The 137,885-nt window shown below is 47.1% G+C and overlaps 3 protein-coding genes and 2 pseudogenes across 6 annotated transcripts; 3 read left to right on the top strand and 2 right to left on the bottom strand.

Annotated features, from left to right (window-relative positions):
- Positions 1–40,901: 40,901 nt before the first annotated feature.
- On the bottom strand, positions 40,902–44,436 carry Dprx (divergent-paired related homeobox). Its single transcript, XM_047527259.1, has 3 exons — positions 44,409–44,436; positions 42,075–42,229; positions 40,902–41,285 (listed from the first exon to the last, which is right to left on the bottom strand). Exons 1-3 carry the CDS (start codon positions 44,434–44,436, stop codon positions 40,902–40,904), a joined length of 567 nt encoding a protein of 188 aa, XP_047383215.1.
- Positions 44,437–53,381: 8,945 nt separating this feature from the next.
- LOC124966216 (cationic amino acid transporter 3-like) lies at positions 53,382–73,733 on the top strand (annotated as a pseudogene).
- LOC124967271 (chondroitin sulfate N-acetylgalactosaminyltransferase 2-like) lies at positions 61,346–62,691 on the top strand (annotated as a pseudogene).
- Positions 73,734–75,474: 1,741 nt separating the features above from the next.
- Positions 75,475–111,433, bottom strand: Znf331 (zinc finger protein 331). Of its 4 annotated transcripts, none has more exons than XM_047529837.1 (7): positions 111,332–111,433; positions 109,626–109,733; positions 104,438–104,496; positions 87,035–87,096; positions 81,794–81,876; positions 80,412–80,538; positions 75,475–79,019 (listed from the first exon to the last, which is right to left on the bottom strand). In XM_047529837.1, exons 5-7 carry the CDS (start codon positions 81,830–81,832, stop codon positions 77,764–77,766), a joined length of 1,422 nt encoding a protein of 473 aa, XP_047385793.1. In that variant the 5' UTR covers positions 81,833–81,876; positions 87,035–87,096; positions 104,438–104,496; positions 109,626–109,733; positions 111,332–111,433; the 3' UTR covers positions 75,475–77,763. The 4 variants fall into 4 exon arrangements, with proteins under 4 accessions (XP_047385793.1, XP_047385794.1, XP_047385792.1 ...); XM_047529838.1 differs by having other exon boundaries at positions 111,322–111,403; XM_047529836.1 differs by lacking the exons at positions 109,626–109,733; positions 111,332–111,433 and adding an exon at positions 104,651–104,876.
- Positions 111,434–120,772: 9,339 nt separating this feature from the next.
- Positions 120,773–121,711, top strand: LOC124966215 (vomeronasal type-1 receptor 4-like). Its single transcript, XM_047527258.1, has one exon. The coding sequence runs from the start codon at positions 120,773–120,775 to the stop codon at positions 121,709–121,711; it is 939 nt and encodes a 312-aa protein (XP_047383214.1).
- The last annotated feature ends 16,174 nt before the right edge of the window (positions 121,712–137,885 follow it).

Genomic DNA, 137,885 nt, shown 5'->3' with positions numbered 1-137,885 from the left:
TAGTCAGGGGTTCTGTTGGGATGCAGGCTCTGTTCAGCATCCAGCCAGCTCCCTGGAGATGCTGCTGCTCCAGGGACTGGTGACTGAGTAGGAGGCACAGGGTGTGTTCTTACCTACAAGGGCACGTTAAAGCCTCAGCTTGCCGTGACTAGAGAAGACCAAGGTCCTCAGACTCTGTCTAGAAAATGGTTCCAAGGACACTGCAGGACAGGTAGGAGCTAGACCCAGAGTTGATTCCGTGCTGATGAGTCTCCCACGGATCCCCCATTGCTCCCCTCTAGATCCCAGGGAAACCTACAGGGACTATATCCGCAGGAAATTCCGGCTGATGGAGGACCGCAATGCGCGCCTCGGGGAATGCGTCCACCTCAGCCGCAGGTACACCCGGCTGCTCCTGGTGAAGGAGCACGCCCATCCCATGCGGGCCCAGCAGAAGCTTTTGGACACAGGCCGGGGACACGCGAGAGCCATGGGACACCAGCCCAGCCCCATCCAGAATTCCCAAAACTGCTGCCCAGGAGCTGACCTGGCTCTTCTCCTTCCTTCCGCCCCAGGCTGAAGAGGTGCTGCTTCTCCAGCTCTGCCTGCCAGCACCTGGCCACAGCCCTCACTGCCAACAAGAATTTAATCAGGATGGATCTGAGCAGCAATAGCCTGGGGCTCCCCGGCATGACCTTGCTCTGCGAGGGGCTGCAGCACCCCCAGTGCAGGCTGCAGATGATTCGGTGAGTCCTCCTCCCTGGCAATACGTGTTTGGTTCATCTTTTAAAATGAACATACTCATCTGCACTGACAGTGTACATATACTGGGGTCCAGTGTGATATTATATACGTACTTGTGGGGTCACTGATCAAAGTAGCCTCGCTCTCCACCCAGCCCTGGGATTAAGCTCTCAAACCATGAGTCCTCCAGGCAAGCTCTCCACCTCCTTGTCTGGAACAACACCCAATGCTGGAGACCCCAGGTCTGTTCCTCATCCCCAGGCCTCACACCACTGCCCTGAAGCTAGGCACTCCTGAGGGCCACACTCTGTCCTCTATCCCCACTCCCTTCTGCCTGTAAGGAGTCCCTGGGCGACCTGCCCACACAGAACCCACATCCTTCTACTGTCCTGAGTGTGCAAACCCCAGAATGCCTGATCGAAGAGACTTGGTTGTGGGGTTCCTATTTCCCTCAATGTCGCCCACACCCCACTGCTCCCGAGAATGCCGCTTGTCCCTTGAGAACCATCCTGATCCTCGGGGGCTCCTCCTGGGCAGCTTGCCCTACGTGCCAAGTGAGGCTGGGACCCTGCCACGGGGGTGCTTTAACAGAGCTCGAGGTCGGACCCAGGCCCAGTTCTGCTTCCTCCACACTCGGCTCTTCTGACCCTTGCAGCCTACGGAGGCAGACCCACTAACATGCGGAGGCTCATGCAGCACAGGAAACACACGACTGCAGGTCCAGGGCAGGAGGGTGGTGAGCTGCATGCACAGGCAGGGCTGGGCTAGGATCCCCTCTGCAGGAGGGTGAGGGCCCGTGGTGGTGCCAGGTACTGGGAGGCAGGTGCTCCTGCTCGAGCACTCTCTGTAGTCAGCTCTGCATCCATGGCTCCACACCATGGAGTCCACCAGCCATGGACTGAAAATATCCAAGGAGGAAGTTTCTGCTGTACAGAGCAGGTGCACGTTTTCTTTTTGTGCAGGGGCTGAAAATTGAACTCAGGGGTACCTGAGCTACATACCAGCCCGCCACTTTTTTCCCCTTGGTACCAGGGATTGAACCCAGGGGTGTGAACAGTGAACTACCCCCTCCCCAGCTGTTTTTATTGATTATTTAGAGACCTGGGCTTAGGGCCTCCCTAAGTTGCTGAGGCTCCTCTTGAACTTGCATTCCTCCTGCCTCAACCTTCCAGATTTCTGGGGACACAGGCATGCACGGGTGCGCCTGGCTACAGTGCCTTTCTCCTTGTTGTTGCAGATGGACACAATACCTTCCTGGCATACAGGACCTGCCCTCCGTGCCCAGCACTGCCAAAAATTGAGGACGTCCCCAAAGAAGTGCCTGGGGCGGCCTTAACCGCTGCTTCTTCCCCAGGCTGGACAGCTGCGGCCTCACTGCCCAAGCCTGTGAGGACCTCTCCTCCACGCTGGGGCGCAACCAGACCTTGACGGAGCTCTACCTGACCAACAACGCGCTGGGGGACTCGGGCGTGCGGCTGCTCTGCCAGGGCCTCAGACGCCCGCGCTGCAGACTCCGAGTGCTCTGGTGAGGGGTGTCTCCGGGCTCTCTGGAGGGCAGGACACGGGGTTTCCAGCTGGGAGCCCGGGTTAGGACTCACACTTGAAAATCAATCTAGAAACCTGGAAGTACTTGAGAGCTTGCAATCCCAGCGACGGGGCACCTGCGCCACCTGCTGGCTGAGCCTCACTCCACTTCCCGAGTAACTGGGGCCACCGAGGCTCAGGGGGACTCCCTGCTCTGCCAGGGTTCAGGGGCCTTCACTTCAACTAGGTGACTATTTGTAAGTTATTCGAACAGTCAGCACCTTCAATGCCGTGCCTGTGTAATCCGAGGGAAGGAGTTGCTTCCTCCTCGGGTTGTTCTGGAGGAGACCATGTGGGCAGGTAAGATGGGGAGCCGTGCCAGCTGTGGTGCCCTCCTGTGATCCAGGTCTCACGAGGCCTGGGCAGGGTTGAAGGCCCAGGTCAGAGCAGGGCTGCTGGGGTGGGGGAGTGAGGCAGGGGATCCCCAGTCCAAAGCCAGCCTCAGCAACTTCATGAGGATTGAAAGCCCAGGCCAGACCAGGCCTGGTGCTGCGTGGCCTTAATCATGGCGTTCAAGACGGGATGGGGAGTGAGGCAGGGGATCCCCAGTCCAAAGCCAGCCTCAGCAACTTCATGAGGCCCTAAGCAACTTTGGGGGACCTGTCTCAAGATGGAGAGTGATACATGTGGGCATGCGCCTCAGTGTTAAGCAGCCCTGGGTTCAATCCCTTAGCAATAAAGAAAGTTCAACACAGCCTCAGCACTGAGACCTTGTCTCAATAACATGAAGGACTAGGTGATGTGCCTCCAAGGTGGGAGAAGGGGGACTCCTAGGCTCAAACCCCATCACTGCAAAAAAGGAGAAAAAATTCAAATGGAGCAGGGCCTGGGGTGTGGCTCAGTACCTAGAGCCCTCACTCAGCCCCCCAGAGACTGAGGGAGGATTGCAAGGTGAAGGCCAGCCTGAGCCACAGAGAACACATCTCCAAATAAAAGGCTGGCCATGTAGCTGAGTGGGCTTGTTAGGGTCCGATACCTACTGGTCCCTGATATTTACTGATCCCCAGAGAGTCAAAGTGCACACACAATAATGCAAGACACACAACAAGGTTTTATTGCAAGCTCGAGCTTGAACCACAATCAGCTTCTCACACCATTGCAATGGTTCACTGGGGACCGGCCCTGAGGGGGGAGAAAGCACTCTACTTAAGAGATTTTCAAGCATTCACACACAAAGACCTGTACATTATTGGTTAACATTTGAACAGCTAAACATATGTCTTCTTTTGATTGGGTCCTGCCAATCTATTTGATTCTCATTGGGTCCTGCCAGAACTGAAGGGTCCTGGAGGAAGAAGGGAGGAGGGAAGGGGGGAACTATGCAGGACATGGGTCGGGGCTAGGCCCCCTGTCCTTGATAGATAAGGCCTCCAGGAAGCTGCACATTCCTCTGTCCTAAGACAGTGATCTCTTAACAACCTTGACAAGCCCGGGGCCCAGCAGTCCTGTTGTCCTATATTGGCTCTGAAGGGCGCAACCTCAACTGCCCGCATCCTGGGGATTAAGACAGTGTGCACCCCTCCCTGGGGGGATTTCACAGGCCAGTTCACAGAATGGCTTGTTTATACAAGATAGCTGCACAGGTATCAACCTGTACTCAACAGGTTCAATGCCCCACCCGACCCCCCACCAGGACTAGCAGAGAGCACAGAATAATCCTGTTCTCTAGCAGTGAGGGTCAATGGAAGGTGCTGGAATTCCTCACCACATAGGATGCACTCAGTGGGCTGGGCCAGCAGCAGGTGGAGGGGGCTGGCTGCAGTGCTGGAGGCCTGGATCGCCCCAGCACACCAGCTGAGACCTGCCAGTGTGTCCCTGTCACAGCAGGGATGGCAGGAGCGTGCCGTGCCCACTGTCTTCCTCAGGTTGTTCAGGGTGGACCTGAGCGAGACCACCCACAGGCGGTTAGCAGCCCTGCGCAGGTCAAAGCCCTCCTTGGACCTGGGCTGCTGAGGGCGCTGCCTGTGCTCAGGAAGACGCAGCCATGTCCACTCGCCACCCCCAGGACCACTGTCCTCAAGGACTGCAGACCAGAAGCCCTGTCAGGTTTGGAGCCTGTGAGCGGCCTGTGATGGAACGTTCACGTCCTTACACAGGGACGTGGGGCACGGATGGGGAGCCCCATTGGAGGCCAGCCCCAACTACCTACCCAAACCGTGTCTCAGCAAAAGCTCAGGACTGGGCTGTGGCTCAGGGGTACAAGCCTTCTGGCTTCAGGCCCCAGCAGCAACCCCTAACCGGGGTGTAAAACCCCTGAATGATCAGGAGGCTACTTTGCCCTCAGGAGAATGCTTGGCCAACTCAGGAGACGCGGTCACCGCCGTGGTGGATGGGAAATTCACACCCACAACTCACCCCCAAGTGCACACTGTGCACGTGGGCAACCCAGTTCAACTTCCAGGGATGTGCAAGATTCACCAGACCAGCACCAGGAGTTCAAGGAATCTGTTTATTAAAGACCATGTTCAGCTGGGTCGAAGGGCACGCCTGTAATGCCAACTACTTGGCGGAGGTTAGGGGATTCCTAGGTGCAGAGCCACCTCCCATGCACATCTCAGCAGTGGAAAGCCTCCTGCATGTTCCCACGCTCCCAGCCTTTCTGGGGGCCCAGTGGCAGTCGGGATCCAAGGCACACGGGAACCCAGAGAACATCTGCAGCCTGTAAAAACCCTGCATTCCCTTTGCAGCTAAGGGTTAGGATTAGGAATTTGCACAATGGAACATTCATCTGAAAATCATTGGCCACTAGGAATTATGCATGTGGAAAAGAGGCTAGAATTACAGGTGATAGCAGGGTCCCCAGTAATGACGACTATAGGGGAAGCCATATTCCCTCATCACCCCAGCAGAATACAGTCTCTCTGACCAGGATTTTCTCTACCCCCACTCCTGACCCTCTTGTCGACATGCTGACTGGGCATGGTGGCTCAAGCCTGTAATGCCCAGAGACTCAGGAGAGACCCAGGGAGGCCTGTAGCAATTCCAGGCCAGCTGGACCACGGAGCCACATTTCCTCTAAAGGGTTGGACATGTCCCTTAGGGGTTAGCACCCCTGGGTTCACTCCCAGGAACCAAAGAAAGAATCGTCTTACTATGGGGGCATGGAGTCTTAGTTTGTAGGCTGGAAGGTGGTGCAGAAGTCAAGGCCATCCAGAAGCGTGGCTGCGCAGGTCACCTCAAACAGCGACACTCCAAAGAGAAGCACTTTCCAGTCGTCACCAAGGCAAGTGCCTCCCTTTTGAGCCTCACTGTCTGAGCCTTCAGCTCAGGGACACTGGTTCCTTGAAGCTCCCAGGCTGTGTCCACGCCGCAGGAAAAGCTCCCAGGCTGTGTCCACGCCGCAGGAATGAACTGAAGGCTGGAAGGATGGCGATTCTAATGGTCCAGCTCAAAACACAAAGTAGCAACGAGTTGAATTCAGTCCAAACCTTGACACAAAGTAACAGTCAGATCTGAGGCATCACAGGCCTCAGCCCCAGCTGCCCTGGGGCTCAGCCCCCATCACGAGTTTACCAGCATGAGCAACTCGGCACAACAGACTCAGTACGGGTCTCCCGGGCTCAGTCCCCAGGAAGGATGAAAGGGTGGGATGGACAGTAAGGTCACATCTGGTCACGAATTGAATCAAAGAGCAAAAGACTCCTGTAGATGCTAAATCAATGTGATCAGGAGGCCCTTGAGACGGGGATGTCCCTGCATCGCCCGGCTGGCCTTGGTGCATGACCCCCACCAGGACCACTTTACAAGAGGCTTCCACTTCATAGGCAGGTCTGCAGCTGCCCTGGAAGCACTCCCTAGCTGCCCCCAGCTTTGATGTCCCACTACAGTGACATTTCCCTTGCCAGGGGAATGCCACCTCCCCCTGTGGCCCAGGACCTTGGCCTGCACAGGAGTCATCAGTCCCCAGGTCACGTAAGGCGCCCCCCAGTGACACTCAAATGTCTTAGCACTTTCCATGCAGGTTTCAGAAGAGTGCTCCCACATTTGAGTGGCACCGCTGGGCAGCTCGGAGGCCACTGGCTAGAAGCAGCGCTGCTCAGATCCAGAGCCCGACCTGCGCAGGAGCAGATGCGGTTGGCCAAGACGGAGGTCAGAGGGCACTTCTCCTGGCCTTCCCAATCGGTAACACTCAAACCCTGGCGGCAATTTTCTCCGTAGCACAGAAAGTGCCCCCACAGTTTGAGAGCTACAGGTTGAGCTGTCTCAGAGCCATCAGGGAGGTCCACTGCCAGGCTCAGAGGCCATACCCGAGACCCAGCGAGTCAGAGGCTGAGGCAGGAGGCCAGGTTGCTGGCCAGCCAGCAACTGAGAAGACACCTTCAGACAAGTCCGTCTACTCACCCAGCTGACACCACACCTAAGGACAAGTGGAGGGCTTCAGAGACCTAAAGAGAAAAGAGAAGCAACATTAGACCAGCCTGGGGTGGGCCGTGGGTCCTGGGGTCCACAGAACACCTGCCTGGCACCTGAGGCAAGGCTTTGCCCCACAGTGTGGAGGAGGGAAGCCAAGGAGCCCGCTCATCGGGCTCATTCCCAGGGCTTCAGGGATGGCTGGAAAGGATTCCAGTCCCAGGGTTCTCCAGAAAAGCCAGCCCAGAAGCAATGTCATAAAGGAGGCCTGGCCTGGAAATGGCCCTAATGTCCCCAGCAGAGGCTCACCAGCCTTCCCCTCCACGTGCACCCGCCCTGCTGGGCTCTTAAGTACTGCAGGCCCCTTTGCCTCAGGACAGGGAGAGCCCTAGAGAGCAGGGCCCCACCCTCTGGGCCTCACCTCCCCTACCCACCCTGCGGCTGTGGGTCCACCTGCACTAATCACACTCCCCTCACAGATTGAAAAGTCCGTGTTTTTAATACCCAGCACCAGGCAGGCTGTAGTGGCACAGGCCAAGGCGAGAGGCTCCCAATTCAAGGCCAGCCAGGGTAACGTGGACCCCGTCTCAAAATAAAAAATAAGAGTGGCTGGGGATCAGCTCAGTGGTAGAATATTGCTAGTATGGGCAACGCCCTGGGTTCCATCAACCAGTGCTACCTAAAAATAAATAAGTAAACTGATGAATCAATCAGTAAGGGCGGGGGATGAGCTGGGTGGTAGACTGCTCCTGGCTACAGTCCCCAGAGCCTTAAGCAAAGGACCCTTGTGCTGCTTACCAATTGTAAATAAAGTGACTACAGGTGAACTGCCCGAGGAGCGTGATCCCCACGCGGGGCACTCCACTTTACCTATTTTAAGATTTTACGTTTTGTGACTGGGTCTGAGCCCACGGGCACCTAGCCTCTAGCCACATGTCTGCCTTCTTATTTATTTTGAGACAGGTCTCACTAAGCTGCTGAGGGCCTCCCCGAATGGCTGGCTGGCTTGGACTGTCCATGTCCTGCCCGAACCTCTGCAGTCCCTGGGATCACCGGCGTGCACGCTGCCCCCGGTCTAGCCGTGTCTGTCCGTGTTCCTCACCCTTGTGGGGCACATCACATCAGACGCTGGGCTTGGGGAGGTCAGGGGACCTGGACTTGATACTCCAGGACTGGGCTTTCTCTCTGGAGTTCCCTGTCTGCCCAGGAGAGACTGCAGAGTCTGCAGACTTTGTGGATGTGAAGGCTGCACCGCAGGTTACCTGGGTAAGCCCACAGCCCGCCTTCTGAGACAGGGTCTTGCTGAGCCACCAAGGCTGGTGGGAAGCGGGTGAAATTCCACCTCAGCCTTCTGATCCTTGGGATCACGGTGCATGCCTGTGTCACCAGGCCTGGCTCACAGTGACTCTTTTTGAAAGTGACTTGCATACAAGAGTGGAAACAGGTCTGTAATCTCAGAGTCTGGGGAGGCTGAGGCAGGAGAATCGGGAGTTCAAAGCCAGCCTCAGCACCTCGGTGAGGCCTAAGCAGCTCAGGGAGACCCTGTCTCAAAACAAAATATAAAAACAGGCTGGGGATGTGGCTCAGTGGTTAAGCACCCCTCCATTCAATCCCCAGTGCCCCGCCCTAATAAAAGGGGAAAAAAAAGTGGAAATATTTCTGACATCCTTGGCATAAAAGACCCAAGTTGACCTTGTGGAATAGCAGAAAACCCAGAAGGGGAAGGAGGGGAGCAGGTAGAGTTTGAAAATGGGGGTGGTGAGCTGGTGTGGAGGGGCCCTCATCCCAGAGACTCAGGAAGCTGGGCAGGAGCTCCAGGATCCTTCTTCCAAAATACAAATTAAAAGGGCGGGGATGTAGCTCAGTGGAAAAATACCCCGGGGTTCAATCCCATGTACCAAACAAGAAATCAATTTCAGGAATTAATAAATAAATAAAGATGGGGAGGGAGGAGGAGAGGAAAAGGGGAAATAGTGGGGAATGATACCGACTAAACTATATGGCTGCACTGTGCGCTGTAGGAATATGGTGCCAGGGATCCGCCATCGCCCGTGACTTAATGCACCAATACAGAGAAGGGGAGAAAGCAAAGAGAACCAAGGCGTTCGAGTCAGTGAGCGAGTCCAAGGGGGCACAGCCCTGCAGACCTGGCCCTCTCTGGTCTGGGAGCCCTTCAGGCTGCGGGAGCTGCGCCCCACCTTTCTGCCTAAGCCCACAGCATTTGCCAGGAAGGGTCAGCAGGATTCCATGAGGGGCAGATGAAGTGTTTGGCAAAGAAGGCAAGAAGGCTGTGTCCCACGAGGGTCACCTTCTACAGGCTCAGGTCCCAGACGCGGGTCATGACAGGAGGACTCTGCCATCCGTGTGTCTGCGCCAGGCTTGGGGGTCCCCTCCAGCAGCCCTGCCTGACCCCAGGCTGCATCCTGCTTCTAGCAGGTGGAGGGATGGTCTCCTGCCACACGGACACAGTCCTTCCTTCCAGTCCTTCCGAGGCCTGCAGAGTTGTCACTCTGTGACCACACACTCAGGGGCCCCCTTCATTTCCCAGGGATGCCCTCAGCTTGTGGAAGGAGTGACCTCCCTGAACGTCCCTCTTCCTGGCCTCAGAAGGACAGCTGCCCACAAATTCCTTTTTTTTTTTTTTTTTTTTTTTTTTTTTGGTACCGGATATGAACTCACGTGCACTCTGCCACTGAGCTACATCCCCAACCCTTGCTAAGTTGCCTGCGCTGGCCTTGAACTCGCCACCCCCCTGCCTCAGCCTCCGGAGTCACTGGCTTTGGAGGTGTGGCCACCACACGGGGCCTCCTGTGTGCTGTGAACCAGCTCTAGATGACTTCTGATACTGAATACAAAGTAAGTGCTCTGAAACTTGTCCTGCTGCTGTCCAGGGACCGCCCCCGTGAGACACTGTACGTGTCAGGGACAGACTCATCCTCCAGCCCGGGGCCCTGCAGCCTCTCAAAAGAGCAGGAGCACAACACTGCACAATCTCCCCCATGGAGGCCCACCCTCTCTCTTCCGTGTTCCCGGTACTGCCCAGGCCCCTGCCAAAGCACTGAGCAGTATTGTCACCTGTGGGATGGATGCGGGCAATGGTCTACCATGGAGGCAGAACCCCAGTCCCGTATCTTTCATTTGAGATGGGGTGTTGGGGCCAGGCTGACCTCCACCTTCCTATCCTCCTGTCTCAGCCTCCCCCTGCAGCTCAGACTACAAGCATGTGCTGCCACACCCAGCAAAGGTTATTTTATTTTTTTTTTTTAATTGAAATTATGACAGAGAGAATAAAATCCAAAGACCTGGCCAGTGAGGGTGGACATCCTGAGGTTGTTGGGGACAATGGGGGATGAGAGAGACTGAGTTTCTTCTCCTCAGAAATTGTTCCTGCAGCTGAGCAGCATGGAGTTGCCTCTGGTCCCATCTCAGGACTCAGGAGGCTGAGGCAGGAGGAGGCCAGGCCAGACCCGCCTGGGCGGTTTTACAAGACCTTGTCTCAAAATAAGAAATCAAAAGGGCTGGGGCTTAGCTCCCTTGTGGAGTGCACGTGGGTTCAAACCCCAGGGGGGGGGGGGGGGGAATGTCCCTGCAGAAGTGAAAGGACCTCATTTGCAAGTCATCCCATGTCCTTGTCCTTGTCATTGCCCTGAACTCTGCACCCACCCACCCACCCAGTCCCTGGCTGTGTCATTCTGTTCTGTCAATAATAATAACAAAGCTGGCTTTTGTGAAGATCCACTTTGTGAATCCTCTTATGCACAGTGTTCCTGGCTGTGATCCTATCTGTCCCAGGCTTCTGCTCAGACTCTGGGTGGTGATGATCCTCTTCTTGGGTCACATGGAAGCCACCCTTAACCCACACTTCCTCCTGGGGAGGGAAGGTAGGAAAGGGCAGGAACAGGCTCCTTCCAGACTGGGTGGACTGCTTCCACTTAACTTATGCTGAGCACCTAAGGGGTGCTGGGCTGCATCCCAGGTGCTGTGGATACAGTAGTCCATAAAAAGAAGGAAAAATAACTTCCCCTGCTGTAGACCCAGCTGTGAGATTGCTGGAGCACAAGTGCCACATGACACTTTTATTGTCAACTTACTTTTTCAGTGTGGGAATCCAATTCAAGGACTCAAGCCTAGCAGGCAAGAACTCTACCACTGAGCTCCCCCACTCCGTTTTATTGATTTCTTTGGGTGCTGGGGATGGAACCCAAGCGTATGGACCACTGAGACACTAGCCCAGGCCTCTTTGTATTTTATTTAGAGACAGGGCCTTGCTAAGTTGCTAAGGGCCTCACCAATTGTTGAGGCTGGCCTTGAACTCCTGATCCTCCTGCCTCCAACTCCTGAGCCACTGGTGTTCCGGGCGGGCACCAGGCACCCAGCTGCACATGTTCCCATTAGTGCATTAGAGTTGTACATGTGATGGAATTCACCTTTCCTGCCTCAGAATCTGAGCAACAGCCTCAGCTACTCAGGGGGATCCTGTCTCAAAAAACACAAAGGCCTGGGGATGAGACCCAGTGGAAAAGCACCCCTGGGTTCAACCCCCACTGCAGAACAAAAGAAAGAATCAGAAAGGAAATGAGGCTCCCAGCTGATCTGGCCATGCCTCACTCTTAGGAGTGGCCTAATGCTCTCCGCAGGACGTCTGCTTTCCTCTTGGACTCAATCCAACACCAACCTCAGACAAGGTCAGTGTGACGCATGGCAGGATGAAAACAAACTGGACCTTTTCCGAATGCTGTTTAAACACACAGAGAAACAGCCTGACCTTGGCGCCCCCAGAAGACCCAAGCTTGGAACTGTGCCTCCTTTGGGACAGTGCAGCCCTGGAGGGTTCAGCCAGTCACCCAGCTCCTGAGACCCGCCTGGGGGTACCCCAGAGCAGGCCCCTCCTTCCTAACTCCCTTCCACCTACACACCCCGAGTCCCCTGGTGCATGATCCCCTTGCTGCAAGAGACAGCCCAGAGGGTCACACCACAGGTGACCTCCTCCTGCCCTTTGGCTGAAGGGCATCCCTCTGGCATTGAGAACCTCCTGCAGATGAGGCCAGAGTTCTGTGCATCCATGTGGGGTTACCAGGCTCTCCTGTCTGCTTGTGGAATGCCCAGCTGTCAGTCAAGGACTGGGGTATCAAACTGTCTGAGAGCTGAGAATTTTGTCTATTTCTTTGGTACTTGGAATTGAACCCAGGGAGTCCTCTACCACAGAGTTACATCCCAAGATCTTTATTTTATTTTATTTTTTCATTTTGAATGGGATCTCACTAAATTGAGGTGACCAGCCTCCAACTTGTGATCCTCCTGCCTCTGCCTCCTGAGTATCTGAGATTCCAGGCGTGCACCCAGAAATCTGTCCTTTGAAAGGGTTGAAAGAAAAACCACAAATAATAGAGTTTGTGACACATGAAATTCAAGGCCTGTGAATATATGACAGGCACATCCCTTGTTTTCCTGTTGTCCCTGGTCACTTTCCATAAATGCAGAGTGGGACGCTTGTAACCAGGGGTATGTGACCTGCAAAGCTGCAGCATCCCAGGGGTGTTGTGGCCCCGCCTGTAATCCCTGTGGCCGGGGAGGCTGAGGCAGGAGGATCATGACTTCAAACCAACCTCAGCAATTTAGTGAGACCCCAAGCAACTCTGCAAGACCCTACAAGAACAAACGGGGAGGGGGCTTGGGGTGTGGATCAATGGTTGAGCACCTCTGGGTTCATTCCGTACTACCAAAAAATAAACAATATAAAAACCCTACAGCATTCATTCTCTTCCCTGCCCCAGGGTGAGGCTGACTAGGTCAAGATCTGCTCCACTCCTTGTTTCTTTGCAAGGCTGGGATGTGACCCTGGGCCTCCACTTGCTACAGGAGCAGTCTGTGCCTTTGCTACATCCTGTTCACTCTGGTTTCTCTCCTGAGCTGCCTGTGGAGACTTGGTTCACCACCACCACAGCCACGACCATCTCCACAGGGGAGACAGACAGAGTCCACTCCAGAGTCAGGAAGGCAAATGGGGATCCGTAGGCAAGGAGCAGCGAGGCTACAGGGTAGAAATTGGGGAGAGGAGACTCAAGGGTGCAGGATCTTGCCAAACCTGACCTGGCAGGATTCTTGGTCTTTCTACATCGAGGTGGGGGATGGGAAGGTGGTCAGCCCTCAGGAGTGATCAGATAACAAGAGCAGGGACACACCTGTCCAGATCTTTGGTAAGACTGGGCTGGGTGGGTCAAAGACAGGAAGGCGGCCGGGTTGAGGCTTAGCAGAGGTCAGGGGGCATGATTAAGGTTAGGTCAGCGCTGGGGATGGAGCTAGTGGTGTGGAAATAAATAAGGGAAAAGAACCCCAGGGTTTAGACCCTGGACAGTTCAATCCTAGTACCCCCTCAAAAAAAAAAAAAAAAAAAAAAAAAAAAAAAAAAAAAAAAAAGGGTCAAACACCAGGTTTTTCTTTGTTTTGAATTTTTGGTTCTGGATATGAACCCACAGGCACCTAACCACTAACCACCAGCCCTTTTTATTTTTTTATTTTGAACCAGGCTCACTGAGGCTGGTCTCAAACTTGCCATCCTCTTGCTTTGGCTCCCTAGTCACTGGGACGGTGGGCATGCAGCACTGCATCCAGCAAGCAGCAAGTCTTTATCAGACTGTCCCCAGATACGGTGCTAGTACCAGTATTTTTGAGACGAGGCCTGGCTCAATTCCCACAAACGTGCCCTGTCCTGTAATAGTGTCCACTTCATGCTTTGAATGCAGCCCTTGCTGCTCTGCCACTGCAGCTTATGTTTAAATGGACACGTTTCCTTCTCTTCCTCTCTCCCTGCCCCTCCCTAAGCTCCCCCTCCCTAATCTCAGGGGAAACAGGATCACCTTTCTTCCCCCTCCCAGGGAAAACAACCTGTCCTTGAGTACACACCCACCATGGCCAAAGGTAGTCCAGCCTGTGGGGAGGGCCCCAGAAGATCTCAGAAATGACTGTCTCCCATATTAACAAGTGACTTACACTCCAGCAGAGAGCGCGCAGAATGCAGCCTTCCAACCACCTCTACAGAAGCTGCCTGTTCCCCTCCATGGGCCCAGTGGCAGCCTCTGACAGGAGTCCCCTGGGCTTCTCTTTTGAAAGCAAAGCAATAAAACTTTTTCCTTTTTCTCAAAACTGTCCTCATTATCGAATTGACATCGGGAAAGAACAGAGCTTTCAGTAACAGCAAAGTGTCCCTGGGTTTGATCCCCAGTACCAAAAATTACATTAAATTAAAAAGGTCCAGAGGGCCGGGGGCAGTGGCGCACAGTGGTTATCCCAGGGCCTTGGGAGGCAAGGCAGGAAGATCAAGAGTTCTAAGCCAGCCTCAGCAAAAGCAAGATGCAACTCATTGAGAACCTGTCCCTAAATAACATACAAAAGAGGACTGGGGATGTGGCTCAGAGGTCCAGTGTCCCTTGAGTTCAATCCCCAGAAACCTCTCCCTGGCAAAAAAAAGTTGTAGGAAAATGATTTTCGGAAATTCACTTTGGCACCTCTTAATGTCCTGAAGGGGCTGAACCGAAAATAAGTGAGTTCAACCCCATGTGACGGTCCTTTCCAAATTACTACAGTCACAAATTGAGTAACAGCATTTAGCACAGGTCATCTGATCGCCTGGGGTGGGACTTGGAGCCATTTTAAAGTCACCGATGTTCTTAGGACCACGTGCTAACAGCTTGTAGGTCAGTGTTTTATTGGCCCCACTTGAGAAGAGTTAAATAAGACATAGAGACAGGCATGAAGGGGCTTGTGGCCAGCGATCGGTGGAGCCGGGCTTGAAACCAGGACGCGCAGGATCCAGGCTCTCGCCGCCCCTGCGTGAGAGGTCGCCCCGCCCTCTGCTAGCCAGAAGGACAAGCATTTGCCCAACGTGGCCTCGCTGCGCGCGCCCCCTGCTGGCCGGGACGGAAGGCGCGCCTTGGTCTCTGCCGCTTAGGGAGCAGGGCGAGCCGCCCAGCACCTGGGAGACTGTGGCCTTTGGCTCAGGTCAAGTTCGGTTCAGTGATCTGTGTGGGTGAAGGCTTTGCACCTGCACCGATTTTTACCGGACCCATTCAGTTCTCCTATCATCCTAAGTCCTTCAGCGTCAGGGACCCAAGCTGGGTGCAGTGGTGCAGGCCTCCCACCCAGAGACTCAGAGGCTGAGGCAGCAGGGCTGCAAGCTGGAGGCCCCCTGGACGACTTAGGGAGACGCTGTGCCAACATAAGGCCTGGGGATGAAGCTCAGTGCCCGAGCTCCCTGGTTCTGTGCCAGTGCTGAAGGAAGCGCTCTCCGCGCTGGTGGGGGCCCAGGGACGGAGCCAGTGACCTTGTCTGCTGCCTTCCTAAGTGTCCCGGGGCAAACCTTTGTCATACCCCAATGGTCTCCCTAGGTGGCGCCCAGACTCCTGGGATGACTAGCCAGCACCCAAGCTCTTGCTTGTTCTGCTGGGTCTTTTCCAGAACAGAAGAGCATCCTGACTTCCACCCAGGTAAGGAGCGTTTAATGACCTGAACAACTGCTCTCTTACCAGGGCTGCAGCCTGGCCCGTGACCTCACCCTGGTCTTGTCTTTTCCGTACTAGGGATTGAACCCAGGTGAGCTTAGCTTGAGCGACACCCCCAGTTTTGTGTATGTATTTGTTTGGAGGCAGTCTTCCTAAGTTCTTGAGGCTGGCCTCCCCCTTGCAACCCTAATGTCTCAGCTCCCAGAGTGGCTGGGATCACAGGCAAGGCCACCACGACCAGCTTCAAAAACATACTCAAGTCACTGCAGATTGCACACTGAGCCGGCCTGTGTCAGACTCACTATTATGGGACACAGCGTTGGCAGGGAGCCAGTTCTGCCACACAGCAGTGATCAGGAACCACTGGGCCCCTGGAAGCTGGAAGAGCGTTGTCAAGTAAAATACAACAGAGCAAAATTCAAAATTCAGAAACACTGTGAACTCTGAGCATAAATAAGCATGTCCCTAGCCTGTGGGGGTGGCACATGGCCACAAACCCAGAGACTCGGGGAAGCTGAGGCTTGAGCATTGCCAGGCCAGCCGGGCACCTCAGAGAGCCCCTGTTCAAAGTTAAAAATGTCAGAGGGCCAGGATGTGGCTGGGTGGAAAAGTGCCTTTGGGTCTGATTCCCACTTTGAAAAAAAAAAGGAAATCGCAGTAGGTTAAGGATGCAGCTCTGTGGTTGTTAGGGCTCGCCCAGTGTGGACAGGGTCCTGGTGCAGAAAATAAAGTCCCACATGTGTGCCACAGGGTGGATTCCCTCAAACTACAAACCGTCCTTTGCATAAGCATGTCCCCGGAGTGCAATTATGTGGGACAGACTTCCTGAAAAAAAAATCATCCACTGTGTACCTGAAAGTTGAATGTCAGTGGGCAGCACCAAATGGTGGCTCTCCCTGGCCACCCTGCATCAGGCAGCCCCCTGACCCTGCGGCCATGCCTCTCTTCACGGGGTCTGTGAGCTTCCTTCCCCCTTTGCAGCATGGGGTGGAGCCCAGGGCCCCCCATGCCAGGCAACGCTGGACACTGGCACACGCAGCTCTGTTCTCTCTAGAGACGGGGTCTTGCTAATTGCTGAACCTGGCCTTGAGCCTGCCAGCCTCTCTGCTCAGTCTCTGAAGCCCTGGATCGCAGGCCCGGCACCTCAGCAGGCTCCCAGGCAGGACCTAGGGCTGTGGCCACGTCCACAAAGCCTGGGCTGTCAGGGATCCGATTCTCAGGCGTGCTGCCAGGTGCAGGCCTCCCCACAGCCCTGAGTCATGTGGAAGGGCCAGTAGAGCTGGGTATCGGCCAGCTGGTGCTGAACTGGGGTCTTGGACATGGAATCGGGTATCCGAGAGGCACACCAGGGAGGCTGGGGGCTGTGGGTGGCTCAAGCCCCTTGGTTCAGATCAACCCCAGAAAGACCTCCGCTGCCCAACCCCAGGGTCCCCCTCAGCCATGTGTCCTGCTGCCCCCGCCAGGGTTTCAGCCTTCACTGCCCAGGGAGGTCACCTGCTTCCTGTCAGGAAAATGGGGTGTTCTACCTCATGACCACCCCAGGTCTGGGCTCCCAGCTGTCCGGGCCACCCGTGTCCCTTGTTCTCAGGGGATATTGTGCCCTCTCCGGGTGGCCTGTTCCACCATGGGGATCAACCACTCCACGGGGAGACAGCAAATGTGCAGTGCTGCGTTACAGAAGGCAGGAAGGGCCCCTGCTGCCGGATTCCACTAGTGATCAGGTGGAGGGCGGGTGGGATGGGTGCAGGGACAGTCCAGGACTAGGTGTCCCTGGCCTTGAGCAGTCACCCAGTTAAAGCAGAACCCACCCTGTGTGTGGCTAAGCCACTGCGCGACACCCATGCCTCCCCATCCACCAGGGAAGGCACACTGGCTGCCTCCAATTGTCCCCGGAATGTTCCATTAGCCAGTTCTACAGGCACCCCCACCCCAGTCCATGTGGAAGTTTGTGGGGGGGAAACCAATGTGAGCACAGGGTCATCGGGCTTTGATAAGGTGGTGCTGCTTCACCAAACAAGACCCAAACACATGGAGAACGGGGAAATGCACTTTATTAGGATTTCCAGAACACATCAGAATCAGGGCCTGAGTGGACCAGAAGTTCCTGGATGAGGAACCAGGACATGTGCCACTTTCCAGAAAATAGGAGACTCAGCACTCGTTACAGAAAGTGCCCCCAATTACCAGAGCCAGCATAGGAGGATCCTAAGTTAGCCGTGGGAATCTTGACCTTCCTAGGAAAAGCAAATTTAGACCTTTAAAGCAATTTTTAGCACACTTTTCTTGTCAACTAGCTTTGAGTAGGTAGGAAGAACGGAAAGGTGGGTAAGGTGGAAGGTGCAAACTAGTCACCTGATCTGTTAGCCTGCATGTGTGCACTCACCTTGGGAGGCTGAGCACAGCAGAGCCTCAAGTTCCAGGTCAGCCTCAACCCCCTAGGATGACCCTGTCTCCAAAGCACTCTTCCAAGGCTGCATTTGCCACAGGGCGACACTCAAAAGAGAAGCACTTTCCCCCTTGAAAGAACAGAAAGTGCTTCTCACTTGAGGGGCACCCCTAGGCCACTCCCGCTGTTGGCGCCGGGCTTTCCATGTGGGGCTTCTTTACCATCCTATAACTTTGAACAGAATAAAGGGATTTCTGCATTGCTGACCCAAATACCCAACTCCTTAGAGAGTGAGTATTATGGCTCATGGTTCCAGATGTGCCCATGTCCCGTTCTCCATTGCCCAAGGTTCAAGGTGAGGCACAGGACGGAAGAGCAGAATGGACCTACCTTGCTGCTGGTTGTATGGTGGCCTGGGAGCAGAATACACTTGAAGGAGCCTCAGGGAAGAGGACAGCTTCTGGGACAAGGCACGCCCACTGCCTGCTGCCCCCTCCCAGCCCATTCTCATCAGGATGGACTGATTAAGTCACCACCTCACAATCCAAGGGACTCACCTCCACAGTTTTAAAGACAAAGCCATATCTTAGGGTGCGGGGCTGGATGTCTCTCAGGACAGTGCTAACCAGAATCTGCCTTTATTTTAAAAGGGCTGCCTCTGTGAACCTCCCCCCCACCCAAGCCAGCCCCCAACCCATTTCCAAAGTTACCTGAAACTTGATGTTATTTTTACTTTCCTTGATGGATTGTCTCAAATTGTGAAGTTCAAGCCTAGCAGGTGTTTTCTAGAGTCACAAAAAAACACCCGCTAGCTTGAAATCACAGCTTGAGCTGTACTCCCAATGACAGGCACAGGCCTCCAGCACCAAGTCAGGAACAGGGAGTGGCATCTGCCCTTGACCTTCTGTAGGAAAACACTCCAATGGGATTGTGCCAGTTATCCCATAATATCCCCTGGAGTAGTAAACACAACAGGGTTGAATGAGGTTAAGTTCAATGCAAGACCAAAGGGTTAGCAGCCAAGATTAAGGTGCACAGGAATCCTCTCCAGGAACTTGAATTAATGGGACTGAGTCTGGTGATGCTAGATCACATGTAATGCCACCAGGTTAAGGCTGAGGCAGAATGGCAAGTTTGAGGCCAGCCTGGCAAACTACACAAGACCCGACTCAGGTCAGTGGAAGAGCATCCCTGGGCTCAATCCCCAGCAATGGGAGGGCTGTGCATTGACGGTTGTGTACAGCTTGCTCATTCCAGGTGACCTCGTCTGAACTGTGGGTATATCTTCCTTGCAAACACAGTACTCAAAACTGAGTGTCCTTTCCTGACAATAGAAAATGTCCCATCTAGGCATCCCCCTTCAACACCAAGGGCCCTCCCTATCAATTACATCTTAAAATGTGAACTGGGCAGTTTAGTGGCACTTGGAAATCCCAGGCACTCTGAGGCTGAGGCAGGAGGATTGCCAAGTTCACTGCCAGCCTCAGGAACTCAGCAAAAATGGGAGGGAGGAGGAAAAAAAAAAAAACCAGGCTGGGCATGAGGCTCAGTGGTAAGCACCCGTGGGTTCCATCAGCAGGAAAGACATGGCTCCTGTCCCACTCAACTTCAGCCTGCTACGCAGAATGCTTTTTGACCTTCCTCTCTGCAATTCTCCTGAGGATGATAAAGGAGCTCCTATTGCAACCTAGCCCAGAGAACCAGATATGAGCGCATTCAGAAGACTCCTGACGAAGTGGCCAGCTCAGTCACACCCAAGGCTTGGGTTCCAGAAGTCACATGCAATGTGGCAGTAGTTTCTTTGAACTCCAGAAAATACTCCAGATTGCATGTCACCCGCTGCACCACATTGGGCTCCAGCAGCCGCCTGGCCAAGGAGATGGTGACCCCAAAGGCCCATTCATCCTGCTCCTGCCTCTCCACTGCTGCTTCTGAGGCTGGAGGCAGGGAAAGGAAACGATCCCAGACTTGCCTTATCTTTAATGCCTGAGGTTAAGACAACACTATGCTCTGGGCCCCGCTGGTAGGGTTGAGGTCTGCATTAATACTGAGGCTCCAAGTCCTATCATGCAACCTGAAATGAGATGGTGACTAAGCCCAGCCACTGGGAGGAGACATGTTCACAAGGGCATTTCCTGCAGGTTCTTCCCACAATGCCCTTCATCTGCCACTGATGTGGCACAAAGCAGCACCACCAGCTACCCCAATTTGACTGACTCAAAGGACTGTCCCAGTGGCCCTGGTTGTTGGGTATAGTGCAAGCCGAAAGGAACTTCCTTCTCAGATCAGATTGTTGCCGTGAGGTTGGTTTCCTAGAGGACAATTTGGGTTGGATTGGAGGACCACCCACTCTATAGACTATTATCTACTCAGCCTCAGCTGAGATGGAATGTTTTTTAACCAATTTATTGAAGTTCGAACACTGCTGCAATCCAGCCACCTCTTGGGCAAGAGCAAAGCTTCAGATTGCTCTGCCAAGTCCACTGCCACTCTTCCCCTAAACACAGGCAGAGCTGAGGATCGGTCTGAATGTTCCAGTCTTATCTGTGTCTTCAACAAACTGAGGCTGCCTGAAATACTGGGCTTAGCTACCACTTAAAGTCACCTGCTCCTGCCCAGCAGGGACAGAAAGGCATTAAGAGTCCTCTTCTGCTGCATAGGAACAAATTGCAATCCTGTCTGCCTGATTGGCCAGCTGCGTTTTGTTCCAAGAAAAAAACTGGACAGCATGGGGGACACATCCAAATGTCAGAGTCCCTACCCCCCTGCTGGGGATCTGAACGTCTCCCTCAAGCTGAGGTACCGGCTCTTCCACTGAGGTGCCATAAAGGAGCCCTAAACTACCATCTCTTGCAAAAATGGTAAGATATGAGCTGGTCTATGAATTCTGGGACCCTCTGTGGGGCTGGCCCTCCTCCCCAGAGACCTCAGCTGTCGAGGCCAGACTGTCCCAGGGCAGTGGCAGCTTCCTAGTCCCTGCCTGCATCGATGACTGGGCGCTCCTTGGAAGAGGCTTGGTGGCTTTCCTCGGCCAGTGGCACTCAACCATGGCAGCACTTTCTGATCTTGACCACAGAAAAGTGCCCCCAGGGCTGAGGGTCACGAACTGAGATGAGATGCCCCCTTCCACGGTCCAGCCTGGCCAGGACAAGCACACCTGTAACACGACTGGGTCCAGAGAGGAGAGTGAAGGTATCGGATTGCTGCCAACACCTTAAAAAGTCGACTGAAGGTACACAAGGGGGTATGCTCTGCAATGCCCCCAAGGTCCAGGGATCCTAGGTGTCCCACCGTGCCCTGGCAGCAACCCCTCCTCACAACCCAATTACAGGTGGAGGCCGTGGAGCTCACCTGTGGTCAGTGATTTGGGAGGCTGAGGCAGGAGGATCACAAGGTCAACACCAGCCTATAGGACACAGGGACACCATCTCTCAACAATAACCAAAGGACTGGGGCTGTAGCTCAGTGGTAAAGTGCCCCATTGGCTTCAATCCCCAGTGCGAGTGACAGGTTGAGGGTGGCCTTGAACTTCCCATCCTCTGGCCTCAGCCTCCCTGGTCACTGGGATTAGGAGCCTGCACCACTGTGCCTGGCTCCCTACACACCTTTTAAAGGTTTTACCATAGCTGCTCACTCAGTCATTTCAAAGAGCCAGGGCTAACAGCTGCCACCTGTGTCACTGAGTGAAACATGCCCACATACTCACACACAGGCAACACCCAGCCCGGGGAATGGTATTCGGGAAGGTCAGGTCTTGCGACAGAATCACCTAGAAGAATTAAAGGAATTTCTTTTTAGAAGAGTTAAATAAGCCAGGTGTAACGGGAAAGACATTCACTAGCAAAAGCTAAGGTCAGAAAGGATCAAATCGTATGTCATGCCAGAGCCTGCAAACCACCAAGCATTTCAGGTGAGGACCCCAGATGCTCACGGGGAAGCCAAGGCCTCCAGCCACTGCACCCCGCCTTCACTCCCTCTCACCCACCCACCTGCTGAACTTCCTCCCCTCCACCATAATCAGAGCTGGGCACACATTAAATCAGTGATCAGATAAGTCCTGCCCGAGGTCGCTCTTCACAAGGCCCTTCTCTGAGCAGGGAGGATCGCACTGGAAGGCTCGGATTCCCTCCCAGGCACACCGGGATTAAGAGGTGACATCCACGTTGCCCTTAAGCCATGTTTGATCCTAGAATAAAGTAACCGATTTAAGACAGGTGCAACGTTGGACTCCAGTCAGAGAAACACGCTGAATCTTTATCCTGATGCTGGCACCTAAGCAGGGCCAGCCGGCCACCCCCTTCCCTTTGAGGACCCAGGTCTACACGGACCTCGGTGCAGAAGGCAGGTCAGTTGTAGAACAGCTGACAGCCTGGGTTCCATTCTCTGCACTCCAGGAAAACAAAAAACAGAGGTCGCAGCGTGTGCTGAGGGCATCCCGTTGGAGACTCCTGGGGAATGGGAGCGTCTCCGTGAAGTGTGGATGGTGCCAGGGGAGGGGGAGGGGTGGGGAGAGGGGATTACTTACCCTGGCTCAGCAGGAACTCCAACCCCAGGCAGGGAAAGGACTGAGGCCCTGGGAGCTCCCTCTTTTATACACCCAGGGCCCTTTCAAGAAAGGATTTGCGTCTGGACACACCCATCTCTGCCCTCCAGTCTCTGCCGGCTTCTCTCCCTGAAATTGGATTTTCCTGTGATTTCTGGAAAAATTTTTCTTTCTTTTTTTTTTTTTTTCCTTTTCTTGTACTTTTTGATCCTGGGGATTGAACCCAAGGATGCTGTACCACTGAGCCACCCCCCAGCCCTATTTATTTATTTATTTATTTATTTATTTGCCATGCAAGAGAACTTTTTTGGGGGGTAGCAAGGATTGAACCTGGGGCGCTTCACTGCTGAGCCACATCCCCAGCCCTTTCAAATTTTTACACTGAGACAGGACCTTGCTAAGGTGCTGAGGCAGTTCTTGAACTTTGGATCCTCTTCCTCAGCCTCCACTACACCTCACTAAACCTTCACCTTTCCCACCTTGATTTTCTACTTGGTCAGAACAGTAGTTCAGAGCTTCTGAAGTCAACCTGGAAAAGAGACAACTAAAGGAAGGAAATGGTAATCCAGCTCTTGGGATAACTGTTCTTTTCTGAGGTGGAGGACACTCCAGGAGTGCTGAGGAGGACAGGACGGGGGCACAGGGGTGAGGGGGGCCTAGGGAGTTTTTCCTCCTGAGTTCACAGTCCACATGACTGATACAGGGCAGGACACCAAGCAGGAGAGCGGAAATCAGCCCAGTATCTCCATCTGGGCTCTGTTTGATTTTTCTGTTTCTTCTTTCATTGCCTAGGAGACAATGAACATGCATATGATAAAGTCAGTTAAGGAAAAAGAAAACCTTAAGAGTTAAAGAAAACCTTAAGAGTGTCAGTGGCTGCCTAGCGGCAGCGACCCCTGCCCAAAACTCCAGCAATTTCAGAGGCCGAGGACATAGGACCTCCAGCTGAAGGCCAGCCCGGGCAACTTAGCGAGACCCTGTCTCAAAATAAAAAATAAAAAGGACCAGGGAGGTAGCTCAGTGGCAAAGCACCTGTGGGTTCCATCTCCAGTGCCAAAAGGGCCAGGGCTGTGGCTCAGCCGCAGAGTGCTTGCCTGCCATGTGTGAGGCCCTGGGCTTGATCCTCAGTACCACATATAGATAAATAAATGTCCAAAATACAAAGAAAGAAAGTATATTTGGGGATGTGTATCGACTACATGCACATGATACTGAATTTTATTTAAGGGGATTGAGCATACAACACTTTTTTTAAGGGCAGTTATGTGCAAGGATGTCAGGATGGAGACCTGGCAGGATTGTGTTGACATCGCTAGCTACCTTCACCACTGAGTTATATCTCCTGCTCCTAACTTCGCAATTAAAAAAAAAAAAAAAAAAAAAAAAAAAAAAAAAAAAAAATATATATATATATATATATATATATATATATATATATTTTTTTTTTTTTTTTTTGTACTGGGTGCATTACTACTGAGCTCCAGTCCTTTCTATTTTATTGTGAGACAGGGTCTCACTAAGTTCTCCAGGTTGCCTTCCATAGCATCCTTGTGCCTCAGGCTCCTGAGTCACTGGGATTACAGGCGAGCGCCATGACGCTCTGCTCCTGGAATTCGTGTTTGGGAGTACGGGTTCCAGATGTAAAACAAATGTCTACAGTGAGCTGGTGACAATTATCCAGGAAAGCCAAATTCCAGGCCAGGTCTATTGTGGCGAGACTATCGCCCATCTCCCTGCCTCATTCCACCCGCAGGCCCCCTTTCCACGCCCAAGGGACACTGAGCTTCCCCAAGAAGTACAAGGAGATAAGGGCTAAAATGCTAAAATAAAAGTTGTCTTCTGTTCTATTGTTTCTAGGAAACTGGTCAGTCCAGAAGGCTGCTCTTATCTGTCAAACAGGACTTGAATCCTACCATCCCACCATCCCAGGGCTACAGTTTTTTTTTGCTTTTTTTTTTTTTTTTTTTTCTGCACTGGGGATTGACCCAGGGGCGCTTTGCCACTGAGTTACAGCCCTAGCCCTTATTTTTATTTTGAGGCAAGGTCTCCTGGTTGCGGAGGCTGTCTTGAACTTGCCTCCTGCTTCAACCTCCCCGGGGTCTGGGATTACTGATGTGCACCACCAGACCCAGCTGAGAGCTGGATTTCAACGCAAACTGCTCCTTTTCTTTTTTTTGTCAAGGAAAACTGCAGTTTTCTACTTTTCCAGCCCCTTCTTTGCTTAAGAAGTGTTTGCCCCTGAGCATAGAATGGGGTGGGAGGGGACAGGGTGGAGTGAGGTAGAGGGAGACAGCTGGCAGGTTAGACCAAATCTCAAAAACAGGAGGGTAAACGCCAGCCAGTGAAGGCCAGGGGTTACTGAGCTGCCCGGGAAGCATTCATTCCCTGTTCATTCCTGGCTCTTGCATTTCATGTTGACTCAAAAAACAAAAAACAAAACGAAACAAAAAAAGGAGGGTGGCTGGGGATGAGGCTCTGTGTTAAAGTACCCCTGGGTTCCATCCCCAAATACCACGAAAATAGAAAATTAAAAAATGAAGAGCCAGAGGCAATGGTGCCCTTGGTCTCGTAGGCATTTGACTCATTGAAGTCTTTCTGGTTGGGTGGATTCCTTCTTGATGGTCTGGCCACCATGTGAGGAAGTTTTTGACCAGGAATAATCTTAGCTTTATGGAAAAGTTGGAAAAGAGTTCTCTCTCCATGAGATCCTGTCTGCTCCACTGCTCACTTTTTACCCTCCACAGGGCAGTGCCAGGGACCCACAAGGCAGTGCCAGGGACCCACAAGTAGGAAGTGAGCAAGACAATCGTCCACATTCCAGATGGCTCCAATCTCACCTCCTGGTCTCTGTCCCAGCACCTGCTGTCTGACAAGGGACTGCCTTCACCTGCCAGGCCCAAGGTGGCCTCTCCCCTGCCTTTGGCTCTCTGAAGGCCACCTTGATATTATTGACCTTGGACATCCACTCCTTTTACTTTCTCAGGGCCCCAAACAGGGCTTGTCTTTTGAAGGGTGGGATCAGTGACTTCTGCAGAAACCCACCTCCCGGGAGGCCAGAGACCTGCCCTCACCACCACTGATCCCCAACATGGACATAGAAGCTACCTTGAGAGCCCAGCAATGGCCACAGGAAGAAATGACTCCCAGAAAGAACAATACCTCAGAGGAGCGCTGGCCTGGCCGTCACTCATCCCAGTTTAATCCCACAGTGACCAGTCCTACCTGACACCTGGGGAAAGGCTCAGAGCAGAGCCCTGACTTGGCTAAAGACAAGGTTGACTCCTGGAGGTGTCGGGACTCAAACCCAGGAGTTAAGATCCAATGCTCACACCTGAGCTAACTCCAGACACGGGCCAGGGCCACTGACCAGCCTTCTCTCTGGTCTCTGTTCACCTGTCTGTACAGGTGATCTGGAAGTCACTACAGCAGCCAATGCCATCGCACCTCCGTATATGTGTATGTTGCTGGGGTTGGAACCCAGGGACACTTTACCACTGAGCATGTTCCCAGCCCTTTTTTGAGACTGGGTCTCACTACATTGTCCAGACAGGCCTCAAGCTCTTGATCCTCCTGCCTCAGTCTCTGGAGTCCCTTCTGATCTGTGCCATCGTGCCTACATGTATTTCTTCTCTCCTTCTATTTTTTTTTTGGTACTGTGGATTGAACCCAGGGGTGCTTTACCATAGCACCCCAGCCCTTTTTATGTTTTATTTTGGGCCTTGCTAAGTTGCTAAGGATGGCCTCAAACTTGGAATTCTCCTGCCTCAGCCTCCTTTTCTTTTTCAATTCACAATGTTAAAAGTCACCTCCAAACTGGGCATGGTGGTAGAGGCCTGTAATCCCAGCTACCAGGGAGGCTGAGGCAGGTCACAAGTTAACACCAGCTTGGGTGATGTAGCCAGATTCTGTCTCAAATTTTTCAACAGAAGAGCTGAGGGGCAGGCGTTGTGGCACATGCCTGTAATCCCAGCAACTATGGAGGATCAAGAGTTCAAAACCAGCCTCAAAAACAGTAAGGTGCTAAGCACCTCAGTGAGACCCTGTCTGTAAGTAAAATACAAAATAGGGCTGGGGATGTGGATCAGTGGTTGAGTGCTCCTGAGTTCAATCCCCAGTGCCAAAAAAGAAAAAAAATTCAGGGTTTGATTCCCAGCTCTGCAACAACATGAAGAAAAAAGTCGCCTCCAGCTGAAATAAAAATCATTTGCAACAGTTGTATACTTATTTGTTGGGTTTCCTTTCTCCCCCTGCATGCTTCACCCAGGAGCATCTGGGTGATCCTATCAGTTGGGCTTAGGCTGAACCAGGCAGGATGTGAAGTGGGAAGAGGGAAAGACCCTTGGATCCCTGGGGAACAGCATTCCAAGGAGACAGGGAAACCGCTGGAGGGTGGAGGCGGAGGACCTGCGGAACCTCCCGGGATCCTTGGGGCTATTTCCTGGGGAAGGCGAGGCCCTGATTTGCAAGTCACTGGACTTCACTTGTCATTCTACCTGGCCTCACCTGCGGCTCCCCCGCCCACCCAGCCACTCCTGAATACCTGCATTGCTCCCTGCAGGGACTTCTGACATCCTCTTTAGAGCTTTAGAACCTTTCCTTAACAGCAGGACACACCCTAATCTTCTCCCTCTTCCCACAAGTCTCCGGTGCCGCTGCCTGGGGCGATGAACCCATTCTGAGGTAGCAAAAAAGTAGAGATCACCGTTTAGCCAGGGGGCTAGGAAAAACAGAGGGCGTGTGGAAGGAATTTGGGAGGAACGGGTTCCTTTTTAATACCATAAACTAAGCTCCTTGAGGTCTCCCATGTCTCTCTTTTTTTTTTTTTTTTGGTTTTTGTTTTTGGTACTAGAGATGAAACTTAGTTCTGAGAGCCACATCCCAGTCCTTTGTATTCTGTATTTTGATAGGATCTCACCAACTGAATGTTTCTATTAGATCCACCAATACCTCCAAGTATTTTCAAGGTCTCAATGAGAGACTTGAAGACTCAATGTGTACCTGTAGTTTTTTGGTTTTGTTTTGTTTTTTTGTGGTGCTGGGGATTGAACCCAGGGATTTGTGCACATGAGGCAAACACTGTACCAACTGAACTATATTCCAGCCCCTGGAGGTGCAGGTTTGAGCTAAAATATCCTCATTTACATAATCAAAGAGTCACCTTCTGGTTGATGGTTCCTCAAAAAGTTAAATGGGATTTGCCAATGATCCAGCAGTTCCACATCTGTGTCTATATCCAAAAGCATTGAAAGCAGGGTCCTGGAGAAAAGTGTCTGTCTGTTCCTGTTTACAGCCCTATCACGATCATTTGACTCGAGTGTCCTTCAATGCAGAACAGGACGTAGAGAAGCTGCTCTTGCTGAAAGCACTACTGTCCACGTGGGCCTTGCGGATGCCCAGGGGCACCTCTTCCTTCATCTCGCATCCACCCGCTTCCTTACCGTACACTTGGAGTCAGGTCCTGTTCAAGTCTGCACTGAGGCATGTTGATCATTTAAGGCATGTTCATCTATAAACCAGCAATACAAGGTTTATTAGCCCCCAATTTATCTATCATATCTCATCTCCCTTCAAGACCGAGAGATCCGCAGGACATTGGATGTCAGCTTTTACTCCTGTTCCAGACCTCTGCAGTGGCGCCTGTAAGTCTCCAGTCCCTGCCCTGCACAGTGGAGCCTTGCAGGCACACCACCCCACAACCAGAGGCCCCGCCCCACGCAGGAGCCCAACCTCCTGGGAACAGGTTGCCCCGTTCAGGACCACAGCACTGACACATGGACACCCTGAGAGAGAAGCAGAAATTGCCCCTTCAAGAGATATAAACTCTAGAGCCACCTCTCAGGACAACAGCAAGAATGATCGAGCAGACCACCCTTTGACCGAAGCTGCTCAGTTAGATAGAGCTCTGTCCCCCTGCCCAGTTCTCCCTCTATTTAGACCTGTAACCTGCCAGGAGAGGTGGCAGACACCTGTCATTCCAGTGACTCGGGAGGCTGAGATAGGAGGATGGCAAGTTCAAGGGTAGTTTGGGCACCTGAGACCCCGTCACAAAATAAAAATGAAAAGGGCCGGGGTGTAGCTCAGTGGGAGAGCACCCTGGGCTCAATCCCCTGTGCTGCAAAAAATAAACAAACCACCCAGAGCTCCTGCCGCAGCCTGAAGACAGGGCTGAGATGCTGGGTCCCACTTTGCTTTCCTACTTTCACCATGACCTTTCTGTTGGGTTCTGGGTGTGAGTGGACAGACCTGGTTTGCTAAATCTCCCAGAGTTGGCCTCTGGCTTGGGACTCCAGTAACAGGTAAACAGAGAAACAAACTATACTATGAATATACAAGGAATTTCAACCCATTCTACAACAAATATAAAACCCCTAAACACTGAGTAAAATAAGCCAGACATGGAAGGACAGGCAGTATATGACTCCACAAGCGTGAGGAGGCAAGAGGAAATGTCAAAGAAACACAGAAGATTCGAGGTTGTGGGGCTGGGGGAGGAGTGTATTGTGTCCATGGCACAGAGTTTCTCTTTAGGATGATGAAGTTCTGAGATGAGTCCTGCAGCTGTTTGCAGACCTAGACATCACTTAGAATTACTGAATGGCACACTGGTTAAAATGGTCAATTTTGGTGTGTGCCAGCAGCCCTGAGGAGGAGGATCATTTGAGCCCAGGAGTTTAGACCTTCTCTTAGGGGGGGAAGAAGTCTATTTTATGTTATATATTTTTGCCATTATTTATTTACTTATTTTGGTAATGGAGACTTAACCCATCCACACTTTATCACTGAGCCACATCCCCAATCTTTTTTTTTCTGTTTTGTTTTGAGACAGGATCTCACTAAGTTACTTAGGGCCTGCCTAAATTTCTGAGGCTAGCCTTGAACTCGTGATCCTCCAGCCTCAGCTTCCCTGAGTCCTTAGGATTACGGAAGTGCATCACCACACCTGGTTGGAATCAGATAATCTTAAGGTGGGCTAATTCTCCACGTGGGGATGGCTACACATGCTGGGTGTGGTGGTGCACGCCCATAAGCCCAGAGACTTGGAGGCTGAGGCAGGAGGATTCCAAGGTCACAGCTAGTCTCAGCAACTTAGCGAGAGTCTCAACAACTTAGGAAGACCCACAGGTCTGAAATGTGGCTCAGTAGTAAAGCCCCTGGGTTCAATCCCTCGTGCCTGTACCCCACTCTCAAACACACACAAACACAAATGCGTAAGATACTTTTGAAACATCCAACCACGCTCAGGCCCCCATGATAAGGGTAGCATCCTGGGCCAACCTATGAAGGAGGAACGCGAAGGTGTCAGGATCTGAACATGGTTAGAATTCTCACTGTACCAGAAACCATACTAGACAAGGGTGCCAAAAACATGCACTGGAGAAAAGACAGCCTCTTCAACAAAGGGGGCTGGCAAAACTGGAAATCCATATGCAACAGAATGAAACTAAACCCCTATCTCTCACTCTGTATGAAACTCAACTCAAAATGGATCAAGGATCTAGGAATTAGACCTGAGACCCGTCACCAGTAGAAGAAAAAGTAGGACTGAATCTCCATCATGTTGGCTTAGGACCAGACTTCCTTAACAAGACCCCCATGGCACAAGAAATAAAAGCAAGAATCAATAAATGGAAGAGATTCAAACTAAAAAGTTTTTTCTCAGCATAGGAAAAAGACAGCCTACAGAGTGGGAGAAAATCTTTTCCACACACACTTCAGACAGAGCACTCAACTCCAAAGTTTATAAAGAACTTAAAAAACTTTACACCCAAAATACAAAGAACCCAATCAACAAATGGGCTAAGGAACTGGGCAGACACTTCACAGAAGATATACAGGTGATCAACAAATACATGAAAAAGTGCTCATCATCACTAGTAATTAGAGAAATGCAGATTAAAACCACCCTAAGATTTCATCTAACTCCAATTCGAATGGCTATTATCAAGAACACAAGCAATAGTAAGTGTTGGTGTGGATGTGGGGAAAAGGCACACTCATACACTGCTGGTGGAGTTGCAAATTGGTACAGCCACTCTGGAAAGCAGTATGGAGATTCCTCAGAAAGCTTGGAATGGACCTGGACCCAGTTATCCCACTCCTCGGTTTATACCCAAAGGACTTAGAATCAGCATACTACAGTGATGCAGCCACATGAGTGTTCATCATATCAGCTGAATTCACAATAGCTAGATTGTGGAACCAACCTAGATGCCCCTCAATTGAAGAATGGATAAAGAAACTATGGTAGGGCTGGGGAGATAGCTCAGCTGGTAGAGTGCTTGCCTTGCAAGCACAAGGCCCTGAGTTCAATCCCCAGTACCGCAAAAAAAAAAAAAAAAAAAAAAAAAAGAAACTATGGTATATATACACATGGGATATTACTCAGCCATAAAGAAGAATAAAATTATGGTTGGTAAATAAAATTTGCTGGTAAATGGATAAAGTTGGAAAATATCATGCTAAGTGAAACAGGCCAATCCCAAAAAACCAAAGGCTGAATGTTTTCTGTGGTAAGTGCATGACAATATATGACGATGGGGGGGGGGTGGGGGGTGGGGGAAGAGAAGAATGAAGAAACTTTGGATGGTGTAGAGGGAAAAGGGGTGGGGGGGTGGGAATGGAAAAACAGTAGAGTGAAACAGACAGTATCACCCTATGTAGATGTATGATTACATGAGTGGTGTGAGTATACATTGTGTACAGCCATAGAAATGAAAAGTTGTAACCCCTTTGTGTACAAGGAATCAAAAAAAAAAGAATTTTCACTGTACCTAATTGCTGTGTGTTGGGGACCAGGCTGTGATCAGTGAATGAGGTAACTTTAAAATACTCCTTCCTAGACTTGGAAGTGCTTCTCAAGGGCTCCACTACTGGGCTAAATCCCCAGATCTTTTTCTCTTGAGACAGGGTCTCACTAGCTGCCCACACTGTTCTCAAATTTGAGATCCTCTTGTCTCAGTCTCCCAAGATGCAAGATTACAGGTATGTACCACCATGTCCAGCTTGCTACTTTTTTGAATATGTATATATATATATATATATATATACATATATATATATATATATTTTTTTTTTTTTTTTTTTGGTACTAGGGTTCGAACACAGGAGTGCTTAACCACCGCGCTCCGTCCCCAGCCTTTTTATTTTTTTATTTTGAGACAGGGTCTTACTCAGTTGCTTAGGGTCTCACTAAATTACTGAGGCCAGCCTCAAACTTGTGATCCTCTTTCTTCAGCTTCCAGTGTTGCTTGGATTACAGGTCTGTGCCAGGGTCCCTGGCTGGCTCTATAGATTTTGAGGCACAACCGAAGAGGATGAGAGAAAGATATGATTAGATGACATTCCAGGAAGCTCCTGTTATCCCTAACGATATGGCATTTCTGGGTACAACACCCGGCTCTGGCCTCTACGTCCTACACACTGTTTGTTGAAACCCTCCCAGTTTCCTGCAGAAAGAAGCAGAAGTGGAGTCAGGGAGGACATGCAGTGGGACAGAGCTCGAAGATCCCCAGACCTTGGTGGCCCCTTGGAGCACCAAGGTCATTCCTAGAAAATGCACCAGGTGTCCTGGCATCTCCAGGAGAACCTGGATTTTTTAAACTTTGGACTTGGAGTGACACCAGCCCTTAGGAATTATGCTGGAAGATTTCTGTGCTGTGGAGTGTTCCATCTCCAGCACCATAGGAAAAAAGACAATGAACGAAAGAACTGAACAGACATTTTCCCAAAAAATACACATCCCAAAAAATACACAGAAATGTCCAACAGGAGCCAGGCATGGTGGTGCACACGGTCGGGAGGGCGAGGAAGGAGACCAGCCTGGGCAACTTAGTGAGACCTCAGCTCAAAATTAAAAATGAAAAGGGCTGGGGATGTGGTTCAGTGGTGGAGTGCTCCTGGGTTTAATCTCCCATATTGCAAAAGGCGAAAGAAGAAAAAAACAAAAAAGAGATGCCCCACGGGTATATGAAAAGTTGTCCAACACTGTAATCATCAGGGAACTGCAAATTAATCCACAAAATTAGCTGTCATCTTATTACCTGTTAGAATGATTATTCTCCAAAAGATAAAAGATTTGGGTTAGGAAATGAGGGGAAAAAATCATTAAAAATTTCACTTTGATATTGAAGACAACAACATTAGTTTTGGGACCAGTGATGTGGCTCAGTGGCTGAGAACTTGCCTAGCATGTATGAGGGCCTGGGTTTCATCCCTAGTACCAAACGTTAAAAAAAAAAAAAAAAAAAAAAAAAAAAAGAAAAGAAAAAAGATAAATGTTGGTGATTATACAGATAAAAGTTAACACTTAGTGGCAATGTAAATTGGTAATAGCCAACGTGGAAACCAGCATGCAGAGTCCTCAGGATATTAAAAACATAACTACCATATGCTCCAGCAATCCCACTTCGGGGCATTTATCCAAAGGAATTGACATCAGCATGTGCAAGGGAGTCTATGCCCTATCTTCATTGCAGCGTGATTCACAGAAGCCAAGAGAGAGAAGCAAGCTTGGTGCCCACCAGTGGATGAATGGATAAAGTAAAAGTAACACATATATACAGGGAATGCTGTTAGGTAGACAGAGAAGAAAATCCTGCCGTTCGTGGTGACACGGAAGAACACAGAGGGCCTTATGTAAGAAGGTAGCCAGGCACAGAAGGAAGCGTACTCCAGCAGGACCTGTCGGGAGTCTGACTTCCGAATGTGCTCAGAGGAGGTGCGGGAAGAACTTGCCACATTTCATTTCTCTTCCCTACCAGGGAGTTAACCTAGGGGCTAATTTACTACTGAGATAAATAAAGCCCCAGCCCTTTTTTATTTCGATACGGGGGTCTCACTACGTTACTAAGTTGCTTGCTGAAGTCCTCACTAAATTGCTGAGCCTGACCTTGAATTTGCCATCTTTCTGCCTCGGCCTCTAGAGTCGCTGGTATTACAGGCACGCGCTTCAACGCCTAGTACCGCATTTCACTTCCTTCGCTCATGCCACCTTCTTAGAGGTAGGTCCTGGAGGGCCAAGGTGGGATGAGGAAGAGTAGATTGAAGAGCAGGAGGCTTCAAACTTCCTTGCATTCCTGTTTGACAGCAGAATCATGACACAGGCAACCATGCATGGGGTGGGGGGGTTGGGCAGAGAAAGGGGCATGAACAGCAGGGCACCTTTCCCCAGAATATTTATCACGGGAACTCTGAGCTCACTGGAGCAGGAGGTCCAGAGAGCCTGACAGGTTCTGGAATTGCTCCTTGGGACTCACTGGCTGCTGTTAGGCTACAGAGCTTTGGGGGTGAGGGGACTCCCAGTTGGCAGGGTCTAGAGAGGGCCCCAGTACAGAGCACAGAGCTCACACCTCTCGCCTGGGGTTGTGTGGAGGAAGGACACTGATCTGCAGTACTGAGTTCCAAGCTAGCAGAGTCGAATTCTGAATAGAAGATAAGCCAGAAGAGTTCCAAATTGTGCCAGACCTCAATTTAAAAAGTTCTAATGCCGTGAAGAGAAACCAATATTTAGATTCGTGGTATCAAGAAAAGGTTTCCCTGGGCTTGGTGTGTGTGGGCCAGGAGACCCAGCAGGCGGCGTTGCTGACGAGGGCGCACGGATGCTGGCTACCAGGTGCGCCTGCGTGTGGGCTTTGGACGTGTCTGGGGACCGGAAGGAGGTAGGGCACCCGAGAGCCTACTGGTCCTGGGCGTGGCGGCGTCAGGGGTGTGGAGACGCACTCCAGGGCGTGGAAACCAAAGACGCCAGGGTTCGGAGACGCGTGCAAGACTTAGCCCGGGATGAGGCGTGCAGGCAGCTGTGCATCGGTGGCGCAAGAGAAGCCGCGTGGGACCGCGCGCACCGGGTGGTGGAGAGGAGCAGCCCCCCTTGAGGGCCTGCGGGTAAGGAACCTGGAGCGTGGGAGCCGGGATGTGGACACCGGGCGGCACTCGTGGAAGGTAAATCCCTCATCTCTCTAGGAAGGGAGGCCAACTCATCTCGGCTTGTCTGAAATTTTTCCGGTTTTGGCACAGAAGGCACGCCTGAAAAACCCCTCAGGCCTGGATGTACTGCTACATAAGCCACTGATTATGGTTCGAAATTGTCCATACATGGTCCGTGAACCAAATCCTAACCCTGGTCTGTGGTAGTATAGCAAGTGAGCTAAAAATGTTCTTATGAAGTTAGACGGTGCCAGGCGCAGTGGCGCCCGCTGGTAATCACAGGGACTGAGGAGGCTAAGGCAGGAGGATACCAAGGTCAAGGCCAGCCTCAGCAGTTTGGCGAGATCCTAAGCAACTTAGCGAGACCCTGTCTCCAAATTAAAAAAAAAAAAGGGGTGGGTGGGTGCTGGGGATGTGGCTCAGTGGTAACGCCCCCCTGGGGTTCAGTTCTCAGCGCTAGACTATTTAGAGAGTTATGAAAGAAAAAAACAAAGAGGAAGAGACTGGGACGGGATGGTCCTCGTGGAGGGGGAGGGCTCTCCAGGGTGCAGAGGGCACCCTCAGGGAGTGGGGTGGGTACGGAGAGGTGAAGAAGTAAGGGGCAATGAGGTGGCCCACGAGACTCCTTGAGGGGGTGCCTGGGATCAGGAGCAGAGGCTCTAGGGGTCAAGATCCAGGAGGGCAGGGAGAAAAATCTTCCAACATTATACCACAAAGAGAACTTAAAATGTAACCGCTTCTCTGCTTATGATGACGTCATGTCCTGATAAATCCATTGTTAATTGAAAATACCTTACATTTACAATGTGTTTAATAATCCTAACCCATAAACCCAATTAGCTGGGCACTGCTTATAATCCTAGCGACTAGGGAGGCTGAGGTATGAGGATTGCAAGTTTGAGGCCAGGCTCAGCAGTTGAGTGAGGCCCTAAGCAACATTGGGAGACCCTGTCTCAAAAAAATAAAAAGGGCTGGGGGTGTGTGGCTGGGTGGTAAAGCATCCCTGGGTTCAATCCCCAGCATCAAATAGATAAAAAAATGAGTAAACGAATGGGCCAGGGGTTGTGGCTTCTATGTAGAGTGCCCCTAGGTTCTATCAGGAGTACTGCAAAAAATAAAATAAAATGCACTTTGCTGAGGTAGATAACCTGTGCATATAATGTATAAATACACATATATATCCCCCGTACTGGGTGTTTAACCCCAGGCTTTGCACATGCGTGGTAAGTGCTCTACTGAGGCACACACGCTCAGACTTTTTAATTTATGTATTGGCAGTGCTGGGGATTGAATCCAGGGCCTTGTGTGTGCTAGGCAAGAATTCAACCAACTGAGCTATATTTCCAGCCTCCCCACCCCTTTTTATTTATTTTGACACAAAGTCTTGCTAAGTTGCCCAGGGACATTCCAGGAGGCTCCCAGGGTCAGCACCTGAAGAGAAGGCAGCACACACAGTTGCAGGCCACTCATACTCTCGGGCAGAGTTCATGGATGTCAGGGGCAGTTCTGATGGTCAGCCACGCCGTGTCCACCCAGGGCGTGCAAGTGGCCTGGGACAGAAGTCCCTACAGCTCATTCTCCAAGTGGTGACATGGAAGGAGCCCAAGGCCCAGCACCTGGAGCCAGCCCCAGCTCTGGCACTTGCCAATTCTTTCTTTTTTTGTGGAGACAGGGTCTCCCCGTGTTGCCCAGGCTGACCTTAACTCCTGGGCTTACGTGATCCTCCTGCCTCGCCTTGGAAGTGCCAGGACTCCAGGCCGCTGCTGGCTCAGTTACTGATTCTTTTGCTTTGACGAATGTCTCTTCACTAATGTTCAGTCTTGTCTTCTCATTATTTTAGATTTTGTGGTGCTGGGCATTGAACCCAGGGCTCCTGCATGCTAGGCAAGCACTTCACATTGAGCTGCAACCCTCCCCGCACCCTGGTTCAGGGTGGAGGTGATAATAACCACTTCAGTGTTTTCCCTTTATTAGGGACTGTTGGGTGAGCTGGCTGCTCTGTTGTGATTGGGTCTGCCCATCCATTTTATCACAGGAGGAAAACAGGGAACTGGGGCTTCAACCCCAAGGGCAGGAGGCAGTGTCCGGACTCCACTCTCCTGTCTGTTCTCTGCCTCTCAGGTGCCCAGCCCTGTGCCCCCTGTGCAGGTTTCCGGCACAGCCCTCCACTGGTTGCTGCAGTTTCTCCACATCCTTCACCCTCCTGTGCATCCTGGGACTTGAGTCCTACTCACCTGTAGCAGGAGGGGACCCTCGTTGAGGCTTCAACCTCTGCTCTGAGGCTGTGCACCTCTGTCCTGGGGACAGGCGTGCCCCTGCCCCTCGCCGCACTCCGAGGCCCAGGGGAGGCCCAGGCAGGCTCCCGTCAGGCTGCTTCATCTTGGAGATCCTGCCAGGTGGAGACACACCTTCCGGTTCGGGAGAGGTCCTGCTGTGAGAAATGGAGAAGGAACATACAGAGAGGTGAGGAGAGGCCTCTCTGGGCTGCTGGGGGCTGAACAGATAGGAGGGGGAACCTCGGGGAGAGGATCTGGGGCAGTGCAGAAAGAGTGAGGGTGTCTGGTGGCTTGCAAAACTGGAGAACATGAACCAGGTGGGGCAGCCATGCCTGTAATCCAGCAACTCCAGAGGCCGAGGCCAGGGGATTGCAAGTTCAAGGCCAGCCTCGGCAACTTAGGGAGACCTTTGTCTCAGAATAAAAACTGAGAGGCTGTGGACGTGGCTTAGTGTTGGAGCTCTTGCCTGGACTGCACCAGAGACCTCCAAAGTTTTACATACCTGTGTGTACATACATGTACACCCATGTCCATTCCTGTAGTTTACTTTTCTGAAGAAACCTGTGTGGTGAGTAACATTGGCCTGGGGAGCTGGGCGCAGAGCGGAGACCAGGGCAAGGCCAAGTCCCTGCTCTTGTGAAGCATAAGCTCCACACTGAGGTCCAGGCCACAGATGCTCTGCTCTTTGAGTATGCCTAATATTATGAAAAACTTTGATGAGTGCACTCATTGGTCTCCACTGGAATAAAGGAGCACCCAAAGAATGAATTTTTTTTTTTTTTTTAATAGTTACTGGGAATTGAACCTAGGGGCACTCTACCACTGGGCTTCACCCCTAGGACTTCTGTCTTTTTCTTTTTTTGTTGAAATAGGGTCTCCTTAAGTTGCTAGGAATGGCCTTGACATGCCATCCTCCTGTGGGTGCAACAGTGCGTGCCTGTAGTCGACTGGGGAGGCTGAGTCAGGAGCATAGCAAGTTAGAGGCCAGCCTGGGAGACCCTACACAAGTTAGGGAGACCTTGTCTCAAAATAAAAAATAAAGCCAGCTGGGAATGTGACTTAGTGGTCCAAGTCCCTGGGTTCAATCCAAACACAGAAACAGAAACAAAGCAACGTTTTGACTCAGCTTCCTGCATCCAGCGGAGAATGGAGGGTTATTTTTGTACCAGGGATTGAACCCAGGAGTGCTCAACTACTAAGCCACATTCCAAGCCCGCTTTATTTTTTGAGACAGGGTCTTGCTAACTTGCTCAGGGCCTCACTAAGTTGCTGAGGCCAGCTTTGAATTTGTGGTTCTCCTGCCTCAGCTTCGTGAATCCCTGGGCTTACAGGTGTGCACCACTGTGCCTGGCTAAATGTTGTCCTCCTGTTGATGTGAATGAAACTCACTAATGAAACAGTAGATGAAAGCATCCAGAAGGAAAAAGATTTTCTCGGAAGCTCAACATCAGCCAAAACTAACCAATGGTGACCAACTGCTGATTCCTGCGGGGGGACATGGATGACATACGCAAGCACACATTTTATAAGTACGCACAGGACTAGCCAGGTGTGTTGGCAGATGCCCCTAATCCCGCCGCCCGAGAGGCTGAGGCAGGAGGACCACAAATTCAAAGCAGCCTCGGCAACTTAGCCATTACCTAAGCAATTTAGCAAGGCCCTGAGCAAGTTAGCAAGACCCTGTCTCAACATGAAAAAATAAAGAAGGGACTGGGGACGTGGCTCAGAGGTAAAGCACCCCTGGATGCAACCAGTACCACAAACACTCACAAAATGATGACCATGAGGACAATAATGATAGTGATAATAATGATAAAATGAACCCCTGGGACAGGAAAGAAAACCCCCACCACTGGACGGTTGCCCGGTTCATGAGATGATGAGACCAGAGCGAGCGGGAGCCACTGTAGCTGGGCAGGTGGGCTGCGTGCTCCAGGCGACCCCCTCCAGGCTGCCCCCCCCCACACCCAGCACTGAGCCCCCTCCCCACCCCAGTGCAGACTCAACCCCCCTTTTACTCACAGGCGAACTTCCTTGGAGGTTTCTCCTTGGGTCTTAGAAGCCTCTCTGGGTGATGCTGGCTTTGGTTGTGTCTCCAGGACTTTCACCTTTGTGAAGTACAACAACCGGGTCACATCAGGCCCCTCCTGGGATCCGCCATTTCCCCAGCCCCGGCGGCTGAGCTAAACAACTCCCAGGTGATTCTTATCCTGATCATCAAGTATGGGAAGTGCTCAGCCCCCAAGGGGAGGGCCCTGGCCAGGGCTAAGCTCTTCTCCCAAGGCCCCGCCAAGCAAGGACCCTGGCTTCTCTAGGGTCTCCATCTCGATCTCCCCTCTACCTTGCTGACTGCCTTGACCACTCTCTTTATGTCTTTCAAGACAGGTTTTGAAAAGGGATCACGTGACAGGCTCTGCTCCGGGAAGGGGGATAGGGTGGGGAACCAGGGACCTCCCTGCTCACATTAGGGAGAGAGTCTCCAGGCAATCGGTGAACACTGCACTCTCAGAACTGGGTGAAAAACCAGGCGCAGTGACACACACCTGTGATCCCAGAGGCTCAGGTGGCTGAGGCAGGAAGATCACAAGTTTGAGGCCAGCCTCAACAACTCAGCAAGGCCCTAAGCAAGTTAGCGAGACCCTGTCTCAAAATTAAAAGGACTGGGGATGTGGCTCTGTGGTTAAGTACACCTGGGGTCAATCCCTGGTACAAAAAAAAAAAAAAAAAAAAAAAAAAAATTCTGCCAGGTTCACACCTGTAATCCCAGTGATTTCAGACTGAGGCAGATGAGCAACTTTGTGAGATGCTGCCTTAGAATAAAAAATAAGAAGGACTGGGGACGTAGCTCAGTGGTAGAGCACCCCTGGGTTCATGTCTGATGCTGCAAGATAAAAAGCAATGATAAAGAAACCTGAATTGCAGAGGAAACCCACGAAACAAAAATAACTCACTTTTCATCATGGAGATGAACAAAAACCTGAGTTCTTTGTACGGATCCAGAAATACTCTCTATGATAGGGACTGAACCTAGGGCCTCACACGTACTGGGTCATGAGCTGCATCTCCACCCCTTTTATTCTTAGGGTCTCCCTCATTTGCCCCGGCTGGGCTTGAACTTGCCATCTTCCTGCCTCATTCTGGGTGGCTGGAACCACAGGCATGCGTCACCCTGTGTTGCCTTGCCAGAGAGAATGGGCTCTTTAGCCTGTGTGTTCTGGATGGGTCCCGATGCATAAACTAATGCTATTTCAGTTGTGATTTGGAATTGAGGAAATGTTTGCCCTAGTAGCTTTGTTTTTATGTTTTGGGGTGGTGGGGCTGGGACTCAGGGTCGTGCAGGTTAGGCAAGTGCTCATCCCTGAGTTGCATCCCAACCTGCACAGGTTTGAATATACAGTGCACAGACTTCAGATGAACAGTCCTGGGTTGATTTGGGTTCCTGGGTAACTGCCACCCTAACGCAGAAACAAATCATTTCCATTTCATTTTTCTTTTTTTTTTGGCACCAGGGATTGAACTCAGGGATGCTTAACCACTGAGCTACATCCCCAGCCCTTTTTTTGTATTTTATTTAGAAACAGGGGATCACTGAGTTGCTGAGTCTGGCTTGGAAGTCTTGATCCTCCTGCCTCAGCCTCCCCATCTGCTGGGATTACAGGTGTGGGCCAGCGGACCTGGCTTCATCTCCTCCATTCTTTCCACTACGGGGCAGCCACTAATCTTGGCACAGTAGGTGAGTTTTTCCTGCTTTAGGAGTTCATGTGAGTGGAGGTAGGAAAGCTCTCCTCTGTCCTGTGAAGGGAACAGCTGCAGTCTGAGCTTATGGCCCTCCCTGGCTTGGTGAGCTAGATCAACTTCTTTTCTTTAAAGTTAACCTGCACCAGACATTTCATGATGGGAATGAATAGCATGCCAATATGCAGAAGGCACGCAGGTAAATGTGCAGAAGCAAGAAATCACAGAACCGTGACCACCCACCAGCCCAGCAGTTCATAGCCAAATAGGGGTGGGGAGAATAAGGCACTTCAGGGAAATAGTAATTGATTTTTATTAATTTTATTTATGTATTAATTTTTTTTGGTAATGGAATTGAACTCAGGGGGTGCTTAGCCATTGAACCACTTCCCCAGTCCTTTTTACTTTTAGAAAGTCTAAGCTGCTTAAGGCTGTGTCAGGTGCCACTACACACCTGGCAGTAAATGGTGATTTAGAACTCACTAGTTGTTCCATTAAAAACCCCAAATGGAGCTGGGAGCCTTCTTGCAGGCCTGTAATCCTAGCAGCTTAGAGGCTGAGGCAGGAGGATTGCAAATTCAAGAACAGCCTCAGCAATTTAGCAGGGCCATGTCTCTAAATAGCAACTATATAAAAAAGGAGGGGGGAGGTGGCTCAGTGGTGAGGGCCCCTAGGTTCAATTACCATTAAAAGACCAAAATCCGAATTGCTGAGAATGCCGGAACGCGCTGCCTTCTTGGTGTCCTGCTCAGCTCAGTCGTTCTCCACGCGGGGCTTGGGACGCACCCGGCCGCTGTGTTCCCTCCTCCTTCCCCGTTGCTGGACAGCATCCCGTGTTGGCAGAGCTCCTCAGATGGTCACGCGGGCCGGCACCTGTGTGCAGGTCACTCTCTCCCGGGCCCCGCAGGGTGCAGACGGGCCGTGGCGCAGCCTGGGGAGCACCCTGGAGGCGCTGAAATCGGGTGGAGGCAGTACACGGTGGGGTCCTGGCAGCAGCCAAAGTGGACCATTTTGTGGCTCCCGGGGTGACCTGTGTGCACCTTGAAAGGTGGGCATACGCTGAGCCGGAAGGAGGGCGTCTGGCGGTTTGTGTAGACCGGGACCGAGGGGCGAGCGCCGGGCGCCCTGAGGGCCGTGTCTGCGCTGCTCCAGGCCGGCCTGGCCTTGGCTGGCGGCTCCGCCAACGGCGGCTGCTGCGGGGCTTCCTGGTTTTGCTGGACGTTACGTTTTTCTTTCTTGAGTTTTGCTCTGTGGTTTTTGAACCAAACCTGAGGGGAAAGACCAGTGGTGTGAGATTCCAGAAGAGCTGTCTTTGCTCAAGGAAGTGGGTATTTCCACGCGAGAAGAGCCAGCTCTGTCCCTCTGTCCCTCCCAGGGGACCTTCCCCGCCTGTTCCCGGACAGCGCAGGCGTGAGAGGTGTGGGGCAGAAAGTGAGGAAGGGGCCAGGAAACCCAGAGCCCATCACCGGGTGGGGGGCGGTCCTCTGGGAGAGCCTCCAGGCCTGAACTCCTCCCCCTGCTAAAAATCACGGGTCCAATCAGAAGCCACCGGCCCTTGAGCAAAGCTGACGTTCTACTTTAAAAATTTTTTTTTGGTTGTTCCTGGAATTGAACGTGGGGTTGTTTAACCCTTTAGCCACACCCCCACGCATTCACAGCCTTGCTCTTTAAAAAAAAAAATTTTTATGGGGTGCTGAGGATGGAACCCAGCACCCCACACATGCAAGAGAACACTATACTACCGAGCCACAACCCCGGTTCCTAAACGACCTGAACTTCTGACTGTCTACAGTCCATGGGACACAGGTGCCCTTACTTGCTTACACGTGGCTGCAGCTGTGTCCCTGCTTGGTCAGGACACAGGCAACCTGACTCACAAAGCCTAGCATAGTCACTATCTTGTCCTCACTGGAGGGGTCTGGAGATGGGCCAGGAGCTTTGCGTATTGAAGTCTGGGCCTTCAGCCACTGGGGACCTGGTGGGAAAGGTCAGGCGCTCCCTGGAGGCCAGGCTTGTGGGGTGCAGGGAGGTTGCTGGGAGAGATGTCAGTTTCCCACCTGCAGGACTGTTGGGTCTAAGTTCATTTTCGAAGCCATTTCTCTCTTCAGGCTGGGATCTGGGTATGGGTTCTTGTTGAAAAGGAGGGTCAGATCTTGCAGCTGTTTCTCGGTGAACATTGTTCGCTTCCTGTGGGGATGCTTCTGGTCCTTGCCTGGAAAGGAGAGAAACAGGCAAAATGGGCCACCGGAGCCCTGACTCCGCCCTCCTTCCCAGGTGGGCCAAATTTTAGTACAGGATCCCAGGCTGGGGATGTAGCTCAGGTTGAACACTTACTTCCTGCCATGCAGGAGGCCTGGGGTTCAATCCCTGGCACTGAGGGTGTGTGTGTGTGTGTGTGCAGATGTATGTGGGACCCTTGTGTCTCAGCTGTTTGCAGTCCTAGGGATCAACCTAGTGAGTGTGCCTACCAACCAGCAATGTCCCCAGCCCTTTCTAATTTCAACCAGTAATGTCCCCAGCCCTTTCTAATTTTTTTCTTTTGGTAGCCGGGATTGAAGTAGTTTAGTTAATCTAAGTGACTGAGGCTGGCCTTGAACTTGCCATCCTCCTGCTTCAGCCTCCTGAGTTGCTGGGGTGCTGGGATTATAGGTATGCACTACCTCTCCTGGCCACAACAGTGTTTTTTTTGGTGCTGGGGATTTAACCCAGAGGCAATTTACCACTGAGCTACATCCCCCAGTCCTTTTTAAAGACTACATTCCCCAGTCCTAAGTTTCTGAAGCTGGTCTGGAACTTGCAATTCTTCAGTCTCACTCTCCAGAGTCACTGGGATTACAGGCATGTGCCACAGTGCACAACATAACAGTATTTTTAATACATCAGGATCAAATGACCTTTTTATCTCAGTAATTAAAGGATAATATCAGAAGGAAGTCTGTCAGTGTAATTATATTACATAAAGTAATTGCAAAAATAAATGTAATTTCCTGTTTAAAAAGTGATTTTAGGGTCAGGCATATAATCCCAGTGGCTCTGGAGACTGAGGCAGGAGGATCAGGAATTCAAAGCCAGCCTCAGCAAAAGTGAGGCACCAAGCAACTCAGTGAGACCCTGTCTCTAAATAAAATATAAAATATGGCTGGGGATGTGGTCCAGTGGTCAAGTGCTCCTGAGTTCCATCCCCGGTAACAACCCCGCCACCCCACACACACACACTAAAAATGATCTGAGGGCTGGGGATATAGCTCCGTGGTACAGTGCTCAAGGCCCTGCGTTCCAACCCTAGCATTGCAAGAAAAAAAAAGTGGGGGTTGACTAATAATGGATATGAGGAAATTTAGGGGGAGATGGACATACATATCGATTATGGAAACGTCTTGAGTGCAGCGTATGTTTCCAGAAGTTTTTAGAAGCTTGGTGTGTTGGCAACACACCTGCAATCCCAATGGCTCAAGAAGCCGAGGCAGGAGGGGCCAAAGTTGAAGACCAGCCTCAGCAAGACCCTAAGTAACTTAGTGAGACCCTGTCTCAAAAAATAAAAAGGACCAGGGATGTGGCTCAGTGGGTTCAATCCCTGTACTTCCAACAACTCCCCCACACAAAAACAAATGTTCAGCTAGTAACAGCGCAACAAGTTAGGGAGAAAAGAGCACCCCCACACACAACTGGGGATGGGACCCAGGGCCTGGTGCATGATAGGCAAATGCTCTGAACTACACTGGTCCCCTTTTTTTTGAAATTTTGAAACAGGTTCTGTCCAAGTTGCTGAGGCTGGCCTTGACCTTGTGATCCTCCTGCCTCAGCCTTCCGAGTTCCAGGGATCAAGGGCCTGCAGCACTGGCCTGGTTAGAGAAAAGCATCTTGATCTTTTTTGTGTCAGTTGGAGACATTCACAGACGCTCCAAGGGTAAATACCAATTAAGTTCACTGAGACATAAGACTTGGGGACCCAAGTGATGAACATAAAACATCCTAATCAGGGCTGGGGATTTTGCTCCATGGTTGGAGTGCTTGCCTAACATGCACCAGGCCCTGAGCTCCAACCCCATGGGAAAACATGTTGTTTCTTACAGGGACCAGAGTCCTTCTCACCCTGCGAGGATCATCAAGGATCAGTTGTGACACTTAACCAGGAGGAAGGTTTGGAACTGGGTTTCCCTGCTTGAATTTGCTCTTGGACGACTGTGTGTTAGGGTGCCGAGAATGTAGCTCGATGGTGGAGTGCTTGCCTAGCATGCACATGGCCCTGGGTTAGATCCCCGGCACCACAAAATAAACAACTGACAACAGTGCCTGAGCAGCATCCCCCTGGTCCCGCCCACGCCATGAGGCTGAGTCCCAGCACAGCTGACTGCGGCTCCTCTGCCTCAGCCCTCAAACCTCTGGCTTACCTTCAGGAAGGGCCTCGGAGACTGACATCTTGGGACCTGGATGTGCGCCTCTCCTCAGCTCCTGCAGCAAGACCTGGCAAGCGTGGGTGGAGGCTTAAGTAGATCCCTGGACTGCCACACCCTTAGTCCCACCTCCCTCTTCCCCACCCGCCAGTCTGATCCCTGGATCCTCCAGAGCCCCCAGATTTCTCCCAATACTTCGGGCAGCCTGGTGAACCTATTCCAGATTGAAAATATGGAAAGGCAGCACGCACCCAGTCCTGCTGAGCACCGAGCTTAGGCCTGCACAGCTTACAGCTGATCAGCCTTCAGCGGGGCGGTCACCCAGCACGCCCGCTTTACCTGTGGGGGCAACACGACCTCCCAGCACCCCAGGAGAGGATGGCACCCCAAAATTGCTAGTCCGGGGAAAGACCAAAATTCTGAGTGGTTTTTACTGGCTGGGCATCACTTTTTCACCTCTGAGGTAGAGAATCACAAGCGCAGCCTTCTGAAGCCGGGCAGAATTCATTGGGCACATGGACACTTAAGTACTCAAAGCTGAACCCTTAAACTGGCCCTGTGGGATCAATTGCCTGGGAACTTGGAAAAACGCAGCGTCTCAGCACACAGGGCGGCAGCTGTGCCAAGCCAGCACTTAGTGTGGCCTGTCCCCTGTCGTCAGTCCCGGCCTGCCCAGGGCTTCCAGCAGCACCATGTGGGGGTTCCTGTTACGGGGCGCAACTGAAGAACAGACCCATCACCACTGAAGTCCAAATGTGAGAGTCTTTATTAAGCCAGCCTACTGATTGTCTCACACACTGCCCCAAAAAATGGGTATTGGGAGAACAGCCCTGACCACAGGGTTGTAGGGGTTCTTATATCAAAAATCACATTAATCATAAGTGTCTGTTGCTATGATTCAAAATTACAAACTAACATGAGATCATCAACAGAGGGGGAAGTGGGTCAAAATAACCCTTACCTAGGTACAAACTAAAGAGTGGTTGCTAATATCCACACAATCACCGTTCACATGGTTCATTGTTTAGGAGCATAGGAATCGAGAGCAATTCTTTACTACATAGGAGTTGCCATTGTATATTATTAAACATGTCATGCTAAGTAACTGAGATGGGGACAGAGGTGGGTGGTCCCATGGGAGAAGCTTATTTCCTACATAATATGGAGTCTCAGAGCAAAATGGAGTCTGTTTAGTCATTTCCCTTAGAGTCTGGCCTAGAACATTCTCATGGAGCCAGATCTGTCAGCCCATCACACTCCACTGGTTCGCTGAGGGAGCCCAGGAAAAAACATCGTTCCTAATTATGATCACTTTTCCTTTCCTTTTTTTTTTTTTTTTTTTTTTTTTTTTTTTTGTAAGGATCTGGACCCAGGAGGACTTTACCCTGAGCCACATCCCCAGCCTTTTTATTTTTTTGAGACGGGGTCTCACTAAGTTGCTGGGGCTGGCATTGAACTTGGGATCCTCCTGCTTCAGTCTCCTGAGTTGCTGGGATTACAGGCATGTGCCACCACCACTGTGTGCTTTTGATCTGGATTATCTGTCCCCCCCCCCTTATTTTTTTTTGCAGGTGGGGATTGAACCCAGGAGTGCCTAACCACTGAGCCACATCCCAGTCCTTTTTATTGTAAGACAGGGTCTAATGGGGCACAGTGGCACCTGTAATCCCAGCAGCTCAGGAGGCTGAGATAGGAGGATCTTGAGTTCAAAGTCATTCTCAGCAATTTAGCCAGGTGCAATTCAGTGAGACCCTGTCTATCTAAAATACAAAGAAGGCTGGGGATGTGGATCAGTGATTGAGTGCCCCTGAGTTCAATCCCCACTACCAAAAACAAAGATAACACAAAAAAACAAACCAGGGCCAGATTGGCCTATAACTTGTGATTCGCCTGCCTCACCCTCCAAAATTGCCAGGATTACAGGTGTGGCCACTGTAACCAGAATGTTTCAAGAGGTCAATCTCCTTGTAAGACAGGTCAAACTACTCCACTCCCATAGCATAGTCTATGTGTTTGTAAGTAAACTAATGACATAAAAAATAAAATGCAGAATCTCAGCTCGATTCACACTCCAAGTTCAGATCTGCCTTTAGTCAGAGAACTAGGTGATTGGGATGTGCAGTAAAGATGCAGAAACCCAGGCTGGGGGTGTTGCTCAGTGGTGGAATGCCCCTCCAGCATGTGGGAGGCCCTGGGTTCAGTCCCCCAGCACCAGGTTAAAAAAACAAAAATGATGGCATTTGCTGATAAATGGATGGAGTTGGAGATTATCATGCTATGTGAAATAATCCAAACTCAAAAAACCAAAGGCTGAATGTTTCTCTGATGTGTGGAAGCTGATTCACAATGTGGGGGTGACGCTACGGTGGGATAGTTACATTAGGTAGAGGGGAGCAAAGGGAGGGGAAGAGGTATGGGGATAGGAAGGATAGAGTGAAGCAGACATTATTACCTCATGTACGTATGAATGACCGAGTGATCCTGCAGCATGTGCAATCAGTAAAATGAGAAATACTCCACTTATGTATGATCTATCAAAATGTATAAATGCATTCTTCTGTCATGAACAGATTTTAAAAACCAAAACGAAAAAGGAGAAATGCCACTGTGTGTAGGTGGGCCTAAAGCTTTGAGTTCTTGGGGTCTCCTGTGGGGGCTGGTTTGACCCCCGAGGGCTGATTGCTGAGCTCCACTCACCCCAAGATTTCCTGTCCTGCAGGCCTTGGGTGGGGATTTGCATCCCTGACAGGCTCCGGGGGATGAAGCCATTGAGATGTCAGTGATAAAGTCCAGGCTCACCCTCAGGGGAGCTTGCAGGTAACTTCCGTACCCCTTGGGGGCTGTTATATGCTTAGCATTGTTCTACTATCTGCATATCCCATTTTTTTGATCTACTCAATAATCTCATTTTACAGATGAGGAAGGTGATAAAAAGGGATTTTAACTGGGTGCGGTGGTGCACGCCTGTAATCTCGAGCATTTGGGAGGCTGAGGCAGGGGGATTGTGAGTTCAAGGCCATCCTGGGTGATTTCTGAGCCCTCACCTCAGAAAACAAACATGGGGGGCTGTGGTACAGGCTTGTGATCCCCGCAACTGGGGAGGTTGAGGCAGGATCATTTGACGGAGGCCAGCCTCTCTCTTGGGAAGATCCTATCTCACCAAAAGGAGAGTGGGAATGTTGCTCAGTGGTTGAGTGCCCCTGGGTTCAGTTCCTAGTACCAAAACAAACACCAAGTCATGTTGAGGGGTCATCTCTCCCTGCCCTGGAGTCTGCACAGCACACCTGAGTGGCAGACTGAACAGTGTGTTTTGCAAGGTGAATCAGGACAAGCAAAAGTTTTTGCAGTACTGGGTTTGAACCCAGGGGCGCCCTACCACTGGGCCACATCCCCAGCTCTTTTATTTATTAATATCAATTTTGAAACAGGGCCTTGCTTAGTTGCTGAGGCTAGTCTTGAACTTGGGATCCTCCTGCCTCAGCCTCCAGAGTTGCGGGGAACAGGCTGTGTGTGCCTTGTGGGGCCTACTCAGGGGGCCTCTATTTTGAGGGTGATGGAAATGTACGGGAACGTCACAGATGCAGTGACCACAGCATTGTGAACGTCCCAGTGGCCACTGATCTGCTCCCTTCAACGTGACCGATTTTAGGTTGTGTGGTCTTCACTCAGAACTTGGACACTGAGACCAGAGTGGGGTTCTTCCGTCCCAGCACGGCCGCTGAGCCCATTGCTTGCTTATTTCTGTCTTTGGGTATAAATTTTTCCCTTTACCTGGCTTTAAGATACAACCAGCAACCACAGGTTGACCTCAGAACAGAAAGGGAAAAAACCCTCTGCTTTCCGAGTCCTTCTCAGGGAACTCAAGCCCTTTCTGTTTGACAACCCTCAGTATTTTAACAAAGTCCTCAGAGGTGCTTAACAGATGAGGAGGGTGACAGGAAGGGAGTTTAGCTGGGTGCTGCAGGTGAACAGAATTGACAGCTCTCAGTGGGGACTGGCAAGGTGGCCGTTGTCTTTCTCTGGAGAGGTGAAAAATGCCTGCCCAGGGTTGATCCCTTGGCATCTCTGCACATGGGTGCAGATAGAAGGATTTGTAAGCACCCCTTGAAGCACAGGCAGGGTTGTAAACTGCTCCTCCTGTCCCAGCATCCAGGAGGGTTGAGTTGGTGCCCCAGGGAGCCCTTGACCTTGCAGCCAGGGGGATGCAGGTGCTCAGTGGAGCTCTTGGGACAACCCGCAGAAGCAGCATCCCTTGGCTGGCCCTGCTCACCTGGAATGGTGGTCCACGATGGAGGCTGGCCACCACTCCCCAGTTATCAGGAGGTTACATTACAGTGCTGGGATCACTCTCTAATCTTGTGGAGCATCTAAAAGCTTTATGGTTTGAGTCAATCTCCTCCTTATCTTTACCTGTAATCTGTTTCCCCATGCCTGCCGCAATCCTGGCTCAGATTCCTGGTGGTAATCTCAGGTCTTGGAATACTCTCACATGTAATGCCTGAGGATAGGATTTTCCCTTCAAGGTGAGTGATTGTGTTTATCCAGTGCATCCCACTTGGTGGGTGGGATATGAGTCCATTCATCCCTCACCCTTAGGCAGATCCAGATGATTGAAAGTGGGGCTATTAGGCTATACCTTCTGCTGCCTGACACCAGTGGCTCTCACCCAGTAAGCATCTGGCAGTGTCTGGAGACATTTTTGTTAAAAATTGGAAGGCACGTGATGCTCCTGGCACCCAGTGGGTCAAAACCAGGGACACAGGTGAACATTCTGTAATGCACACTATAGTCCCCCCAAAGTCCTCAGGTTCAAATATCACTAGTAATAACGTGAAACCCTGGCTAAACCGCATGCAGTGGCACACGCCTGCAATACCAGCGGCTTGGGAGACTGAGACAGGAGGATGGCAAGTTCAAAGCTGGACTCGGCAATTTAGTTTTTTTCTGGATACTGGGGATTGAACTCAGGGGCACTCAACTGCTGAGGCTGGTTTTGAACCTTCGATCCTCCTGTCTCAGTCTCCTGGGCTGCTGGGATTTCAGGTGTGCACCACCATCCCTGGTGTCAGCAATTTAGTGAGCTGTAAGCAATTTAGCAAGACCATCTCTAAATAAAATACAAAATTAGGACTGAGGATGTGGCTTAATGGTTGAGTGCCCCTGCGTTCAATCTCTAGTACAAAACAAAAACAACTCAAACAAAGCCTGGCTGAGTGTACCATCCTCTGCCCTCCTTAATGAGCTCTTCTACACATTTTTTTTTTTTTTTCTTGCTACTGGGGATGGAACTAGGGGTGCTTACCACTGAACTACACCTCCAGTCCTTTTAATTCTGAGACAGGGTCTGGCTAAGTGGCCTGGGCTGGCCTAGAACTTGCAGTCCTCCTGCCTCAGCCTCCCGGGTCACTAGGATCCCAGGTGTGCATGGCACCTGGCTTACCTCCAGCTGTAAGCACCTGGGTGCTGCTGCCCTGTCCTTCCTCAAATAGGAAGAGAGTGAGCTAAGTGGGTCAGTCCAGTGGGAGAAATATTCCATGATAAAGGGGCTAAAGATACTTCATTGAATCTGAAAGCAGTCACTGTTCATCAAGTGGCTAGAAATCAGCTAATAACTCATCCGTTGAGTCTGCCAGTTGATGGGGCTCCCTTGTGTCCAGTTTCTGGGGTTCTGGGGTGAACAAGGTGGTTCCTGCCTTCCTGAGGACTTGTCCCTGGTTTAGTGGACAGGCACAAATCCATTTTTTGTTAGCTAGTGACAAGTGGTGAAGAGGGTGATGGTGGTGTTGGGACAGGTCTGGGGGCAGAGGGAACGCGGAAGTGTGCTACTGAAGTCCTGGCCCAGAGGCCTGACTTGCGGGGTCCCAGCAAATGAGGTTTGTCCCCTGTCCCCAAAACCTAACAGAAAAGGTCTTGGGGAAAGCAGGGAAACAGCTTAGTGGCTGGGAAGGCAAAGTGTGATCCAGGACCTCAGCCCTGTCCTCAGGGTGTTGTCCGGATCAGTGGGTTTGAATAGAGGAAGAACTGGGTGGGGAGAGAGCTGCCTAACCAAGCAGGCTTGATGGAACTGTGGTCCTGTGACTAGGTAGCTCCAGAGAAGTCTTCATCACTTAATGGGGTGACTCCCACTTGTCACTCAGGATGTTCATCTGTCAGAACTGTGATCCTGGAAGGGAGATCCCCTTCCCAGGAGATGATGGCTCCTGTTGGGGAGCAGGTGTGCCTGCAAGTCTCCACTGGGTAGGGCAGGGGCCACTCCAGGGGGTCTGGAAGAGGATGCTACAAATTTGGCCTCAGTCCTGAAGAGGACCAGATAGATAGGTTCGGTAAATTTAGGGCTAATAAACCTTTTTTTTTTTTTTTGTACTGGGGATGGAATTGAACCAGGGGCATTTTGTCACCCAGCCACATGCCCAGCTCTCTCTCTCTCTCTCTCTCTCTCTCTCTCTCTCTCTCTCTTTTTTTTTTTTTTTTATTGAGACAGAGTCTTGTTAAGTTGCTTAGGGGTTTTCCAATTTGCTTCGGCTGGTCTCGAACTTGGCAATCCTTCTGCCTCAGCCTCCGGAGTGGCTGGGATGACAGAGAGGGCTACCATGCCGGCTTATTCAAGCATTCCTTGAATTATTAATACTCCCACGTGCAGAGCCCAGCAGGGACCTGAAGACAAATACAAGCTGGAGAGACTCCCGCTGGGCATCGGCAGTCTAAGAAGAGGCGCTTCTTTTCAGTCAGTCCGAGTCCCTGTTACCTGTATGCCCATCTCGATCTGCTCCAAGCAGTTGTGCCCAAAGGCACTTCAGACCCATCAGGAGGGAGTCCGGATTTGGCGGAGAGAGCCGGTGTCCAGACGGTCTCGGGATGCGCAGGGGATGCGGCTGCGCACTGACCGCGCTGCGCGGAGTTTCCAGCCGCGGGCTCCCAGGCGCTCCGTCCACACCCCTCTGGTTTCGCTTCAGCTCATTTCATCCCGCCCAGGCTCACCTCTTGCTGTGCCCTGCAGCCCTTTGTACTCCGCCTGGCTCGGCGGATGTTGGCCACACGGAATGACAGCCCGGGGGACCGATGCCCAGGGAAGCCCTCGCCGGTGGGAGCTGAAAGAGCACTCCCGCCTCTGGCCGGCGAGGCTGCGAGCGCCGCGCGGTCTGCAGCGGGTCTGGGAGGAGGCGCCCGCGGCTCACGGGCGGGCTCCGTCACGCGCGGCCCGGCTTCCCTTCCTCCCCTTCCTTCTCTCCCTGCTCCCGGCCTCTTGGTTTTTAGAATCGTTTCCAAATGAACCTCAGGAACTCAAGTTCTTGTACCAGCCTCCGCCGTGGGGAACCCCAGTCGGGAGTGTCGCTCTGTTAAACAGAACGCAGGTGGGAGAAACAGGCAGAGGGAAGTGAGATGTTCCCTCCCCAAAGACTCACGGCCGAGAGCGCCGGCGCGCGCCCTCCCAGGCCCTTCCTCCCAATGACTCTCATGGCCTCTGGAGTCTTTTCTTTGAATTGATCGCAGTGCAGGATTGAATCCAGGGCCTTGTGCATCATATCTCTGAGCCACCTCCTCAGCCCTTTTCATTTTTTAATTTAAGACGGGGTATTACTGAGTTGCCAAGGGTCTCACTAGACTGCTGAGGTTGGCCTCAGATTTGCCATTCTCCTCAATCTCTGGAGTCTCCAGGATTACAGGCTTGCTGGGGTTACAGGCATGCACTGCCACACCCAGCAGCTTCTGGAATCTTTTTTGTTTTGTTTTTTATTGAGGCAGGTTCCCCCTAAGTGGCTTAGAACCTCATGAAGTTGCTGAGGCTGGCTTTGACTTGTGATCCTCCTGATTCAGCCTCCCTAGATGCTGGGATTACAGGCATGCATCACCATGAACAGTTTGCCTCTGAATTTTTTTTGGTATTGGGGATCGAACGCAGGGAGGGGCTCAATCCCTGAGGCACATCTCCAGTCCTTTTTATTTTTTATATTTTCTTTTAGAGAGGATCGGGCTAAATTGCTTAGGTTCTCACTAAGTTGCTTAGGCTGGCTTTAGAATTTGGCAATCCTCCTGCTTCAGCCTCCCAGCTCATGCCCAGGGGCCTCTGGATTTTTTTTTTTTTTTCCTTAGTGGTGCTGGGGATTGAACCCAGGGCCTTGTGCATGCTAGATAAGCACCCTACCAACTGAGCTATATCCCTATCCCTGGATTCTTAAATTACATTTAAAATCCTTCTTTTGGGACTGTGTATGATGGTGCCTGCCTGTAATCCCAGCAACTCAGGAGGCCAAGGTGGAAGAATCACCAATTTGAGGCCAGCCTGGTAAACTTAGCAAGACCCTGTCCCAAAATAAAAAAAATAAGGGCTGGGGCTGGGGCTCAGTGGCAGAGCGCTTGCCTGGCATGTGTGAAGCACTGGGTTCGATCCTCAGCACCACATATAAATAAATAAAGGTTCAAAGCGATTTTAAATAAAATAATTAAAAAAAAAAAAAGGGCTGGAGATGTCACTCAGTGGTAGAGCATCCTTGGGTTCAATCCCCAGTACCCCACCCCCCCAAAAAAAACAAAACCATTCTTGTTGAAGAAAGATGATTGATCAGGAGACCTGTTAACATGGACATGATGAAAGCGCCATCTGCAACCCTAGATCTGTCCCCACATCTTTCCTCAAGCTGGCCTAAGAAGGCACATCTATGGTGGCTCATGTTTTCTTTGAAAATAAGAGTGGGCAGGACCCACTGAGGCTCTGGATGTGCCAAGGGCTGAGAACCAACCTGGAGGCCGGGCAGGTTACCAGGCTGGCTGCAGGGATCTGGCAGTGATGAAGCACAGCCTTGGGGAACACACCCCAGGAACACACACCACGTCCCCTGTGCTGGGAGCCTGGTGCGTGCAGGCCCGCCCTCTACCACTGAGCTGCCTCCCAGCCCCCAGATGGCAAATCCCATGTGTATTCTATCACAGTTTAAAAAAGTGCAGAACCATCCTGTGCCTGACCCTACAGAGATGTCGGTTTCTGATGGCATCCCTGCAGACAAGCTCCCCTGCGCCCTTATCCACCCTGCCCACCGGGCATTCCGGGAGCTATTTGAGCTCTGGGGGTCCCCAGCCCAGCTCAGCTTGAACCCACCCACCGACTCTGAGCTCGGGGGCCTGCTGAATAGTCTGGTAAGTCCTTGGGTAACCCCTCTTCTGCAGAGGACAGGTCCTGCAGGTTCCCCAGCACACTGCCCTGTGGGCCTGGCCTGAGAGTGGAGAGAGCCCCTTTCCAGAGGAGAGTGGCAGGCGCATGGGGCGTGTGTGGGGAGGGTTGGGGGGAGCACCATTATGATTCATGTTCATATATAAATTTGTCTTTTTGTTCATGGTTTCTGGCTCCTAGCTCCTTTCACAAAGCAGGTTATGGGAACTCAAAATTCTCTTCCCCAAAGAGGGCATAGAAACCCTAGTTTTCCCTGTCCTTTCTGTTGTATAGCTGATCATAGAAAACGCATGGAGGCCTTGGGGGAGGGTGGACAGCCCAGCTCAGTGGGCGGGTGCTCCTGACCCTCGCTGACCCCGCCCATGTGCCCTCCATTTAGCTGCTCATTGTTTCCTTTAAAATAGCCTTTGGAACGAACCAGGAACTGTAACATGGTGTCCCGGAGTTCTGCAAGCTCCGAAAATAAGTTGAATCGGGAGGGGTCCGGCAACACGGGTCTGTAACTCCTGGGGCAGAAGTTGAGAGGACGCCTTGCGAGCGCAGCACGCAGGGCCGCCCTGGGGACTGAGCCCTCCCCCGTGGTCCATGCCCACCCCAGGTAGGCGTGTCAGGACTGGAGTGGGCGGGAGGACGCCCGGCTGGTGTCTTGCAGAACCGGTCGCTGGTGGGGAGAAACCCCGACGCATTTCGGGCTCACAGGAGTGACCCGTGTTGTGAGTGTGCAGTGGTTTCCCTCAGTGCGTCCTCGGTGGTGGGGACAGGTTGTGCCCGTGGGCTCTGAGGCCCGTTTCCTAGCTTGTGCCGGGCACTGCATGTTACCTAGAGATGTGTAAAGCATGTAAGAGGAGCTCACCTCCAAATTCCAATTCCATTCCACTCAGCAAGCAATGAAACAAGGTCCTCCAGGTTCCAGGGCCCTTTGCTGGCAAAGGTGTGTGGTGCAAGCTCTGTCCCAGCCCTGTCACCAAGCCCCACACGTGGAGGGAGGGTAGTGGTCACCTTCCACGCCTATGTAGCAGGCAGCCAGGAGGTGGGGGAGCCTCCCACGGAAGCCAGCTCCCTCCAGCAGGGATTCACCCTGGCTCCTGGGGTGGCACAGTTACTGCCTGCCAGGTCCTGTGCTGCGAGTGGCCATTGGTCTCGTCAAGTGACACTTGCAGAACTTTGAAAGGTGTAGAGGTTCCAACTTAGTCCCAAGACCACACAGCTCTGAGCTGCAGGGCTTTCACCATCTGCTCCCTAAAGCTCCTTGCTCCGGGATGCCTCTTAGGGCCGACTCCCTGGCGCGGGGAGCGTTCTAGATGCCTTTCTGTCCTGTGTTTTGCAGGGATCCTAGCGTCCTCTGAGACTACGTCAGAACGCTGTGGAAGGGTGTTGGCAGGTTTGGCCACAAGCTTTTGCGAAGGTGGCCACTGGTGCTGGGCGAGGAGTCTCAGGGTCGCTTGTGCTGCTGTATGAACACCCTGGGTCCTGTGGCCTTGGGTGTGGGCAGCACCCTGGGAGCGGGTGTGTATGTCCTGGACCAGCCATCGTCTTCTGCTTCCTGGTGGCCGCCCTGTCTTCTGTGCTGTCGGGACTCTGCTGTGTGGGGTTTGTGGTGTTCTAGTTCTGCCTATTTCTACAGCTGTGTCACAGTTGGCCAGCTGCTGGACTTCACCACTGGCTGGAACCTCATACTCTCCTATGTCACTGTTGAGATCACAGGGCAGCAAGGAAGGGTGGGGAGAACGGGAACTGAGGACCAGAACAGGTTAGGGGAGCGGAGTGGCTTGTACCTGCATCCACAGCACCATTGTTCACTGCAGGCTGGTGGTGGGGAGGGAGACCCCGGGTGTCATCCCACCTAGCCCTTCTGCTTTCCCTAATTGACAGCACTAAGAAGTGGAACTGCTGGGCGCCTTGGTGCAGCCTGTAATCCCAGAGGCTGGGGAGGCTGAGGCAGGAGGACTGCAAATTCAAGGCCAGCCTCAGCAACTTAGCAAGACCCTAAGCAACTCGTTGAGACCCTGTCTGAAAATTAAAAAAAAAAAAAAAAAAAAAACTAAACTAAAAAAGGGCTGGGGATGTGGTTCAGTGGTTAAACACCCTGGGTTTGATCCTCAGCTTAAAAAAAAAAAAAAAAAAAGTGGAACTACTGCTGGGAATGGGTGGGGGTTACTGTAGAGGAGTGGGACACAGGTCCCACCAGGCTCTTCCCTCACTGTCTTGAAGTCTGGGCTCAGCTGTCCTGTTGACGAGACTTGCCTACTTGTTTAGCAGTGCTGGAGTTGTGTCTCTAGCACGTGCTTTGCTATGAGCCGCACCCCCAGAGAACCTCGGGCATCTGAAAGGAGTTTGAACCCTCAACCTCCAAGCCCTCCCCAGGGACACCCCTCTTTCCTTCCTCCCTTCTTTCTGTCCCTCCTCCCTCCCTTTCTTTCAGAGTAATGGGGATTGAACCCAGGGCCTTAACGTCCTGGTCAAGCACCTGACCACTGAATGCAGCCCTTTTTAAATTTTCACTCTTTTATTGTTTTTATTTATTTACTTTTTGGTATAAGTGGTAAAGAACCACTGAGCTGCATCCCTAGTCCTTCTGGATTTTTATTTTTAGAGACAGAGTCCTGCTAAGTCGCCCAGGCTGGCCTTGAACTCGCCATCCTCCTGCCTCAGCTGGGATCATAGGCCTGTCTCTGGTCATTATGGATATGTTCACTGGCACATCCTGGGGGTCACATTCTGGAAATGGAAGTTCTTCCCGCCACTGCAGGAGCTGCCAGTGTGGCACGGGCCTGGAGTGCCACCTTCAACGGTCCGACTGGGCCTCCAAGGGCAGCGTCTCTCTGCACGTGCCTGGTGTCCTGATCAACTATCCCGACTTCTTTGTGCTGGGCCTGGTGTTGCTGCTCAATGGTGAGGCAGGGTCCCCTGTGAGATGGGCAGGGGCCTGGGGCAGGCAGGGCTTGAGGGAGGTGGAGCAGTAGTGAGAGATCTGCAAATGAGGCACAGGAGCCAGGGGAGGCAGGTGTCCCCAGCCCTGGCACCGGAGAGCCCCTGGCCAGATCACTGCAGGGTGGGGCGTCCTGTGCACAGCAGGATGCTGAGCAGTGCCTGCCTTCCACCACCAGGGGCCAGTAGCACCTCCAAGGATGACAAGCAGACATCTCCAGACACTGCCACCGACTTTGTTGTTTAAAAAATTGTTTTCTTGTTGCTGGGAATTGAACCCAGAGCTTCATGCGTACTGAGTACGTGCTCCACCGCTCAGTTACATTCTCAGCCCCTGTTTTAAAGTTTTTGAATTCAACAATTTCAAAAATTGGAAAGGTTTTTAAAAAATTAGGTGAAATTCATATAACAAAATTAACCATTTTACTTTTTTCTTCTTTTATTTTTGGTGGTACTGGGGATGGATCCCAGGGCCTCATGCATGCTAGGTAAATGCTTTACCACTGAGCTCCTCCCCCAGCAATTTAATTTATTTGGATACTGGAGTTGAGCCCAGGGGTGCTCTGTCATTGAGCTATGTCCCAGTTCCTTTGTATTTCTATTTGGAGATAGCGTCTCACTAAGTTGCTCAGGCTGAGGCTGGCCTCAAACTTGGGATCCTCCTGCCTCAGCCTCTGTAGTCACTGCAATTGTAGACAAGTGCCACTGTGCCTGGCCATTTTTAAGTGGTACATAATTGTACATGTTTATGGGGTATGGTGATATATTATTACAGTGTGATAATACATGTCAGAAACGTGTAAGATCAGATCAGGGTACCTGCCTATCCATCACCTCAGATGTTAATCTTTTCTTTGTGATAGGAAGACCCAGATCTTCTAGCCTGGTGAGTTGGACACACCCCTATAATCCCAGAGACTCAGAAGGGTGAGGCAGGAGGATCACACGTTTGAGGCCAGCCTGGGCAATTTAGGGAGACCCTATCTCAAAAAACAAACAGGACTGGGGGTGTAGCTCTGCAGCAAGTCACCCCTGCGCTCAATCCCCAGTACCAGTGAATAAATGAATCCTCTCTCCTAACAATTCTGACATGCCATTGGTGGTTGTTAACCCACTTCCCTTCTGTGCCACGAAACAGCAGAAGACGTTCCTTCCACCCGACTGTGCGTTTGGGCTGCCCCGGCTCCTCACCTCCCTGCCCTTCCCAGGCCTTTGCGTCCCTCTTCTCTGCATTCTCCTGTTGCTCCTTCCCACGGGCCCCTGGCTCTGGAGTCGGCCCTGGCCAGCCGGCTGTTCACAGGCGTGAACCTTCTGGTGCTGAGCTTCGTTGCCCTCTCGGGCTTCATCAAGGGAGATCTGCACAACTGGCGGCAGTAGAGGAGGACGACAAACTTGCCTCCAACGGCGCCGAAAGGCCTGCCACTGGGCGGGGACCGCTGGAGCAGGGGCTCTAGGCTCGGCGGGCAGTGAAGGGGCCCAGGCGGAAGCCGGCTGGTGACAGCGTGCGGGGGAGGGTGCAGCTCTCCAGGGTCATCCTCGCTGCAGCTTGGTTCCCCTGGGCTCCGAGGGTTCTGCCTTTCCACCTACTTCTTTGCGTTTATTGGTTTCCACAGCTTCGCCACTACAGGTACCATGGCCCTTCCGCCCGTGGTCCCTGGGAGCCGGGTCGAGCTGCCCTGGGCTTAGGGCTGGTGGAACCCGCTGGTTTTTGGGGGCGTCGGGGGAGGAGGGCCTGGGCCTGTCTCAGTGTGTGTCCGCTGCGGGGGAGGAGGCCCGCCACCCTCTCGCTCTTTCCCCTGGGCATCGTGACCTCGGTCACTCTCATGATGCCCTACTACCAGATCCAGGCCCACAGCCCCTTGCCCGAGGCCTTTGTCCACGTGGGCCCCACCCTCCAGGTGGGTGCCAAGGGCTTTTCCATGTGCTGTCGGGTTCTCAGGGTGCCCCCCTCGGGGCTGAGCCGGGAGGGAGGGACCTGCTGCCCCACACAGGCTAGCGAGTGGAAGCACTTCTCCATGTCCTGCAGCTGGTCCTCTCCTCCTCTGGCCTCCTGGGGCCACGTTCCCTGTGCAGAGGTCGTGCTGCTCTTCCGGAATCTCGCCAGGTCCTGGCCAGCACACGCAGCCCGTCCTGGCCACCCATGTTTCTGGAATCATCACAGGTGAAAGACACAGCCTGGGCCTTCTCTGAGGGATTTTCCAAACTTGGATGTTTCCACCAGCTAATTTCACCTTGTCCCCTGCCTGCCCCACCCTTCTCGTGCCCTAATTCTAGTGTCCATCGCCTTCCTGTTTGAGCTCAGTGACCTTGTGGACCTCAGTCCATCGGGACCCTGCTCACCTACTGCCTGGTAGTCTTCTGCGCTGGTCCTCAGGTGAGTGTTACATCGGGATTTCAGCCGATATATGAAAGAAAACAAAGGACTGAGGCAGAGGGCAGTGCCAAACAGTGACCAATCAAACAGTAGAAAAACTCCACTGACCCTTACGTCCATCTATTACTCAGAAGGACCCCCACCCATTCTGGCCTATAAAAACCCCCGGCAGCCCGGGTCATGTGTGATTATCTCAGGCTCCCTACCCTGACCTTGGTGTGTGTGTGTGTGTGGGGGGGGGGGCTGGGAATTTCACCCAGAGCCAAATCCCAATAAAACTTGCTCCACACTTTCCGTTTGCTTTTGTTTGGCCACTAGCCGTGCCCCGAGCTTACATTTGGTGCCAAAACCTGGGAGGGTTTTCAGGCTTCCCCCCATTGGGGTTGAGGTTCACACCCTCCCTCAGATGAACCAGGAGATTCCGTTCTGCTCTCTTTATCTGGCAACAGATGGGGTAAGTTCCCTAGTTTTTTTCCACGTTTGTCTTTCCAATCTTTACTACCAGGCCCCATAAGCACAAGGACTACCCATTGCCTGTGCCACAGTATCCCGGCCCGCGGGACATCAACGGGAGACGGCGAACCTAAAAGAGAAGGAATGAAAGGGACAAGAGATTCAGGGAGTGACAGCAAGACAGGAATTCTGATCAAGCTGCAAATTTTTATTGTTCTCATGGGTATTTATGCTGAGGGAATGAGGGGTATGATGAGGTGCAGGCTGGTTGGCTGTGTTCTTCTATTGGGCTCCTGATAGGGTGCAAGTTCGCGCCGGCGGGAAGGTGAAGTCCCGGAAGAGAAGCAGGGACAGCGCCATAGGCACCATATTGTCAGAATTATCAGCCAGGAGGGGGGAGGGGCGCTGCTGCTTATGGTAAAGGTCAGAATGTTCTCAGAATGAGAACTTCTTGGTCCCTGACACCACAGACCCCCCACCCATTCCCTTTGGGCTCTGGTAGCTGTGGAGACTTCCTAGCCTCCAGTAGCCCCCCGTTTATTCCATTCCGGACCCCCAAAAGTCAAAAGACATTTAGGCTTTTGGCCCATCCACTGCTTTTCAGGTGTACACAAGCTAAAATTGGGACACCTTTTTCGGCTTCTGTACATCCATTTGGGTAAAGTTGGACAGCTAATGGGAACCTCATTAGACCCCAAAACTCCTTTGGGCTGTCTCTACCGTAATTTCACCAAAGTGGGACTCCCCCAAGACTTACGCCATAAATGGCTAGTTTTTTATTCCACCGTGGTCTGGCCTCAGTATATTTTAGATAATGGTTCAAGATGGCCACCAAAGGGCACTCACGGCCATTTGCAAGCTTTTTTCTGGAATTTGGCGTTCGATTGGCCCTTCTACCTGTTCCACCGCCCAAATTCTCCTCGCTGGGGTGGTCCCAAACCCCTCCCCCTCCATAGGCCAGCCTCCCTCCTGTTCCTCCCCTCCTGCAGATGCAGCCGCCCCCCCTCCGGAACGTCCCTCCACCCGCTCCCTTCCCTCTTCCCCTGTTAGTGCCCCCCCATCTCATCAGACCCTCCCACCGCCTAACCCAGAGCTTCTTTGCCCCCTCTAGGGGGCATCTGGCTAATGCAGAGGGCATCGTGCGAGTCCATGTTCCATTCTCACTCCGGGATCTTTCCCAGAGTGAGAAACGTTTAGGGTCTTTCTCTGCTGATTCCTCTACTTATTTTAAGGAATTTAGATATCTTTCCCAGACTTATAGTCTCACTGTCATGATGTTTGTTATTCTTTCTTCCCCTCTCACCCCAGACGAACCAACCCGTATCCAAAAGGCAGCACAGGACTATGCTGACCAAGTCCACTTAATGGACATAGGCCTAGCCACAGGAGCAACAGCGGTTCCAATAACAGAACCAAACTGGTACTGTCAAGAAGGCCAGCAGGGCTGCCGTTGTTGTGCTCACATGGTTCAATATCTCCTAGCAGGCATGCAGGCAGTCCCCAGTAAGACGGTGAACTTTGATAAACTGAGGGAAATTACCCAGGATCCAGACGAGAATCCAGCTTTATTTCTTAACCGCCTTACAGAGGCCTTTACTAGATATACTAAACTGGACCCTGAATCTCCCTCTCACTTTATTTCTCAATCAGCCCTGATACAAGAAAAAAGCTGGAGCCGGAAGTGGCCATCCTCTGCGCAGCGGCTTGCCTGTTGGGTGGGCTCCTGCGCTCCGGGCGCCGCCCAGCAGGTGGCGGTGGCTTGCTGCTCGTGGAGCACCGAGAGGGCCAGCGCGAATATTCATCACCCATATAATGGATTTTATAGATCAGATTGTTTTATTCTGGATTTCATGGTAACAAAACAGGAAGCATTCTTAATTTCTCATTTCTGCAAGTAGTCATGACTACTGAGAAAAGAATTTTTTAAGCTATAACAGAATTCATTTTGGTAACTTTTATGGAAATCCTGATTTTGTTTTTAATTTTTAATAACTTTTTGCTAAAGGTATGAAGAAGCAGCTTATCTTGTTAGGCAAACACACATTAATAAGAATGTCTAGAAGAGGATCAATCCTTCACACCCGGACCCACTGGCTATTGTCGCGACTCACTTTGCTCTGTAGCTTGGTATTATTTATGTACCTTCTGGAATGTGCCCCTCAAACTGATGGAAACGCATCTCTTCCTGGTGTTGTCGGAGAAAATTATGGTAAAGAGTATTATCAAGCCCTCCTACAGGAACAAGAAGAACATTATCAAACCAGGGCAACCAGTCTGAAACGCCAAATTGCCCAACTAAAACAAGAATTACAAGAAATGAGTGAGAAGATGAAATCATTACAAGAGAGAAAGAATATAGGGGCTAATGGCATAGGCTATCAAGGCAACAAAGAGCAAGCATCTAGTGATCTTTTAGAATTTCTTCATTCCCAGATTGACAAAGCTGAAGTTAACACAGGAGCCAAACTACCCAGTGAGTATGGGGTTATTCCTTTTGAAAGTTTTACTTTAATGAAAGTGTTTCAGGTCTCACTCGTCATCCTGAAGAAAACCCTTTAGAAAAGACAAATGAGATGAATTGGTAGAAGTTATTGAAGCTGACTTGGAGGTCATTAATAATCCTGATGAAGAAGATGAACAGGAAGATAAGGAGGGTCCCCTTGGAGAGAAACTTATATTTAATGAAAATGACTTCATAGAAGGTTATTATCACACTGAGAGAGATAAGGGAACACAGTATGAACTCTTTTTTAAGAAAGCAGACCTTATAGAATACAGACATGTGACCCTCTTCCGCCCTTTTAGACTGCTCATGAAAGTGAAGAATGAGATGATTGATATTACTAGATCAATTATTAATATCATTGTGCCACTTGCTGAAAGAACTGAAGCATTTGCACAGTTTATGCAGAACTTCAGGGATGTTTGTATTCATCAGGACAAGAGAATTCATCTCACAGTGGTGTATTTTGGTAAAGAAGGTCTATCTAAAGTCAAGTCTATCCTAGAATCTGTCACAAGTGAGTCTAATTTTCACAATTACACCTAATTTACACAATTACATTCTTCATTGAATGAAGAATTTAATCGTGGACGAGGATTCAATGTGGGTGCCCGAGCTTGGGACAAGGGAGAGGTCTTGATGTTTTTCTGTGATGTTGACATATTTTTCTCAGCCGAATTCCTTAACAGCTGCCAATTAAATGCTGAGCCAGTTAAAAAAGTGTTTTACCCTGTGGTGTTGAGTCTTTACAATCCTGCCATCATTTATACCAACCAGGATGCCCCGCCACCTGTGGAACAGCAGCTGGTTCACAAAAAGGATTCTGGTTTTTGGCGAGATTTTGGCTTTGGAATGACTTGTCAATATCAATCAGATTTTCTAACCATTGGTGGCTTTGACATGGAAGTAAAAGGTTGGGGTGGAGAAGGTGTTCATCTTTATCGAAAATACTTACATGGTGACCTTATTGTGATTCGGACTCCAGTTCCTGGTCTTTTCCACCTCTGGCATGAAAAACACTGTGCAGATGAGCTAACCCTTGAGCAGTACCGCATGTGCATCCAGTCCAAAGCCATGAACGAGGCTTCTCACCCCCACCTGGGAATGATGGTCTTCAGGGAAGAAATAGAGATGCGTCTTCATAAACAGGCATAGAGGACAAACAGCGAGGCTGTTGGTTAACAAAATCATTAATGCACAACAGTCTGAACCACGAACCAGCACTATTTATTTAGCCTTAATTCCAGTTCCAGGTGCTGTGCCTCTTCCAGAAAAGACTTGTTTATTTTTCATATTCTTTCTGACATTACTTTGGCAGTTCAACTTGATAGAAGAAAAAAACAAGTGTTTCATCACAAAACCTATTTTGTGACAATACTGCACTATGGAATAGTAGACAAAATGAAATCTGCATGTCCCAAAAGTAGGTTTGAATCAGTTTTCTACCTGTTGCCCATGTTCTGACTGTGTGTGGAATTGCATGCTTTGATGGCATCTGGTGGAGGGATGGAGAATGCCGGGCTGATGGGTCAGTCAGCACACTGCTTGCAGTGATACAGATGAGGTGCAGGAACAGATATTGTATCTTCATTTCACCTGCTGACCACTACGTCAGTCAATCTGATTTTTGTTTTGTTTTGTTTTTCTTTGTTTTTTTCATGGTACTGGGGATTGAACCCAGGGGCCCTCTACCACTGAGCTCTATTCCCAGACCTTTTTATTCTTTGAGACAGGGTCTTGCTAAGTTGCCAAGGCTGGCCTCCAACTTGCAGTCCTCCTGCCTCAGCTTCCTGGGTAGCTGGGGGCATGCACCACCATGCCCAGCAACTGCTTCATTTTTAAAGGAAGAACTTTCATTGATAGCTTAAATAATCCTTTTTTTACTGAAGCAGATAATAATTAAATGACACATCTGAAATTCCCAACCCATAAAGAGAAGGCAGAAACCAAAACCCCTTAACTTAATATTGCTTAGCCCTCAAATGTCTGTTTTTAAATAAGTGGATAATAGTAGAAAATAGTTTAGAATCTATGACTTGATTAAAAATGTTATTACGCTATCAATATTTGGGGGATTAGTAGTCAAAGTTGCTACTGTTTTTTTTTTTTTTTTTTTGTGGTGCTGGGGATTGAACCCAGGGCCTTGTGCTTGCGAGGCAGGCACTCTACCAACTGAGCTACATCCCCAGCCCGCTATTGACTGTTTTGAACAAACAAATGTGGAAGCATTTTATCAGAGCATTTAATTATATTGGAATGCAAGATACTAGCTATGTTTGAACATCAAGTTTATGTAAGCAAGATACATAGGGCCTTCCTAAGGAGGCTCAGAATAAATGAGCATAGTAAGTATTTTTGCTTTGTATTATCTCATTTAGCATGGATTCATATGTATTTATTATCCTTTACTTTCTAATGTATTATATTTGCTGTATCTGTATTTGCATTATTATAATACTTTGAATTGAAAGAGAATTTTGGGGGAAGAAAAAAGCAATTTGATAAGGTATATACCATAAGACCACTTTGATTTGAGAAAAGGAAGGAGGGGAAGGTAGTCTGAATGAAAATCTGAATTACAGACTGTTTTAGAGAAATATATACTTACAGATAGAATGTTTTAATTGACATATAAATTATATTCATGAGACAAGATGAATAAGAAATTATATTCAGATAGGACTATACTACATTATTTATCACACATGATCTTTTGCCATTAGGTTAATTGCTAGGTTCAGAAATTAGAAGGTGAAAGCATGCATAAATTTTTTATCCTTTGATTTTTAAAAGGGACCTACTATTTGTATAAAAACCCCTGGAAATTCACGGGAGAAAAATTAATATTCATTTTGCTCTGTAAATCATATTATGAAATGTTGGCAAATTCCAAATTTCTAGGTGCTACATGAATTAAATTTTATAATAACTTAACTAATTATTCTTACAAGTTTTAAGTTGGGATAGTTAGCTGTTTTTAAAGATGTGTAAAATGTTCTCTGCAAAAAATAATTCAGGCCATTGTCTCCTTTTTGTACGCAGTTATTTATTATTAAGACCAGTGAATTATGGTATTTAAAATGAGAGAGGGGCTGGGGATATGGCTCAGTGGTAGAGTGTTTGCCTTGCAAGCACAAGGCCCTGGGTTCAATCCCCAGCACCACAAAAAGAAAAAAAAAAAAAAAAAAAAAGAGAGAGAGAACTTATTTGTAATGGTAAGTTGCAGCTTGTTTTTTGAGAAAATCAAATTATTTTACTTTTATTCCTATTTTTTAAAACTATCTTTTAATTTAAAGATAGAAAGGATAGAAAGTAAGCAGTGGAAATGTAACTGTTTTGACCTTAAATGATACCAATAAAGTATTTTATTACCAAAAGTTAAATGAAAATTTATTTCTATCATAAAATGTCATAAATACAGAAAAGTACATAATAAGCAATTGTGTATAAAGAATAATGAAGCAAACACCAGTATACTGCCACCTGGTTGAAAATACAAGATGTCACCAATGACCTAGAGTATATACCCTTACCCTCCATAATAGTCACCATCTGACTTTTGTGATAATTTTCCACTTGGTTTTTTTTTTGTCATAGGTCTCTCAACAGTGTATGTATCTCTATCCAGAATTCTGTTTAATTTACCCGTTTTTAATTTTTTTTATATTATTTCAAGTATGTTCTTTTTGTATAATATTTTTGAGGTTCACCCATATTAACCTCAAAACTGGTTCATTTTTAGTACTGAATAATATTTCATTATGTGAATACACTACAGTATTAATTTTATTGATAAATATCTGAGTTTTTTCAAAAAAAAAAAAAAAAAAAAAAAACTCAAACGAGCTGAGGAGGGACCTCAAACCCCTATCCGAGATCTGGTGAAAATGGCCTTTAAAGTCTATAATACCCAAGAAGAATCGGCTGAATTGGCCAGGCAGGCTTGTTTACAGAAAAAGGTGACACTCCAGTCCCAAGCCTTGGTAGCTGCCCTGCAGCCTCTGGCTCCAGTAAGAGCTTCAAAGGGGAACCAGCAATCCTCTCTGCCAGGGGCTTGCTTCAAGTGCAGACGTGAAGGTCACTGGGGTCATCAATGCCCAAACTCACGGCTACCCACAGGCCATGTCCTCCCTGCAAACAAGCAGGACACTGGAAGAGCAACTGCCCTATGGCTGGCCCCTCCCTAGCACCTCTACGCAGGGGTATGACCAGCCGGGCAGTCCCTTCCCCTGAGCTGTTGGGATTTGCAGAAGACTGAGGGAGCCCGAACTTGGACCCCCATCACCCTCTCTGAGCCCAGGGTAATGCTCCAGGTAGCAGGTAAGTCCATAACTTTCCTCTTGGACACAGGGGCTACCTATTCTGTCTTGCCTGCCCACTCTGGGCCTTTATTTCCTTCCCAGGTATTGGTTATGGGAATTGATGGAAAACCCCAAAACTTCCCAAGTGGAACAGCTAAGTTAGCCTGTGCCCAGGAGGGACATCCTTTTATAAACACCCCCATATTGCCAGTAGGTAAACCCTCAGGAGCCTGTTGCTTGGTCCTGATCTCCCTCTAATTAACGAGGCAGTTATTCCCATCCACCCAGTGGTTCCTAACCCTTCTCTCTGTTCTTCTCTCAACCCTGCTATACTTCTCCCACTGTCCCCTCCTCCCTCAACCATCAGCCATTCATATCCATAGGTGCTGGAGGCCCTGTGTTCACCTCATGAAGACCTCTTCAATTACCCACTCCCCTTACCTGACCTACCTAACCATTTTTGTACATGGCGGTTCCGTGCTTGGTCCTGATGGACACCGTAGAGCTGCTTATGCAGTAGTCACCACCGCCTCAGTTCTGGAAGCCAATTGCCTTCCAGAAGGGACCACTTCCCCAAAAGTCGAACTCTTTGCTCTGATTAGGGCTCTAATTCTATCCAAAGGTAAACAGGTTAACATCTACACAGATTCCAAATATGCCTTTTTGTGTGTGTGTGTGATGCTGGGGTTTGAACCCAGGGCATTGTGCTTGCAAGGCAAGCACTCTACCAACTGAGCTATATCCCCAGCCCCAAATATGCCTTCTTGATTGCTCACTCACATTCGGCTATTTGGAAGGAGTGCAGATTTCTCACCACAATGGGGTCACCAGATAGGAAGGAAAAATAGAGAGGGTTCTAAGTATGGAAATATATTCAGTAGAAGGAAAAAGAAAATGTTTCTGGGTAAGAAAGTCTTTGTGTGATAAAATACATGAGGGTTTAAGTAAGTGCTAAGAAAGTCTGTGTGAGTAAAAGACAAATTTCAATAAGTTTGCATGTAACAAAGTTGGTTATATGTATGAGAGACAATCAGTTAAAGCTATTTAAGGTTTTTCCTAAGATTAAATACTAATGTACTGATATAAAATCTATATGTTAAAATGACAAGGATCCCTTTAAAAACACCAATTTACCCTTGACATTGTGTCTATTAAGTTTTATTCTTTAGAAACTTCTTAAAATGACATTTAAGAAAGAGTGCAAAGGGCAGTAGTGGAAAATGGGACAACAGTGACTGAGATTGGGGTCTCTGATGACCTCATGGCTGTGGCATGCCTGGTGCCTGGGAGTGTTCCTGTGCAGGGGCACAGGATGCCTAACTGCTGTGGCAGTGCCCTCCTGGGGAGGCTTTGTGCAGAAGTCCTATCAGCTCTGACATTGATCTCAGGCACACAGCTCTTGGGCAGGAAGGAATTCTTTTGCTAGATAACCAATGTTTCATCAGCTCCCTTCTCTGGTTCCTTCCCACCTTACAGCAACTTTGGACAGTGGACTTTCTTGAGAGCTACACAGAGCTCCTAACGTTGCACTTTGTAGCTGTGAAAAAGTTACACAGATGTCCTAGTCTTTGTAGCTTTCCTGAAAACAAAGAATAATGCTTACATATTCTTTAGCCTCATAATAAGACATATATAAATAAAGAGTGCTGACATAACTTTTTAGATCTGCATTTCCATCAGAGAACAGAGCTCTATCTGATCCCAGCTTAATCTTCAAAATGTGTGTTTATACATCTTTATTTTCTAATCCTCCTTTGCCCCTCACTGAACTTGAGAATTTGATCATGCAGGTCATGGCAAAAGAGGCAAAAATCAGCTTCAGAATCAGAACACTTTACCTAAGATTTGTGAAGAACCACGCCTTACCTGAGATAAGGCTCTGTCTCCCACCCTGCTGCATGTTAGAATGACTCCAAAACAAACCAGACTTTAACTCATTTAAAGTTGTGCTCAAAAGTTCGATGTTTGTTGTAAAGATTACTGTGATCTCAAACAGGGGATATAATATATAACTCAGCTGAAATTCAAGATAGCAGCATATTGCTCACTGTCAGGCACCTATCATCCGCCATTTGCCTGCCTCTTGCCTGTCCATTGCCTGCCTTTCACCTATCCATCGCCCACCGCCCAAGGTTCACCTCCGGATTGTCTGACAGCAGTCAGCAAACACAGACAGCCAGTGGAGCGCCAGCTGCCTGCTGCTGCCTGGAAGTTCACTGTCACAGTACCTGCAGGTTTGGTTACACATGGCTGCCGCCATTTTGAGATAACAGCCAGGCCCCGTAGGACCCTTGGCTGAATTGACTGAGCCCCGTCTCCATAATCCCTCAGCTGGGCTGATCACTCCCTGCCTCCAGGGCCCTCACATTGACTGACTGCTCCTGCCACAGGACCCCCAGACCAACTGATTGCATTCCCCCTCCAGGATCCTGCAAACAGACCAACCGCACCCCACCTAAACTCCAGCTAACCACACTCACATCCCGAGTTGCAGCTCCATTTACCAACACATTTGGAAGCCACGGTGGCCATCTTGGATAATCCTGGAAGCTGTATCTCCCATCTTTAGGTGGGGCAAATCCCATCCTGAGATGCATGCTGGAGACTTGAAGCTCATTGTCAGGTACCTCTCATTCATCAGGCTACTGAAGATTGGGAGGTTTGAATACTATATGACTGTTATAGTGTAGATTTTATTTTTTCTGCTTATTGAAGAATTTTAAGTATTTATTTCTTTACTTTTCTCACTCTCTTTTCCTTTTGTTTACCTGCTCCCCCTTTCTCCCTTTTTGCATGCTAACAATCAACTTCTTTTGATTACTCTCTCACTCTTTCTACGATATAGAACTTCTATATATTCTTTTCTTATCCCTTTAACAGCTATATCCTACACCCCTCCACATTCTCTTTGTTGTCCATTAGAAACTGTAGACCTCATTGCAAATCTATTTGTTATACTGAAGATAATAATTGAACTCATTCTGCTTATTATGACAATATTGTTAATGTACTCATAAGGGTTATTTGGTCTAGGGTTGCATACTGTCTGAACTGGGCACTGCTAATATCGACCTCACCCTTAAAGAAAAGGTTTTGGAAACCTATAGGGTCACTATAAGCCAATGGGGGGGGGGGGGAACTGCAATACCCCAGATCTCCACTGTTAGAGGAGAGGATACATGAACAACATGAAAAAACAAGGGAAGAAAATGATCCAAACAAATCTAGATTCTATATGAATAGAATCCAGTGACAGTATGGTAGAAGAAATGTCAGAAAAGGACTTCAGATTATATATGATCAAGATGATTTGTGAAGCAAAGGATGAGTTAAGAGAGCAAATGCAGGCAATGAATGATCACTCCAATAAACAGTTGAAAGAGCAACTGCAGGAAGCAAAAGTTCATTTCAACAAACAGAGATAAAAAAAAAAAAAAAAACCCAAACAGAAATCCTTGAAATGAAGGAAACAATAAACCAAATAAAAAACTCAATGGAAAGTATCACCAAAAGACTAGACCACTTGGAAGACAGAACCTCAGACAATGAAGATAAAATATTTAATCCTGAAAATAAAGTTGCCCAAACAGAGAAGATGGTAAGAAATCATGAGCAGAATCTCCAAGAACTATGGGACATCATGAAAAGACCAAACCTAAGAATTACTGGGATTGAGGAAGGCACAGAGATATAAACCAAAGGAATGAACAACCTATTCAATGAAATAATACCAGAAAATTTCCCAAACCTGAAGAATGAAATGGAAAATCAAGAGGCTTACAGAACACCAAATGCACAAAATCACAACAGATCCACACCAAGGCACATTATAAGGAAAATGTCTAACACTCAACATAAAGATAGGATTTTGAAGTCTGCAAGAGAAAAGCATCAGATTACATATAGGGGGAGACCAATACGGATAGCAGCTGACTTCTCAACCCACACTCTAAAAGCTAGAAGGGCCTGGAACAACATATTTCAAGCTCTGAAAGAACATGGTTTTCAACCAAGAATCCTATACCCAACAAAACTAACCTTCAGATTTGAAGATGAAATAAAATCCTTCCATGATAAACAAAAGTTAAAAGAACTTACAAATAGAAAGCCTGCGGTACAGAATATTCTCAACAAAATATTTCATGAACTTCAAGATAGCTATTACACAAACTAAATGGTTTACTGTTAGTGATTCCATTTTGTATTTTCCTTGTAAACTCTGTAACTGTTGCCTGATTAATTTTTTGCAGAAGAACTGCTTCAAGAGCAAACAACATAAATTAACTTGAAATAGTAAGCCATCACCGATAGGACAGATAATACAGACCCTCCCAATTAGATAAAAAGGGGGTGAATAACTGTAAAATTATAGACAGTAAAGTTAAAGCTCAGTACTCTTACTTTATGACTGGTGAGACTAACTTGCTGGATGTTTAAGATCAAACTTAGAGATGGAGATTAAAACAAAGGGGCCAAACAAAACAAAACAAAACAAAATAAAAAATAAAAACCAAAAAACAGTATTTGGTTTTTACCCTGAGGGTCAGCCTGAATCCAGGGAACGAGAGAACTTCTCTAAGGAGCTTTGCAACTCTGGGTCACACAACCTCCTGATCAGGGAGATGGATGAGGCCACTGGAGAATGAACAGCCAATCAGTGCATCTGCTGCAGAGGAGGGTCATTGGAAAAGGGAGACATTCCTGATCCTTCCAAGGGAAGCCACCTCATCAAGGAGACCCTGTCTAACAAATGGCATTAACGGAGCTAAGAAACTGCTCTTATGTTCCCTACGAGTGAACCCTGTGGGAACTCAGCCGACTCTTTAACAACACAGAAATAGGTCAATTTGACCAGCTTGGTCTTAAACACCTAGCAAAACAGTTAAAACCGAAATATAGCCATTCTTGGGCACTTAAAAGAAACAATAGTTAAATGCAACCTAAGATGTACACTTGTGTTAACCCTCTAGAATAAATAAAGACTGGAAGCTACAAGAGAGAGATTCTTAGGCAGATGTACCTGCTAACTGTCAAGAGAAACTGCCAGAATCAGGAATTTTTAGTCTGTTTAAGGTCTTCAGGTCCTCCTAAGGCACACAGGTAGGCTTAATCTATGCTTGCTAGTATGATTATCTAGCCCTAAGTCACAGGAATATAGGGATCTCTACTAAACACAGGCTATACCAACAAGAGGACTTGGTTATGCAGTCACCACCTCCCAAAAGCTAGAACAGCAACTCCAAGAGGTGGTAGAGGCATCTGCTGCCCCCCTGGCATCCTTACAAAGACAAAGAACATCTATTGCTCAAGTTTCCTTACAGAACCATCAAGCGCTAGATCTTCTGACAGTGGGCAAAAGGGGAACATGTCTGTTTTTTTTTTTTTTTTTTTTGGGTGCTGGGGATCGAACCCAGGGCCTTGTGCTTACAAGGCAAGCACTCTACCAACTGAGCTATCTCCCCAGCCCCATGTCTGTTCTTAAGACTGCTGCTACTACATCAATGAAACTGGACTGGTCGAGGAGAATGTCAAAACTCCCAGGCATCTGAGTGAAAGGCTGAAGCAACCACAATCAAATGACCCCTGGCCAGGATGGCTGAACTCCACTCTTGTCACCTGGCTGACCCCTACCCTGACTCCCCTATTTGTGATAGGATTTTTTTTTTTTTTTTGGTGCTGGGGATCGAACCCAGAGTGCACGGCAAGCACTCTGCCGACTGAGCTATCTCCCCAGCCCCTTAGGATTTCTGATAGTGATTGCTCCCTGTCTTCTCAGGTTTGCCCGGAACCGCATGAATGAGGTTGCCAGGGTGACATACAACCAGATGCTCCTACACTCTTATGGCTGCCTCCCCACCAACCTAGAACCCGAACATTTTTCTCCCCACAATGCCCCCTAACATGCAGGAAGTAGCCAGATGGACTCCGGCATCCTATATCACCAAAAAGGTCGGGATGGTAGGTCAGGATTGGAGAGAATATATGAGAAAAAACAACTGAGGCAGAGGGCAGCACACCAAACAGCAACCAAACGGGCAGAAAAACTCCACTGACCCTTACCTCCACCTGTCACTCAGCAGGACCCCACCCATTCTGGCCTATAAAGACCCTGGGCAGCAGGGGCCTTGTGCGATTTTCTCTGGCTCCCTACCCCGACCTGTACCCTGGGGGACTGGGAATTTCGCCCAAGAGTCAAATTCCAATAAAGCTTGCTTGGGCTGCTTTTTGCCTGCTTCTGTTTGGCCACTAGACCTGCCCCTGAGCTTACAGGGAGACTCCCTCAGACCTGGACAAACGTGCCGGGTGTGGTGTGGTCCTCTGACCGTCAGCCTGGCTGTCCAATGTAGGATGCGGGCTGGCTGTCAATCTTGCCCTCTCATCTCTAATCCAGGTACCAGCCAGGAGAGAACTCAAGTTCTGGCGAGAATGAGAAAACAGGGATGTGCTTGTGGTGAATCCTGGACATGAAGCAGCTCTGAGGAGCCTGTGTGTCCCCTTCAGTGCCACCCCCACTCTGAGATCTGGCCAGCTGGTCTCTGGATGTGCCTCCTTGCTTGGTGAGCTGCAGGGTTGCTCCTGGGATCTGAGACTGACGGCGGGGTGGGAGTGAGTCTAGCCATTATGGGTGGGTTTGCAGGGATGTGGACAAAGGCCTGGTGTCCTCAGCTCTGGAGCTGGACCCCTCCTCCCCAATGTCCCTTTCAGTCCTCCTACTGACCATTCTGTTCCTGATCTAGCCCAGTGGCCCCAGCACCTGTTCCCTGGAGACCCGGCTTGTATGTCAGTGGCTGTGCTGCTGCTGCTGCTCATTGTTGGGGCAGCCCTGGTCACCTGGAGACAGGCCCAGAACTCCACCCCTCTTCACTTCAAGGTCGGCGGCCTGCTGTCCCCAGACTCCCCACCCTGGAGCACCAGGGAGAACATGGAGGGGGCGGGTTGCAGACCCCAGCAGACACCCACCAGCCCCGTCTGGAGCCCAGCATGCAGTACTAATCCATTCCCATCCCATTTCCTCTGGAGTGTCCCATGGGGGTCCCTAGCATAGACCAGCATTACTGCACAACGTGAATAGGGCTGGGCCCTCCCACCGGGGGGATGGGGGCTCTCAGGCGGCTGGTGTGCTGAGGGCTCGGAGTGGCCCACAGGTCCCTGTGCTGCCTGTCCTCTCCCTGGCGAGCATCACTGTGCACGTCCACCTGATGATGCAGATGGCTGCTGGGACCTGGGTGCCGTTCGGGGACTGGATGGCGATCGGTGAGCCGCTTTCTGGGGAAGAGAGGCCTTTTTGGGGGCTCCACAGTTCCCTCTCACTTCCCCGGACCAGTCTGCAGCCTGATATAGAAAGCCCTTGGGGCTAAAGCAGAGTGACCACCTCCCGCCTGGCCGCCTCCCACCTGGCTCTCCCACTTCCCCACTAGGACTTGCAGTCTATTTTGGATATGGGATCAGGCACAGCTTGGAGGAGAATGATTGACAGCCACCAGCCTCGAGCTCCCCCGCTGCTCCTGAAAACACCCCTACCGCTGAGAGTCCGTTTGAGTGCAGAGAACAGAAGCTCCAGGGCCCGGTAGGGGCCTCCTGGACCAGGACGGCCTGACTTGCTGGACTGTGGTGGTTGGGTGTGTTCAGAGCCCTCCACTGCCACTGAGCACAGTGCCTTGAAAAGAGGTTTTTAGTCTTTTTTAATTGACAAAAATTGTACATGTAAGACACACGACGTGTTTTGATACGTGTAGACTGAATGGCTGAGCCAAGCCGTGAACATCTTCATTCGCTCGGGTACTGATTTTCTTGTGGTGAAAACTTTGGGGATTGAACCCAGGGGTGCTTTATCACTGAGCCATGTTCCCATTCCTTTTCTTTATTTTCTTATTTTGAGAGAGTCTCGCTACGTTGCTGAGGATGACCTCGCACTTGTGATCCTCCTGCCTCAGCCTTCCTAGTGGCTGGGTACAGCCTGGCGTGTGAAAACATTGAAGATCCCCTTAGCAGTCTTCGCATGTGTAGCACATGGCTATTTGTGATAACACGGATGGACCTGGAGGGAATTATGCTGAGTGAAGACGGGTACCACATGATCCCGACGAAGGACCTAGGAGCCCGACTCAGAAGCAGAGAAGGGCTGGGGCATTGTGCAGCAGCCCTGGCTGCCAGCCCCAGCGCTGGGTGGTTCCAGTTAGCTGGCAGGAGTGAGTTCAGGAGAGCCACGGACAGCACGGGGGGAGGTGGGGTGGGGTGGGGGGTGTCCATCAGTTACAGCTGCTCACCAGCCCTTTCTTAGGCTTGAGACAGGGTCTCACCAGGCTGCCCAGAGTGGCCTGAAGTGTGCGATCCTGCTGCCTTGGCCCCCTGAGCCACCGGGCTTGGTCACAGGAGTGCACCATGTACGGTGCCTGGCTCCACATCTGTCAGTTGCCCAGGCCGTGCCCAGGCCGTGCCCAGGCCGTGCCCAGGCTGTCTTTCTGCTCCGGCTTCTCACATTCCTGTTTCTGTTCCGCTGTGGAGTCCTCCCCTCCTCACTGATTTCCAGCCCCTCCTCGCCCCCTGCCCCCGACCGCTCCCATTTATGCAGAACTGGCAGGAAGGGCAGTACTCACCCATTTAGGTAGCACTGCGTGGCAAAGAGGGGCCCCTGGGTCCCTTCTGATGCTGGCGTACAGTCCACAGAGAAGGTGGTACTATGAAGGACGATGGCCTCTATGAGGCTCTCTGGTGTGGAGCATTGTCCCTAAGGACCCTGCCTTGGGGCTTGGGTCTGACACCCTCCCCCGAACACGCTCCTTTGGGACTCCATCTGAAACTAACCAAACACTGAGCACCAAGTAGCTCTAACTGAAATGCAGCCCCAACCCTGAGGAAAAGCAACCTTGTCCGGGAGCCTCTAGCCACCTCCACAGGTTCAACCCTGGGCTGAAGTTTCTCCCACTGGCTGCGACAGCTCCCCTGCACCTCCCAGTCCCCCCTCACAGCTCCTGAGCCCCATCCCGAGCCCTCCCTCATCAGTCTCCCAGGACCCGGCCCTGAGCTCTGGTCTTTGGTCCCCATGGTTCAGGCCCTCCTCTCTCCAAAACCAGTGCCCTGGGCGCCAGCCCTCCCAGTCTTAGCTCCTATGCTGGGTGCTCGGCTTTCCCCAGAGATAATCCTACCAGGAGCTGAAGATGGCCCAGTTCCCTCCTGAGTCTGACTGCTCCTTCCGGGAGAGCTGGCCTGGCTCCTGCCCCAGGATGACCACACCCTGCCTCCCCTGCAGTGCTACGGACAGCCTGCTGCCCCAGTTCCCTCCCCGACAGTCCAGCTTGAATGTGGTTTTAAAAATTTCTTTATTAGTATTTTTGGACAATTGAATGACACTTTTTACTATTTAAATCACATTTACAGAGTACAATGGGATGTTTTAATACATGTATACAATGTGGAATGACTGAGTCAAATGTGTCCATCACTCGCTTGTCATCTGTAGTGAAACACTTGAAACGCACTCTCTGCTGCTGCGGTTTTGACCCGAGCCCCGGTGACCCTGAGGTGCTGCCCACCGTGGCCTGACTGGCACCCCTGGAGCCGTGCTGCTGAGCACGTTTCCACCTGCTTGTTGGCCGTCTGTGATCTTCTCTGGGGAGGTGCTTACTCTTGCCCCTCGGCTGCTTTGTTCTGACGTGCGGGATTCTCCACATGTTCCACTGAGACCTTTGTTGGGTAGGTGCAGAGTGGACATCTGCCTCCAATCTGCTGTGTGCCCTCTTCTCTGTCTCGAGGCATCATTTCACAGCCTTGCACTTCTGAGGAAGTCTGACCTGACCGCTCTGTGCACGCCCTCTGTGCACTGACGGGCTGTCCAGCCAAGATGTGACTCACAGTCATCTTCGGTGCTTTCTGAAACCTAGACATTCATAGTCTTTTCTAAAGTCACTGCATGCCAGGTGGTCTTGATAACTCACTAAAACACTAATGGTGATGATCACAAGAACAACAGGTGATAGCTACTGATCTGAAACAACACCCCAGATACATTTTCAGAGAGTTTACAAGTATCGAACATTTAAACCCCACAATAGCAGTTTAGGTAGGTGTGATATCCCTATGTACAAACAATGCACATAACATACATTCTACATATATAGACGGTCCCGATTTACAGATATTTTAACTTTCATCTTTTTCAACATAATGTGCAAGAAGTGTACCCAATACAGCCAATGATTTTTCAACTTCACAATGGCAGAAAGCATACCCAATAGAGCCACTGATTTTAGAACTTCACGATGGCAGAAAGTGCACCTGATAGAACCACTGATTTAGAACTTCACGATGGCGGAAAGCATACCCGATAGAGCCACTGATTTTAGAACTTCACAATGTCGGAAAGTGCACCCGATAGAACCATTGATTTAGAACTTCATGATGGCAGAAAGCGTACCCAATAGAGCCACTGATTTTGGAACTTCACAATGGCGGAAAGCGTACCCAATAGAACCACTGATTTTAGAACTGCACAATGGCGGAAAGCGTACCCAATAGAACCACTGATTTTAGAACTGCACAATGGCGGAAAGCGTACCTGATAGAACCACTGATTTTGGAACTTCACAATGGCGGAAAGCATACCCGATAGAGCCACTGATTTAGAACTTCACAATGGCAGAAAGCTGCCCAATAGAACCACTGATTTTAGAACTTCGCAGTGGCGGAAAGTGTGCCCCATAGAACCACTGATTTTAGAACTTCGCAGTGGCGGAAAGAGTGCCCCATAGAACCACTGATTTTAGAACTTCGCAGTGGCGGAAAGTGTGCCCCATAGAACCACTGATTTTAGAACTTCGCAGTGGCGGAAAGTGTGCCCCATAGAACCACTGATTTTAGAACTTCGCAGTGGCGGAAAATGTGCCCCATAGAACCACTGATTTTAGAACTTCGCAGTGGCGGAAAGTGTGCCCCATAGAACCACTGATTTTAGAATTTTGCAACGGTGGAAAGTGTGCCCCATAGAACCACTGACTTTCACTTTCTATATAATATTTAATAAGTTTGGTGAGACACAGCCTTTGTGTTAGATGATTTTGCCCAACTTAGGTTAACGGGAATGTTCTGAGCAGATTTCAGGTAGGCTGGGTTAACCTATGATGTTTGGTCAGTCAGGTGTATTAAATGCAGTTGGGACTGTCTTTTCAAGTAGGGTGGGTTTGTTGGGACATGACCCTACTGTGTGCTAAGGAGCATCTGTAATGCACAGGGTGATGAGCAGTGTGCTGTGTGTCTCACGGTGGGTAGAGGTGGATGGTGATGACTGGCAGGGAACGGGTCATGGCTAACGGCCTCCCCACATTACACCAGCAGTTGTCCCTAGAATGAACCTCAATGAACTCAAGTGTGAAAAGATGGAATGGCATTGGCAGGCTCTGTGCATTTGCTCAGCCAGCCTGTCCAGTAAAAATGGCTGAGCATGTCGTACTCGTTAGGGAAGTGACTTCTCCAACTCTCCAAATTTGCCTCTAGGATGACTTCTGATATTCTCAATGAGAAGAATGGCCAGTGAAGGCTTTCTTATGTTAAATTAAGTCATGGTTTCCCTTGTGTTGAGGAAGGGATGAATGCAGGATGGAGGCCGGGGGTGGCTGGTGTTTGGATGTTTCTCAGCTGTTATGGGTCTTCTGATGTTCTCTGAGATGGTTCGCGTGGTTATACACCTTTCCACATTCCTTACATGCATATGATTTTGCAATATGAGTTTTCTGGTGCTGTGTAAGCTGATGGCCGTGACTAAAGGCCTTGCCACACTCCTTACACTCATAGGGCTTCTCTCCCGTATGAATTCGCTCGTGTTTAACCAGGCTTGACCCATAAATAAAGGCCTTCCCACACTCCTTGCACTTATAAGGCGTCTCACCAGTGTGAATCCTCTCGTGCTGCGTGAGGTGGTAGCCACAGTTGAAGGCCTTCCCGCACTCCGTGCATTTGTACGGCTTCTCGCCTGTGTGGATCCGCTCGTGCTTCACGAGGCTCGAGCCCCAGCGGAAGGCCTTCCCGCACTCCTTGCACTCGTGCGGCTTCTCGCCGGTGTGGATCTTCTGGTGCTGCGTGAGGTAATTGACCCGCGTGAAGGCCTTCCCGCACTCTTGGCACTCGTAGGGCTTCTCGCCCGTGTGGATCCTCTTGTGCTGGATGAGGCTGGACCCACAGATGAAGGCCTTCCCGCAGTCCTTGCACTCGTAGGGCTTCTCCCCGCTGTGGATCCTCTTGTGCTGGATGAGCTTGTAGAGCCGGCTGAAGGTCTTCCCGCAGTCCTTGCACTCGTAGTCCTTCTCCCCGGTGTGGAACCGCTGGTGCTGGGTGAGCTCGTCGCCGCGTCTGAAGGCCTTCCCGCAGTCCTTGCACTTGTAGGGCTTCTCCCCGGTGTGGATTCTCCTGTGGATGACCAGGCTCGAGCCCCAGCGGAAGGCCTTCCCGCAGTCTTTACACTCGTAGGGCTTCTCCCCGGTGTGGATCTTCTGGTGCTGAGTAAGCTGATTGCCCCAGCGGAAGGCCTTCTTGCAGTCTTTACACTCGTAGGGCTTCTCCCCGGTGTGGATCTTCTGGTGCTGGCTGAGCTGGTAGCCACGGCTGAAGGCCTTCCCACACTCCTTACACTCGTAGGAGCTCTCCTTACCGTGGGGTCTCGGGTGAGGTCGCGGAGGTGTGCGCTCTCTACTGGCTGGCGCTTTTCTGGAGCTGACTTTTACTGGACTGCGATTTCTCTCTTGGGAGCCCTGGGTTACTTCAGACTCGCCTTCACGCATCCTGTTCAGGTGATGAGACTTACTTTTGCTACCCGAATTCCTTTTGTGAAGATTCATTTTGTAAATGTTTTTTTGTATAGCTAAACTCTTGGCCTCATATGAGGATTCCAAATCTGAAAGAAAAACAACATATTTTCCTTTACAGGAAAACAAAAACAAACCTCCGAGCCAGAACCTTCAGTAGAACAAGTAAGAATCACCCAGGGCTCCTGCTAAAATGCAGATTCTATCCTGGCACCAGACCGTCAGTGGGGAGGCACCGGAGCCACTGGGCTAAGCTGTCACTTCCTGTCTACTGATGCATTTCAGTGAAAGAAATTAGGGGGGAAAATCTCAACAGGGAAGATGAAAACAAGAATACTCTATGAGTGATGTGATGGCATTCCTAGAACATCCAAGAAAATCAAACCCAGAACTACTGTAAGAAAATGTAAACATGTAGCTGGACATTTGTGCCTTGGAACTCAGTCATAAAAAAAGAATAGGCTTCTAACATTTGGGCAACCCAGACAAGCCCGGAGGATATTGTGTTAAGTGACATAACAGGCACTGAAAAGTAGCTTCTCATGTGGAAGCTAGAGGAGATTTCAGAAGTAGAGGGCAGAACTGTGGGTACCAGAGGCGGGAGGGTGGGTGAGGCTGGTTAATGGGCATGAGATTACTGTTGGACGGACACCAAAGTGGATATAGAACAGAGGATTTAAATGCTTTGGCCTCAAACAAAGGATGAATGCTCGAGGTGATGGATGTGCTGATTATCCTGATTTGATCATTACACATTGCCTACATGTATCAAACTATCACCCTGGGGCTGGGGATATGGCCCAGTTGGTAGAGTGCTTGCCTCACAAGCACAAGGCCCTGGGTTCAATCCCTAGCACCACAAACAAATAAACAAACAAACAAAAATATCACCCTGGAGCCAGGTGCAGTGGTGCAGCACGCCTATAATCCCAGAGACTAAGGAGGCTGAGGCAGGAGGATGTGAGTTCAAAGTCAGCCTCAGCAATATAGTGAGGCTCTAAGCAACTCAGTGAAACCCTGTCTCTAAATAAAATATAAAAAAGGGCTGGGATGTGGCTCAGTGGTTAAGCACTCCTGGGTTTAAGCCCCAATATCCCCTACCCGCTCTGAAAAATAACTCTGGGTCTGGGTGGGTCCTCAAAGTACCAAAGACTATCAAGAGCAATTAACATAGTATCATAAGCAAAAGCTTGATTTCTTTGAAGCTGGCCATGGAATAAATACCCCAGGACTCCAGTGCGTCCCTTGGTCACTAAGGAAGAGAGATAGTTACACAGAGGGCCAGACAAAGGTGGGAAGGTAAGTGGCGGGTGGGAAGATGAAGGTATGTAATGCCCTCTTCCATACAGAGAAACACAGAACATTCCCTTGGGAACGAGAAGCAGACGTTTAGCTAGTCTACTGAAAGGTGTTCCTGAAAACCAGAGCAGAGCGCAGACACTCGGCAAGCGGAGGTGAAGACACTGAGGCACACGACTTACCCAGCGAGACCAAGTTGCTGTAGTTCTCCAACATGACATCCCAGTACAGGTCCCTCTGGGCAGAGGTCAGGCAGGCCCACTCCTCCTGGGAGAAGTCTATGGCCACATCTGAGAATGTTATCGAACCCTGCGAACAGGATGAGAGACGGGGAAGTACTTTAGGACGAGAGAAGAGACTGTGGCTTCCCCGGGTGGGGTGCAGAGAGTGGGTCACAGGAAGGCTGTGGTACCAGGGTCTGGGGTGCAGGACCCCATGTGCACCAGACCCCTGCCGAGGCACAGAAACCCAGACCCTGTGGGATTCTTAAAGATTCAAACCTGCCAGGGAGTGGACAAGACAATTTCCTCTAGTTTACAGCAGAGTCTGCCAGTGTCCTGTAAATGCCCAACTGGTGCGAGTCCTATTGTATCTTTTTTTTTTTTTTTTTTTTAATATTTTTAGTTGCAGATGGACACAATAACTTTATTTTATTGATTTATTTTTATGTGGTGCTGAGGATTGACCCCAGTGCCTCACAGTACTAGGCAAGTGCTCTACCACTCAGCCACAACTCCAGCCCCTCCTTTCTATATTTTTAAAAAGGAAAACTAAAATCCTGAGATCTTTGCCTGTAATATCAGATCTTTTATTTTAGAAGACAGGGTCTTACAAGTTTGAATGTTTTCAAGCCTCAGATTCATCATCATGCCAGATTATACTTTAAACAGTGTTCTTTTGTAATGACAAAAGCTAATTCAGGCGCAGTGGTGAATACCTGGAATCCCAGCTCTGTGGGAGGCTGTGGCAGGAGGACTGCAAGTTCAAGGCCAGCCTCAGCAACAGCAAGACCCTGTCTCAAAATAAAATTAAAAAAGGGCTGGGGGATAGCTCAGGGGTAGACCGCCGCTGGCTCACTTGCCACTACTGGGCTGGGAGGTGGGGAGAGAATGTGATTTCTGCCCACAGGCCTCCTCAGCCCAACTGTGAAAGCCTTCCAGAGCTGGCATCTCACCACATGCTAAGACAGACCAGCGGCTCTCAGAGTTCCCTCTTGTGCACCCAGAAAACAAGCTCAGCAGAGAATCTGTCTCCTCTTGAGGTCAAGTGGGACCCACATATTTAAGGCAGCAAGTCATGGACAGGACTGAGTACCCCTGAGGGGCTTTGTTCCTGCACCCTCCAACAGATCTCTGGAGAAAAACCAGAGTATGGGAAACTGAGTAATCTGTTCAATGATTCAGTGAACAGCCAATGACAGACTTAGGCCTATCATTACCCAGAAACAGGAAGAACTGGGAAGCAGGGGATTAGAGGGAGCTTGCTTAGGTAGGCAGCTTTGGATAATTCACAATTCCACAAACCTGACTGTCACATTTCAAGAATGAAAGAAATACACGCTTACGCGGGCCATGGTGTTAGAGCTCTGGGCTTGACTGGCCATCCTGGGTTTCTTCCACCGAAGTTACAAAATTAGAGCGGTCAGAGCTGGGAATGAAAAAAGAGACATTAAAATCAGTTGCAACTTGGGTTCCCAAATGACCTAATGTGGCCTGGCTCCTCCATCCTTTCTTCTCAACACACACATGAGCATGACCCTCCTGGGGAAGATGGAGAGAATGCTGGACTAAGCCAGGCCTCCCGGAAGCCTGGAGCCCAGCTGCATATAGCACAGCAGAGGTGCTTCTTTTTATTTATTTTTCATCTTGAAGAGAGACTCAGACACTAGCTGGAGGATTTATGGAAAGTTTCCTGCAGTGGGGGTGGGGAAGGAGCATAGGATGTGGCAAAGAATTTGCCCTGGAGCTGGGGACGCCGCTCAGTGGTAGAGTGCTCACCTGGCCTGCAGGAGGCTCTCGGCTCCATTTGTAGAACACACACACTCATACACTCACACATACACACACACACACACACTCACACACACACACACACACTCACACGCGTGCGCGCACACACACACACATACGGTTGACTTGGCCTTGCCCAAAGTGGTCTAGCCTTTGTCACCAGACTCTGTTCTGTACAATAACCTGTCACACCTGATAGAAATGCCTTTCTTTGTTTCAGCCGGGGGCTGACCACACTGGAGAGACCAATCTGGTGATTCAGGGTGGCCTGGGAGACACGGGAGCTGTGGACCTGGAGACTGGAAACCATGCAGAAAACCAGTCATGTCCATTGCTGAAGTCCCCGGCAGCACCGCGATGGTGGGCACCAAACTTGGGCAACAGTTACCAGCCCTGCAGTGTCTGTTTCCTCTCAGAAAAGGTGGAATAAGAAGACTGTAAGGGCTGGGGCTGGGGCTCAGTGGCAGAGCGCTTGCCTAGCACATGTCAGGCACCGAGTTGATTCTCAACACTTTATTTTAAATACGTGAATAAAATAAAGTTCTCTCAACATCTAAAAAATATTTTTAAAAAAGATTACAAGCTGTGACTGTCTCAATTATAAGTAAGATGATCTACCCCAAACATGCAGAGATTGATGCAAGTGTGGCTGTTATGGAGGATCAAGAACAGTACACATCCATTTCATATAATCAACCATTAATCTTAAACTTTCAGAACCTGATCTCAGGAATAAATTCTTAACCACATTAGCCAGGGAGATTCTATGATACATCGTAGAGAACATGTTCCCTCGCCACAAACACCCAGGGGAGCAGAGACATGATTCTGCATCACAAATTGGGTTCAGAGACTCTCATCTGAGAAGACGACAGTTTGAGAATCCGCTGCCCTGAGTGTTCCAAGTGACACGGGAGACTGGAGAGAGACTGGTGTAAACTTTTTTTGTTTTCCTTGCGGTGCTGGGGATTGAACCCAGGGCCTTGTGCGTGCTAGATAAGAGCTAAACCACTGAGCTACATCCTCGCTCTTTTTATTATGAAACAGTGTCTCGCTAAGTTACCCAGGATGGCCTTGAATTTGGGATCCTCCTACCTCAGCCTCCTGAATTGCCGAGATTACCGGTGTGCCCTAAGGTACCCAGCTCCATGTGTGAACATCTTAACTACTGCAGTCCTATTCTTCTATCTTGGCGCTGTTCCTGTATCACCCACATCTATTGCTGGTATATATGGATTCTGCAGATGTGAATTGTTCAGTCCCTACTTCTAAGGTACCCAGTGATACCGTAGCATTGTTCATCAGCACATACTGTCATGTGTGAAAGAAACATTCAAATCCCAGAAGATTTAATTATGAAAGGCTGTTGGGAGGTTAGGAAACATACATACCAAAATTTTAACAGTGATTTTTTTTTTGAAATGGGGTTTTGCTAAGTTGCCCAGGCTAGGTTGAACTTGTGGTCTTGTGGTCCTCCAGCTTTAGCTTCCCAGGTAGCTAGAATTACAGGCATGGCCATCATACCTCATGATTATACGTACTTTAAAATTTCTTCTTTATAGCTGGGAGCAGTGGCACACTCCTGTAATACCAGCAGCTTGGGAGGCTGAGGCGGGAAGATAGTGAGTTCAAAGCCAGCCTCAGCAATTCAGCCAGGTACTGATAACTCAGTGAGACCCCTGTCTCTAGATAAAATACAAAACAGGGCTGGGGAGGTGGCTCAGTGGTTGAGTGCCCCTGAGCTCAATCCCTGGTATCCCCCCGACAAAAAACAAAAAAGAAAGAAAAAAAAAATTTCTTCTTTATGGGTTCCTTGGGGGATTGAATTATTTTACAGCAGGCCAGTATTAATTCCATTATAAGAAATAACACAAAGAATAAAAGGGAGCCTGGGGGTGAAGCTCAGTAGAACACTTGCCTGGCATGTGGGAGGCCCTGGGTTCAGTCCCCAGGACCACACCCCCAGTGCTTGCCTAGAAAAAGGGTCATGTTGGCAGGGAGCAGGTACACCGGAGTCATCAGTCAAACTCTGACTAGTCAGGTCTGTGTGAGGCAGAATCATTCTCTCGAAGATGTCCACAGGATGATTCTGGCACTGTGAATGTTACCTTAATGGCAAAGGGGAGTTAAAGCTGCAGATGGACTTAAAATTGCTAGCCTTTGAACTTTAAAATAGGAAAGATTATCCTGAATTATCTCAGTGAGCCCAATGTAACTACAAGTTTCCTTATAGCAGCACAATTCACAATAGCTAGATAGGGGAATCAACCTAGAAGCCCTTCAATAGATGAATGGATTAAGAAACTGTGGTATATATACACAATGGAATATCACTCAGCCATTAAAAAGAATATAATTATGGCATTTGCAGGTAAATGACTGGAGTTGGAGAATATCATGCTAAGTGAGATAAGCCAATCCCAACAAACCAAAGGTTGAATGTTTTCTCTGCTAAATGGATGCTGATACAAAATGGGGGTGGGGGTTGTAAGGCAAGAATGGAGGGATGTTGGACTGTGTAGAGGGAATTGAGGGGAGGGAGGGGGCAGGGGGAAGGAAAGATGGTGGAATGAGACGAACCCTGTGTACACGTATTGATTACATGAATGGTGTGAGTCTACATCATGTACAACCAGAGAAATGAAAAGCTGTGCTCCATTTATGTACAACGAATCAAAATGCATTCTGCTGTCCTGCGTAACTACAAAGAACAAACAAAAATTAGAAAAAGGATAAGGGTGGGTAAGAAGAGAAAGACGTGGTGGCACAGGCGGGATCAGAACGAGGTGACAGGAAGGACCTGACTGGTTTTGCTGGCAAAAGAAGGGTCAGGAGCCACAAGGCCAGCAGCTGCGGGATCTTCTGGTAGAAACACGTCCCAGAGCCCTGTCGCCGCCTCGGTCTCAGCTCAGGGAGACTGAGTTCAGATGTGTGACCACTAGGGCTGTGTCACCAATACATCTGTGGTAACTTTTATAGCAACAAAGGAATCTGATGTAGGCCTAATATTGCAAAAACGGCATTGCTAAAATCAGTATCACCCCCCTGTTCTGGACTGTCTGTTCCCTGTCTTAGGAGCAGAGGTCAGACCCTGAGCACAATCATGCAGCCGAGTTGCCTCTGCAGGCTCCCCACGGGCTGAATGCTGTGTCCCACCAAACTTTCTAAGCTGAAATCCTGTCCCCAGGATGATGGCATCAGGAGCGGGTTCCTAATGAATGGCAGCAGTGCACTCGGAAGGACCGCCCGGCTCCAAGCTCTCCTTGGGCCACGTGAGGGCCCGGCAGGACAGGGTGGCCTGCAGCCTGAAGGCTTCACTCCAAGGCCACAGGTCGTGTCCTCATTTTGGCCTTCCAGCCTCAGAACTCTGCAAAACGGACCTGTTTCTTTAGCCGTGCAGACTGTGCACTTTTTTAAGGCAGCCTGAACTAAGACAGGGCTGAAGGAGCATGTATGTGCAAGAGAAGAGGGCTCAGTACACGTGTACTCAGTAAACGTGGCCACACACATGCCTCTCCCCTTCACTGAGTAAGCAATTGAGAGATCATGTTGGATATATTTACAAAACGTCTTCTAAATGAGTTTTCTGGATAATTGAAGGCTTTTGTGTACTATTGCCCATGACTATTAGCATTACCGTTTTGTCTCGCACATTTCCTCTTCGTCTCTTCATAGAACCCAGAGGCGTTTAGCCACTGAGCCACATCCCCAGCCCTTTTTACTTTCTTTTTTTTGATAGCATCTTGCTCGATTTTTTAGGACCTTGCTAAGTTGCTGAGGCTGGCCTTGAACTTGCCACCCTCCTGCCTCAGCCTCCCGAGTCACTGGGATCACAGGCAAGTGCCACCAAGCCTGGCACACTTCCTCTTCTTACGGCTCTCTGTAGATGTGATCCTTTGTAGCTCCTATGCATTCCATAACATGCACATGTTATGACTGACAACACTGTGGTCAAAGTAAAAGTTCTCTTTTAGGGGCTGGGGATGGAACCCAGGTGTGTTCTACTGTTGAACTCCATCCCTAGCCCTTTATGTATTTTGAGACAGGGCCTTGCTAAGTTGCTGAGGCTGGTCTCAGACTTGCAATCCTCCTGCTTCAGCTTCCCAAGTTCCTGGGATTATAGGTGTGCACCAACTACCCTGCCTGTCTAAGGTACACTTTCTTAATGCCATGGAATTATAGAGTATTTCCATAAGGGGGAAACACTGACACACATTACTGTATAATAAACTAATGGTGTAAGTGTGAGTGCAATTTATAGTTTTGGAATGTAAGCAGGTAGAGCTCAAGGAAGGGGCTCAGACTGAGCTTCCTGTGCTAGGCTGTCTGAGGTGGTTCACTGTGTGACCTCTTAGTACACAGTCACCTTCACATGGATGTGGTTCATCGTCTGTGACCACCTAGGTTTTCCACTCAGCCTCTGCGGCTAGCATGTTCTGAGGACTAATGATTTAGGGGGTTGCTATATAGTTTTAAGTGTATTAAAAAATTCATCCTCATCACAACTCTATTTTCAGAAAGTTCAAAAAGGTTGAAAGAAGCTGGGTGAGGTGTGCACGCCTATAATCCCAGTGGCTCTGGAGGCTGAGGCAGGAGGATCGAAAGTTCAAAACCAGCCTCAGCAACTTAGCTAGGCTCTGAGCAACTCAGTGTGGGTTCAACCCCTGGATTAAAAAAAAAAAAAAAAAAAAAAAAAAAAAAAAGTGTAGGAAGAAGCAGAGTCAAGAATCACATGCTAATAGTCAACACTTTTGTCTCATGTGAAGATCTGAGGAAAAATCAAACAGGTAACTCACCTGAACCTTGACTTCAAGATGAGCTTAGTCTTCCAACGGAGGGTGCTTTCTCTTCGGCTGGACTGGGGAAAGAGGAAAACAAGAATGAGCCACCAGGGTCTTTCTGCTGCACAGGCTACTACTATAGAAAACACCCTTGGAGGCACACCTGTCCCTCGGCCACAGATAAAACCAACAGGAATAAGAAGGCCCTGGGGTCTGAGTGTTTGAGAGAGCCCCAAGAACCAGGCTGGAACACTGAGGTTCTGCAACACGCAGCTGCTCTGCTGGCTCCCTGCCTCTGATGTCAGGGATCTCTCCCACCACAGAAGGAATTCCACTTGGGCCATCTCCTTTCATCCAGATAGCCTGTGGGGAGAACACTCAGGACTCCCAAGCTGTCATCTCATGACTATGCCTTTGTCCTTCTCGTTGGTTATTTTCATGAGGAGATTCAGGCTCTGACATTTGTCCCCTGGGGCCCATTGCTCTCAGGTAGGTACTACTCAGTGGGAAGCAGGAAGGACACAAACTACAGGTTGCAAGATCACACATCTGTCATCACCAAAAACGCCATCCGGCTGATGAGCCACCAAAGCACAAATCCATGCCAGACGTGGTCTCACAAACCCACACACCACCACGGACTGTACCTTGGCCCGTCACACCCACTGAGGCTCAGCCTGTCACACCTCCGGACACGGAGACGCGCGCGCAGCAGCCCACACACCTGTAGCTTCCAGAGTGGAGTGGCGGCTTCTGCCCGACGTTTGGCGCCTCACAGCTGCCTGCGCAGACCTAGCTGCCAGTCCACACGGTGGTGCAAGTGCATTAGCGATCTGCCTGGCGCCCCACGGTACTGGTGACGCACGCGGCACACCTGCGTCACCGTTACCGGGACACAGCCTGGCGTCAGTGCTGCACACTCCCACACAAGTGTTGCACGCGCGGTCCCCGCGACCCCGGGCCAGGACAAGGCGCATGCGCAGAGCTCGGGTGGGACACACACACACACACACACACACACACACAGCCGCAGGCATTGGTGCGGTGCATGCGCACGCACACAGATGTGTACGCACGTACTCAGCAACACGCGAAAGCGCGCTCATTCCAACTCCCGTTTTGGGCCCCTGAGTCGCCGCCCCCACCACCCGGTGACGTCGGAACTGCCCTGGCCTGCAGAGTGCTGCGTTTCCATGGCACCCAGGTCGTGCACCCGTGTCCCAGCATGCAGCGTGAGCCGACCCTCCGGAAGCCCGCGCTGCAGGGAGGCGCAGCCCTGGAGCCCCCACAGGTCCAGACCTGCGCTGCGCTACCAAAGATACCGGCCCAAGTATTGAGGGGTAAAAGGTTTTCAGACCTAATGTCACGGCGACGCAGTGAGGCAACTGCACCCGTGGATTCTGCAGGTGGGGCTGGACCAGCTAGGTAGTTGTGGAAGACGTGCTGTTGATACGACGTGCTGTTGATACGACGCAGTTAAGCCCCTGATGGGTGCGACTCTACCCAACGCACACACCCGACCTGTTGGTGTTCTAAAGGTTTCAGTGCAACAACTCATACAGCATTTACGTTCAGCGTTTACATTGTAGTAGGTATGAATGATCTAGAGATGATATGAGAGTGTATGAAAGGATGTGTGTAGGTCTATACAAATGCTGCGTTTTCTCCAGGGGTATTTCATCCCTGAAAAGAGGGTGGGGCAGTAAAACAACATGTCCCTGAACGCACCGCCCCTCTCCTAAACCTGTGTTTTTAAAATTTGTTCTTTTTATATATACAGGACAGTAGAGTATATTTTGACATATTTTATATTCAGAGTATAACTTCCCATTCTTGTGGTTGTACATGATGTGGAGTTATACAGTTCACATATTCATATATGAGCATAGGAAAGTGATGTCTGATTCATTCTACTCTTTCCTATTCTCATGCCCCCTCCCCACCTCCCTATCATTCCCTCCTAATCCAGTGAACTTCTATTCTCCCCTGTCCTTATGTGTATTAGCATCTGCATATCCACATATCAGAGAGAACAAGCAGTCTTTGTTTTTTTTTTTTTTTTTTTTGGACCTGCTTATTTCACTTAGCTTTATAGTTTTCAGTTCCATTCATTCACTGGCAAATGCCATAATTTCATTCTTCTTTAAGGCTTAGTAGTATTCCATTGTGTGCACATACCACATTTTCTTTATCCATTCATTTGTTGAAGGATACCTAGGTTGGTTCCATAGCTTAGCTATTGTGAATTGAGCTGCTATAAACACTAATGTGGCTGTGTGTCTGTTATGTGCTAATTTTAAGTTCTTTGGGTATATGCTAAGGAGTATACACCTGGGTCAAATGGTAGTTCCATTCCAAATTTTCTGAGGAATCTCCATACCGCTTTCTATAGTGGTTGGACCAATTTGCAGTCCTACCAGCAATGTATAAATGTACCTTTTCCCCCCACATCCCTGCCAGCACTTATTGTTACTTGTATTCTTCATAATTGCCATTCCGACCGGAGTGAAATGGAATCTCAGTGTAGTTTTAATTTGCAATTTTCCAATTTCTAGAGATGTTGAACATTTTTTCTTATATTTGTTACTCATTCACATTTCTTCTGTGAAGTGCCTGTTCAGTTCCTTTGCCCATTTATTGAGTGGGTTATTTGGTTTTTTTTAGTTCTTTATATATCCTGGAGATTAATGCTCCGAGTTGCGTGTGGCAAAGGTTTTCTCTCATTCTTTAGGTTCTCTGTTCATGTTCTTGATTGTTTCTTTTGCTGTGAAGAAGCTGTTTAGTTGATATCATACCATTTATTGATTCTTGATTTTACTTCTTGTGCTTTAGGAGTCTCATCGAGGAGTTTGGTTCCTAAGCTGACGGGATGGAGAGTTGGGTCTACATTTTCTCCTAGTAGGTGCAGTGTCTTTGGTCTAATGTCTAGGTTCTTGATATACTTTGAGTTGATTTTTGTGTACAGTGAAAGATAGGAGTTTAATTTCATTTTGCTACATTTGGATTTCCAGTTTTCCCAGCCCATTTGTTGAAGAGGCTATCTTTTCTCCAATGTAAGTTTATGTGAATGCCCCCTTTCTGTTCCCAAAGCCAAGTTAAGAGAATAACGAGAGCAAACCTGGGCAAGAAAGTCCAGATACATATTATCTAGAAGGACACTGGCTTTCTCTTGTGCACACTGGGAATGAGGGCAAGTCTGTGTTACCTGTGGAAAGCTACATTTTCTTTTTTGGTACCAGGGATTTAATTCGGGGTGCTTAACCACTGAGCCACACTCCCAGCCCTTTTTATTATTTTGAGGCAGGGTCTCATAAGTTGCTGAGACTAGCTTTGAATCTGCAATCCTCCTGCCTCGGTCTCCTGAGCTGCTGGGATTACAGGTGCGTGCCACCATGCCCGGGGAAAGCTGCTTTCTTGCACGTACACCAGGCCAGGTGCTCCTCTGATGCTGCTCACGCAGCAAACTCTGCAAGCTGATGGTGGCGACGTTGTGCTTCTGCAGCCTAACACTGAAACCCGAGTGGGGACGGGGGCAGAGCAGAGGGCACTGTGTCACGCGTCCAGCTGGCTGTCCTGGACAGTGCTGTGCGGGAGGGGGGCTCTGCTTGGCCTAGATGCGTGACGGGGGGAGGAGCGCTCAGCCGGACGTCCGCCACCGACTCTCCTTGGCTCTCCCCAGTGAATCCCGTCTCCTGCGCAGCCAGGAACTTTCTCTGGTGCGTCCCCAACCTATCCCACGGCCCTGGCACAGCTGGGGGTGGGGGGAAACGAGACAAGGGACTTGAGAATGTGTGGATTTTAATATCTGCTCTTGCAGAGGTGGGTGCGTCTGTGTGTGAGATACTGAGGGGCAACGCTATAGCTCGCCGGTCACGGTCGTTTAACGTGTGTGCTGATACTTTCATACTGATTAAGACATTCTCCAGGCGCAGGGAACATCCCTTTGCTTCGGCGGTACTGCCTGACTCAGGTCCTTTACTGATACCTCCTCAGCCCACCACATTTTTTTAAAGCTTACTCTCGAATGTGCGGGGAGAGTTCAGAAGACATTGATCTTGGATTAGTTTGCTGATACCTTCCTCTGTGCCTGGCACTTAGCAGTGCCCACAGCGGCTCTCTGATGTCCCCATACGGCCGCAGCGGAGCATGGCTGGGACTGCGGCCCCACACCACCGTCGCCTCCGTGCTGCTTCCGCGCAAAGGGCGCATTCCTTCTGCCTCCGCGCTGTCTGTGCGCCTTGAGCCTGGAGCCGCGTCACCACCTGACCAGCCCCGGCTCGTGGTCATGCGTGCGGAGGAAACAGGCGAGGAGCGAGAGGAGAAGGCCAGGTCCCCGCCTGCACGGGGCTCTGCTGCAGACCCGTCACTGCCGCGTCCTGGGAAGTGTCCCTTCCCAGCAGCTCCCGGGCACGCGGCTGTGCTTCTCCCCAGGCCCTGACCCTGGCCGCCTGAGCTTCCCCCCTTTGTTGGATTACAGACAACGTGGAGGGAGCAGCTGAGCCCTAGAGTCGTTCCTCAACTCCTGGTGTGGATGTCACAGGGTCCGGGGGCCGCAGGCCCTTAGCCACCAGAGTCTGACTAAAAATTCGACAGTTTGAAAATCATCTCAAGGAGTAACTGTAGTAGTCCGTGAATGTTTGCTTAAGCTTATTCAGAGAATTGTTTCACGAACATTTATTTTTTGAAAATTTATTATTTATTTTGAGATAGGGTCTTCCTTTTTTTGCCAGAGACAGAGTCTAAGTTGCAGGTTGGTCTGGAACTTGTGATCCTCTTACCTCAGTCTTCTGAGTCCCTAAGATCACAGGTGTGTGCCACCTGCCTGGCTTCTTTTTATTTTGAGTCAGGGTTTTAAGTTGCTGAGGTTGGGTTTGAATTTGAGATTCTCCCACCTTGGTCTCCCAAGTACCTGGGATTGCAGGTGTGATTGGCTAGGGGGCTTGTTTTTAAATTATTATAGCGTAATATCACAAACAGGATGCTACCAGTGATATGATTCACTGATGTTACATATACATACACCCACACACATACACACATGCATACATATATATATGTGTATATATATATATTTTTTTTTAATTTATTTTTTGTGGTGCTTGGTATTAAACTCAGGGCCTCACACATGTTAGGCAAGTGCTATGCCTACCATTCAGCCTCCAACCCTCCAGGAAATAAAATTTAAAATGAAATCAAGGCCATGTGGCCACGTGCAGTGGAGTACACCTGTAATCCCAGCAGCTCAGGAGGCTGAAGTAGGGGGATCGTTGAGTTTAAAGCCAGCCTCGGCAACTTAGTGAAGTCCTGAGCAACTCAGCAAGACCCTGTCTCTAAATAAAATATAAAAAGGGCTGGGGATGTGGTTCAGTGGTTAGTGCCCCTGGGTTCAATTCCCAGTACAAAAAAAGTCCCAAAAAACAAAACCAAAACAATACAAACAAGAATTATCTCACAGTTGGGGACGGAATACATAAACTATGGATTCTTATGTAATGGTATAAAATATGTTTACTAAGAATGATATTAACTTGTATTAACCAAGAAGGAATTCAAGACGAATCACCAAGTGAAGGAGGTGGATTTTGAAAGGTCTGTATGACTTGGGCAGGGATATCCTGGTGACTCTGACTTTCAGGATGTGATTCTAAACTCTGACAGGTACTGAGTTGTGTCTGCTTCCTCACTAGTATAATTACGATAAAGACACTATGAAGGTTGAGTCTCTCTGCTATTGAGGTAATTGACATGGAACACCCACACTATGTTATGATTATTCAGTACAAATTGGCCGTTGATACTAAAAATCAGTAACATTATACATCCCTTAATATGTGTTTAAAAACAAAATCCAAGCCTGCCGTTTCCTTCCTTCCTTCCTTTCTATACTGGGGATTGGACCCAGGATGCTTCACCACTGAGCTACATCCCCAGCCTTTACTTATTTTGAGACAGAGGCTCACTAAGTTGCAGAGGCTGGCCCTGAATTTGTGATTCTCCTGCCTAAGCCTCCCGAGACGCTGGGGTTACTGGTGTGCACCACTTCCGCCCAGCCGTTTCCTTTTTTTCTTACATCAGAATATGTATGAGCTGCCAATATAATGAATGCAAACTAAATACAATTTTCAGAGTCTGATGTTAAGAATGAAATTCTTTTTATTTAGCAATATTGGCAAAAATGATTCCAAGACACACCAGGAGGAAATGTTCCCTCTCCAGAAGCAAGAAGGGGGCAGAGGCACGATTCTGCATCAGAAATGAAGCTGAGAGATGCTGATTTGAGAAGATGTCAAATTGGGAACATTGGCAAGAGGCTGAATCACGTACCCTCTCTGATGAGGGAGGTTTGTGTGAACATTTTTAATTACTCCCTCTTCTTTTTCATATATCTTGCATTTATTAGTTGTACAGTGTATATATTTAAAGTGCCAGGCCTCGTAATATTGCCATGTTTTGTGAAACAAACAGGAACATCATAGAAAATCTAATTCTGAAAAGCTATATTTTTAAAATGTTTTACCATGGGATTAGTTTCAAATGACATGCCTCTAATCCTATAGGGTGTAACATGTGAGTGGCTTTTTGCCAGAAGACAAACATCACTGCCCCATTGTGCCTACAGTGTAGAAGGACCTTGCTGGGCAGGGTCCTGTCACGGACTGGTTGGGAGAGCCTGCCTCACTTATGTGATCAGTTAGCAGGATTCGGTGCTCCAGAAGCAGTAACGCAGACAAGCCTGGGGAGCAGAGGACTGGGAACACCCCGAAACATGGAGAGCAACTATCTGCATGATCACGGGTGGTTCTGACATTTTATGAACTCCTCAGGATCCTCAGATGTTTTCCTTTTTGCATCTTGGGTGCATCAGTCCCATTATAAGCAACGTAACCTAAGGGAGTCTCAGTTAATAAAAAGGATGAACAAGGAGCAATGACAAGGGGGGCGGGTAGCCAGGGTGCTGCAGGCACTGAGGAAAAACTGGAAGGACTGGTGAATGCGGCAGGGCTCTTGGAGGTGCCCACGCCCCAGCTCTCAAGCCTGGGAACACGTCATGCCACCTGGCAAGGGAGCTAAGGCTGAAGATGCACGTGTAAGCTGCTCATCAGGTAACGCAGAGGTAGCGCAACCATCCAGAATTGTCCTGGTGGGCCCAGTAGGGTCACAGAGGCTACTAAAGTTCACTGAGGGGCCAGAGCGAGGCAGACAAAGACGTGATGACAAAAACGGCCAGTGGGTGGCGATGTGAGGACAAGGGGAGGACCTGCCTTTGCTGGTGCTGAAGGTGGAGGAAGGGGCAGAGGCCAAGCAGTGCAGCCGCTGCCGGGAAGGCAGGGAAACACTCTGAGACAGAAGCTTGCTAAGTTGCTCTGGGTTCAATTTTTTTTTTTTTAATCAATCAATTATTATTATTATTTTTTTTTTGTGGTACTGGAGATGGAACCCATGGGCACTGTATCACCAAGTTACATCCCCAGCCCTTTTTGAATAATTAATTAATTAAATTTTGCAGTACTGAGGATTGAATCCAGAGGTGCTTTGTCACTGAGCTACATATCTAGCTGTTTTTATTCATTTATTTTTAAATTTTGAGACAGAGTCTTGATAAATTGCCCAGGATGGTCTTGAATTTGTGATCCTCTTACCTCATCTCCTCAGCTGTTGGGATTACAGGGGTGCACCACCATGCCCAGGAAATTACTGGTGTTTTAAGCCACCAAATGGGTGACTTTATTTCAGCAGCAAAGAAATGGACACAAGCTCTCACACTATAAAACTGAGTCAAACACGTCTTCTCCCTGAACCTGAACATCCTTTGACCACATCTCAGCGACTGAATTAGACCCTGAAGACAACAAAGTAGCTCTGCTCCCTGTGCAGATTGAGCCAGGGGGTTGTGCAGAACAGACAGGGTGTTCAGTGATGGGAATGGACTTTCCACACCTGGCCACGTTCCTTTCCCAACTGCAATGTCTAATGAAATGAGAATTTCAGATAATTAAAATTTTTCATGCAAGCAAGGCATGGTGGCACACACCTGTAATCCCAGAAGCTTGGAAGGCTGAGGCAGGAGGATGGTGAGTTCAAAGCCAGCCTCAGCAAAAGCAAGGTGCTAAGCAACTCAGTGAGACCCTGCCTCTAAATAAAATACAAAATAGGGCTGGGGGTGTGGCTCAGTGGCCAAGTGCCCCTGAGTTCTATCCCGGGTACACCCCCCAATTTTTTTTTTCATGAATACTATGATTTATGACTATTAACATTCCATAATATTATCCTGCATTGTCATACAGGATAACTTCTCTTTTCAGTATTGTTGACATTAAAAAAAAAAGAAATGTCTCAATAACTGTCACAGCGGGGAATCTAAGGAGCTCTGATGACAAAATTAACACTTTGTCCTGGAGGGGATGCTGGAACAGGTGAGCTTCAGGTAAGAATGAGGGAAACCTGAATGAAGTATGGAGCTTAACTTACACAACAAGTAGAAAGTGGGCTGTTAATTGTCACCGTGTCCCATATTCTGAACTCTGGTATAGGGAGCTCTTGGTATTCCCTTTGTCACATTTGTCAATCTCAAAGTGTTCTGTCAAGTAAAATTCATTAAAAGTGGAGAGAGACATCAGCAAATGGCTGGCTGGGGGTCCCTACTTCCTATTTCCTCACTACTCTGCTGCAGCCACCTTGGACAGCACTCTGTGGGTGCCTACAGGTTCAGGCAGGAATATGTGATACCCCCGATGGAGCCCAAGACAGGACGGGTGGGGACTGCCACATCCCCCTCTGACCTTGATTCCACTGCCAAAACTTCCTGACGGTGGGCTCGGGCAGAGTGGGGCGCAGTAGTGCCTCATGTCCTGGCTGCGCATCCTGAAATTTCCCTGCAATTCAGCTCCAGTCCCTCTTGAATGGGGTCCCAGATTGGTCTAGCTCACAGACTGATTCCCAGAGGAAGGTCCCTGTCTACAGTCAGGACAAGGCCCACGAGAGATCTGGGTCTGGACCCAGGGCCTGTGGCTGTGCTTCAGGGGCCCACCAAGGAAATGTCGGGTTGTGGCGACAAGTCTGCAGACCTTGGTCCCACGGCAGATGCAGCGCTGGCCCTGACTCTCACCTGGCCCCTCTTGGCTGTGGTCGTGGAGTGGTCCTGCCAGCTGGGGGACCCCGAGGGAGGTGACCTGGTCAGTGCCCCTGCAGGCTGACCTGCCGAGCTCAGTCATGCTGTTGTACTGCATGGAAAGCAGCCACAGAAATCAGCTCCAGACCATTTCAGCCACAGTAACACAGGAGGCTCACCTGTGCAGGAACATCCAGGATGTACACCTGCTGTTGCCCCAGAGAGGGGCCTGAAGGCCTGGGTCTCGACTGCTGACCTGGAAGCAGCCCTAACATTTGGTTTCGGACACTTGGTTGTGGTCCATGCCAATACTTCTTGTCCACCCAGGGCTTGGATGATGCCACGCCCATCTGTTACTTGGTGACAGGACTGTACCTGTGGACCCAGGTGAGGACCCTCTTCCAGGTGCCACCCCAATGGGCAAGGGTCATGGAGACAGATGAGTCTACCTGGGAGCAGAGAGGACCAGTGTGCTGTGGAGCACCTGGAGAAAGGCCTGCCAAGCATGGACCCCAGTGTGGACCCAGTGTGGCCGAGTGACCTGGCTCATCCCCACTCCACTGCGCCCTGCAAAGTCACTCAGCCTGGAGTCCCAAGGAGAGGCAGCAGTGTGCAGAAGAGCCCGTAAAGACCGCAAGTGGGGTGTGCTCCCTCAAGTGCACAGACCCCGAAGGCTGCAAGGATGAGGGGGAAGCGGGAAAGTGTGGGCCCAGCAAGGGAGAGGAATGAAGCTGGAGCTGCCAGCCCAGAAGCCGAGAGCTGGCGGGTGCCATGCCCGGGATCCCAGAGGCACCGGAGGCCGAGCACGAGGCCCACAAGTCCCAGGCCAGCCTGGGCAACCGAGGGAGACCCCGGCTCAGAATAAAAAATAAAAAGGGCTCATGGTATAGCACAGTGGTTGGGCACCCCTGGGTTTGATCCACAGTACCAAAGGATAAGAAAACAACAACGAAAACAACCCCCCCCCCACCAAATGGAGATCTATAGACACCTGAAAAAGCATTTAAAACAATCACCTCACAGAAGCTCAGTGAAATGCAGGAAATAGCTAAATAAAATCTGGCAAGCTGGGCCCGGCAGTGCCCTCCTGCAGTCCCAGCTACTCTGGGGGCTGGGGCGGGAAGACTGCTTGCCCTGGAGTTTGAGACCAGTCTGGTGAACAGCAATACCCAAATAACATTAGAGCCAGGCAGGTGGCACGAACCTGTGATGCCAGAGACTAGGGAGGCTGAGTCAGGAGGATCACATGTTCAAGGCCAGCCTCAGCAACTTAGCAAGATCCTGTCTCAAAATAAAAGACAAAAAGGGCTGGGGACATGGCTTAGGGGCTGGGGCTATAGTCAGTGGTAAGTGTCTAGGTTCAAGCCCCTGTACCCCTTCCCTGGCAAAAAATATATCATTAGCCAAAAAAACACATGAAGAAAAAAAATTTAATGAAGAAATAGAGATCATTAAAACAAAACCCTGAAATGCTATCGCTGGAATACAATGATGAACTCAAATAACCAAAAGAAAACCAGCAGCAAACCTAATTGGCAAAAGAAAGAACTGGTGAACAGGTCATTTGAAATTAGCTAATTAGATGGACAAAAAGAAAAAACAAAAAAGGAAATTGAAAAAGGGAGGGCTGGGGAGATAGCTCAGCTGGTAGAGTGCTTGCCTCGCAAGCACAAGGCCCTGAGTTCGATCCCCAGTACCGCAAAAAAAAAAAAAAAAAAAAAAGAAAAAGGGAAAAAGTTGTAATGATCCTATTGGACACTATGAACAAATGAGAATTTTGGAGGTTCAAGAGGGAAAAGAGAGAAAGGAACAGAAAGCTATGTAGAGAAACACTGGATCAACACTTCTGATTTTGGCAGGGATTTGGATAACTAAACTTCTCCAAGATTGAGCAATCCAAAGAATACTGCTTGATTATGCTGACCTGGTCAGAAGTCCTCCTGTCTGAGTCTGACTGCTCTGCAGGCTGTGGTAAGCAGGACTGGAGTGAGACGTGACCCCTCCCCTCCTGCTGCTCCCTCTCACTTGCCCTGACTCACCCCGCATCCCCGCCCCACTACTCCGGTCCCATGCCTTGTGGGCCCCTGGGCCTATCTTGTGCTCTGCCGGCTCCTGGGATGCTGCGGGGCAGAGCCACAGGCCCAGTGTTTGGGGGGATGGCCGGCTGCTGCAGGGGGTACGCATGAGGAACAGCTGCATGGGACAGGGGACGCTCATGGGGTGGCATGAGATGGGTGCCCTGGTGTGAGCCTGGTGCGGCAAGGACTGCCCAGCTGTGTGAAGTCTGGATGCCTTGCGGGCGCAGCAGAGGAGCCGCACCATCAGGAGAGGGCTTCTGGCTTAGTTCAGAGCTCAGCTCGTGGCAGGGACTCAGTAAATATTTGCTGAGTGAATGAAGGAGTGAATTAATTAAAGTAACTACTGAAAGTGAGGCAGGGAATTCATGAGAACGGTGTAGTTACTGGGGGTGGAAGAACAAATTCTAACTAAAGGAGTGTGAGGGCAGACTGAATCGCAGCACACAGGCAGAACCAAGAATCGAGGGCGCCTGGCATGGTGGCACACGCCTGGAATCCCAGTGGCTCAGGAGGCTGAGGCAGGAGGGTCACAGGTTCAAAGTCAGCCTCAGCAACTTAGTGAGACCCTGTCTCAAATAAAAAAATAAAAAGGGTTGGGGTTGTGGCTCAGTGGTTAAGTGCCCTCGAGATCAATAACTGGTACCAAAAAACAAAACAAAACAACCCCCCCCCCAAAAAACAAACAAACAAACAATTGAGGGAGACATACAAATATTTTAAGGGATTGGATAAATATTAAAAGGGGAGGATCACAATTGTCAATACAAGGATGTCAGGAAAAACTGTTAGGTGGAATGGGGAGTTTTTGGAAAGGGGGTGTAAAACCACTAAGGGGACCTGGGAGGGCATGTATATGCCTGAAATTGGGATCGGACATGGCGAACTATACAGGTGAGCAAAAGAAACCATACCTGAGAAGGGAAAGGGGAGAGGGTTTTCCTAGGAAGGAAGATTCAAAAGGAGACTCTTGAGGTGAAAAGGAAAAGTTAGGGTAAAAGCCGGGTCTAGGCGGGGCAGAATGGAGGACCACAGATGTGGCCTCTCCAAGGCAGGAGGGTTGCTTAGGGGAGGGTTCAAGTGGCTCTCCTGACCTGTCACTCCTGCTCCTAGATCCATGGAACCTAATGAATGACTGCTGCCCAATTAAAAAAAAAAAAAAAAAAGACACTATCAAAATAAAAAATTACAGATTATTAACATTAAATAAGGAGAAAGAAGAGAGAAAGAGGCAGAAAGCAACTTCCCAAATCTTGGCTGGGATTTAGATATCCAGTTCAGGAAATTGCAACAACTCCAAGCAAGATCGATCCAAAGAAGAATATTTGAAGTACATTATAATCAAACTATCAAAAGTCAAATACAAAGAATCTGGATAGTGGTGACAGATAGGAGGGTCATCACATTTGAGGGAAACGCTGTAAGGGGAACAGTAGACAATGCAACAGAGACTTTGTGAGCCAGGAGGGAGTGGAATGATGTATTCAAAACAGAGAGGAAAGAACTTCCAATCAGGAGTAGTATTCCCAGCAAAGCCATCCTTCAGAATGAAGATGATGACGTTTCAGGACACAGAAGAGCTGAGGGAGTCCATCACCCTGCAATCTGCTCTATAAGAAATGCTAGAGAGTTTTCAAGTGGAAAGAAAAGGATATTAAGCAACAATATGAAAGCACAGGAAAGAACAGGACTCACTCGTAAGGTAAGTGCACAACACTCTAGTTCCGCCGTGATGATCTATTCAGGAGGGTGAGGCAGGAGGGGCCAAGCTGGAGACAACAAACAAAATACCCCCCCCCCCATCAGAAGATAGCTACAAGGCAGCTGTCACCATCTGTTAAAGGTTGTACCATCCAGAAGATGTGGAATTTGACTTAACATAATGTGGGTGGGGGAGAAATGGGTAGAGGTTGTTTCTCTTCCAATGCTAAGTTGTTATTAGCTTAAACTACAATGTTGCAACTATTAAAGATGCTTTATGTAGTCCTATGGCAACCATAAATAACAAAGTCTCTGGAAGATACATAAAAGGTAAAAGATCAAAACATACTGTCCGAAAAACTGAACACATTATACAGGACGATAGCAAGATTGGAAAAAAGAAAGAAAGTTAGTAAACGATGCTCTGGAGGTGGAGAGGAGGATCGTGAGTTCAAAGCCTGTCTTGGCAATTTAGCAAGGCCCTAAGCAACTCAGTGAGACCCTGTCCCTAAAAAAAAAAAAGGGTGGTGATGAGGCTGAGTGGTTAAGTGCCACTAAGTTCAATCTGTGGTACCAAAAAACCAGTTAGTAAACAATGAACAAAATGGCAACAGAAGATCCTTGCAGGTCACTAATTACTTTAAATCTAAACAGATGACACTCTCCAATCACAGTGTGGCTGGGGATTTTAGTTCAGTAGTAGAGCGCTAACCTAGCATGTGCAAGGCCTGGGATCGATGCCCAGTGCAAAAAAGAAGAAGAAAAAGAAAAAAGAATCCAATAATATGTTGCTTGCAAGAAACACATTTTAGCCTTAAGGACAGACAGAGAGTAAAGTGGGGGGCGGGGGGAATATTCCAGGCAGGAGTAGCTATGTTTATAAGACAAAATAGAATTTAAATCAAAACCTGTAGAAAAAGCAAAGGTCATTCTATAATTGTAACGGTATCAATTCATCAAGATAATGTATAATAATTTGTAAATGTATTTGCCACCCCTGTCATCAGAGCACCTAAATAAATTCAGCAAATATCAATGAATATGGGGGAGAAGCAGACGGCAATATAGCAATAGCAGGGGAATTCCATAACCTACTTCCAACAATGGGCAGAGCATCCTGACAGAACATCAGTCAGGAAACTTTGGGCTGGAATTAAACTTCACACCAAACAGACTTACAGACAATACTCGGCATCCCATCCATCAGCAGCAGAATACACATTCTTCTGAGTGCACAAAAAACCTTGTCCGAGACAGAGCATATGTGAAGCCACATAACAAGTCTTAACTGATCTTAGAAGACTGAAATTAAATTGATTATCTCTTCTGTCTACAGCAGTATGATCCTGGAAATCAATAATAGGAAAAATGCTAGAAAATTTTAAATTATGTGGAAATTAAAAAACATGATTGTAAACACTAATGGCTCAAGGAAGAAAATAAAAGTGAAATTAAAATATATTCTGAGAATCTGGGTGTGGTGGCACATGCCCATAATCTCAGAGCTTGGGAGGCTGAGGCAGCAGGAACTCAAGTTTGAGGCCAACACTATCAATTTAGTGAGGTCCCAAAAAACAGCTGAAATGTAGCTCAGTGGGTTTAGTCCCCAGTACCAAAATACTAGCAAACTGAACTCACAAGCACATCAAAAGGATCATTCACCATGATCAAGTGGGGTATATCCCAGGGATACAAGTATGGTCCAACATATGTCAATCTATGAAAACGATACAGAGGAAGGACAAAAGCCACATGGTCATCTAAAGAGATGCCAAAAAACAAAAACAAACACCTCAACACAGTAAGGCTAACCATCACAAGCACACAGATGACAATGTAATTAAGACCAACATTGAAAGCCTTCCTTCAGGATCAGGAACAAGACAAAGATGCCCACTCTTACCACTTCCAATCAAAACAGTCCTGGAGGTATCAGCCAGAGAAATTAGCCAAGAAAAAGAAATAAAAGGCATCCAAACTGGAAGGAAGAAACTGTCTGCAAATGACATGACCTTATATTTGAAAAACCTTACAGACTACCAAGAAGCTATTAGAAATAATAAATGAATTCAGTAAAGGCACAGACTACAAAATAACATAGAGAAGTCAGTAGCATTTCTATACACTAACCATGAACTATTAAAGGAATCAAGACAGCAATATCCTAATAGTATCAAAATACAAAAACACCAAACCAAAACAAACAAAACCACTCAGGAATAAATCTAATGTAGGAGTTGAAATATCTGTATGTGGAAAAGTATAAAAATGGATAAAAGAAATGGAAGAGACCACAAATTAAAGAAGATATTCCTCATTTAGGGTATGCAAAAATCAATATTGTTGAAATGTCCACATTAACCAAAGTGATCCACAGCTTCTGCAACACCTCTCTCTTTCTCTATCACACACACTCTTCCCTAAAATTTGCATGGAATCACAAAAGATTCCAAGTAGTCAAAGCAATAAGAACGAGCAAAAAGAACGAAGTGGAGGCTTCACATGACCTGAACTTGATATCTACTACAAAGGTACAGGTTTTGTACCCACGCATACCGGGAACAGTCTGAAGAAGTGGTGCTGGGAAAACTAGATATTTCATGAAGCATTCACTCATACAAAATTCAATCTGAAATGCTTAAAAGACTTAAACACAAAACTTGAAAATGTAAAACTAATAGTAGGGAACACAGGGGCAAAGCTTCTTGTCAGTGGCCTTTGGAAATTCCAAAAGTATAGAAAACCACAAAAGTATAGAAAAACAAAAACAATGAATTGCATGAAATTAAAAAGTTTTGCACAAGGAAAAAAAAAAAAAAATCCAAAACACCCAGAAAACCAAAACCAATTCATTAGAGAGAAAATGTACAGATTAGTAGAAAATATATGCAAGCAATTCATCTGATAAGCAGTTTCTAATAGTCATACTATATAAGGAATTAACATAACCCATTAGCATGAAAACAAAATACCAGATTAAAAATTGGATTGAAGGCTTTGAATGGACATTTCTCAAAAGAACTCACACAAATGACTAACAAGTATGTGAATAAGTATCCAGCATCACTAATAACTTAATGAAAATTAAATCCATAATGGGATGTTACATAAGAATGGCTTCTATAAAAAAATAAAGATAAGAAAATAAAAAGAGAAGAAATGTTGGCAAGAGAAGTGTAAGGAAAAGGGAACTCCTGTACAGTACTGGTGAGAATGTAAATAAATTAGTAGAGTCATTACAGAAAACAGTATGGAGAGCCCTCCAAAACCTGAGTAAGCTGGGTGCCCTGTGGAATACCTGTCACCCAGAGGCTTAGGAAGCTGAGGCAGGAGGATCACAAGTTTGAGGCCAGCCCTGGGTAACTTAGCCCTGTCTCAAAATAAAAAATAATAAATTTAAAAAATGGGGGATGCCACTCAGTGGTAAAACACTCCTGGGTTCAATCCCCGGTACCAAAAACAAAACAAAACAATAAAAAAGTCAAAGGTAGAACTACTATAGGATCACACTATTTTTTTTTTTTTTTTTTTTTACTCAATTCAAAAGAATTCAAATTACTATGTTGAAGAGACACCTACACTCTCATGTCCACTGCAAGATTGTGGACAAGACCCAAAGTAAGGAATGAACCTGAGCATCCATCAATGGTGTGAACAGATAAAGAATGTGGTGTACACACACAAAGGAATAGAAGGAAATCCTGTCATTTGCAACAAAATGTGTGCACCCAGATGACATTTATGCTTAAGGAAATAAGCCAGTCATAGAAGGCCAAATATGGCATGACTTGATCAACATATGACATCTACCAAAGTAAAAATGATGGAAACAGAAAGGAGCACTGTGGTTTAGAGTCTGGGTAGGGGATGGAGAACAGGGAGATTAAAGTGTACAAAGTTTCAGTTGGACGGGGGAAATAAGTTCTGGAAATCTATTGTGTGGTTTGGTGACTATAAGGAATAATACTGTATAGAATACTTGAAAATTACCAAGTAGAGTTTGAATGCTCTCATCACATTAGGGAAGGTATGTCCTAATCACCTTGAGCCAATCATTTCACAGTATGTACACTAGTCAAACCATCAAGTTGAACACCATATTTATAACTTGTCAGTTAAGTAAAAATTTTAAAACACCAACGATGCTTAAAAAATAAATAATTACAATAACCCATCACTTCCATGTCAAAGAAAGTTAGTGCTGAAAGTAAGTTAGTCCCCTCCTCTTCAAACCACACACTAACATAAAGCGCTAAAATGAACCTCTAGGAGGTATTTTTCTATCCCATCAGCTTCTTAGAAAAGCAAGACGATTTGAACAATTTTCCCCATGGGTTTGTGAATTACCCCCCCCCCCCCCCCCAGAGGGTTGGTCTGAGAATACATTGAGGCCACTGCATGGTCCTGACACATCCACTGGGGAGGAATTACTGGGATAAGGTGCTATTAGGGAGGACACTGAGGACCAAGTAAAGTAAAAGTCCTACAAGTAATACAAACACAAGTCATTTAAGGAACAAAAAGGAAACTCACCTGAGCCTTGACTTTCAGATGTGTAAATATTCTGCCTTACGATGCTTTTCTCAGCTGGCCTAGGAGAAAGAGGACAATGAAGCGACACCAGTGGCTTTTTGGATCACAGGTTACCTTAGAAAACACATGTGAAGGAACAGTTGTCCCCAGGCCATAAATAAAACCAATCAGAAATGAGAGGGCCAGAGGTCTCTGGGGTCCAGGGTCTAGTACCTGTCCTGAAACACGGGCTGAGCCTCCACCTGCCTCCCCAGTCAGGCACCTGTGCAGAGAGAGCAGGAAGTGTGGATCTGGGCTTCCTCCGGTCACCCGCGAGCCTGCACCAGGGCAGGACACTTCTCCAAGACTGCCAACTCCGACCCTGCTCTATTTTTTTTCCTCTTTGGTGTCGGGATCGAACCCCAGGCCAGCATGCTAAGCAGCAGCTCCCGCGCTGACTCCCCGCAGCCCTTCCGTGTCCCTGACGGTCACCTTTCGGGCAGGTACGCGGGCACTTGGTGAGGGCAGAACGGCGGCTGAGCACCGGCCACACTATGCCGCCCGTCACACCCCCTGCGGCCCGGCCTCCCCCGAGGGGGGCGCTCCCTCCGCGCCCCACGGTCCCCGCGCCCAAGGCCCCGCACACACCTGTGTCGCTGTGGAAGCCACAAAGCGCGGCCGTCAGCCCAGGCGTGCCGGCAGCAGGCAGGCTGCGGGCTGCGTCGCGGGCACGGCCGCTCACCTAGCGCGTTCCCATGGACACCGATGACGCCCACTCACGCACCTGTGCCATGGTTACGGGGACAGCGGGCAGCCCGCGTCACGCCCGCCCACGCCTGCGCCCGCCACCAGCCGGCGCTAGTGCGCATGCGCAGAGGCCGCGGCCGGGACCGGCCACCGACACGTTGGCCCACCGCGGCAACCTGCGCATGCGCATCTCCAGAGGCCGCGGAGAGCTGGACAGTGTCCTCAGACACCCCTGCCGTATCCATGGGAACCGGTCGAACACCAGCCTCCCAGCACGCAGCGCAGGGGCCCCGGGAGGCGCGGGGTCACGCGATGGGCAAGTGCGGGGGGCGCGCCCAGGCCCTGGTGTCGGTGGCGTCTGGAGGGCAAGGCAGCGCAGTCACACTGGATGCGACGGGGACCGCTCGGGACGCGGCACCACCCACTGCCGTGAGTTTTGAATTTGAAACAAGCACATCAGAGGACAGGTTAGGGTCCGCTAAATAGGCACAGGCTCTATCTGCCAATGACATACTCATAGTCGACAGATGACTTATCATGGATTACAAATGAAGACGGTGGGGTGAATGCATCTATTTCCAGAAAAATGTATCTGCAGGGCTGGAGATGTAGCTCTGTAGTGCTTGCAAACATCTAACTTGAGTGCTGATATCCAGGGAGCTAAGAACATAGGCTTTGTGGTATGATCGACGTGAATCTGAGCAGTGACAGGTACCAACCTGTTTCCATAAAGGCAAAACTGGGATTAAGATTACCACAAAGTATGGATTTCCTAACTATTATGTGAAAAAATCTACATAACATATGCAGTAGAGGTTGGTCATCCCTAGTCCAAAAACTTAAATTCCAAAATGCTCAGGAGTTTTTGGATTTAAAAAAAAAAATATTTTAGTACTTGGGATTGAACCCAGGGGCACTCTACCACTGAGCTAAGTACATCTCCAGTCCTTTTTATTTTTCATTCTGAGACCATGTCTCACTCAGTTATCCAGACCGCCTCAAACTTGGAATTCTCCTGTCCCGGTCTCCAGAGTTGGTGGGCTTATAGGTATGATGTGCCTGCCTGTCTGGATTACAGATGTTACCCAGGAAAAGTCTATGCAAATACCCGCAAATCTGAAAAACTCCAAAATCATAAACATTTCTCTTCCCAAGCATTTTGGATAAAGGGTACAAAAAACCTAATTTTTTTTTTCATTTTTGTGATACTGGGGATGGAACCCAGAGCCTGGTGTATGCTAGGCACACATGCTCTACTACTGGGTGATATCCTCAGGCCAGTAATGTGTGACTTAAGGTAGGATAGCTACTACTTTGAGATCAGTAACATCACATATTACTTAATCCATTTTTATAAAAGAAATTCAAGTCTATTTCTCTTATGCTAAAGTACATGCTTCCCAATTCTGCTAATTAACCAATGCTAAATAAAAACAACTTTCAAAGCCTGATTGTTAAGCATGAGATTCTTTTTAATTTACAACAGTAGTAAAACAGATTCTAAGACACGTAAGGAGGAAATGTTTCCTCTCCATCTGCAACTAGGGAGACGGGGACATGATTCTTCATCAAAAATGTAGCTCAAAGAATGAGAAGATTCCAAATTGAGAACATTGGAAAGAGGCTAAATCATGTGTTCTGCAGTTTAGGAGAAACTTCTGTAAACTATTGTCATCTTAAACATTCTTCATAAATCTTAGAATTTTTCCTTGTAAATGTAATCATGGTAATGCCATTTTTACAATTTCTTTTTGTAAGGCATCAGATCAATAATTATTCTGTGAAAAAAACACTAAAATCCTGGATGACCTAACTCTGAAAAGCTGTCTTGATCATTTGCTGCTTTGGGATTGGCTTCAAATGATGTATCTCTTATCCTATAAGGCATGAACATGAGGGTGTTCAAAGCAAGAGAAATATCCCTGTTGCACTCTTTCCCACACAAGCTCACAGGTGTACTATGACCCATCACTGGCATGGATTCCTTTTACAAACTAAGATCTGCAGAGTCTTTGACTCATTTACATGATCACTTAGAAGGATTTTATACTCTGGAAATAAACACAATCATGCTTAGAGGGGGAGTGAGGATTGGTAACACACACATGAAAACAGCAGTAATTAGCTCTGGAGAGGACTACTATGGGTAATTCTGACATTTATGAACTCCTCAGGGTCCTTAAATTTTTTTTTTTTTTTTTGCAGTAGAAATCCATTATTCCCATTATAAAATACATAATATAAGGGAGTCCCAAATTAAAAAAAAAAATTAAAAAGAAGGAAGAGGAGATTTATGGGGGATCTGTCTTTTCATCATTAAGGAGAAGCCTGTGATAGGCAGAAGGACTGTTCTCAGAGATGTCCATATCCTAGTTCACAAACCAGGAATATGTCACGTCACTTGACAAGGGAATTAAGATTGAAGATAAACATAAGTTGCTAACTAGGTAACCTAAAGATAAACCATCCAGACTTATCCTGGCAGTCCCAGTGAGATCACAAATGCTACTAAAATTAGATGAGGAGGGCAGAAGATAAAAGTGTGATGACAAAATCAGGGTCAGAGGAATGTGATGTGAGGACAGGCATAGTGGCACACTGCTGTAATCCCAGCGGCTCAGGAGGCTGAAGCAGGAGGATCAAAGTTTGAGGCCAGCCTCAGCAACTTAGCGAGGGTCTCAATATAAAAAATAAAAAGGGTTGGGAATGTGACTCAGGAGTAGAGTGCATTTGGGCTCAATCCCAAGTACTAAAACATAAAAAGAATTAAAAACTAAAAAAAGGAGGGAGGTGATGTGAAGACAAGTCAAGGACTTGCCTTTGCTGGTGTTGAAGGTAGAGAAAGGGGCAGAGGTCAAGCAGTGCTGGCAGCCTCTTGAAGCTGGGAAGGCAGGGAAACAGGCTGGCTCCCAGGAGGAGTTCCCAGGAGGAGCACAGCCTTGAGCAGATGGGTTTGGCCCAGAGACAACTATCAGACCTCTGACCTTTGCACTGTATAATACTAACATGTAAGTCCTAAATCTGGTTAGTTATTACAGCAGCAAGAGGAAATTCACATAAGGTCTAATAATGAAATAAAAGTGTGATTAAAACGAATGGCCTAGGGCTGGGGTTGGAGCTCAGTGGTAGAGCATGTATGAGGCACTGGGTTCAATCCTTAGCACCATGTAAAAAAAAAAAAAAAACAAAGGTAGAAAACAAACAGAAACCAAAGGGCCCTGGACCACTCTTGCAGTCTCAGTAGTACAATTACACCCTGAGCATAAAAGTGCAGCCCACTTGCCTGTGCAGGCAGAGCCCGAGCATGTGCAAAGTGGAGAGCGTGCCTGGTACAGGCCATGCCCCTCTCCTTCAATGAACCATCAGCTCTCAGGTGCTGTTGGGTACTATACTTTCAAAGGTCTTATAAAAAGGAATTTCTAGGAAGTTTAAATTTCTCGTGCTCCATTTCTTCATGTGAGTGTTGCTTGCTATGTTACATGCATTTTGCTTTCCCTTCTATGTAAACATGAGTCTTCAGAGCTGCATAGTGTTATCTAACATAATGCAATTGTGGCTTGCGACCACTTCCATTATCCTGAACAATAACTGTGATCAAAGAAAACAATAGTCTTGATTCCAGTCCACTGGGCCTCAGTTTCTTAGGGACATGTGCAACCCCTAAAATATCATGAAATTACAGACTTCGTCATCTAAAAAACCATAATCACCCCTGTCCCTGCAACACACAAGTTAACTGCACCTGCAAACATACGATGAGTGTTTGTGCAATTTACCTTGGAAAGTTATAGGTGGAGCTCAAGGAAGGGCCTCAGGCTGAGCTTCCTGTGCTAGGCTGTCTGAGGCTCTGGTTCAGTGTTGACCTTCACATGGTTGTGGCTCATTGTGTGTGAACACCCAGGCTTTCCATGCAGCCTCCACGGGAGGCATTTACTGAGCACTTATGCTCCAGTGGCTCATCTCTGGGCTTGAGGTATATTAACACATTTCGCCTTCATCACAATCTTAACACAACTCAAAAGCCAAGAAAAGGAAGGGACAGGATTGAAATCCTGATGCAACAGATCAGGATTAGCAAACTACTGGCCACAGGCCAAATCCAGTCTCAGCCTGCCATGGATAGCCAGAGTAATGAGCAGTTTTACATTTTTAAAGGGTTTATAAATGGAAATATACAAGAAGCGAGAGGGAGCATAATTCTTTCCTGAAATGTGAGCTGAGCCAAGTGACTTCCATTGAAAGAGTATAGTATGGGGAGGCAGAAGTAGTAACTTGCCTCAGCTAGGTGGTCAAGGTCAACCTCAGTAGTCATAAACCAGATTAATAGTATGTATTCTTGCTATGATGAGATAAACATGGCAATTACCTCTGCTCATCTTTACTGTAGGCCTAAGACCTAGTCTAATCATGAGAAAAATATTAATCAAATTCCAGTAGAGGAGCATCCAACAAAATACTTCACCTTGGGAATTGTTGAGGTCATTGAAATTGAAGTCCAAGAAGCCACTGCAGCCATGATGAATCTGAGGAGATGTGACAACAGATGCAATGTGGTGTACTGGAGGGGACCCTGGAATGCCCAAAGAAAGTTAGGTAAACACTACAGAAAATGGGATAAATCATGAATTTTAATTAGTAATAATACATGAAAACTGGCTTAGTAATTGTAACAAGTGTCTCCCACTAACCTAAGTTTTTTTGTGGGTGTATTACGGCTTGAACCCAGGGACCCTTAACCACTGAGCCATATCCTCAGCCCTTTATTTTGAGACAGGGTCTTGCTAAGTTGCTGAGGCTGGCCTCAAACTTGTGATCCTACTGCCTCTGCCTCCTCAGTTACAGGAATTACAGGTGAGGGCCACCACACCTAGCATAACCTCAGGAGTTAATTGAGGAAGTTGGGGGGTGTAGATGTCTGGAAACTGCACTATCTTCACAATTATTTTACAAATTTAAAACTGTTTTGGAAGGAAAAAAAATATAAAAAGAAGAAAAATGTGCAACCATAGGTAGTATACAAAACATAAAATACTCACCACCTATACTTTACAGAAAAAACTGCCAACTTTGGTTCTAGATCCTGAATTACTATTAAATCGTATTGCTTCTCTCAGTTCACACAGAGAAGTAACTGAGAATGTCTGAGATTGTCAGATTTGAAGGCAGAGTTGACAGAGTGAAAAAAAAAAAATTTTGTGTGGCACTGGAGAATGAATCCAGGGTGCCTATGACTGAGCTACATTCCCAGCTCTTTTTATTCTAAGACACAGTCTTGCTAAGTTGTTGAGGCTGGCTCCAAACTTTTGGTCCTCCGTGCCTCAGCTTTCTGAGTAGTTGGGATGTCAGGTGTGCACAATTGTGCATGGCTAGGGCAAATTTTGACTTACTGATTACTGGGAAATATCCCTGCCTTTGTGCAGACCGCACTCTCAAAACTTCCACATAGGTGACACCTTCACCATTTACCAAATAAAAGAAGCAAACCACCTTCGTTTTTTGCTGTGCTGAAACTAAAACTAATGGGAAAAAGACTAAAAAATTTTGTTTTTTGATTCCACCTAAAAACGAATCCCCTTCTTATCAAAACACTGTAAAATAAAGTGCCAACATTAACCCCAGGGGGTACTTCAGGATGCTTTTTCTGGAGGACAGGTGTTCAGGGAAAAAGAGGAAGCTGCGCATGAGGCGTAAGGACCTTTCTGGATGCAGGCTACATCAGAAAATACCCTCGGAAGGCACACCCGCCCCCGGTGCATCCTACGATCAGTCTGAAAATGGGACTGGAGGGTCTTAGAGCTGCCTGGGGTTCTGAAACGCCAAGTTGGCCCTCTCGTAGTTTCCCATCTTAGTGCTTCTTCCCAATAGGAATTCTCCTCCCCAGACTCCCAGGTCTTTTAAAACGGGTTCCCTGCGTAGGAGTAATTCTGGTTCTACAAGTGTTTCCAGCGGGCACCCAGGCGTGGGAAGGTGAAGTCGGGAGAAGCGGCAGCCGCCGGAGGCAGGGCACACCGCCGCCCCTACGCCTTCCCCGCACAAGCCGGGTCCCTGGCGGCGGTGACGCACAGAGCCCGGCGGCTTCACCCCGCAGACGCCCGCACAGCCGGGCGCACCTGCGCCTGGGTGACCTGGACAGAGCCCGCCCCCAGCCTGCCACTCACAGGGTCGCACCTGGCTTCTCCGCGGCTCCGCGGCTTCCTCCGCGGGCAGGTTATTTTCGGGTCTCCTCCCTCGGTTCCTCTTCCTTGCGCCATCCTCGCCGCCCGGCATGAGGGTCCCTCCTGGGTTCCCAACAATGCCCTACTCCGGCAGATCCGCTTTCCGCCCCGCTTCAGGAGCGGACGCAGGGCTTGAGAACTCCGGAGGGCACCCAGGAGGAGCCCGGTTTCAAACTCCCGCCAGCCCATCAGACCTCCCGACATGCAACTCGGCGGGCTCCTCCCTGGGCCGTGCCCCAGAGACCTCTGGGAAACGTAGTTCGGAGGCCCGGAGTCCAGGGAGCGGAAGTGCCCCGCCCTTTTTTCCCAGCATGCAGCGGTGCACCGCCCTAAAGGCGCCGAGCCGGAAGACCTCGGGGAGGTATTCCCAGTGCGGGAATCCAGAGGCTGGGCTAGTGTGTCAGGGGCCCTCCCTGACAGGGAGTGGGCAGGAAGTCCACTTTCTTTTCTTTGTTTGTTGTGTGATTGGGGAATAGGACCCCAGGGCTTCTGGTATGCTAGGAAAACGCTCTACCCCTGAGTTCAATCCCCAGCCTTCTTGTCCACATTTTTTTTTTTTTTTTTTTTTTTTTTTTTGGTACCAGGGATTGAACGCAGGGGCGCCTAACCACTGGGAAGCATCCCCAGCCTTTAAGTTTTTCATTTTGGGACAGGGTCTTGCCAAATTATTGAGGCTGGCCTTGAACTTGGGGTCTTCCTGCTTCAGTCTCTCCAGCCACTGGGTTATAGCCGCCTTGGGCCTGGCAAGTTTATGTCTTCATGTTGAATAATTCAGTATTTCTTCCAGTCTTCTCGCCTAGTTTGTTTTGTGTCTGTCTTGATGTTATGTCTGCGTCCTTGTTCTTTGTAGATTATCCCTTAACTCAGGGTGCTAGATGGTGACCTAAGCCCAGGTTTGCCTGAGCTCAACCACTTTCGAATTTGCCAGGATGTGAAGCCTGGCTGGACCAAGGAGACCTGAGGAAGCAGCCTGGGACTCACACCTAAGGCCAGCAGAACTCTGTTGCAGCATGCTTGGCACTTCCACAGATGGGAGTGGCGCCTCCAGAGACCTGCAAACTGCCTGTCTGCACCTGGGTGGGGCTGCTTCCCTGGTGCTGAGGCAGAAACTTTTTCCTGTCAGGCATCTTAGGGCTGGTGGAGAGGCTTCAACAACCCTGTATGGAAACATTTCTCCACACAACACCTGTCTGGGACAGAGGCCCGCTACTGGTGTCTGTATTTCTTACTGGCTGCTTAAGGTGCCTCATTGTTCTGCAACCGGAAAGTTACAGTCCTTGCTTTGAGTTCTGGGATATTCCAGGTGATAATTTAGCCCCTGGACCATTGTAACTGGTTTTCTGTGGGGGAGAGTAAAGTTGCCATGCTGGTTATTTGTTTGTCCCTGCATTCCTCTCCTACTACCTTCTTTTGTGTTAAATTTTTTAGTGTCACTTTCCGATCTTTCTCATTTTTATCTTCTATAGATATGTTTCCATGATTACCTTGGGCATTATATAAAACATCTCAATGCATACAAAACCCTTCTCTACATTCCCCATTGTATGTTATTGATGTCACAAATTATCTTGTGTATTCACTAACAGACTTATGATTATTTTTATGTTTTTGTCTTTTAAAACACAGATCATAATGGAATGAAACTAGAATTTTTTTTTTTTTTTTTTTTTTTTTTTTTTTTTTTTTTTTTTGGCGGTGCTGGGTATCCAACCCAGGGCCTTGTGCTTGCGAGGCGAGCACTCTACCAACTGAGCTATCTCCCCAGCCCTGAAACTAGAAATTAACAGCAAGAAAAATAATAGAAACCACAAACACATGGATACTGAACAATTCTCTTTTAAATAAGGAATGGATCATAGAAGAATTGAGAGAAGAAATTAAGACATTCTTAGGACCAAATGAGAATAGAACATATCAAAATCTGTGGAACATTTTGAAGGAAGTTCTTAGAGAAAAATTTATGGCACTGAGTGCCTACATTAAAAAATAGATTCTAAATAAATAAATAACCTAATGCTCCACCAAAAGGCCTTCAAAAAGGAGGAATAAACTGATTCCAAAATCTATACAAGATAGGAAATATTAAAGATCAGACCCCATTAATGAAATTGAGAATAAAAAAACTACACAGGATCAATGCAACAGAGTTGGTTCTTCAAAAAGATAAATAAAATGGAGAAACCCTTAGCCAAACTAACCAAAAGAAAGAGAAGACACAAGTGAATAAGATTAGAGATGAAAGAGGAGATTTTGTCACAGGCCCTTTTAAAATATGAGGATTATTATAAACCATTTGAAAATTTGTACTCCAATAAATTGCAAAATCTAGAAGACACAAATTTCTAGACCCATGCAACTTGTCCAACTGAATCAGGATGATGTAGAAAAACTAAATAGAACAATATCATGTAATGAAGTTGAAAAAGCAAATAAAATCCTGCTAATGAAGGAAAGCCCAGAACCAGATAAGAGTCTCAGTTGAGTTTTAACAGGTCCTAAAAGAAGAGCTAAATCAGTCTCTCAAATTATTACATAAAATTAAAAGGGAGTGATCACATCTAAACATGGTCTATGACACCAGTATAACCCTGATACCAAAACTAGACCAGGACACTTCAAGGAAAGGAAACTATAGACCTAATATCCCTGATATTGAATGTAGATGCAAAAATCCTGAAAAGAAAATATTAGCAAGCCACATTCAAAAACACATCAAGAAAATAATACACCATAATCTAGTGGGTTTCATCCCAGGAATGTTGAATGCATATGCAAATGAACAAAAGTAATTCATCACACAAACATTACACACAAATGGAAGGAATGACAAGAATCATATTATTTAAAAATTCAGAAAAGGCCTTTGAAAAAATACAGTATCCATTCATGTTAAAAACATTGGAGAAAGTAGGGATAGAAGATACTTACCTCAACATTATAAAGGTTATACCAAAGCCACATCATAGTGAACTGAGAAAAACTGAAAGCATTTCCTCTAAATTCAGGATCAAGACAAAGATGCTCACTCTCACCACTCTTATTCAATACACCTCTTGAAACTCTAGCCAGAGAAATCAGGCAAGAAAAGGAAATCAAAGGGATACAAATCAGAAAAGAAGCAGACAAGTGATCTCTACTGATGGCATGATCCTATATCTAGAAGACCTCAAAACTCCTCTAGAATACCTCTAGAGCTGATAAATGAATTCAACAAAGTAGCAGGATATGAGATAGACCTTCATAAATCAATTGCTGTTATACTCCTACAGTGATTCTGATGAGAAAGAAATCAGGAAAATTATCCCATTCACAATAACCTCAAAAAATACTTGAAAATTAAGCTAATCAATGAGGAGAAAGATCTCTACAATGAAAATTACAGAACACTGAAGATAGAAATTGAGGAAGACCTTAGATGATGGAAAGATCTCCCCACTCTTTTTTTTTTATTGTAAACAAATGGGATACATGTTGTTTCTCTGTCTGTACATGGCGTAAAGGCATACCATTTGTGTAATCATAAATTTACATAGGGTAATGTTGTTTGATTCATTCTGCCATTTTTTCCCTTCCCCCCTCCCCTCCCACCCCTTCCCTCCATCTATACAGTCCTTCCTTCCTCCATTCCTGCCCCCCTCCCTAAACCCAACTCCAACCCCAACACTAACCCTTCCCACCCCCCATTATGTGTCATCATCCACTTATTAGCGATATCATTCTTCCTTTGGTTTTTTGAGATTGGCTTATCTCACTTAGCATGATATTCTCCAGTTTCATCCATTTGCCTGCAAATGCCATAATTTTATCATTCTTTATGGCTGAGTAATATTCCATTGTATATATATACCACATTTTCTTTATCCATTCATCAATTGAAGGACATCTAGGTTGGTTCCACAATCTGGCTATTGTGAACTGAGCAGCTATGAACATTGATGTGGCTATATCTCTGTAATATGCTGATTTTAAGTCCTTTGGGTATAGGCCAAGGAGTGGGATAGCTGGGTCAAATGGTGGTTCCATTCCAAGTTTTCTAAGGAGTCTCCACACTGCTTTCCAGAGTGGCTGCACTAATTTGCAACCCCACCAGCAATGTAAGAGTGTACCTTTCTCCCCACATCCTCGCCAACACCTGTTGTTGCTTGTATTCTTGATAATCGCCATTCTAATTGGGGTGAGATGGAATCTTAGGGTGGTTTTGATTTGCATTTCTCTTATTACTAGAGATGTTGAACATTTTTCCATATGTTTGTTGATTGCTTGTAGGTCTTCTTCTGTGAAGTGTCTATTCATTTCCTTAGCCCATTTGTCAATTGGATTATTTACATTCTTGGTGTAGAGTTTTTTGAGTTCTTTATAGATTCTGGAGATTAGCGCTCTATCTGAAGTAGGATTGGCAAAGATTTTCTCCCACTCTGTAGGCTCTTTCTTCGCATTGCTGATAGTTTCCTTTGCTGAGAGAAAGCTTTTTAGTTTGAATCTATCCCAGTTATTAATTCTTGCTTTTATTTCTTGTGCTATGGGAGTCCTGTTGAGGAAGTCTGGTCCTAAGCTGACATGTTGAAGCTCTGGACCTACTTTTTCTTCTATAAGATGCAAGGTCTCTGGTCTGATTCCGAGATCCTTAATCCATTTTGAGTTTAGTTTCGTGCATGGTGAGAGATATGGGTTTAGTTTCATTCTGTTGCATATGGATTTCCAATTCTCCCAGCACCATTTGTTGAAGAGGCTATCTTTTCTCCATTGCATATTTTTGGCCCCTTTGTCTAGTATGAGAAAATTGTATTTATTTGGGTTTGTGTCCGTGTCCTCTATTCTGTACCATTGATCCACCTTTCTATTTTGGTACCGATACCATGCCGTTTTTGTTACTATTGCTTTGTAGTAGAGTTGAAGATCTGGTATTGCGATACCCCCTGCTTCACTCTTTCTGCCAAGGATTGCTTTAGCTATTCTGGGTTTTTTATTCTTCCAGATGAATTTCATAATTGCTTGATCTATTTCTGTAAGGTACATCATTGGGATTTTAATTGGAATTGCATTGAATCTGTATAGCGCTTTTGGTAGTATGGCCATTTTGACAATATTAATTCTTCCTATCCAAGAACATGGGAGATCTTTCCATCTTCTAAGGTTTTCTTGAATTTCTTTCTTTAGTGTTCTGTAGTTCTCATTGTAGAGGTCTTTCAGCTCTTTTGTGAGATTGATTCCCAAATACTTTATTTTTTTCGAAGCTATTGTGAATGGGGTAGTTTTCCTAATTTCTCTTTCTGAAGATTCATTGCTTATGTATAAAAATGCCTTAGATTTATGTGCATTGATCTTATATCCCGCTACTTTACTGAATTAACTTATGAGATCTAAAAGTTTTCTGGTGGAATTTCCTGGTTCCTCTAAGTATACCATCATATCATCAGCAAATAGGGATAGTTTGAGTTCTTCTTTTCCTATTCGTATCCCTTTAATTTCTTTGGTCTGTCTAATTGCTCTGGCTAGAGTTTCAAGGACGATATTGAATAGAAGTGGTGAAAGAAGATCTCCCCACTCTTGAACAGTCAGAATTAATATTGTAAAAAGGACATATTACCAGAAGCAATATAGAGACTCAATATACTACCCATCAAAATAACAATGATGCTTTTCACAGAACTACAAAAAAACTATCCTAAAATTCATTTAGAGGATAAAAGACCCAGAACATCCAAAGCAATCCTGAGCAAGAAGGGTGATGGTGGAGGCATCACAGTGCCTAATCTCCAATTACATTACAGAACTGTGGTAACAAAAATAGTAAAAGGAACTCAAGTAGAGGAAGGAGAATAGGACAGCAGAGGGAAAAGGGACTGAACTGAACTGAAATTGAATTCCATGCATGGTTGAGTTTGTTGGGATGAACCCAACTACCATGCATAACTATAAAGCTCTAGCTAAAAAAATAATTTATTTCCCAGATATATTTTTACTGTTCAGGCAGATGTGTTTCTTTATATAACACATACAGTGTAGGGCTTACTAATCAATGGCTCATCTGTTCTAACTTTAATTAAATATTCAGAAGGCTATGGTTGGTACCTAGTAATATTTTCCTTTAAAAGACAATGATAATTGAGCTAAGAGGAAGTTGTGAGACTGAGTGTCAGTGAGGTCTGTGTTTTGAGCCTGGAAGATGGCTTTTCCTGCATTCCTCTGTGTCACACAGTCATAACTACTTGTATGTCTACGAAGTAACCCAGACCTATGGGCAACTTGTCTTATTTGGAATTAGTTCATCAATAGGTTTGATTGTACTACTTTACCATTATTGTGTAAATATTTCTTCTATACACCAATATCATATGTGCATAAAAATTCAATGATCTTAATAAAACACAGATGTGTTCAATGATATTCTATGAGCAAAGAGAATTAAGTGAATATGAATCAGCTTTAGGAGAGCTGCAGAGATGATCATATGTCTTTCTGCCACAACATAAACTATGTCGATGATTGGGCCTTGTTCTAAACTGTGGATATGAAATATACATAAAATGAATCACTAGATAACACCCACAGAAAAACAAATTATTTCTCACTGAAGTCGTGTAAAGCACTATGAGACTGTCTTCTAAATTATCCCTTTGATGAAAGTGTTTCTAATGGAAATATATCACAGACAATTAATGGAAAAATCATATGTGTTTGTAGAGTGTATGGATACACACACCCACCAAAGAAATAAATTGGAAAATTGTTACAAAAATAAAATAATACAATATTCTAATAGAATATAATATGAACATATAATACCTGTCTTCATCCAAATAAATGTGTACTATGTATCTATATAACATCTATCTATCTATCTATCTATCTATCTATATCTATCTATCATCTTTCTATCATCTATCATCTATCTATCTATCTATCTATCATCTATCTATCTGGAATATAGGTATTAAACCCAGGGGAACATTGCTCTGCATCCGCCCCTCCCCACCCTTCCTTCCCTCTGGTCACCACTTTTCAACTTTGTGTATTCTAAGCCATAGGGTTTAAATGTAAGTATCCATCTTTAAGTTTCTCATTTTTAACTTAATATAATGTCCACCAGACTCTTCCATGTTGTCAAAAACAACAACAATTCATTCCTTTTTGTGGCAGAATAGTATTCCAGGGGAGTTATGCATGCTCATTTTCTTTATCCATTCATCCATCCATGGACACCACAGCATTCCCTGCTCTCTATGTGCTTCATGGTCTGTGTCCAGGGATCAAGGAAAGGATCCTCCCCAGACACTGCCAAATCTCTTTGGAAATGCCAGCTGGGAGCTAGGAGTGGTTTTGGTAATGGGATCAGGAAAAAAAGTTTTATGATCTCAGCTTCCCCAGCTGCACTGCCATTGCCATGACAGGTGACATGATCATTGCAGCTCTGCAGGGACGTGAGGTCACAGAATCACAAAGCCATGTCTTGTGGTCTGCCTGCCTCCACTCACACAGCACTGCCTGTCAGGACCAGTGGCCTGTGCTCACCGGTCAGCAGGATGGAGGAAGGTGAGGATGTTACATTTGAGTCTGACAGAAAGTGTGAGGGAAGGAGGCATATCGGAGTCTAGGTAAGTGGTTGTGTGAGATAAAGGGGCTCTTAGAGTTTGGCCGTGTTCCAGTGGCAAGGCCAAGCAGGAGGAGTGGACACTCCTGAGAACTGAGCTGAGCTATTGTAGGGAGTTGAGAGTAGCAGACCCCTCACCAATGCCTGATGCCCCCAATGGAAGGTAGTGTTTTTGTCAGTGATAAAGACTTTTATTGTTAATCCATGTGATACTGAAACCTGAGTGTCAAGGTGCTTAAGGAATGCAATTCTGAAATCAGTCTGCTGTTCAGCCTGCTTTACTTCAATTATAGATATGATTTTGAGAGTAACTAGAAGTGTACTCATATAACCTTCCTGCTTATAATATGCACTAGGATGAGCCTGCAAGAACTGTCTGGTCCTGTGCAGAGTCTGTGCCTTGAATTTTGCTGGCTGTAATAGAAATGTCTCCTCAACTCTGCTGTAGGAGGTGCTGAATGGACTGTAACTGCAACTGAACTGGGGACATGAGAGACTGATGGTGATGGTGGGTTTGTTTTCATTCCTGAGGTTCAAGAGTCAGTGTGGAAGGAACAGGTGACTTATGATAATCAGTGTCAGATGGCAGTTGTGTGACTTTGATGTAACTTTTTATGAGTTTCCCTGCTTTATGAAATTCTAATATCACATTATCACCTCCCCAAGAAGATAAGTTCATGGTTAATTAAATAATTGACACTCTGAGTAATGTATGCATAAGTTCATCACAGCACATTTCCCTACAAAATACACACATTCAGTTTTTTTCACTTCTTAATTAAAAATAAATAAAAATTTATATGTCTGATATCAACCTCAAAACCAACCACTTTAATACACAAATGAGTTCATGTCTTACAGGTTTTATTTCCCACAATTGTTGTGTTTAGCATTATTCTCACACCTCTCTTCATTGCTAGTTGTTTTATTCACCTGATGTGCTAATTGAGGAGCACATGAACTGAACTGGTAAACTCAACTTCTACCTACTCACTATGAACTAGTTTTTTATGTGTCACATGTTAGGCTGTGGTTTCAGAATGTCAATAATTCCTATGGTAGGAACCATTTTCCATTGTTTTCAAGAAATAAAAGCCAATACTACTTTCTGTTATATATATAAAAGCAAATACATCTATCTTGATGTGGTGCTGACCTCATATTCATTAAAACCAACTGGATAATTTAAAATGATCTTGTAAACTGGTGCTTCAGCCAGTGCATCTGCTTTTTAATAGGATTTGTAAAGATGAACTCATAATTACACTGGCTGATGGATTTACTATTTACACATCAGTGGACAGTTGTTACAAGTTATGAAATGACATAATTCTGATGTAAAACATAATGAGGTGTTAAATAGTGATAATAAATATATAACTGGACAAGTGGAAGAACTAACTAACTGAATATAATGGTAGACCTGGTCATTAAATTAACTCTTTGAAATCAGCATAGAGATTGTTGTGCACAAGACCAACACCAGTGTGGAAAAAATGAAATCAGAGAGCATCTCTCAGCTAAGTCTAGTGACTGCCACACAGAATGTAAAGACTGTAACCAGGTTGAACACATCTGCTATTTGTAATAAGGCTCATTACATTGCACTTTAAATGACAGACATTATAATGTTGGAATCCTCTTAATAACAGAAACATCTTTAAGTAAATATTCCTACTGGGAGGTAGCAGTAAGTAGCAGCACTGGACTTCAGTTGACATTTTCAATGTAGCCCATGCCTCTTGTCCTCATGCAGGATCCTCTGCCTCTGAAGATAAATATCAGTCTGTGAGAACTGGCAGAATGGCCTCTGGGGATTTGATGATGGGTATGATCTTCTTAACCCTGACTGTGGTTGGAATCCTGGGGAATTTCTGTCTCCTTTCCTCCTACCTCTGCCTTGACTTCTCTGGGTGTAGGTTGAGATGCACAGATTTGATTATTAAGCACCTGATTGTAGCCAACTCCCTATTCCTTCTTTTCAGGGGAATCCCACAGTCCATGGCAGCTCTTGGGTTTAGACATTTCATCAGTGATCTTGGATGCAAACTTGTTTTCTATGTTCACAGGGTGGGTAGGGGTATGTCCTTCAGCAGTACCTGCCTCTTGAGTGTCTTCCAGGCCATCACCATCAGTCCCAGGGACTCCAGGTGGGCAGAGCTCAAAGTGAAAGCTCCCAGGTACACTGGTACCTGTGTATTCCTGTGCTGGATCCTCCACCTGCTGGTCAATATCATTGTTCCTATGTGTGTGACTCATAATGGTAATAACAATATCACAAAGAGAAGAGATTTTGGGTACTGTTCTGGTGGTAATGATGAGAGAACTGTTTATGTAATAAATGTAGCCTTGCTGTCCCTCCCTGATGTGCTGTGTCTGGGGATCATGCCCTGGGCCAGTGGCTCCATGGTTCTCATCCTGTACAGACACAAGCAGAGGTTCCAACACCTCCATGGCAACAGTCCCTCCCTCAGATCCTCCCCTGAGTCCAGAGCAACAAACACCGTCCTTCTTCTGGTGAGCACCTTTGTGTCTCTCTACACTCTCTCCTTCAGCATGCATGTTTATTTGGGTGATCCTCAGAATCCGAGTCAGTTTTTGGTGCACCTCTCTGCCTTAACCAATGTGTGTTTCTCTGCTCTCAGCCCCTTTATTCTCATGAGCAGAGTTGTCAACATCTCCAGGCTCTGCTTTGTCTGGATAAGGAGCAGAACTTCCCCTAGTGTCCTCAGAAACATGTGATGTGCATGCACCTGTACCATGTCCTGATGGTTATTACTCACCCTCCTACAGTCATAAACGCAGTTGTGACATTGTCAAAGAATAAAAGACTGTCTGTTTCACACATATTTATGCCTTTACATATGTGTGGTTGTGTATTTGTGTGTATCACTTGTGCTATAGTCAGAAATACTTGCTATGATAATGTCATAGTAACAGAAAAGTGCATGTAAAGGATTTAAAATTCTATTACTCACCACAAAGTCAAAACGCCATACAATTTTAGCATTTTATTTCATTTATATGCCATTTGGCATTGAGCAAGGTTAATATCTGCTGAAGAAATGTGACCAAATAAAGGCAAATGTTTGTTCTAATAGGAGAAACTTGTCTACCTTGATGAACAAAATAATGGAAACATTTGGGAGAAGATTAATCAATGTCTTGTGTACTATTTATGACACCTGCTGTATTTTCTTTTTCTAGTATAACATCTTTTATATTAATTAAAACACATTCCTTTCACTATCTTTCAGTGTATATTTAGTATTCTTTGTTTTCAAGCTGGATTTTGTAAATACTATCCACAGAGTCAAGCAATTTGGCACCTGTAGACAAAGTAGCATTAATCTGTTTTCTTTCCTTTCACTTTAAATAAATTCTGACTTGGATATTTAAGGATACATGTCATTAGTGGACAGCACAATGGGGTTTGAAAACTGGATCCCACTTCTATGAGGCCCTGTTCAGCCCACAGTGCTCTCCTCATGGTCCTTGCTGTGGGTCTCCCGAGGGTGGCCTCTATTCTTACATCTGTCAGCACGAACATGGCAGCTTCTTTGGTATGTGACACACATGCCATAAAGCAGGAATTTAACTGTTGTTTTCAATTTCCATCAGTTGTTTTGAATTCATCTGTGTTTTTGTGTGTGATGTGGATCCATTTCCAGCATTGAATTCTACTTACTGTGTGACTATTAGGCCATGGATGCAATCACCCACTGCTGATGTGTTCCTGAGAGTGTTCAGTTGGGCTATTAGGAAGTGTGCAGGGTATGTAACTTATAGAAAACCATTTGGTGACACGTGTGTGCTTTTCCACTGTAATTACAACAATGACATGCCTCTGAATGTCCGAAATACAAAGAAAACACCACCAGATGCCGGCAAGTCTGTGGAAGAAATGGAGCTGCAAAATGCTAAAGTCAATTTGGAAGACACTTTGAGGGATTTTTCCAAAACAAAAATGCTCTAAACATAAAGAATTTCTCTTGCAAATACAGATAATGGTGGGATGGGTGTGTTGGTGTTTAAATATCTTCAGTTTTAGGTGATGCACCAAATAATTTTACAAATTATAGCAATGTTCACACCTACTGTCAGGGTGTGATTTTTCTGGTGTCCACGCATCCTTGCCAAGTGTTGGGGCATTTTCTGTTTCCATCTCTTGGTGCTGCGTTCATTAGTAGGAATTCTTCACATATTGTTTTCAGGGTTATCTTTGCCTTCTTTTTGTACCAGGATGCTTTAACTCTGATTTACATCCCCAGGTCTTTCAATTTTCACTTTTTGAAGACAAGTTCTCACTGAGTTGTTGAGAGCAGTCTCTGACATGTGATCCCCCTGCCTTGGCCTCCCATCACTGGGATTACAGGCATGTGACACTGTGACTGGTTCAGAAATCCTTACTTGGCTCATTCTATCCTCTGTCTGTTTTTCTTTCTGTCCCTCTCTCATTTTTTTAATCAAAGAAGCTAGTCATTTTTATAGAACTCCATTTTTCTTTTCTTTGTATATGCCAGTCTTTTTTTAAAAATAATTTCCTGTTGGAAAACCAGAGATATTCTTTAGTTTCTTGCAAATTCATCATGATTTCTACTTAAATTTTGGGTTAGAAATCCATTCAGCATTGGTCTCTTGTGTTACTAGTGATTTTGATTTTTCCAATGAGGTAACAATATGCAATTCACTCTCAAAATGTGGTCTAATGGTTTCATTGCCATTTCCTCAGCCAAGCTGACATCACCCAACCTCAGAGCTGGCTCCTCTGTGAAAATTGTTTATGCTTCCTTTTATTTTTTTCTGCATCATTCTGCATTAGCAATCCAACAGTACCAAACAAAGTTAATCTTGATGTCATGAATTTTCAAACGGTCTTTTATTTTTTGGCATGTAAATTATTCACATTTTAAATCTTATTTTTTTCCTTTAAAAACACTATTAGGTAATAGTTAAAATGAGAAAACTGCAGTGACAAAGCCATATCAGTTGTCTATAACAGCTCAAGTCACAATGGCTAAGCTATGGTGCCCTTAACAGATAATGGATAAAGAAAATGTGGTATATATACACAATGGAACATTACTCAAGTCTTAAAAAAGAATGACTTTGTGACTTTTGCTGGTAAGTGTATGGAACTGGAGACTATCATTCTAAGTAAAATAAGCCAATCCCCCAATGCCAAAGGCTGAATGTTCTCTTTGGTATGTGGATACTAAGATAGAACGAGGGGATGTTGAAGAATAGATGTTCAGAGGATTAGACAAAGGGGAATTAAGGGAACTGAGGGGGTATAGGAATAGAAAAAAACAGTGGAATGAATCTGACATAATTTTCCTTTGTTCATATGTGAATACACCAAGTGAATCTCTATATCATGTACAGCCACAAGAAAGGAATTTTAATTAGAATAAGATATACTCCATGTATATGTAGTATGTCAAAATATACTATCATATACACAAGAACAGATAAAATAGATTGAATACATTTTAAGGGTACAATATGATGATTTCATATATGTATATATTGGGTATTGATTATAAACCAGTTTATATAAACAACACCCAACTCCAGCCCCTATATACAATAGATTGACAGAAATTATTCATTTTCTTACTTAAAGTTTGTATATTTAGATCAACATCAGTACAGTTCCCCACCAACCAGCCAGAGTCCACTGCCTAGTCTATGATTTCAAATCCTGTACACTCCACATGACACAGGATCAGTTAGCAAGCCTTTCTTTGTCTGGCTAATTTTACCCATCATACTGTATACCACATTCATCATTACTGTTGCAAAAGCAGGATCTTCCTCCTCCTTATTTCTGAATAATCTCCCATTGCATACATGTATTACAACTTATCCATTAACCTGTTAAAGGGCACAAACATGGGTTCCAAATCTTGCTTCCTGTGCACAGTGCTACAATAAATATGTAAATATGGCTTTTTTTTAGTAGTGCTCATTTTGTTTACTTAGGATACATATCCAGAAGTAGAATTTCTGCATAATGTACTGTTTTAACACTTTTGAGGAAGTTTCACGTGATCCTCAATTATGGGCATTTCCTTGTATTGGGGATTGAACCTGGTGGAGCTTTACAACTGAGCCACATTCTCAATTCTTTTCATTGTAAACTTTGACAGGATCTCACTAAATTGCTTGAGGTTCTGGCTTAGTTACTGAGACTGCCTGTGAATTTGCAATTCTCTTGCCCCAGCCTCTCGAGTCACTGGGATCACAGTGCAACAACTAATCAGGTAGTATTTCCATATTTTTAATAAAATAGTCACTTTTTGTGACACAATTCTGTATGGTCCTTAAAATTTATCTTTCAATATTGTATAAGCTTTTCTTTTCTGGAATATCTTTTTAAAGATTAAAGAAAATAATATGTCTGTGATGCCTTCCTCTTGGCAGAAGGAAAATGGATTACCTGAAAAATTAGGGAAAATTCATTGTATTGAGCTCATTCAATAAAAGAATCAAATAAATGACCCAATATTATAGCTCATAGCCATAGAAAAAGAAAGAATCAATACCAAAAACAGTAGAAGATAGGAAATAATTAAAATCAGAGCTGAACTCAATGAAATGGAAACTCAAGAAACAATTGAAAAAATTGACAAAACAAAAAGTTGTTTCTTTAAAAAAATCAAAAAAATTGTGAAACCCCTAGTCACTCTAAGGAAGAAAAAATACAGAAAGCCCAAATTACTAAACTACATTATGAAAAAAGCAAATATCACAATGAACACAACTGAAATACAGAAGATAATTAGAAGTGATTTTGAAAGTTTATACCCCAATAAATAGAAAATATTGAAGGCATCAATAAATTTCCAGAGACATATGACCTACCTAAACTGAATCAGGGGGTTATACATGATTTAAACAGAACAATTTCAAGTAATGAAATAGAAATGCCATCAAAAACCCACCAATTAAGAAAAGCCCAGGACTATATGGGTACTCAGCTGAGTTCTACAAGACCTGCAAAGAAGAATTAACACCAATACTCCTCAAATTATTCCATGAAAGAGAAAATGAGGGAATCCTTACAAATTCATTCTGTAAGGCTGGTATCATCCTGATACCAAAGCCACATGAAAGCATAACAAGGAAAGAAAACCTCAGACCAATATCCCTGATGAACATAGATGCAAAAATTCTGAATAAAATTTTGGCAAATTGGAGTTGCGGCGGTGGCTCAGTGGTACAGCACTTGCCTAGCATGTGTGAGGTCCTGGGTTTGATACTCAGCATCACATATAAATAAATAAAATAAAAGATCCATTGACAGCTTGCCAGGGTCTAGTCCTAGCAGGGGTCGGGGGTCCTAGGTGGATGGGAGGCGTCAGCACGGTGGAGAAAGAGCACACAGGGACACCAAGTGTTCTGAGGCTGAATCTGTCTTTATTTTTTCTGCCAGCCTTTCTATAGATTTTTTTCTTTAGTAATGATTATATCATTTTATGGTTAGTTTAAAATAAAAAAAAAACTTCAAAAGTACAATCTATGTTTCTTCTCAAAGTACACATTCTCTTTGTATGACAGACCAGACCAAACCAACCTTATTTCCCAGCTAGATTAAGACAACTTTGTCTCCCAGCTAAACTAAAACAAACTTGTCTCCTAGCTAAATTCAGGGCACCACAATATGTCCACCTTCAACCTTCAGAACAAGCACAACACTAGATTTTCTGAGAAACCACCCCCACCATGAACTCCAGTGTTTTAACAGTGGAAAGTTTTTACTATTGTTAAAGGGCAAAGAAATCAACTTATAGTTAATATTTAGTCTATTCTATTTCATATAGTGGTGGACTACATTCTTATTCTGATTCTGAAAGAATTAGACTAAACATAGGAAAAGCACAAATTATATTTATGACTAACCTAAATGTTCATTATGTAAAGTATTTCTAGAATCAACTATTAAAACTAGGAAAGCAACAAAGACTAAAGGCTGCACCAAGCTCTGAGGAATGCCTCTTTATCCATCTATTATTATACTAAAGCAATCACAGGCTCCTTTTAACTCGAGCATAGCTATAATTGTTTATTTTCATATATTTTATATATGTATTACTGCTAAATTTTTATTGTGCACTTTTTTGTGTCCCAATACAGTAAAACCTTCCCAATGTTTTCCAATAAGTTTCTAATGATATATTGATTATTAATATTAAAAAGCAACTACACATGGAGACATGCCATGCCTATGACCCCCAAGAGGGAGGATGATCAACAGAACTGTGTCAAGTGTTGAGTCCTCTATTCCAACAGAACCATGTCAAGTGTCAGATTCTCTACTCCAACAGAACCATGTCAAATGTTGGAGTGGCAGGAAATAGATGTGGCAACAACTAAAAATATTTTAAAAAATTCTGGCAAATTGCATACAAAAACATTAAAAGGATAGTGCACTGTGATCAAGTGGGGTTCACCCAGGGATGCAGGGTTGATTCAACATATGGAAATCAATAAAAGTAATTAATCATATTAACAGACTTAAAAATAAGAATTACATGGTCATCTCAATAGATACAGAAAAAGCTTTTGACAAAATACAGCGTCCCTTCATGTTCAAAACACTAGAAAAACTAGAGGTAGTAGGAATATACCTCAATATATGCTAAACTAAAGAGCAACATGATTCTAAATGGAGAAAAATTGAAAGCATTCCCTCTACAAACTGGTAGAAGACAAGGATGCCCTCTTTTACCACTTTTATTCAACATTGTCCTTGAAACTCTAGCCAGAGCTATTAGAAGAAAGAAATTAAAGGTACACAATTAGGAAAAGAAGAACTCAAGCTATCACTATTTGCCAATGATATGACTCTAAGTTTATAAGATCCAAAAAATTTCACCAAAAACTTCTAGAACTAATAAATGAATTTACCAAAATAGCAGGATATAAAATAAATACCCATAAATCAAATGCATTTCTATATGTTAGTAATGAATCCACTGAAACAGAACTACATGACCAATGTACTCCTACTATATGTACAATCAGAACAATGAGAGGCTACACTCTATTTATGTACGATCTATCAAAATGTATAATGCAGGCTGGGGAGATAACTCAGTTGGTAGAGTGCGTGCCTTGCAAGCACAAGGCCCTGGGTTTGATCCCCAGCACCACACACACACAAAAATGTATAATGCATTCTACTGTCATATACAACTAATTTGAACACATAAAATATTAATTAAAAAAATTAAGAAAACTACCCCACTCACAGAAACCTCAAACAAACAAACAAACAAAACCCCAAAAAACCAAGACTAGGATCAATCTAACAAAAGAGATGAAAGACCTCTACAATGAAAACTACAGAATACTAAAGAAAGAAATTAAAAAAGATCTTAGAAGATGGAAAAGTCTCTCATGTTCTTCAATAGGCAGAATTAATATTGTCAAAAAAGCATTACCCAGATTCAGTGCAATTCCTATTAAAATACAACATTCTTCATAGAACTATAAAAAGCAATCATGAAATTCATTTGGAAAAATAAGAGAGACAGAATAGCCAATGCAATCCTTAGCAAGAAAAGTGAAGCAGAAGGCATCACAATACCAGACCTCAAACTATACTACAGCGCTATAGTAATAAAATCAGCATGGTATTGACACCAAAACAAACATGTAGACCAACCTAAGTGTCCTTTACCAGATGAATGAATAAAAAAGTGTTTATACACACACACACACACACACACACACACACACACACACACACATATATGTAATGGAATATTACTCAGCATTAAAGAAGAATGAAATAATGGCATTTCCTTGTAAATAGATGGAGTTAGAGAATATCATGCCAAGTGAAATAAGCCAAACCCAGAAAACCAAAGACAGAATGTTTTCTCTGACATGTGGATGCTTATTCACAATAAGAAGGGGTGTAATTAGGGAAGAATAGTTACTCCAGGTAGAAAGGAATGAAGGGAGGGGAATGGGTATGAGGGAAGAAATGATAGTAGAATTAAACAGACATTATTACCTCATGTACATTTGACTGTATGACCAATGTGATCCTGCAATATGTATAATCAGAAAAATGAGAAATTATACTTCATTTAAATTTAATTTATCAAAATGCATAAATGCATTCTACTGTCATGTATAACTAATTAGAATAAATAAAAAATTAAAAGAAAAACTGAAATGGCAGAACTTCACAGAAAATGGTGATAAAAAAAGCTGTGAGGCACTAGTGGCTGTTTATTCAATTAAATGTTCCTGAACATCAATGCTAATTCACCTACAGAGAAATAGTGTACTTCCTGCTGAAGCTACATGAAGCACTAAGAGACTCCCTATCTTCTAAATTATTTGGTTCTTTTCTGGAAGCATTATAAATGGCAATGAAACACAGGATATAAATGGGTAAAATTATATGTTCTTACAGAACATATTGATGCACACACAAAGTCAAAGAAATGAATGGGATGAATTGTTAGAAAGATAAAAAGGACAATAATCTAATAGAATATTAAATAAGCACACTGTGCCTATATCTACATTTTCTTTATGATTCACACATTTCTAGTTATATTTTATATTTATCCTTTTACTACTGCATTGTAGTTATAGAAAATAGTGCTATTCATTTTAATAAATCATACATGCATGGAATATAATTGGTTCCATTTCAGTCCTCAGTACTTCTATTTTCCTCCCCTTTCCCCACTTTCTGTTTCCATTCCTCTACTCTACTGACCTTTGTTCTATTTTTTATTGCTTCTTAACTGATGCTCTATAAATGTAGAGATCACTGTGATTTATAGACACACAAAGCATAATTTGGGCAATTTATTTGTGCAGTTCCTCCCTTCCCTGGCTCCACTACTTTCCCTCCAAATCTCCTTCCTCTTCTCTGCTGATATTCCTTCTATTTTCATGAGATTCTCCTTTTCTCTGTTTTTCATCAAGCTTCCTCATCTATACATTTTATTTTTTTTATAAGATTCTATGGAAAAGTGACTGCATTTATAAGACATATAATAAAGTGTAAGGAATTCTGGAAATAAAATGTGAAAACTGTGTAAGATGAAAGTTGTCAAGCATTCCTTGCAGCAACATTGCAAATTTAAAGAAAAGGAAAAATCCAGTCATGCCTTTGTTTACAGGATTAAACTGCTTGGTGGCCATAACACAACACTAGGGGCTTGGACAACATGGATTTACTTCTCCCATCCTGGAATCTGGGAAAATCAACAACAATATTCTGGTCACCAATTTTTGAGAGTTCCTTTTTCCTGTGTTGAGCATGGTGCCTACTGTAGTCTGCTTTTTCACTGCATTGATCCAAAGAATTGAGCAAAAAAAGTTAGCAGAGGAAGTTTATTTGGAGGCTCATGGTTTCAGAGGTTTCAGTACATAGACAGCTGGATACCTTGCATCTAAACAATAACAGTGACCTTCTTGTCATGTCCTCATTCCTCAAGAAAGAGAAATATTCAGGGTCTCTTGTTTAAGACCAATAATCTCATCATGAAAGCCCCAACATGTGACCTCAGTTAACTAATGCTACATTCTGTGCACCCATCTCAAATACCACCATATGAATATTGGGTGACAAGAACATGCAGCCCATCACATATAGAAAAACAAGTTATAATTATTTTTTTTATTGAAGTTTTGGAGTTTGGGAAGAACAAGGTTAAGGTTTTGGACAACTGATTTCTTGAGTGCTCTCTTCCACCCTTGTTATGGCAGTCACATATTTATGGGCACATATATATTATGATTGCATTATATAGAGAACATTTTGTGAATATAGATTTAAAAATATCAAAGACATAATAATTGTACCTATTTAAGGGTGTTGTGTGATGTTTGAATATATGTATATAATATGTAATGCAGAGATCATCAGAGTGATAGATATGTATTGATCACATAAAATATTGATCATTTCTTCTTGTTGGAAACATTGAAAATACTCATTGGAAATAGCTATCTTGAATTACACAATTAAATGATGTCAGCTATCGTTACACTATTCTGCTATTGAACACTAGAAGATACTTATATGTGTGTGTGTGTGTGTGTGCGTGTGTGTGTGTATGTATTTATAATTTTATTTTGGTACTGGATATTGAATCCAGGAATGCTGAGCCAGTGCGCTGTGGGGGTCCTCTCTGCCACATCCTGTGTGGAGGAGAAAAGGCTTAACAGCCAGAGGAGGATGTTGGCGGTTTTTCTATTACCCCAAAACTTATTGACTCAATGAGCACACAAGAGCCAATCCTCTTTTTATATGAGGGGGGTGTGACGGGTCTGGCCATCCAGCTCTGGACTCTTACAACAACAACTCGCCCAATGCTCTTTTATTTATAATACACAGGTAAAGGGGTCAAGGGCCGGGAGGAGCTTCTTCTGTGATGGACAGGAGAGGGTGGAGTTAGAGGAGCCATTCTTAGGGGAAAAATTACAGTTGGAGCAGGCCTCTGCATCCCATGGCTCAACCTAGTCTGATTCTGCCTAAATAAGGATGACTTCCCACAGTAAGCCACATTCCCAGCCCTATTTTCAAATTCTATTTATTAAGATAAGGTCTTGATAAGTTGCTGAGGCTGGTTTGAACTCATAATCCTCCTGTCTCAGCCTCCCAAGCCACTAGGTAGAAGCTATCTTATACAACTGCACACCTGTTCCTGTTAACCATCCTCTCTCCACCCATCCCTCACTTCTCCTTGCCTCAGGTAATCACTCTTCAACTCCTACAATTTTAACTTCCACATATAAGAACGTGCACTAGGGACTCGGAGCAACCACTGGGGCTCCGGGCGGCTGCCTGAGGAGGAGCTGCGTGGTGAGCTGTTTGGACTCAGAACCACCACTTCTGAACACCGGGGGGCTGCCTGGAGAAAGAGGAGGAGCACAGCGGGTTGCTTGGTCTAGGAGTGACTGCATCAGAGCTACAGGCGGCTGCCTGAGGAGGAGCTGCGAGGCGAGCTGTTTGAACTCAGAACGACCACTCCTGAACACCGGTGGCCTTCCTGGAGGAGGAGCGCGGTGGATCGCTTGGTCTAAGGAGTGACTGCATCAGAGCTACAGGTGGGTGCCAGAGAAGGAGCTACATGGCGAGCTGTTTGGACGCAGAACAACCGCTTCTGACCACCCGGGGAGTTGCCCGGAGGAAGAGGAGAAGTGTGGCAGGTCTCTTGGTCTAGGAGTGACTGCATCAGAGCCACAGGCGGTTGCCAGAGGAGGAGGCGAGTGGTGAGTTGATTGGACTCAAAGCGACCGCTCCTGAACACCGGTGGCCTGCCTGGGGGAGGACCGCAGTAGGTCACTTGGTCTCGGAGCCACCGCTCCTGAACACCCAGGGTGCTACCCTGAAGAGGAGAAGGAACAGGGTGGGTCACTTGGACTCTAAGTGACTGCGTAGGGCTACGGGCGGTTGGCGGGAGGAGGACACGGAAGTGAGTTGCTTGGATTCCTAGTGACTGCGTCAGAACACCGGGTGGCTGTCTGGAGGAAGAGGTGTGTGGCGGGTCTCTGGGTCTCAGAGCTATTGTATGGGGTTCCAGGTGGAGACTCAGAGGAGGGGCCGCATAGCCAGGTGATTAGGTGCAGAGCAGGGTCCCAGGAGCTAGGCGGCTTCTTGCTGGGAGAGCCGCACAGAGACACGCCTAGGGGCAAAGCGAAGTTTCCAGGACTGCGGGCAGATTCTCTGAGGAGAAGCAGCCTAAGGAGACTCGTCTGCGAAGGGTGAGGCTCCCAGGCCCAGGAGGTAGGTCCGGGCCCCTGGGAACATTGCAGAGAAAGACAGCCCAGCCCAGGCGGTAGTTGTAGATTGAGGGGAACCTCTAGGAGGGGAACTGACCAGTGAGACCTCCCCACCGGGTGAGTCTTCCCTGCCAGGTGAGGTTTTCACACAGGGACGGTAAAACCAGAGACACAGGCACAAACAGGCCTTGCCTCAGCCCGCAGCCTAGTTCCCCGTTGGATGACCATTGGTCAACAAGTGGAGGCACCTCTGCCCACTAGCAGGGAATATACCCCACCTGAGGGTCACCACCCCTAGAGAGGCAGCTTCTTCGTGGAGCTCTGCATTATCAACCTCCTCCAAGACTTCAGGCTACTGAAGGATAAGAGGGGATATACTAGCAATCTTCAGGGACATTATAAGTCGATAGAGGAAATCTGCAATATCTTAATGACCCACTGATTCCTGAACAATATGAGAAAACAAGGGAAGAAAATGTCCCAAACAAATCTAGATGTTACATCAATAAAATCCAATGACAGCATGGCAGAAGAAATGACAGAAAGGGAGTTCAGAATGTACATAATTAAAATGATTAGGGAAGCAAACGATGAGATGAAAGAGCAAATGCAGGCATTGAATGATCGCACCAATCGACAGTTAACAGAGAAAATACAGGAAACAAAAGATCATTTCAATAAAGAGTTAGAGATATTGAAAAAAACCAAACAGAAATCCTTGAAATGAAGGAAACAATAAACCAAATTAAGAACTCCATAGAAAGCATAACCAATAGGATAGAACACCTGGAAGACAGAACTTCAGATATTGAAGACAAAATATTTAACCTCGAAAACAAAGTTGAACAAACAGAGAAGATGGTAAGAAATCATGAACAGAATCTCCAAGAACTATGGGATATCATGAAAAGGCCAAATTTGAGAATTATTGGGATTGAGGAAGGCTTAGAGAAACAAACCAAAGGAATGAACAATCTATTCAATGAAATAATTTCAGAATATTTCCCAAATCTGAAGAATGAAATGGAAAATCAAGTTCAAGAGGCTTATAGGACTCCAAATACACAAAATTACAACAGACCCACACCAAGGCACATTATAATGAAAATACCTAACATACAAAATAAAGACAGAATTTTAAAGGCTGTGAGAGAAAAGAACCAAATTACATTCAGGGGGAAACCAATATGGATATCAGCAGATTTTTCAATCCAGACCCTAAAAGCTAGAAGGGCCTGGAACAACATTTTTCAAGCTCTGAAAGAAAATGGATGCCAACCAAGAATCTTATACCCAGCAAAACTTACCTTCAAATTTGAGGATGAAATAAAATCATTCCATGATAAGCAAAAACTAAAAGAATTTACAAAAAGAAAGCCAGCATTACAGAATATTGTCAGCAAAATATTCCATGAGGAAGAGATAAAAAACAAAGAAGCAAATCAGCAAAGGGAGGAATTATCCTAAAGGAACTGTCAAATAAAGGAGGAACCAAGTTGTGTCAAAAAATAAATAAATAAATAAATAAATAAATAGATAAATAAATAAATAAATAAATAAAAGTTTAAATATGAACCAAATGACCGGGAATACAAATCATATCTCAATAATAACCCTGAATGTTAATGGCCTGAATTCATCAATCAAAAGACATAGACTGGCAGATTGGGTTAAAAAGAAAGATCCAACAATATGTTGCCTGCAAGAGACTCATAGACTAAAGGTGAAAGGATGGGGAAAAACATACCATGCACATGGACTCAGCAAAAAAGCTGGAGTATCCATCCTCATTTCAGATAATGTGGACTTCAAGCCAAAGTTAGTCAGAAGGGATAAAGAAGGACATTTCATACTGCTTAAGGGAAGCATAAATCAGCAAGATATAACAATCATAAACATCTATGCCCCAAACAGTGGCTCATCCATGTATGACAAACAAATCCTTCTCAATTTTAGAAACCAAATAGACCATAACACAATAATACTAGTTGTTTTTAACACGCCTCTCTCACCACTGGACAGATCTTCCAAACAAAAATTGAACAAAGAAACCATAGATCTCTATAACACAATCAATAATTTAGACTTAACAGACATTTATAGAATATACCATCCAACAAAGAACAAATACACTTTCTTCTCAGCAGCACATGGATCCTTCTCTAAAATAGACCATATATTATGCCACAAAGCTAATGTCAGCAAATACAAGAAGATAGAGACACTACCTTGTATTCTATCAGATCATAATGGATTGAAGTTAGAAATAAATGAAAGAGTAAAATACAGAAACTACTCCAACACCTGGAGAATAAACAATATGCTATTAGATGATGAATGGATAACAGAAGATATTAGGAAGGAAATTAAAAAATTCTTAGAGGTCAATGAGAACAAAGAAACATCATATCAAAATCTCTGGGACACTATGAAAGCAGTACTTAGAGGAAAATTTATTTCATGGAGCGCATTTAATAAAAGAAGTCAAACTCAACAAATAAACGACCTAACACTACAGCTCAAAGCCCTAGAAAAAGAAGAACAGACCAACACCAAAAGTAGTAGAACACAGGAAATAGTTAAACTCAGAGTTGAAATCAACGAAATTGAAACAAAAGAAACAATACAAAAAATTGACAAAATGAATAGTTGGTTCTTCAAAAAAATAAACAAAATTACTAAACCTTTAGCCACACTAACAAAGAGAAGACGAGAGAAAACCCAAATCACTAAAATTCGGAATGAAGAAGGAAATATCACAACAGACACGACTGAAATACAAAACATAATTAGAAGCTATTTTGAAAATTTATACTCCAACAAAATAGAAAATTTCGAAGACATCAACAGGTTTCTAGAGACATATGAATTGCCTAAACTGAACGAGGAGGACATACACAATTTAAATAGACCAATTTCAAGTAAATGAAATAGAAGAAGTCATCAAAAGCCTACCAACAAAGAAAAGTCCAGGACCAGATGGGTTCTCAGCCGAGTTCTACAAGACCTTTAAAGAAGAGCTCATTCCAATACTTCTCAAAGTATTCCATAAAATAGAAGAGGAGGGAACCCTCCCAAACTCATTCTATGAAGCCAATATTACCCTGATACCTAAACCAGACAGAGACACATCGAGGAAAGAAAATTTCAGACCAATATCCTTAATGAACATCGATGCAAAAATTCTCAACAAAATTTTAGCAAATCGCATACAAAAACATATTAAAAAGATAGTGCACCATGATCAAGTGGGTTTCATCCCAGGGATGCAAGGTTAGTTCAACATCAGGAAATCAATAAATGTAATTCACCATATCAATAGACTTAAAGTCAAGAATCACATGATTATTTCAATAGATGCAGAGAAAGCATTTGATAAAATACAGCACCCCTTCATGCTCAAAACACTAGAAAAAATAGGGATAGTGGGAACGTTCCTTAACATTGTAAAGGCCATCTATGCTAAGCCCATGGCTAATATCATTCTAAATGGTGAAAAACTGAAAGCATTCCCCCTAAAAACTGGAACAAGGCAGGGATGCCCTCTTTCACCACTTCTTTTCAATATCGTCCTTGAAACTCTAGCCAGAGCAATTAGACAGACCAAAGAAATTAAAGGGATACGAAGAGGAAAAGAAGAACTCAAACTATCCCTATTTGCTGATGATATGATTGTATACTTAGAGGAACCAGGAAATTCCACCAGAAAACTTTTAGATCCCATAAGTGAATTCAGTAACGTAGTGGGATATAAGATCAATGCACATAAATCTAAGGCATTTTTATACATAAGCAATGAATCTTCAGAAAGAGAAATTAGGAAAACTACCCCATTCACAATAGCTTCGAAAAAAATAAAATACTTGGGAATCAATCTCACAAAAGAGGTGAAAGACCTCTACAATGAGAACTACAGAATACTAAAGAAAGAAATTCAAGAAAACCTTAGAAGATGGAAAGATCTCCCATGTTCTTGGATAGGAAGAATTAATATTGTCAAAATGGCCATACTACCAAAAGCGCTATACAGATTCAATGCAATTCCAATTAAAATCCCAATGATGTACCTTACAGAAATAGAGCAAGCAATTATGAAATTCATGTGGAAGAATAAAAAACCCAGAATAGCTAAAGCAATCCTTGGCAGAAAGAGTGAAGCAGGGGGTATCGCAATACCAGATCTTCAACTCTACTACAAAGCAATAGTAACAAAAACGGCATGGTATCGGTACCAAAATAGAAAGTTGGATCAATGGTACAGAATAGAGGACACGGATACAAATCCAAATAAATACAATTTTCTCATACTAGACAAAGGGGCCAAAAATATGCAATGGAGAAAAGATAGCCTCTTCAACAAATGGTGCTGGGAGAATTGGAAATCCATATGCAACAGAATGAAACTAAACCCCTATCTCTCACCATGCACAAAAGTAAACTCAAAATGGATTAAGGATCTCGGAATCAGACCAGAGACCTTGCATCTTATAGAAGAAAAAGTAGGTCCAGAGCTTCAACATGTCGGCTTAGGACCAGACTTCCTCAACAGGACTCCCATAGCACAAGAAATAAAAGCAAGAATTAATAACTGGGATAGATTCAAACTAAAAAGCTTTCTCTCAGCAAAGGAAACTATCAGCAATGCGAAGAAAGAGCCTACCGAGTGGGAGAAAATCTTTGCCAATCCTACTTCAGATAGAGCGCTAATCTCCAGAATCTATAAAGAACTAAAAAAACTCTACACCAAGAATGCAAGTAATCCAATCGACAAATGGGCTAAGGAAATGAATAGACACTTCACAGAAGAAGAACTACAAGCAATCAACAAACATACGGAAAAATGTTCAACATCTCTAGTAATAAGAGAAATGCAAATCAAAACCACCCTAAGATTCCATCTCACCCCAATTAGAATGGCAATTATCAAGAATACAAGCAACAACAGGTGTTGGCGAGGATGTGGGGAGAAAGGTACACTCTTACATTGCTGGTGGGGTTGCAAATTAGTGCAGCCACTCTGGAAAGCAGTGTGGAGACTCCTTAGAAAACTTGGAATGGAACTACCATTTGACCCAGCTATCCCACTCCTTGGCCTATACCCAAAGGACTTAAAATCAGCATATTACAGAGATACAGCCACATCAATGTTCAT

This window comes from Sciurus carolinensis, chromosome 16, assembly GCF_902686445.1.
Source record: "Sciurus carolinensis chromosome 16, mSciCar1.2, whole genome shotgun sequence".
Taxonomy (NCBI): domain Eukaryota; kingdom Metazoa; phylum Chordata; class Mammalia; order Rodentia; family Sciuridae; genus Sciurus; species Sciurus carolinensis.
Note: the sequence above shows the minus strand (reverse complement) of the source record. Positions and strands in the feature narration are given on the sequence as shown.

Excerpts from the sequence above, each read along its gene's own strand:
- Dprx (XM_047527259.1), bottom strand. The coding sequence starts at position 44,436 with ATGTCAGTCTCCGAGGCCCTTCCTGAAG. Across the intron at positions 42,230-44,408 it reads CTCCGAGGCCCTTCCTGAAG|GCAAGGACCAGAAGCATCCC; the intron begins GTAAGCCAGAGG and ends TCTCCTTTCCAG. Across the intron at positions 41,286-42,074 it reads TAGACCCAACAGTCCTGCAG|GTTTGGTTCAAAAACCACAG; the intron begins GTGGGAAACTGA and ends CTTTCCCCTCAG.
- Znf331 (XM_047529837.1), bottom strand. The coding sequence starts at position 81,832 with ATGGCCAGTCAAGCCCAGAGCTCTAACACCATGGCCCGC. Across the intron at positions 80,539-81,793 it reads GCTCTAACACCATGGCCCGC|GGTTCGATAACATTCTCAGA; the intron begins GTAAGCGTGTAT and ends TCCTGTTCGCAG. Across the intron at positions 79,020-80,411 it reads CAGCAACTTGGTCTCGCTGG|ATTTGGAATCCTCATATGAG; the intron begins GTAAGTCGTGTG and ends TTTTTCTTTCAG.
- LOC124966215 (XM_047527258.1), top strand. The coding sequence starts at position 120,773 with ATGGCCTCTGGGGATTTGATGATGGGTATGATCTTCTTAACCCTGACT.